At 46.7% G+C, this 132,589-nt stretch overlaps 2 protein-coding genes across 4 annotated transcripts in view; both read right to left on the bottom strand.

The window, feature by feature from the left end:
- Positions 1 to 678, bottom strand: part of LOC142312119 (uncharacterized) — a 22,482-nt gene extending 21,804 nt beyond the window's left edge. The window contains exon 1 of the mRNA XM_075351005.1: positions 630 to 678. The gene's annotated coding sequence lies outside the window, so the exon portion shown is untranslated. The remainder of the gene's footprint in view (positions 1 to 629) is intronic.
- Positions 679 to 12,472: 11,794 nt separating this feature from the next.
- On the bottom strand, positions 12,473 to 82,666 carry LOC142312115 (uncharacterized). 3 transcript variants are annotated; one of them, XM_075350998.1, is made up of 12 exons: positions 82,430 to 82,666; positions 55,703 to 55,769; positions 55,297 to 55,441; positions 54,988 to 55,167; positions 54,781 to 54,904; positions 54,600 to 54,697; positions 37,771 to 37,920; positions 37,458 to 37,637; positions 37,223 to 37,375; positions 36,907 to 36,994; positions 19,261 to 19,484; positions 12,473 to 15,867 (listed from the first exon to the last, which is right to left on the bottom strand). In XM_075350998.1, exons 3-12 carry the CDS (start codon positions 55,372 to 55,374, stop codon positions 14,173 to 14,175), a joined length of 2,970 nt encoding a protein of 989 aa, XP_075207113.1. In that variant the 5' UTR covers positions 55,375 to 55,441; positions 55,703 to 55,769; positions 82,430 to 82,666; the 3' UTR covers positions 12,473 to 14,172. The 3 variants fall into 3 exon arrangements, with proteins under 3 accessions (XP_075207113.1, XP_075207112.1, XP_075207114.1); XM_075350997.1 differs by lacking the exon at positions 55,703 to 55,769; XM_075350999.1 differs by lacking the exons at positions 12,473 to 15,867; positions 55,703 to 55,769 and having other exon boundaries at positions 16,372 to 19,484.
- Positions 82,667 to 132,589: the final 49,923 nt, after the last annotated feature.

Genomic DNA, 132,589 nt, shown 5'->3' with positions numbered 1-132,589 from the left:
ATTGCTCAGCGTCATCACCAGGTAGCTAACAGGTTCCCTTTAAAATTTATTTTACTTTGGATATGATCATAGAGGGGTGGGGGTGGGGGGGGCATTTTCCCTCTCCCCTTAGAATTTTGTATATTAAATGAAAAATGGCAGAAAGAACAAGTAAAAAATGTAAAACAGAAAGAGAACATTTTCCATTGTTAATAAAGTCATGGAGGCATCTTCCATATATCTGAGGTAATCGAAAGGGAGCAGCCATTATTTATCTGTGACAGAAAGAGATAAAAGTACAGTCTCCTGCATTATATCTGAGGCACATAGAGGGGGGATGAGGTCTCTGTTCCCCGTATCCCAATATATCACCATGACAGACAGGGGCCTAATAATGGTGTCCTAGAAAAGTGACATATTGTGGGGGCAGGTGGTATAGCAACTATGGGAACATGATACTATGTGTGGAGGCCAGGAAAAGAGCTCCGTACTGTGAGAGCCTTACGCGTTTCCATGTTAGCTGTATTTAATAGTATGATGGAAAGGAACAAAAAAGTAATGATTCTGAAAGTGGTCATGAAATGACATAAAGCATCAGTGCTGAAAGGGTTAATGCCTCCTGCGCCCAGTAATGGGGAATCTCCACATACCTCCACCTGCAGAGCTGCACACTAGATATATGGATGCTCTGTGCTTACAGGACCTGTGATGATGTCACATGGAGGGGAGGAGTCAGGGGTCACATGATCAGCTTCTACGAGGTGTATGGAGCCAAGTCATGTGTGTAAGTCGTGTATGGATTGGAGCAGTGTGTGTACGACATGTACGGAAATATCTCATGATGGGTAAAATGAGCTGGCTGAAGACCTTCTCAACCTTATTGTGGCAAAACATTCTGATGCCATTGGATACAGGAGAACTTCTAAACTACTGAAGGTTCCAGGAGCCATAATTCGGAAGTGGAAAGAACATTATTTCACCAAAGACTGGCCATGACCAGGTGCTTCAAAGATTTCGGACAGAGGAGTGAAAAGAATTATCAGAAGAGTTGTCGAAGAGCCAAGGACCAGCTGTGCAGAGCTACAGAAAGACCTGGAATCAGCAGGCACAGTTGTTTCAAATAAGTAATACACGCAACCTCCATGGCCTGTATACACGATCACCACGCAAATCTCCATTGGGGAAGAAAAAGCATGTTCAAGCGCATTTAAAGTTTGCTCAACAACATTTAGACAAGCCTGTAAAATACTGGGGGAATATAGTCTGGTCAGATGAGACCAAAACTGAACTCTTTGGATGTCATAATGCACACCATGTTTGCAGCTCAAAAGGCACCACAAAATACCCCCCAAAGAAACACATGAACAGTGAAGTTTGGAGGTGGGAACATGATGGTGTGGACCTGTTTTTCAGCACACGACACTGGAAAACGTCAAACTTCATTGGTCTTTTCATATAGGTCAAAGGGACTTTTTGGACCCCCTAGGCTCTAGGGCCTTGGTGTGATTGGAACCCCTGCAACTGCGGGACACACAGCCATAATCTGCCTCTAACAACCACCCACAACTTATCTGGTAAATGTAGATGTCAACCTCTGATAACAGCTTTAACAATGCATTGGCATGGGAGCGCATCATTCTAAGCATCCTTCGGCCACCCTTCAATGTGTTTACAGGATGCTTATGGGTTGCTATGGCAGCCAGGGGTCTAATGAAGACTTCTGTGCCAGCCATTCATTAAACCCCCCCTGTGGCTGGGCTTCATAGGAGACTGTGATTTTTACTATATACAGAAGTACTCTAGTAGTGTTGTACAAAAGTACAAAAGATCAGATGATCACAGGTTCAATTCCCCTAAAGATACTAAAATACAATAAAGCAGGTTTTTAAAAAACATGAAAAAAAGTTGAATCCCCCCTTTTTTGTCCATAGAAAATAAAGATATTAAATAAATACACGTGGTATTGCCACATCCATAAAAGTCCAAACTATAAAAATATAAAATTAATTAGTCCAAATCGGTACACATCGTATACAGAAAAAAAATTGAAATTGTCAAAAGTTTTTGGGGATGAGGGGGGTGTTTAGTCGCCACACAAAACTGCAAAAAGCGCAGTAATAAGCGATCAAAACAACAAATGTATCCCAAAATTTAATGAATACAATGTCCTCTTGTCCCACAAAAAATAAGCCCTCACACAGCCCCCTTGACTGAAAAATGAAAATGTTCTGCGTCTTGAAGAATAATCACACAATGAAATACATTTTTTACGCATTCTGATTTATTGTTTTCTATCACTAAAATCTAAAAAAGTGACAAACTTGGTATCACTGAAATCATCACACTGACCTAGACAATCCTTGATGCCAGGTCATTTTTATTTCAAATCTGTTTTATTAAAGTTTGTAAATCAAGCATACATCTTGAACATTTATAATGATTAGAAAATATAAACAGTGATCTCTCAGTTTCAGATCGACAAGAATAACATCACATTGCATATTTCATTGGAATTCCATAAACTGTCATTATGCTAACTCTATATGTCAAACCATATATTAGAAATCAGAGTTCCAACTAAGCATGTCTTCCTAGTAACTGACAAGACCACTCAGTATATAACAATCACCTTTCAAGTTATTGAATGAACATTTAAGAAAAAGAAGAAAACTAGAAAAAAAGAACAGATATAAGCTTAAAAAGAAGGAATCAAATTGAGAGAGAAAAATAGGGTAAAGAAGGGGTGTGAAAAAAGGGGGGGGAGGCAAGGTTTGTCACAGTTTCTCATCCCAAATAACCAAATAACCCGCCAGACTCTCTATGAACTCTGGAGAATCCATGAACATAATCCATGGTCCCCACACTCTGATAAATTTTTCCATGAGCCCATTTAGTTCAGCTGTGAGCTCCTCCATTCTCTGGAGGTTTGCCATCTCCTCTACCCAGTCAGCCAACGTGGGGTATCTAGTCTGTTTCCAATATCTGGGAATAATTATACGGGCTGCCTCCAAACAAAATCGCAGCAGGTGCCTCTTTTGTGACTTTAATGATCCTGGGAGGATAGAAAGGAGGGCCACCTGGGGAGAACTCTCCACCTCACCCCCAATCATCTTTTTATACAGAGAAAACACTCCCAGAATGGTTGCAATTTAGCACAGCTCCACCATATGTGTAACATCAACCCTTTTTCTGTACCACATCTCCAGCACGTCGGACACTGAGGGAAAGATAGCGTGTAATTTTATCGGGTACTGGTACCACCTTGTGAGAATTTTGTAGTTTTTCTCTTGGGCGGCACAAGCCAGAGATAGTTTGTGAGTCCATAGAAACGCCCTGCTCCACCCGTCCTCCGAAATGTCCTCTCCCAGTTCCTCTCCCCATCTATGGACAAATTGAGGTTTGTCCGATGTGTCTCTCTGGTTCAACAATTTATAAATAAGTGAGGTGACATGTCCAGGTGACGAACCCAGCAAGAACAATTTCTCAAATGGAGTAGGGGGGGTCCTCATCTTCCTCTCCCTGTCCTGGTTGGATAGAAACGATTTCAGCTGCATATATTCTATCCAGGAAGCCTCTCTCCCTGTGGCCAATATGGATATATATAGGGGCAGTGTATTTCCCTGGAGCACATGAAAAAAAACGGGTTTCCTCCACCCGAGCATACCCCATGAATTTATTGGAGTGAAGCCCTGGAGGGAACTCCTGGTTGCAAAAGAGGGGAGTAAGCGGACCCTTCCCCTGAGAGAGAGAGCCCCTCTTAACCTAATCGTCCCACGTCCCCACCACTGTCCAAATAAACTCTATTCCCTTCTCTATCTGTGACCTACTCTCTTTTCCCATCCATGAGAGGGATTCACAATCCATCCTGTTTGATCGCGACCCATTGTTTCGAGTTCCTATGGAAATGCTAATCCAGTAACCTCATTAGAATAGCTGCCCTGTAATATAGCTGGAAATTTTGGAGCCCCGCCCCTCCGTTATTTTTGTGTCTGGTAAGAGTTTTTATGCCTGTCCGAGGTCTCCGATTCCCCCAAACAAACCTTGACAAAGCTGTCCGAATTTTGGAAAAGTAACTCCCCGGCAGCTGAATAGGTACCGTTTGGAACAAGAAAAGGAACCTAGGAAGAACATCCATTTTAATAGCGTTGATACGCCCAAATCACGACAGTCTCTTTTTGTTGTACTTCTTTAAGTCCCTGATTGTCCTCTCTAACAGGGGTAGAAAATTATGTTGCATAATTTTTGTTGGATCCCGAGGAACAACTACCCCCAGATATTTTATAGCTGACGGTTGCCACTTAAAGGGAAATTTTTGGGTTGTACAGGATAGATCTTCCGCCGACAAGGTCACGTTCATAGCCTCTGATTTAGAGAAGTTCACTTTAAAATTACTTAATTTACCAAACTTCTCGAACTCCTTGAGCAAAGACGGGAAGGATATATGCGGCTGGGAAATAAACATGAGAAGGTCGTCAGCAAATAAAGCTAACTTACAATTCCCTCCCCCGGCCTCTATCCCATGAATACTAGCATTATTTCTTATGGCAACTGCGAGATGCTCCATGACAATGACATAGAGCAGGGGTGACAATGGGCACCCATGCCTTGTTCCATTGTGGACCTGAAACGATGATGACAGAATCCCATCTGTCCTAACTTTTGCTGAGGGTCTTGAATAAAGGGACGCAATCCTGTCTAAAAATTTTTGCCCAAACCCACCTGTTTTAGAGCGGCCATCATGAAGCTCCAACTGACCTGGCCAAAGGCCTTCTCCGCATCCACTGAGAGTAAACACATGGGAAGAGAATGAGCCCTTGACTGGGCCATCAGGAGGAACAGTTTGTTGGTGTTATCACGTGCCTCCCAGCCTTGTACGAACCCCACTTGATCTGTGTGAATTATCCCGGGCAAGGAAGGAGCGAGTCTGTTGGTTAAGGCTTTGGAAAAAAAAATTTAGGTCTAAATTGATCAGTGAAATGGGTCTGTAATTTGTAACTAACATGTGATCCTTCCCCGGTTGGGGATAACACATATATGGGCTTCGAGAGATTGCGCCACCCATTGGGAGTTTTCTGAGATGGAATTAAATACTTTAGTCAAGAACGGGGATAACGGAGTTTGGAATATTTTATAAAATTTAGGGATAAACCCATCTGGACCCGGACTTTTGCCTGATGGAGAGTCTTTACAAGTAAAATATATCTTTGTACCGTGTTAGCCAGTAGAGATAAAAAATTGTTTAAAAGAACTGAGAGTCCTCAGTGGTTGATACCTTTTAATGGCTAACTGAAAAGATGGTAATAATTGCAAGCTTTCGAGACTACTCAGGTCTCTTCATCAGGCATGGTATAACACAAAATCTGAAGAGTCACATATTTATACACAACAGGACTTAGAATAGTGCAGTAAAAAAAAACAAAACCCAAGTTATATAAAACAGAGCTATCACTATGGCAGGGGGGCAAACTGTTGTGGCCATAAATTTTGCTGCAGTTCAGTGTGAAAGTTTTATTGTCCTCTGATCAGGGTCTGGTCCAGGCTGTGACACGCTCGGATGGTCAGAGGAGCACATCTTTTAACTGATGTAAAAAGACATGAATCCATGAGACACATTCATCCCTGCTCTGAATGTGTCAAAGGTCATCATAAGTTTGTACTCCCATAGTCTCCTGTCTCTCTGGGACTTGAAATTTCCTTTCAACACCAGCAATTTCATGTCCATGATGCTGTGGTCTGAGTTACAAAAATGTTTGGCCACAGGTAGGTCCATCCTTTTTTCTCTAATTGTGTGGCGGTGAGAATTCATCCTTGTCCTGAGCTGTTGTCCGGTCTCCCCTACATATAGACCCCCAGTTGGACATTTGGTACATATAATTAAGTACACCACATTGGGTGGGGTGCAGCTGAAGGTACCTGGGATCTTGTAGTCCTGATGTGATCTGGGAATCTTTATCTTGTCCGTTGTCAATATTAATGGACAGGTCTTACATTTTTTCTGGTTGCAGGGAAATGTTCCTGTTGGTGTTGGAGAGGACAGGGAGCTTCTGACAATGATGCTTCTTAGATTAGGGGGCTGTCTAAAACACAGAAGTGGGGGTCTGGAAAAATAGATTTTAACCGGGCATCTTTTTGCAGTAATGGTTGTAGTTTCCGTGCAGCTCCTCTAAACACCTCCAGATGTGGATTGTAGGTGACTACAAGAGGGACCCGGTTGTTTTCTTCTTTAGTTTTATAATGTAGGAGATGGTTTCTTGATATTCTGGTGGCTCTAGTAATCTGGTTTTCAATTGTTCTTGGGTGGTAGCCTTGATTCAGAAAGGTCTTTCTGAGGCCCTTTGTACTCCCATAGTCTCCTGTCTCTCTGGGACTTGAAATTTCCTTTCAACACCAGCAATTTCATGTCCATGATGCTGTGGTCTGAGTTACAAAAATGTTTGGCCACAGGTAGGTCCATCCTTTTTTCTCTAATTGTGTGGCGGTGAGAATTCATCCTTGTCCTGAGCTGTTGTCCGGTCTCCCCTACATACAGACCCCCAGTTGGACATTTGGTACATATAATTAAGTACACCACATTGGTTGTGGTGCAGCTGAAGGTACCTGGGATCTTGTAGTCCTGATGTGATCTGGGAATCTTTAATTATCTTTAATGATAACTGAGTCTTTAATGATAGATGCCACTTCTGCTTCTGTAAAGTCTGTCTCTAAATTTTCAACCTCAGCGCTGGGTATAACCGGTAATGCCGTTCTGGATACGTAATCATTTATTTTATGCTCTAATGCATCTTGTGGCATGTCCCCAAATTTGCCCTTTATGTTATATAGATCTCTATAATACTTTTGGAACTGTTCGGCGATGAGGATTGGGTTCTGAGTTGAAGAACCGTCTGCTTGTTTAATCATGGGAATATGGCTGGGGTCTCCCCTAGGGTGTAGAATCCTAGCTAGTGGTCTACCGCATTTATCTGCATATTCATACAGGAATCTTTTTAGTCTAGTCCTATGGTGCTCATACTGTCGGTCGAGAATGGATTTAAGCTCCTCTCTATTTTTGACAAGCTCCGCAAGTGTCAAAGGAGATAATGTCTTCTGATGGGTCCTTTCCAGATCTGAAATATTCTGAAGTAGAGACAAAATAGTTTGGGCTCTCTCTCTCTTAAGCCTAGCCCCATGTTTGATCAAAACCCCTCTCAACACACATTTGAGTGCCTCCCACTGCACGGGAAGGGCGGTGGGGTCTCCTGAGTGTACCTCCAAAAAACTCATCAATCGTGTTCTGCAGATCCTTCATGCACCCCTGATCCCTAAGAAGATTATCGTTCAGCCACCAAGACCACGGCCTCCCTGACCCATCCGGGATAGTAAGGCTTATATATAGGAGCCTGATCTGACCAGGAAATACTGCCTATAGAGGCCTGGATCTGCCAGGTCAGGGCCTTTTGGCTCACAAGAAACAGGTCTATGCGGCTGTACGAGGGAGAAGTATGTGTAGTCACGCTCCACCGGGTGTAGTGTTCTCCATACATCTACCAATCGAAGCTCTTGTATTGAGCGTTTAACTTTTGCTAGCTTTCTGAGGGAAAGAAAGTTGTGTGCCGAAGTTGTATGTACCTTAGGGTCTAAAGCCCGCTTTACACACTGCAATGTATCTTACGATGTGTCGGCGGGGTCACGTCGCGACGCACATCCGGCATCGTAAGGTACATTGCAGTGTGTAACAGCTACGTGCGATTGCGATTGAACGGTAAAACGTTCATCGCATGCACGTCGTTCATTCCTCATGAATTGAACGTCAGATTGTTCATTGTACCTGGGGTAGCACACATCGCAGTGTGTGACACCCCGGGAACGATGAACAGATCTTACCTGCGTCCTGCGGCTCCCGGCCGGTTATGCGGAAGGAAGGAGGTGGGCGGGATGTTTACGTCCCGCTCAGCTCCGCCCCTCCACTTCTAATGGCCAGCTGCCGCGTGACGTCGCTGTGACGCCAAACGTTCGCTGCCCACATCGAGGTCATATGGATGGGTAAGTACATGTGGCGGGGGTTAATCGTTTGTACGGCACGTTCAACAAATTGAACGTGCCACACATACGATGGGGGCGTTGCAAATCGCATACGATATCGTATGCGAAATTGCATGTAAAGCTGGCTTAAGGTGAAGTTTAAATCGCCACCAACGATCACAGTCCCTTCTGCGAATACATCCAGTGATGAGAGGAGCAGGACGTCGCCGGATCTGTTTGGTAAATACCAATTGACAATGGTAAAGATAGATGAATTAACATTAATTTTCATAAAGATGAATCTTCCCTCAGTGTCCACTCTCGTGTCCAGAACCGTGTGTACCAGGGCCTTATGAATGCCTATGGACACCCCTTTTGATTTTGACTCCAGGTTGGTGCTATGGACCCATTTAGTGTAATATCTGTCCTTAATGTTAGGGAGGTAACCAGTTTTGAAATGTGTTTCCTGAATCAATAATATATAGACCCATTTCTTATGCATGTCAAAGAATACCTGAGACCGTTTTTGTGGGACATTGAGGCCCCTCACATTCAATGAGCCCAAATTAATCTGCGTCATTCTGTTCTGAGGAGGAGGAACGGTGAGGAACCGGGAAATAGGATCAGATGATGGGGGAGGAAAGAGAGGTGTGAGTGAGAAGGATAAAGAGAGCTAGAAAAGGAAAAAAAAGTAGAAGAATTAAGTTTAAGAAGGAAACTACAAACAAAGAGAGAGTACCGTAGGCAAAGAGGTCAAAGCATCTTTTGCCTGTAGGGTCTTAACGAGACCCTTATACTAGGTCAAATAAACTAGAGTTAAATGTAAAAAAGTACAAAATTCTAAACTAGGGATGTTAATCCTGCGCCACTACTTTATGGTGTGTTATCCCAATCAGGGAGGGAACTTTCTACAAAGGAACCCCCTGACCCGGACTAGAAAACAACTTTTGAATATATCAATTTTGATTTACAACTAAAGCGCCGCATAAAGAAGGGAGATTGGGTTTTGAGAGGGTATTGGACCATATAATATCGAGGGGCGTCCCCCCCACAACCCCCAGGATGGAGGGAGGGAACCACCGTGTCCAGGGATATACAATAACCCCATAAGGCGAAGATCGCATCAAGACCAGGGGATAGACTCCATCATACCGTGATCCTGTAAACAAAAACATACTAGAACAATTTAACACACCATCTTCTTATACATCAGGCCGGCCTCCCTCCCCTTTCTCTACGAGGGCCACGCATCCGATCACCGGCTGGGACGGTGACTCCCCCCCATTGGAAAGTCCATCCAGTCCTCTATAGGCACCAATGGAATGTCCAAGGCCGCAGTGAACAAAGACATCAGCCGGAGACTGATGAATATGCATTCGTCCTGCATGCCGGACCTGCAGGATGAAGGGAAATCCCCAGCTATATGGAAACTCGTACGAGTGGAGCATGTCCAGCAGAGGTTTTAGAGTTCTTCTCCTTTGTAGGGTAAAACGGGATAGATCCTTTAGAATCTGGATTTGGCTCCCTTCGTATGATGGTGATACTCCACTGCGGAGCTTAAACAGAATGGCCTCCTTAAGAACATAGAGGTGGACTCTACAGATCACATCCCTAGGGTGGTCGTTCTGTGCTGGTTTGGGGCCCTACGCTCTATGCGCTCTATCCAATTCCAGGGGCTGGCTCGATGGTTCACCTAGAATCTTATTGAAGATCACTTGGAGAGTACTATGTAAGTCCTTGGATTTGATAGACTCTGGTAGGCCCCACACCCTGAGATTGTTTCTCCGGCCCCTATTTTCACCTTCATCAATTGCTTCTACCACATATTGTATTTGGTGGGAGTGTTGTTCCAAAATAGCCCCGTGGGCCTGTGAAGTGTCCTCCAGACTCTGAATAGGGGCCGCCTGCATTTGGCTCTGAGTGTCCACTCTCTCCACCTCCCCCCTCAGGGCCGGCAGCTCTGTGCGGTACACCTGCTGCGGCCTGGTTATATATGCCACCATATCTTCCCTGGTCGGGATAGCCGAGATATGTGCCCGGATCTCATTAAGTTCTGTCAGAACGCCTGACTCTTGTGTTTTTGTTTTAGTTATGGCGGGCCCTGACACTACTTGCATTTCAGTGTCTGGTGACTTTTGGCTTATGTTATGCCTCTCCATGGATAAGGTCTCACTACTGCTAGGGACCTGTACACCACTTGCAGTGCAATGGCCCCCCTCCTGATATTCCTCACAGTCCTCCATCTGTGACAGAGGAGAGGACGTCTCTCCTCCCTCCAGGGGCCTCCGGTCTGCGGTGTGTATCAGCGGGTACTTCCCCTGTGTTCCTCACGCCGGGTTTCCCCTGTACCTGCAATCCCACCTGTTGGCCATCTGGCGCCATCATCTGCGTCTCCTCTGTATTTCGGGTGGTCTCCTCTCAGTCGCGGCAGCTGCATAACTGCTGGCTCTTTGCTGCATGCTGCGCTCACCTCACGTGCAGCCGCAGCGGCCATCTTGGGAGTCGCCTGGGAAGCTTCTCTCTGCCCCGGCCCGGATAAACAAATGTTTGATCCCTCACTCCTCCAATCGTGAGGCTCTGTCGCTGCACCCCTGGGATCTCCCTCGTCTCCTCCGCTGCATAGCCTGTTTCCCGGATTCCTCAGCTGCGTGAATCGTCAGTCATAAAGTCCGGTGACAGGAGCTAAGACAAAGAATGTCCTCACTCCTCCATAGCTAGGACACGCCCCCCGCCAGGTCATTTCTAATACACAATGTGAGCCATAAAATAGTTCCCAGAAAACAATGTCAGAATTACGTGTTTTCACAATTTCACAACAATTTTTTTCTGTACACTAAGAGGGGCTGCTGATAAGTCTTTGGCTTTACCCAGAAAGAAACGAGATAGGATGATGAAACTTTACATTTATTCCACATACTCTCCACTAATGTCAACATACTTCTTACATCGGTATTCCAAGTTGTGTAAGCCTAGCAAAAAGAAGGATTTCGGTTGTGCCTCACACCAGGCATCCGTAGCAGCCATAGCATCAGAAATGGTGTGACATCGGGTACTCTTGAGGGATTTCTTCAGGTTGGAAAGAGATGATAGTCGGAGGGAGTTAGATCTGGTGAATAAGGTGGGTAGTCAACCAGCTGGAAGCCAAGCTCTGCCAGTTTTGCCGTAGTCACTTGTGCAGTGTGAGCGGAGGCGTTGTCTTGCAGGAACAATATTCCTTTGGACAGCTTGCCACGCCTTTTGGCCTTCAGAGCTATCTTCAATTAGTCCAAAAGTTCAATGTAATACTTTGCATTGCTGGTAGAACCCTTTTGAAGGGAGTCCAATAGCAACACACCCTCCTTATCCCAGAACACAGACGCCATCACCTTTGTGGCTGCATTTTACACCCTGAACTTCTTTGGACGAGGAGAACCACGGTGCCTCCGCTGTTTTTACTGCTCCTTGTTTTCAGGGTCATACAAATAAATCCAGGTCTCATCCATAGTGAGCAGTTGGTCCAGGAATTTTTTATCAGACTGAAAACGCTGACAAATGGACCGGAAAGTTTTCACTTGCATGGTTCTCTGATCTGTTGCCAAACATGGGGACCCACTTTGCAGATCGCTTTCTCATGTCCAAATGGTAATGGATAATGACACAAACACATTCATGGGAAATCCCCATGTCTGCTATTGCTTTAGCTGAAATTCATTAATTCTCCAGTATGAGGTTGTGCACAGCATCGACGAACTCCGGAACAACAACCACTCTCGGTCGTCCAGGACGTTTCTCATCATTGGTACTAAAGTGGCCCTTTTTAAAATTTGGAAACCCAGTTCTTAACTGTGGAATATGAAGGGCATTGATCCTCCAATGTCTGCGACATATCACCATGAATATCCTTTGTGGACTTTCCTTGGAGAAACAATTATTTTATCACTCCTCTTTTCTCAGTTGCTGTGAATATCACATTAGACTCCACCATGTTATTTTCCCACATGCGTAGAACACTGTTGCCATAAGCAAACACAAAATTTTGAAAACATATATTAGACACATACGGCTTTCACGTGATGTAACATTCGTTACCATAGAAACAAAAAAAAATCACAAAGCCAAAGACTTAATCAGCAGCCCCTCATAGTAAAGGAAATGGTGTGATTAGAAAGTACAACTCATCCCCCTCTCTGATTGAGAGCTACTCCGCATTAGAGGAGGCTGTGAGTCATTGCAGGGTGCGATTATAGACATGGCACTCGATACAGAGCAGTGACTGAACTGGCTCCGCCCACAGCACTGAAACCCAAATGCTGCCAGGGGGATTAAAGTTAATTTCCTCCTTGCAGCTGGGTTCAATGGGCAGGTTTAAAACGCTATCAACCTACAGATTAGCCTCATATCTGCAGGTTAATAGTGTTTTTCACGTGACAGATTCCCTTTAATCAGCAGATTTTGGTAGGAGACACCAAGTTGTTTTTTTTTATTAGGATACAAAGAAGAATTGACACTGGACACATCTGGTAAAAACTACAGTAAGACGTTTATTGTTTCTTGCACAGAAATTGATAAAATTTACATGGATTCAGACGCACCCTTGTACAAAACATAATTAACAAAGTCATTACTACATAATTGTATCAGAAAAGGATTTATTATAAAAGAAACACTAGAACTAAAAATGAGAGAATCTGGGCCCCGGGGCTGGATACTTCAGGCCTCCAGCTTGTTAGTACGAGACGGGGACCTTGTCCCTGGAGCTTCTCTACTCGGTATAATGAGACTCACTGATCTTGTTCATATAAAAAGCATTTGAGTAAAATAAAAACTATATAAGGAGCTTGTCTGATCTATGTCATTGTATAAAGAACTATAGAGATAGCGCCATTCTTCTGTATAATGTATGTGATTATGTTGTAGCCCTAATATTTCTGTACTGGGGTCTTACCCTAGCTTCCAGATGGGGAGAAAACATGTGGACAAGGGCTGGGTATTTTTTTGTAATTTCTCTTTGTTAATCAGATATTATTTCAGATTTTGTCAAAGAAAAAGCTTCTTCTTTTTGATGTAAAAAAAAGTATTTCGATTTATTAAAAATTTGTACAAGCAGCTTGAGTGGATGGAGGGGTAAAGAGCCGAGGCTGAAAATGCTTTATGTCCAGAAGTCTACAAAACAGAGAGTATTGGTAATTCTGAATTTCCTTGTATATTTAGGTCTATTTAATGTCTTCACAATGAGGAGCTTAGAGACTTATAAAATCAGCAGGTTTGGATGAAATGGGCGACTCATCAGGTTCCATGTTTTGGCACTTATATTGTGTTTCACGCTTTTGAAACAGAAAGACTTGGGATAAAACACACTTCCGAAAACCCAACACAAACTGATTAAGGCCATGTGCACACACTGACTGATTTGGTGAGTTTTTCTGTATCAGTATTTGGAAGTCAAAACCAGGAGTGGAACAATCAAAGGAAAAGTATAATAGAAACAAGTCACCACTTCTGAATTTCTTACCTACTCCTGGTTTTGGCTTACATATACGGATTTAAAATATTGACCAAATTCTGAATGTGTGAATGTGGCCTAACACTTTAATACTCATGTAAAAAGCACCAACAACTGAACTGGCCTTATATGATTTGCTGGAGTATGAAAAAGCAGTGAGTATAAGTAACATACTAGATTTCATTCCAATATAGAGGAACTGTATCTTTCAGAACATATTTTTATTTGAGAGAATATGAATTTTGGATTGCAAAAGGTAAATCTAAAAGATCACAGTTCCTGGAGAATGGAAGGATGAGGACAATGGAAAAGTTGGAGATCATATTCAACCTAGAGAAAGACTTTACAGTGGAACCTTGGTTTACGAGCATAATTCGTTCCGAGAGTGTGCTCTTAAACTCAGTTATTCTTATAATAAAGCGAGTTTTCCCATAAGAAATAATTGAAACGCAGACAATTCGTTCCACAACCCAAAATATTTACTGTATTTATACAAACTCATTACAGTAATACAAAATAATGTTCTGTATTCATATAAAATTCAAAACACTGTACAGTAAAAACTATATAAAACAAATTAAACATAGAATTGTTGGTGTGTGGGAGACGAGAGATGTCATGAGAAACATTATTGTGTAGCATCACTTTCACTAACTGAATCACCGATATCTGTTGGCTCACCAGATGTTTTTTCTCTTCTTGGAACTTTATCAAGGAACTTGTCCAATAACTGTTGTTTTTGTCTCTTTTTTGAGGATCCCACGGAAATGTGACATTGCATTATCATTGAACAGATTCATTGCTCGCACTGCTGCAACCTTATTCGGGTGGTGTTTTTGTACAAAATTTTGCACTGTTTCCCACATTTTGAACATCTCCTGTATCTCACTTGAAGAGAGAGATTCCTCTGACTTTTCCTGCTCCTCTTCCCCAGACGAGATCACCTCCGTAACCTCCTTCTGTTGCTCACTATGCAGATCCATCAGTTCGGTGGTGGTTAGCTCCTGACTATGTTCTGCCACCAGCTCTTCAATGTCACCCTCATTTACCTCCAGCCCCAAGGTGTTCCCCAAGGACACAATGTCATCAACAATTGTCTCAATTTCATCAAACATTTCCACATCATGTCCAAGGACACGGTCAGACCACAGTTTACCCCAAGCAGAAGTAAGGTTTCTCTTGGTGACCCCATTCCATGCTTTATCGATGATCTTGAGACAGTTCACAATGTTAAAATGATTTTTCCAAAACTCTCGCAAGGTAAGGTTTGTTGCTTCAGTCACATTGAAGCATCGCTGAAACAGTGCTTTGGTGTAAAGCTTCTTAAAGTTAGAAATGATCTGCTGATTCATGGGCTGCAAAAGTGGAGTGATGTTGGGAGGAAGGAACTTGACCTTAATGAACTTGAATTCCTCCAATAAGTCGTCCTCAAGGCCTGGAGGATGGGCAGGAGCATTGTCCATAATCAACAACACTTTGAGTGGTAGATTTCTTTCTAAAAGGAATTTCTTCACTTCAGGACCAAAGACCGCGTTCATCCACTCAACAAATAAAATGCGAGTAACCCAAGCCTTAGTGTTGGACCTCCACATAAAGTTTAACTGGCTCTTTTGCACTTTACATTTCTTGAAGGCTTGTGGATTCTCAGAGTGGTACACGAGTAGTGGCTTTACTTTTAAATCCCCACTTGCATTAGCACACAACAAGAGTGAGAGACGGTACTTCATAGGCTTGTGACCAGGAATTCTATTTTCTTCTTCTGTAATGTAGGTTCTTCTTGGCATCTTTTTCCAAAATAGTCCCGTTTCATCGCAGTTAAACACTTGTTGCGGCAGGTAGCACTCTGACTGAATAAGCTCTTTAAATTCAGCAGTGAATTCCTTAGCTGCCTTAGCATCCAAACTTGCAGCCTCTTCATGCCTCACAACACTATGGATGCCACTTCTCTTCTTAAAGTTTTCACACCATCCCCTGCTTGCTTTAAAACTTTCTTCATTTTCTGTTGCTGTAGATGGCAGTTTACTGGTGAGGTCAGTATACAAGACCTTTGCCTTCTCGCAGATTAAATTCTCTGTCACAGTATCACCTGCTAGTTGCTTCTCATTTATCCACACTAGCAGCAACTTTTCTACATCTTCCAGAACACGTGGCCGTTGCTTTGATACTCTTGTGATTCCTTTTGCAGTATCTAGACTCTTTATTTCATCTTTCTTTTTCAATATTGTGCAAACCGTTGACGTAGATTTGTTATACAATTTTGCGATATCGGACACGCGCATGCCTTCTTCATGCTTTTCTATTATGTCCTTCTTAATTTCAATTGTAATACCCTCCCGCCTCTTAAAAGGTTCATTTACAGCTTTTTTCTTGACAGGGCTCATTGTTCGATGAGGAGGTAGAGTACACTATAGAGAGAAAAAATGATGTACAGTATAAATATCAAACTTTATTCTATACAGTACACAAAAACACACATCCCAAATCTATTCTCCCCAAAATAAGTGCACAACCAAGCTAAATGTGGGGTAGGAATACTGCACAGGCAGATAGCAGTACGGTTCAAGTAATGTGCTGTACTGCTTAGCAGAAAGTACAGTACTGTATCCACAAATGCAAATAGAGATACAGTATTCTGTATAGTGTAGTGTACTGTAATGTATAATGTACAGTACATACTGTATACAGTACAGAAAAAACCCCAAAGATGAAAATAATATAAACATATACCCGCCTGTAACTAATTAAAAGCATAATGCATATAAACATAGGATACTTAGTAAATACTATTGTCGCGGTGGGATGGCTTTACGCTTTTTTGATCAAAAATAGTGTTTACTAAGTACCCTATGTTTATTTATATGCATTATACTTTTATTTAGTTACAGTAGGGTATATGTTTATATTATTTTCATCTTTGTTTTTTTTGTTTTCTGGCCAGTGTGAACATGAGCTTACAAGCTGCATGCACACCAGTTCATACTCCCGCTCACTTTTTTGTTTTCTTTTGTATACAGTACAGTACAATGGACACTAGAGCTAAGGGAGTACTGTAGTTAGCAGACCAACCACTAAGGGGCGATAGAGTAGTAAAACAAGCCTTGTCTAATGTAACTGAAGGAGCACTGAAGCTCACCTAAGAGAGCTACAGTAAGCAGGCAAGCCCACTAAAGGGCAGTAGAGAATTCACCTAGCCGCAACAGAGGAGGAGACGCAAGGACAAAATGGGAGACACAGGTTGGGTCCGGAGGAAGACAGAATTCAGCTTGGTCGGTTCATGGGAGAAACGGAGGTCAGGATGGGACAGGGCAGAACACGTCACGCAGCTGAGCGGGAAATATCACTGTCGCAGCACCGGAGGGGTCCATCAGAGCTCACTGGATGGCTGAGCCAGGCATAGATGTACCGTACTGCATAGGGCTCTTTTCCATTTGCGTACCGCTTTCTGATGTGGGAGCATCAGAAGCAATATGCTAATGACCCTCTGCTGTGGGTGTTAGCCGAAGGTCATGCGACTGTGATGCGATCTTGCAATCGCATCACAGGTGCGGAGAAAAATGGAGAGAGCACTTTCTCCCCATCTTCTCTGCTGTCTGTCACTAAGTGCACCGCATTGCAGTCGCATAACGTGCGATGTTAGGGTGCGTGAGCTGAGACTCGCTGCAAAACACAGCATGCTGCGATTGCACCAAGAGCAATTCGTGTGGATAAATAACAGGAAAGAGGAAACTGGCTCATTGATTAACACTGCTGCAAGTGCAATCCGATTTTTTTATTGGATTGCACTCACACATGCAAATTGCAGGTGGAAAAGACCCAATAGACAGAAGGTTACCTCCAGAACTGGAGCGGATGAGAGCGCAGTCACAGGACTGAACCTTAAGTGTGCAGTGAGCATTTGCTCGTAGTGCGAGTTCCTGCTCGTACACAGGTACAAATTTGTGAACAGCTTTGCTCGTATAGCAGAACACTCGCAAACCGGGTTACTCGTAATCAGAGGTTCCACTGTATAATGGAAAGTTGAGGCAATAGTAAATGGATGAATAGTAACTGCATATATTTTTTATCGTTAGCCAAGTTCGAAATTGGTTTCTTATTTAATATCTATACTTTGTTAGATGTTACATGTTTTCTTGTACAATTTGTCAATACAATATATGGTTTCTCCTTGTGTGGAGCCTTTCAGGGATGATAATGGCTTCTACACTGTCAGATTTTTGATGTTTAAGAAAATGCCATTTGTGAGTAAAAGATTTCCTAAATTCTGGACATGAATTTGGCATCTCCCCTGTGTAAGTTCTATGGTGTGAAACAAGATAATATTTATCTGCAATACATGCCCCAAGTTCTGAACATGAAAAAGGCTTCTCCCCTTTGTGAGTTTGATGATGTGTACCAAAATGTTATTTCTTTGCAAAATAATTCTCACATTCTGAACATTACAATGGCTTCATTCCTTTATGAATTTTTTGGTGTTTAACGAGACGTGATTTAAATACAAAACATTTCCCACATTCTGCACAAGAAAAAGGCTTCTCCCCTGTGTGAATTTTTTGGTGTTTAACGAGACTTGATTTATGCATAAAAACATTTCCACATTCTGCACAAGAAAAAGGCTTCTCCCCTGTGTGAGTTCTCTGGTGTGCAACAAAATGTGATTTATCTGGAAAACATTTCCCACATTCTGAACAGGAATATGGCATCTCCCCTGTGTGAATTTTTTGGTGTTTACAAAGAGTTGAAAACAATGTAAAACATTTTCCACATTCTGGACATGAATATGGCTTTTCTCCTGTATGAGTTCTCTGATGTGAAACAAGGAGATATTTATTTGCAAAACATTTCCCACATTCTAAACAGGAAAAAGGCTTCTCCCCGGTGTGAATTTTATGATGAGTAACAAGATGTGATTTCTTTGCAAAACATTTCTCACATTCGGAACATGAATATGGCTTTTCCCCTGTGTGCATTTTCTGGTGTTTAGTAAGATTTGAAATTGATGCAAAACATTTCCCACATTCTGGACATGAATATGGCTTCTCACCTGTGTGGGTTCTCTGGTGTTGAACAAGACTTGCTTTATTGACAAAACATTTGTCACACTCTGAACATGAATATAGCTTTTCCCCTGTGTGAGTTCTCTGATGTGAAACAAGATGATGTTTATATGTAAACAATTTCCCACATTCTATACAGGAAAAATGCATCTCCCCTGTGTGAGCTTGCTGATGTTTAACAAGATATGATATCCTTGTAAAACATTTTCCACATTCTGAACATGAAAAAGGCTTCTCCTTTGTGTGACTTCTCTGATGTGCAACAAGATGTGATTTACATACAAAACCTCTCTCACATTCTGAACAAGTAAAAGGTCTTTCCCCTGTATGCTTCCTTTGATGTTCAACAAGATGTGATTTAAATGCAAAACGTTTCTCACATTCTGAACAAGAAAAAGGCTTCTCTCCCGTGTGTTGTCGCTGATGTGAAGCAAGATGTGTTTTATCTAAAAAACATTTCCCACATTCTGAACATAAACATGGCTTTTTCCCTGTGTGAATTGTCTGGTGGTTTACTAGAGTTGATTTCACGGCAAACCTTTTTCCACATTTTGAACATAAAAAGGGCTTCTCTCCTGTGTGAGTTCTCTGATGTTTAACTAGAGTTGCTTTAGTTGCAAAACATTTCCCACATTCCGAACATGAAAATGGCTTTTCCCCTGTGTGAATTCTCTGATGAGTTTCAACATTTGCTTTATATTTAAAATATTTCCCACACTCTGAACATGAATATGGCTTATTTACTTTTTTAACTTTCCTTTTGTGGAGTTTATTTTTCTTATCAGCCTGTGATGAATCAGAAGATATGACTTTTTTAACAGGCTCAGATAATAGATCTTTGCTTTGAGGGGATGATGATATATCTGGGATAGCAGCATTCATTTCATTTGTATCCTGTATGATATTAAGGGTTTCGGATTGCAAAATTGTGGATGTCAGTTGTCCCTCTGATGATCTGGTACAGTCACCTGCCAAGAATAAAAGCAATTTTTTTTTTTATATTCCCCAAAAAAATATTTTTACAACCCTTTTATATAAAATGTCCTTAAAATTTCCAAATTATGTAGAAAAATTAAAATAATTCAATAAGAAAATAATTTACAATCTAACAATAGACCGCAGGACAAGGACCAATAGGGCATAATGTTCAGCTCTCTGTTCATTCTGCTTTCCAAATATTGGAATAATAAGCTGTTATTAACCTCTTATATTACCCCGTTTTAACTGCACCAGGGCAATGGGGATAAGCTGGGCAAAGTGCCAGGATTGTAGCATCTAATGGATGCGACAATTCCTAGGCGGCTGTATATGCTATCCTTAGCCTGGGGTGGGTTTCAATAACCATGGGACTCCCCAGGCTGAGAATACCAGCCCCTAGCTGTTGGGCTTTATCATGTCTGGGTATCAAGATTGGGGGGCACCACACGCCATTTTTTTTATAATTATTTAAATAATTATAAAAAAAACCTGCATGCAGTTCCTCTTATTTTGATAGAAAGCAAAGATAGGCACATGGCTGGGGGCGGCAGCCTGTAGCTGTTTGCTTTATCTGTGCTGGGTATCATAATACGAGGGGGTGCTACACCTGTTATTTTTTTATTTATTTTTGCACCGCGATACTTACGCGCAGACAGCGGCTGTGATTGGTGCAGTCAGACACTGTCACACAGGCTGGGGGCCGGTCGGACTGCAACCAGACACCAGGACAGCTAGTGGGTGAGGAAATCCATGCATATGGATGAGCAATGATGAGCGGTCCACGAAGTGAAGGAGAGGCCGCGGGAGCAGCGTACAGCCACGCCGAAGCCTTCAAAAGCTTGCTTCATTCTTATTTTCTTTATTTTTTCCCTTTTTTTTTTTTTTTTAAAAAATTTCCCCAGTGCTGGATCAGGATCAATACCTGAAATCCCGGGCCCATGTCAAGTGCCTGGGCACATTTGAAACCGCGTGGATCTAGACTTTTACAGCCTGGGTCCGACAACATCACTAATTATAGAACTTAGTCTTCCAAATGTCACATGTGGGTGTTTCTACATTTTTAGCACCTCAGGGGCTCTGCAAATGCAACATGTCCAAATCTGCGATCCAAAAATCAAACAGCGCTATTGGCTTTCCGAACCCTGCCATGTGCCCAAACCTTAGTTTTTTACCATGTATGGGGTATAAATGTGTTCCTGAGAAAATGTGTAACAAATTATAGGGTCCAATTTCTCCTATTATCTATTCTAAAAATTACAAATCTTGGGCTAAAAATAACGTTTTAGTTGAAAAAACAAAAAAATGTAACTATCATTTTCATATTCACATTGTAAAAAGTTCTCTGCACCTAGAAGTTCAAAAGCCTCAACACATCTCTGCATAAATTTCTTGATGGGTCTAGTTTCCACTCATAATAAAGTGGGTAAAAAACTGTGGGGTCCATTTTTTGGTTTTACCTCTTGTATAAGTGTGAAATTGAGTGATAAAGCAGCAATTTTGTGAAAAAAATTAATATTTGACAACCTAATTTTATCAAATTCAGTGAAGTACCCGTGGGTTTAAAATGCTCACTGTACCACTGGATAAAATTCTTGAGGGGTCTAGTTTCCAAAATGGGGGTCACGTCTGCATTTCAGCTGTTTAGGTACCTTAGGAGCACTGCAAATGCGACATGATGCCTGCAATCTATTTCAGCCAAATTTGTGTTCCAATAGTCAAATGTTTCTCCTTCCCTTTCATGCCTGGCCATTTGTCCAAACAGAGGTTTCTGACCACATGTGGGGTATCAGCGCGCTCAGAAGAAACTGGGCAATGCAAGTAACATTTTTGGTTAAAATGTAATTTTATTTTTTCATTCCACTTTGCATTCATTCATGTGAAGCACCTGAAGGGTTAATAAGCTTCTTGGATGTGGTTTTCAGCAGTGTGAGGGGTGCAGTTTTTAGAATGGTGTCACTTTTGGGTATTTTCTATCACCTAGGCCTCTCAAAGTCACTTCAAATCTGATGTGCTCCCTAAAAAAATGGTTTTCTAAATTTCGTAGAAAAATGAGAAATTGCTGATGACCTATGACTCCTAACGAAAAAAATATTATGGTTCAAAAATTGCGCTGGTGTAAAGTAGACATGTGGGAAATGTTATTTAGTAACTATTTTGTGAGGCAAAACTCTTTGGTTTAAGGGTATAACAATTCAACATTTAAAAATTGAAAGATTTTTGACAAATTTCCGATTTTATCACAAAAAAAATGTCCTTAATTTACCACTATCATGAAGTACAATAAATATGTCAAGAACAAAGAATCTCAGAATCATCGAGATCCGTGGAAGCGATCCAGAGTTATAACATCATAACACTTGACACTAGTCAGAATTGTAAAATTTGACCTGTTCATTGAGGTCCAAATTGGTTCCGTCAATAAGGGGTTAAGATATGATCTCCTGTTATTTGAGAACCTCTGCCTGGTGCATGAAGTCAAAATCATCACTGATCTCGGGGTGACCAGCCAGAGAAATCACTGCCGGCAGCCAGCAAAGGTGCTCAACACAGTGAAAGAGTACATTACTTACCGGTATTGGGATTTTCCTGAGTCCACGACAGCACCCACGAGAGAGGGATCCGCCCCCTTCAGGACAGGAAACCTACAGATAAAAAAGGGGCAGTGTGACGGGGGTGTACAACAGAGCAAAGGATGGACGAGGCCGAGGGACGATCCAACAGGTTTATTCACAAGAACACTGGAACAGCACACGACAAGTCCAAATAAAACAGATTCGGGGCACCTCCCGATAATCCAAAGTGCCAGATCACAACGTAATAGTCCTTTTCAGAGTCCCAGAAATCCCACACAATCCACTGGACGCCACACAGGCCTAGCTCCGTCCGTGTCCACAGCCACCCAGGCTGGGGCTCCTGCTCTCTTCAAGTTTCAGCTCACTCTGCCTGAATCTCCCAGGTAAACAGAGTTTACACTAGTTGGACTCTAGGCCCACCTCCCCCTACTCCCAGGGATGGAAGTGCCTCAAGAGGATATAACCTTGCATTTTAGGGGGTGATTACCTACAACAATAGAAATGTACACAGAAGTAGTTCAAATAAGACAATGAACCCAGCTTGAAATAGGAATCTGTACAGCAAGATACACCTCCCCCATAGCCCACCATCACAACCTGTCCCCCCTTTTTAATAAGTGAGTATGCCACGAGGTCTACACAGACCTCTGGCCATCTCACTTACGTCCATGTTGCTCAGCTGTGAATAGTCTATGGTTCTTCTGGCTGGGACAGTCCATCAGCATTCTGGTGTTGGCTTCCACACTTGTATTGGATGGAAAAGGTGTAGGTAATCCCCTGTAGAGCGATAGGGTTGGAAGGACAAGGTTCCTTTTGTGTATTCCCTCACTCAAACTCTGCTTTCTGCACCCACAAATCGGCATTGTATATCTCCCACATCATTGCCTAGGAGAATGTCTGCAGGAAGACCACCCATCACCCCAACCACACATCGCCTGACCCCAAAACCAAAGTTCAGATCCACAGTGGCTGTGGGAATAGTCCTCCATTGTCCACCAGCCAGTTCAATGACAATCCCAGGTCCTCTATGGATTGCCTCAGGCCGAACCACTCGGGGATCAGCCAGTGTGAGGAAAGCACCCGAGTCACAAAATCCAACAAGTCTCTGTCCATCCAGCACAACCTCCTGCAAGTGCTTACCTCGATGAGCAGAAGTCGTCATAACTGCGGGTCGCACCCCGTAAACTCCTGGTGGTGCAACATGGGGGGCTGAGTCACTAGGCCAGTCCTCACATAACGGTGCCACATCTTCCTCCATGGCACTGGGCTGTAAATAATTAACAATCCGATTGGGTGTTGGATCAGTCCTCATTTGAACAGCTGGGCAGGAGACTTGCCGATGCCCTGGCTGTCCACATTGATAGCATCTGAGCTGGGTCTCCCTCCATCCAAGGCGTCCTCTTGGGTAAGGGGTAGGGGAACTTGGAGGCCGGCTCCCACCTGAAGGTGCTGTAGGGGTTTGAGGATGATTCCTCCATGGGCTGGCTGGGCATGAGGCCTGCAAATGCCCGGGATGCCTACAAATATAACACCTGCGCTCTGTTACTTCCTCTCCCCGGCGTATTCCAGAAAGTGCAGTAGAAGCAACTGGAGGCACATTAACATGGGTATCAACATGTGGTGGCTTAGAGGAACGGGGAACAATGGGGACAGAATAACTGGGGGCATCCGGTGTTGTGGAGCTATTAGGCGTCTCTCCATCCTCCAACAGAACCCTCCACTGAGGCTTGATGGTGAGCACCTCATCAGCGAGAGCAGCAGCTTGTTCCACAGTTGACGGCTTTCTCTCACGCACCCATTCTCTGATTTCCGCTGGGCACCTGGCATAGAACTGCTCTTTTAGGATGACCTGCAGGAAGGTCCCCCAAGATAAGGCCTCCTCTGCCTCCAGCCAGCGATTACATATTTGTTTGAGTCTATGAGCATATATCTTAAAAGACACTTCCCCATCACAGGCTAAAGCACGGAACTGAGTCCTGTAAGTGTCTGGGGTCACAGCATAATGTTCTAGAATAGTCTGTTTAATATCCGCATACTCACAGTTCCACCGAGGGTCCATAGCTCTATAGGCTTCAGCAGCTCCCCCCTCTAGGAGCCCAACCAGATGCCGGACACGCTCCCTGTCCGGGACTTCCATTAATCGACACTGATGCTCAAAGTCCTGGAAGAAGCCCTCAATGTCGCCTGCAGCCTCATTAAACTGCTTGAAGTCTTTGCGGGACACCCTGGGAAGTTCCCTCATGGTGGGTGCTGGGGTTACAGTCTGTCTGGAGCCTCTAGCTGCTTCCACAGCGAGCTCCTTATCCAGCAGTGCCATCTCCTCCATCCTGCGCTCCTTCTCTTTAGCTCCACGCATGGCCTCCCTCTTATCTTCTATGGTGGCCTCATCTCCAAGCAGTGCCATTTCCTCCTCATACCACACAATCCATTGACTTTTTTGGGTATTTACCTCCAGCTCCCGTCTTTCCTCCCCTTGCTGTGGAAATCCTTCCTCGGTGCCATCTTGCAGGCAAGCGTTTTCCAATGCCTCAATTAGTTGCTCCTTAGAGAGTCCTTTGTAACCGACTCCTAATTCACGGGCCATTGTTTGTAGGCTCACCACAGTCCAGTTCTTGTACTCTGAGGTTCTGATTCCAGATGTTAATGGGCCGTTGTCCTCCATTCTTTCTGCTCTGATCCCAGCGCTGCCAACCAGTTTGTGACGGGGGTGTACAACAGAGCAAAGGATGGACGAGGCCGAGGGACGATCCAACAGGTTTATTCACAAGAACACTGGAACAGCACACGACAAGTCCAAATAAAACAGATTCGGGGCACCTCCCGATAATCCAAAGTGCCAGATCACAACGTAATAGTCCTTTTCAGAGTCCCAGAAATCCCACACAATCCACTGGACGCCACACAGGCCTAGCTCCCTCCGTGTCCACAGCCACCCAGGCTGGGGCTCCTGCTCTCTTCAAGTTTCAGCTCACTCTGCCTGAATCTCCCAGGTAAACAGAGTTTACACTAGTTGGACTCTAGGCCCACCTCCCCCTACTCCCAGGGATGGAAGTGCCTCAAGAGGATATAACCTTGCATTTTAGGGGGTGATTACCTACAATAGAAATGTACACAGAAGTAGTTCAAATAAGACAATGAACCCAGCTTGAAATAGGAATCTATACAGCAAGATACACCTCCCCCATAGCCCACCATCACAGGCAGTCCCCCTCCCTCATCAGTTGGTTGCAGAGAACCGGGAGAGGAACCGCCAATGAATGAATACACAAAAAAAAACCAGACCCCAGGACACCAAATGGTGACAAACAAACAAGAAAGGGCAGGGGTGTAAAGGGTGCTGTCGTGGACTCAGGAAAATCCCATTACCGGTAAGTAATGTACTCTTTTCCTTTCGTCACGACAGCACCCACGAGAGACTTAGAGAGATTACACTCAGAGGGAGGGAAAAACCACGCGAAGGGCCAAGCCTCCAACGGAAGACAGCGGAAGAACAAAGGCTAGCCGGCAAAGACCGGAAAAGCGGACGGAGAGGATCAGGATACAGCCGTACAATACCACCGAAGGAGACACAGGCCACATCCATCCAAGGAGAAGGCAACCGCCCAGGAGAAGGATCCGACACCGAGGAGGCCAGGGGAACCCGCAGCACCACAGACGAGAGGGGAACAGCATCCCACAGCCATCGGGACAAGGGACGGCACGCCACGCGAGGATCACCGCCGGAATCCTGAAAGACAGAACAAAAAACAAAGACCAACCCCTCCGCCAAGGGGCCGACCTAGCGACACAGACGAGGACAGAGCCCCCCCACGAAGAGGCAGCGAAACGAAGAACGGAGAAGACACCCTGCGCGGGAAGAAAAAACACCGAAGACACCCGCTCGGCAGAAGAACAATCGGACCGGAACACCGCAAGGCAGGAAAGACCAACGGACAGAGCCGGATAGGCGCGAACACGCCCCGCAGAAGCAAGGGCGACCAAGAGATATCACCGCAACGGACGAGGAGGAGAAGAGACGCAGAGTCGAAGCAGGAAGCCCAAGGCGCCTGGCCAGGCGGAAGGCCAGGGAGGCGCAAGGCGGCAGCGGCGCAAGGCCAAGGCAGGAAGGACCAACCAGGAGCGCCACAAGAAACAAGCCCATACGACCAGGAGGCCCCAAGGCACAGAGGCCAAGAGGTATAGAGGTACAGAGGCCCAGAGCCCAAGAGGCCCAGACCCCAATAGGTCCCGAGCCCAAGAGGCACAAAGGCCCAGAGACCAAGAGGCACAGAGGCCAAGAGGCATAGAGCCAAAGGCACAGAGACCAAGAGGCACAGAGACCAAGAGGCACAGAGACCAAGAGGCACAGAGACCAAGGGCCCAGAGACCAAGAGGCCCAGACCCCAATAGGTCCCAAGCCCAAGAGGCACAAAGGCCCAGAGACCAAGAGGCACAGAGGCCAAGAGGCATAGAGCCCAAGAGGCACAGAGACCAAGAGGCACAGAGACCAAGGGCCCAGAGGCCAAGCGGCACAGAGGTCAAGCGGCACAGAGGCCAAGCGGCACAGAGGCCAAGCGGCACAGAGGCCAAGCGGCACAGAGGCCCCGAAGCCAAGAGGCCCAGAGGCATAGAGGCACGGAGGACAAGAGGCCCAGAGGCCCAGAGTCCAAGAGGGCCAGAGGCCAAGAGGCCCCGAGACCAAGAGGCAGAGAGGCGAAGAGGCACAGAGGGCAAGAAGCACAGAGGCACGGAGCGGAGGCCAAGAGGCAAGAGGCAATGCGGCACAAGGGCCAAGAGGCACAGAGGCCAAGAGGAACAGAGGCCAAACGGCACAGAGGCTAAGAAGCACAGAGGCCAAGAGGCACAGAGGCCAAACGGCACAGAGGCCAAGAGGAACAGAGGCCAAACGGCACAGAGTCCAAACGGCACAGAGTCCAAACGGCACAGAGGCCAAACGGCACAGAGGCCAAGAGGCACAGAGGCCAAGAGGCACAGAGGCCAAGAGGCACAGAGGCCCAGAGGCACAGAGGCCAAAGGGCACAGAGGCCAAAGGGCACAGAGGCCAAGAGGCCCAGAGGCATAGAGGCCGGAGCCAGGAGGCACAGGGTCAGGAGGCCCAAGCCAGCAGGTACAGAGACCAGGAAGGCCCAGAGGCCAAGAAGGCATAGAGGCCAAGAAGGCACAGAGGCCAAGAAGGTACAGAGGCCCAGAAAGCACAGAGGCCAAGAAGGCACAGAGGCCAAGAGGCACAAAGGCCAAGAGGCACAAAGGCCAAGAGGCACAAAGGCCAAGAGGCACAAAGGCACAAGGCCGGAGCCAAGAGGCACATAGGCCAAGAGACCAAGAGGCACAGAGGCCGGACACAGCAGGCACAGAGGCACCTGGCCCGGAGGCCCAGAAGCCAAGAAGGCACAGAGGCCAAGACGGCACAGAGACCAAGAAGCCAAGAGGCACAGAAGGTCAAGAGGCACAGAGGCCCGAGCCAGAAGGCACAGAGGCACGGGGCCAGGAGGCCCAGAGGCCCGGACCACACAGAGGCCCGGACTCCACACAGAGGCCCGGACTCCACACAGAGGCCCGGACTCCACACAGAGGCCCGGACTCCACACAGAGGCCCGGACTCCACACAGAGGCCCGGACTCCACACAGAGGCCCGGAAGGCACACAGAGGCCCGGAAGGCACACAGAGGCCCGGAAGGCACACAGAGGCCCGGACTCCACACAGAGGCCCGGACTCCACACAGAGGCCCGGAAGGCACACAGAGGCCAGGAAGCCACACAGAGGCCAGGAAGCCACACAGAGGCCAGGAAGCCACACAGAGGCCAGGAAGCCACACAGAGGCCAGGAAGCCACACAGAGGCCAGGAAGTCACACAGAGGCCAGGAAGCCCCACAGAGGCCAGGAAGCCCCACAGAGGCCAGGAAACCCCACAGAGGCCAGGAAGCCCCACAGAGGCCAGGAAGCCACACAGAGGCCAGGAAGCCACACAGAGGCCCGGAAGCCACACAGAGGCCAGGAAGCCACACAGAGGCCAGGAAGCCACACAGAGGCCCGGAAGCCACACAGAGGCCAGGAAGCCACACAGAGGCCAGGGAGCCACACAGAGGCCAGGGAGCCACACAGAGGCCAGGAAGCCACACAGAGGCCAGGTAGCCACAGAGACCAGGAACTCGAGAGGCCAGAGGCACCGAGGCAGGAGGCATGAGGCCAGGAGGCAACCGAGGCGCGTGGCCCGGAGCCCAAGCGCAGCGACAGTACACACAGAGGCCCGAAGGCAGGAGGCACCGAGGCCAGGAGGTACACAGACCCGAGGCTAAGAAGGCACAGAGGCCCGAGGCCAGAAGGCACAGAGGCCCGAGGTCAGAAGGCACAGAGGCCCGAGGCCAGAAGTCCCAGAGGCCCGAGGCCAGAAGTCACAGAGGCCCGAGGCCAGAAGTCACAGAGGCCCGAGGCCAGAAGGCACAGAGGCCCGAAGACACAGAGGCCCGAGGTCAGAAAGTATAGCGGCCCCAAGGCCAGGAAGCACAGTGGGCAAAGGCAAGGATGAACAGCGGCCCCAGGCCAGGAGGCACCAAGGGCAGGCAACACAGAGGGCCAAGGCCATGAGGTACAAGGGACCAAGGGCAGGCAGCATAGAGGAACAGAGGTACGAACCAGGAAGCACGCGGCCCGGAAACATGAGGCCGAGAGACACAGAGTCCCGAGGCCAGGAGGCCCGGGCCACTACGACCGAAGGCGCAAAGGCCATGAGGCTCAGAGGCTGGGAGGGCCCGAGGCCCGGAGGACCCGAGACCAGAAGACAGGAGGTCCAGAGGACACAGAGGTCACAGAGACCAGGAGGCTCAGGAGCCACAGAGGTCAGGAGACCCAGAGGCCAGAAAAAACACACAGGCCACATGGGCCAGGACATACAGAACACACAGGGGCCCGGAGGACACAGAGGCCACAGGAGCCCGGAGGCCACAGGGACCAGGAGGGCACAGAGGCCCCAGGGGCCAAGAACCTACAGAGGCCAGGAACCCACAGGGGGCCATCACGAGTCCATAGAGCCCACAGGAGCCTACAGGGGTCACAGGGGCCCGGAGTCCACAGAGGCCACGAGGGCCAGGAGTCCATAGAGGCCACGAGGGCCAGGAGTCCACAGAGGGCACGAGGGCCAGGAGTCTCAGAGAGGCCACGAGGGCCAGGAGTCCACGAGGGCCCGGAGTCCACAGAGGTTACAGTGGCCCGGAGTCTACAGAAGTCTTACAGGGGCCATGAGTCCACAGAGGGCACGAGGGCCAGGAGTCTCAGAGAGGCCACAAGGGCCAGGAGTCCACAGAGGCCACGAGGGCCCGGAGGCCACGAGGGCCCGGAGTCCACAGAGGCCACGAGGGCCAGGAGTCCACAGAGGCCACGAGGGCCAGGAGTCCACAGAGGCCACGAGGGCCAGGAGTCCACAGAGGCCACGAGGGCCAGGAGTCCACAGAGGCCACGAGGGCCAGGAGTCCACAGAGGCTACAGTGGCCCGGAGTCTACAGAAGCTTTACAGGGCCACGAGTCCACGGAGGCACAGGGTGCCAGGCAAACACAGGGGTTACAGGGGCCCCTGGCCATGCGGCAGAATCCAGCTCCAAAGTTTGATCAGGAAGCCACACAGCCCGGCCCGAAGCCACGTACCGACCCCGGACTAGCGCAGGCAGGGACTCCGGGACGATCCTCCTCGCACTACCGGGACACCGCCGAGGAGACAGAGCGGGGACGCCGTGCCACCGGAGGCGCAGCCCGCTCCACAGGGAGAGGCGCCGGCCGCCGAGCACCGACTGCAACTTACCCCGCGTCCGGCACAGGAAGGAGGGATCCCAGTGCATTTCCGGGTCACGGCAGCAGAGAGCGCGCGGACACGGCAGGGTCCCCCCTGCCGTCCACAGAGCCAGGCGCGCGCAGGTGCCGGCGACATTACCCCGGAGGCAAAGCCGAACCAAGGGGAAGAGGACGAGGCGCACCGGAGGACGGAGTCCACGAGGGGAGCTCCACCGACCGTGCTTCTGGACCTAGAGCTCCGCCGTTCCCACGGAGACCGCACGGACTCAACCGGACCCAGGTACTGTAGGTTCCTCTCCATTCAGGACAGGAAACCAACTGATGAGGGAGGGGGACTGCCCCTTTTTTATCTGTAGGTTTCCTGTCCTGAAGGGGGCGGATCCCTCTCTCGTGGGTGCTGTCGTGACGAAAGGAAAATCGTAGGTACATTGCCCCCTGGGAAATGATTGTTTGGTCTTGCTTGTTTAGTAGGCATTGCTCCCACCTGGCTAGAATCCTACTCCACACTGATGAGGGGAAATACCCCGAAACAGCTGTCTGTGGATGGATACCTGGCCTTGGTATTTCCCTTGTCATATCTTTAAACTCGTCAAGAGCTGGATATTGACTAAAAGGGCCACTTAATATGATGGTCTCCTAAAAAGAACCACGCCTTAGCTAGGTCCTTCCCGAAGGGATATCTGGCTATTTTTCCGTGTCGAGACTCCTAACAGAGGCTCCATGGACCTTTTTGGTGCATGAAGTGTCAGTCGGTGACTAGCCGAGATTTTTGAGCGTTGGTGTGATTGGAAAAGCAAGAGAAGCCTATATTAACTTGTCTTCCAGGGATCAGAGATGTTACTCAACCAGGATAAATATGACCCGCACCTTACTGCAAATCTTTGGGAGGCAGAATGAACGAATCAACCGCAGTTGAAGAATTGGCTTTACTTATGTATTTTTTACAGCATTCACCTTGCAGCATAATTGATTTAGCAACTTTATTCCTCAGATCATTACGATTACAGCGATACCAGGTTTATATAATTTTTATAGGTTTGGGTACTAACACACTAAAAACACTTTATTACAACAAAAAAAAAAAACAAAAAAAAAGTTTTTTGCATCACTGAATTTTGATTGCTTTTTTTTTTTTTTCATTTTTCTGCCGAAAGTCATGTGAGGGCCTGTTTTTTTCGGCAGGAGTTGGATATTTTGATCGCTTTCTATTCCACTTTTTGGGAGTCAGAATCAAGAAACCACAGCAATTCAGGATTTTTTTTTTTACACCATTCACCAAGTGATAAAAGTGAATAGCTAGCTTTATTCTTCCGGTCAGTACGATTACAGCGATACCACATTTATATAGGGTTTTTTTATGTTTTGCTGCTTTTACATCTTAAAAACTATTCTATAGGAAAAAAATGATTTAATATTGCTGTATTCTGAGACCTATAGCTTTTTCTATTTTTTGTTTATTTGGCTGATGGAGATGTATGGCGGCTTGTTTATTTGCAGGATAAGATTACATTTTCAGCGGTACCATTTTTTTTTTTTTTTTTTTTTTTTTTTTTTTTATGGTTATGCTCTGGCATGTTCCCTGATGCTTTCTGTAGCTAGGTGACCCGAAGGCCGTCATGACTACCTCGGGTCACCATAGCAACTAAGGCTGCTTTCACACTACGTTTTTTTAACATACGTCATGAACGTTTTTTTAACGCAAAAACGGATCCAGTGCAAATGCCTTTTCATTTCAATGCATTTGCAATGGACTCACGTCAACATGCGTTCACCTGTGTTTGTGTGCGTTATAGCGAGGATCCAACGACTTGCAGTTTTTTAACTTTTTTCAAAGCGCTACTTGTAGCGTTTTTGAGCTGCGTCCAAATACTTCAAATCGCTGTATCCTGACTAAACAGCACGCAAATGCATGTGAATGCTGGCATGCTGATAGACAGGATCCTGTTTGCTCTACTGAGCATGCCCAGAAACCAGCCTGTCGTGATCAGTTTCTCTCCCCCTCCCTCTCTCCCCCTCCCTCTCTCCCCCTCCCTCTCTCCCTCTCCTCTCTCTCCCCCGCCTGAGAGCGGCGGACGCTCGTAACCAAGGTAAATATCGGGTAACCAAGCAAAGCGCTTCTTAGTTACCTGATGTTTACCTTGGTTACGTGTTCAGGGAGTCGGCTCCTAGCAGCTGCGGACACTCATAACCAAGGTAAATATCGGGTATTCAAGCAAAGCACTTCACTTAGTTACCCGATATTTACCTTGGTTACAGCTTACCACAGCTGTCAGATGCTGGCTCCCAGTCTCACATTCAGTTCCCCTCACTCCCGATCACATGACTCCAATGCCCGCCCATAAGCTTCAAGTGACAGGATCCTACAAAATAACACATGCGTTTGCATGCGTTTTTCTCTGCAAAAACAGGATCCGCTTTTGCAGCAAAAAAACGTTCATGACGCATGCTAAAAAAACGTAGTGTGAAAGCAGCCTAAGTGGTCTTCGCAATTAAATTTCGAGGGCACTGAATGGAGGGTATAGAGAGCGCGACTCCTCCCTCAATCCCCTAAGTGCAGCAATCGATATCGATTGCAACATTTAGTGGATTTAACGGTTGCGCCAGGGCTAGTCTCTTGGGAAAGCCTAGTCCTGGCGGCGATGTCCCCACTATCGCCAGGACGTACCACTATGTCCAAGGTTGGGAACTTCCCTACAAGCGAGGCATGCTGGTGCGTCCAAGGTCCTGAAGGGTTTAAGTTACCTCCAAAAGATCTTTGCCCATCTTCAGCTCCATGCAAAAAAAATTGAACGCTGGAAAAAGTGGCAGGCAGGATCTTTAAAACTAAAGAATATCACCCCAGTACCTGATCGCCGTAGCGGCATGAGAGGATAATGACTGAACAATTACAGCCTTTACTCTCCGCCGCTACGTGGGAAAAACAGAGTGCACAATTACACCCGGTTATCGTTGATACTCCATCTGAAAAAGATACGATTAATGCCTAACTTGGCCATTAAAGGCCAAATCATAGGTCTGAGACTCAGACCTCAGCTGCCTCCAACTGACACTATACAAAACTGAGGACCTGCTGCTGACAGGGAAGATATAGTCTCACGGGAAGAAGCCAATTTTCATTCTGATTGTAATAATATTGTCGGCCTCCAGGTGACAGCAGACCATCCCGTGGTTACTGTGTCCCCCAATGGAGCAAATGAGAAAAATTGGTTGTGTAAATTTCATTCAACAAATGAAATATGCTGCTAAACATCCTAAAAAAAAAAAAGAGTGTATTTGTAAAATGACCCCAACATAAAGCATAAGTATGGTAGATGTTATTCAGTAACTATTTTGTGTGGAATGACTATTTTAAAGACAGAGAAATTCAAAACATAAAAATTATTAATTCTTGACTTTTCATTGTTGTTGCAAATTTGAGATATTTTTATAGATAAATGCAAAGCACAAATGTGTCATAGAAAGAAGAAAAAAAATAAAAAAAAATAAAAAAAATCGCTGGGATTAGAAAAAACAATCCAAACTTATCACACAAAGCGATGCTAGATTTGAAAAATGGGGGACGATTAAGAACACTTAAATGGGCAGCGGAACGTGATTGAATCAAAAGTATCTTGGGCACTAACTACTGCTGAACAAAAATGACTAAAGACAATAACATACTGATAGAAATCAACCCTAACCGTCTTCATCGTCATTGATTTAGCAATTGGTATTGAAACATCTCTGAAGTAGAGTCTGTGGCTGGCTAGCTGTTAGTAATCTAAGATATCTCAAGGGCCAATCATTTCTTTCAGCTAAGGCTCTTAAAGAAATATTAGACATATACTGTAGATAGAATTAATTACGGTAAAGCCCGTTTCACACGTCAGTGAAAAACACAGACGTTCTTCACTGACGTGTAAAACACGCACATGTCCCTCCATGTTCCGTGATTTACGGCACGCGTGGGTTGTCCATGTGCAATCCGTGATCCGTTATTGCACATGGACTTATGCTCACCTGTCCTGTTCCTGCTCTCCATGGTGCTGAAGTCTCCAGCTCTGTAGCGTCCACCCACCGCTCTATGCAGCTACTTCCGGGTCGGCTCTGGCTGCATTCATGAATATTCATGAGCCGGGCAGGAAGCTGCAGAGAGCAGCTGTCGAACACAGCGTCGCTGGAAAGGTGAGTTGAAAATGTTTATTATTTTAAATGTCCGTGTTTTTCTAGTACGTGTTTCATGGATCACGCCACTGCATGGTCCGTGGGACATTAGTGATGCCAGAAAAAAACGGACATGTCTCCGTGCGTCTATCATGGACACGAGTGTACGCTGCATGGAGACACGGTCAGTGAAAAATCACTGATGTGTGCGTAGACCCATTGATTATAATGGGTCTGCGTATGTCGGTGATTCTGGTACGTGTATAAAAAAAAAAAAAAAAAAAAAAAAAAAAGCACAAAACGTACCAGAATCACTGATGTCTGATGAAACGGACCTAAAAGACGTGGTAAAAAAAAAACAAAAACACAACACAACATTATGTTACATCCGTAACAACAACATATGTTCAGACTAGAAGGTGGCCCGATTCTAACGCATCGGGTATTCTAGAATTTATTGTGTAGTTAATGTATGATTTTTGTTATATATATAGATGTTGTTGTGTGTAGTTGCCAAGTGTTTGTGTAGGGCGCTGTAAATGTTCTGGGTGTTGTCAGGGTGTGGGGGTGTGTGAGAGCGTTGTTTGTGTGTTGCGTTGTGTGTGTTGCGTTGTTTGTGGAGCGCTGTGTGTCTGCAGTGTTGTCTGTGTGTGGTGCTGTGTGTGTTGCGCGGTTTGTGTGGGTGTGGGGTGCGTGCGTGTGTGTATTTGGGGGGGGAAGTATGTTTTGTGCAATGTGTGTGTGTTGCGCGGTATGTGCATATATTTGTGTATGTTGTGTGTGTGCGGCGTTGTCTGTGTGTGTGGGTGTATGTGTAGGGCGCTGTTTGTGGTTCCCAGTGTGTGTGTGGTGTGTTGTTCGGTGCGCATGTGGCGGTGTGTGTGTGTTTTGGGGGGAGGTGTGCACCCCCATCGTGCTCCATCCCCCATGCTGCGCACCCCCCATCGTGCTCCATCCCCCATCGTGCTCCATCCCCCATGCTGCGCACCCCCCATCGTGCTCCATCCCCCATCGTGCTCCATCCCCCATGCTGTGCACCCCCCATCGTGCTCCATCCCCCATGCTGCGTACCCCCCATCATGCTCCATCCCTCATGCTGCGCACCCCCCATCGTGCACCATCCCCCATGCTGCGCACCCCCCATCGTGCTCCATCCCCCAAGCTGCGCACCCCTAAGAGAGGAGTATAATAGGAGGACTATAATAGGAGGAGGAGTCCTGGGGAGAGAGAAGTATAATGGGAGGAGTAGTCCTGAGGAGAGAGAAGTATAATGGGAGGAGTAGTCCTGGGGAGAGAGACGTATAATGGGAGGAGTAGTCCTGAGGAGAGAGCAGTATAATGGGAGGAGTAGTCCTGAGGAGAGAGCAGTATAATGGGAGGAGTAGTCCTGGGGGAGAGGAGTATAATGGGAGGGGTAGTCCTGGGGAAAGAGGAATATAATAGGAGGAGTAGTCCTGGGGAGAGAGAATTATAATGGGAGGAGTAGTCCTGAGAAGAGAAACGTATAATGGGAGGAGTAGTCCTGGAGGTGAGGAGTATAATGGGAGGAGTAGTCCTGGGGGAGAGGAGTATAATAGGAGGAGTAGTCCTGGAGGTGAGGAGTATAATAGGAGGAGTAGTCCTGAGGAGAGAGAAGTATAATGGGAGGAGTAGTCCTGGGGGAGAGGAGTATAATGGGACGAGTAGTCCTGGGGAAAGAGGACTATAATAGGAGGAGTAGTCCTGGGGAGAGAGAAGTATAATGGGAGGAGTAGTCCTGAGGAGTATAATGGAAGGAGTAGTCCTGGGGAGAGAGGAGTATAATGGGAGGAGTAGTCCTGGGGGGAGGTGTATAGGTGCCCAACGTGTGCCGGGGGCGGGGCCGAGCGGGCTAACATGTGCCGGGGGCGGGGCCGAGCAGGCCAACGTAAGCCGGGGCCGAGCAGGCCGCCGGAGGCGGGACCGAGCAAGCTGCCGGGGGCGGGCCCGAGCGGGCCAACGTGTGCCGGGGGCGGGGCCGAGCGGGCCAACGTGTGTCGGGACCGAGCAGGCCAATGTGTGACGGGGGCGGGGCCAAGTGGGCCGCTGGGGGCGGGGCCGAGCGTGCCAACGTGTGCCAGGGGCAGGGCCAAGCGGGCAAATGTGTTCCAGGGGCGGGAGCGAGCAGGCAAGGCACATGTGTTCCGGGAGCCGGTGTACGCTGGTAACCATGATACACATCAGGTAACTAAGGGAAGCGCTTCCCATAGTTACCCGATGTGTATCATGGTTACCAGCGTACACCGGCTCCGTCACGATCCAAGCATCGCAAGGTTATGTCTGGGCTGGGTTGCCGGTGTGGACTCCTGGGAGTGCAGTAGTCACCTGGGAGTCGGGGCTTCGTTTGAATTCGGGGGAAGGGGCGTGGCCGAGCGGGCAATGCGTGTGGAGGGCCGGGGCGAGCGGCCAATCTGTGTGGGGGGCGGAGCCTGGGCGAGTGGCCAATCCGTGCGGGGGGGGGCGGCCAATGCGACGGTTGTCACTGTAACAACATAATTTTGGAGCAAGACATATATATATATATATATAGATAGATAGACCGGTGTAGTGCCCAAAGTAATGGTGACATTGTTAGTAGAGTTGCCAAACTGCAGAATGAACCACTGTGATATGACTGGACTACATCACCGATAAAGCAGCCACAGCCAGTGACTGAGAAGAATCTGCGACGTTTAGTAAACAAATCCAGCATATTTTATCCCTATCAGGAATATTAAACCTGAGAAATGCCAAAAGTAGTGAGAACAGATTTGGGTGGAGGAGTATGCAGTGGTGTAGTGGCAATACGGTGAGCATCTCATAGTGATAAAGGGGAACATAATGAACGATAAAGCAGCCACAGCCAGTGACTGAAAAGAATCTGTAACGTCTCTGCATTTAGTGGTCACTACTCACCTGGGAGGTTATCTGTAGGAATCTCTTTATCCTGCCCATCACATCTCACATATGTCTCTGTAGTATTAATATGGGTCAGATCTTTACCCTGAAACAAATATTGTAAAAGTCACAGACAGATGGAAAAGTCACATCTATAATCAGCTCTAATTCTGCCATCTCCACCGCTCTCATTACACAAGTATAACTGGTCGATAAAACAAGACTGAGCACAGGACCTTCACAGCCGTCTACATATCATAGGGAGACTTCATGACACCTTCTCTCCATCTACCTGATGATCCTGAGGAACAAAGAGATTTTCTGGTTTACAGACCTGTGAAAGAAGAGGACGGGGACATCCTTCTGGTGGTATCCTCTTACTGGGGACCTCCGTCATGACGTCCTTGTACAGATCTTTGTGTCCTTCTAAATACTCCCACTCCTCCATGGAGAAATAGACGGTGACGTCCTGACACCTTATAGGAACCTGACACATACAATGATACCATCATTCACTGATCCCTTCATAGCATTACTGTATAATGTCCCAGCATTCCCAGCAGTGTCACCTCTCCAGTCAGCAGCTCAATCATCTTGTAGGTGAGTTCTGAGATTTTCTGGACATTGATGTTCTCATGTTTCAAAGGATGAGGTGGAGGCCCCGTGATTGGGCTCAGGGGTCTTCTCCATCCATCAGACACAGGGTCCTGACAGCGCTCACTAGAGGTCTTCTTCACTACTGTGTAATCCTGGTTATGGAGAGACACATTAATAAATCTCACTGCAGACACTTCCAGAGTCCTCACCTCTCCAGTTCTGTCTGTCCATCTGTTATTCCCATAGATAAGAATGATGTAATGTGACGTCATCAGAATCTCTCACCTCTCCAGTAAGCCGGAAGAGGATCTCTAGGGTGAGGTGTAATATTCTCTCCACCATCTTGTTCTTGTCTTTATTTATTCTTGATGGGTCAATCAGGAAACTTCTCTTGTATAGAAGATCTCCACTGAGAGGATCCCTTATTGTAGGGACCTGAATGGGAAGATGATCAAGATCAATGCTCTAGCATATTGCACACCTTGGAGTAGCATTACGTGACACCAATAATAAGGACTCCATTGCTGGATTTTTATAAGCTGGGATCAATAGCAAATAATTGTGACAAAATACAACTCATCCTGTCAGGGTCGGGAAAAGGTATTGCAATGTCCCGGGCAGATGAGGAAAATGAAAACTGCTCTCTCCCACTTGGGACAAGCAACTGTAAAGTGGTTTCACCAGGCCTGTGCCGTCGGTGTCCATTTTGGTGGAGTCGGAATAACATAGACTGACTCAGACTCCTAAAATATATAATAAATTGGGTACAGCGGTTCAATGCGGTATGTGATGAATATTTTTTCATGAGAATTTAGGAAAGTTATAAAATGTCCTATAAATGTCTGTTGTATTCCTTATCAAAGAATCTAGGCTTTTAGTTTAGATGAATCTGTGCTACACTTATGCTCCATGATATAAGTGGTGAAGCTCCTCCTCTACCGATAAGGGTAAAAACAAAAGACACAAAGAATTCCTGCAATTAGAACTGCTACTGCTAACTGCTAGAGACTCTAGAGGGCACAGGAAAGTAGGATTAAGGTAAGTACTTCTTAAAGCAAGCCCAAACTTTCAATAAACAGCAAAATGATCCCTTAGAATTAGATGATCTTATTGAAGCTACTTCACATCTCTCTCCGATTTATCACCTACGCTGTGTTGTGCACACACTGCAGTTGTCAATAAGAGATAGTCTGCAAGAGGGTCATGCTGGAACTCTGATTGGCAAAGTGAGGAAATTGGTTATTGCTGCCAGAATCCCTAAAATTGATTCCACCTTGAAGAGAAGTGCTGGAAAAGGGTCAATCGTAGATCAAGCCACTTGGTGGGGCAGCACATATTTAATGATTGAGCGACTATTGGAGCTGAAACCCTTTCTTTTAGAAATGGACAACCCTTAGGCAACACTAAATAAAAGGTCAATGGACATCAGCTGAATTGAAGGAATAGTTCATCACCCATTTACAGTAACTAAAAAATTGCAAGCTGAGGATTATACTCCCGTCATTTTCATAAAGGAGTGGAAGAACTTGCTGTTTTGCTTGTCCCAAAGAGGAGGTTTAATCGCAGAAAGAATTGCGAGAAAGATCAATCCTGCTATTAGAAAATAAAATTCTTCTGGCAGCTGTGTATGTGGACTCATGTCATTGCATATTGCTGGATGATCAACAGCTTACTAAAGGAAAAGAAGCTCTGACAGAGATAGCAGTTAGGATGAGTGAGCTACAGGATGCCCAAGAGCAAGAGCATCCTGACCTACAGCTACCATACCTTCAGCCTCATCAGATGAGGAGTTTAATTGTGAAAAGTATTTGAATGATATGGAGCAGCAAAGCGTTGCCGAAGGGAAAAAGATTCCACTCCCATAGCAAACAGATTGACCAGATTTCAGCAAAAGATGTCACTTGCTCGCAAAGAAGTAGAAAAGTTCAACCGTTCATCAAAACTGTGTATGAGCCAATTCCTTTATACCCTGAGATTGGTATAGATGCTGCCCATGTGGTCATCGCTTTGCCACTAACCCAAGTTAGTGTAGAGAGGCTGTTCTCTAGCCTTAAAATTATTAGGTCAGATTTGAGGTCATCTATGAAGGAGGATCTGATGGAGGCCATACTATTTCTCAGAATAAATTCATAGACTGCACAAATCTCATTCCGTACATTTTTGTTGCAAACGGTTTTTTCCCCCACTTACTGCATAGTGTATTGCATATTTACAATTCATTAAAGTTTGTGTTCTATACTTGTATTCCAATAGATATCTTTTATGTTCTATCTAAACGGCTTGATTATTGCATCAGAATAATGATTTTACTACAGTAAATTCATCACAAATATGAGTCATGTATGAGAGACTCGCAGTCGTAATTGGAAATTGAGGAGTCGGAGTAATGGAGTCGGAATCCATGAAATTGAGGAGTCAGAGTCGGAGGTTTGGCTTACCCACTACAAGGCCCTAGGTTTCACACTATGATTGTCTCTCATTTCCTTATTTGAATAGTTAAGTTGGTTAGATAATTTTAAATAATAAATTATATAATCACCCCACACTTCCACCAGGCAGCACCCCCCTCCAAAAAATCCAGACACCTCCCGTGATAAACCGGGCCAATGACATTAGCCTGCTTTAGCCTCCCATCCTATTGCTTCCTCTTCTAAAAATTAGAACAATGACCACCCACCGTGAGCTTCACAAGGCAGAGAGTGAGACTGATCCGCGCAATGAGCAGTGACATCACTCAGGCTATTTGTGGTCACAGCTGAAAGTTCCCATTGTCCTCCACCTGTGGATGCATATTTGGTGCTGAAATTTTTACAGAACCAGAAAGCTACCTCAATTTAAATCTTGTAAAAACACCATTTATTGAAATTCATTTAAAATTCAAAGTTCCACCTGTGAAAAAAATGACACACAGAACACATATACCAGGACCATGGAACAGCTCCACGATATCTGCCCACAGGAACAAAACCAATTATTCCATATATTGATGTCAATAATAATCCTGCCAAGGGATCAGATCTAAATGACCCTCACTCTCTCTTTCCTCTACCTGCCAATGGAGGTGCGACGTAAAGTCACAAATCACCCTAAAGGTAATGAGGTGCCCCCATTCCTCGGCGGCTTTCCCTTCTAGAGGTTCATCAGGAGACAAATGGGCCATTATACATATCCACAAGGAGAGGTGTGTGCTGCTAAATGAGTAGCCCCCTTAACAGCTATCAGGCGATTGGGCCAGTTATCTTTCATTTTGTCTCCTGATGAACCCTGACTAATCATATGGGGAGAAACGCGTTGAGACTGAGACTATGTGCATTTATGTTATTGGGTTGAGGACCATGGAAAGCCCGGACGCCTGTACATTATGAAAAAACGGACTGCTGAGGGACTACTAATTTTTGACTCATCTCTCAGATAAGTTCAATTTTCCATCTTCCCTGGTAAAAAAGTTAGTATCCCTAGCCTATATTATAACTTGAGGGAGACTAGGGATACCTCTAGAAGGGAAAGCCGCCGAGGAATGGGGGCACCTCATTACCTTTAGGGTGATTTGTGACTTTACGTCGCACCTCCATTGGCAGGTAGAGGAAAGAGAGAGTGAGGGTCATTTAGATCTGATCCCTTGGCAGGATTATTATTGACATCAATATATGGAATAATTGGTTTTGTTCCTGTGGGCAGATATCGTGGAGCTGTTCCATGGTCCTGGTATATGTGTTCTGTGTGTCATTTTTTTCACAGGTGGAACTTTGAATTTTAAATGAATTTCAATAAATGGTGTTTTTACAAGATTTAAATTGAGGTAGCTTTCTGGTTCTATATTTGATTTTCTACCTACGCAAATAGGTTTCTAAGTGTTTAAAAAGCTGAAATTTTTACACCATATTCCTGCACCCAATCTACACCTCCTGGCTTGGCATGCAAAAAAAAAAAAAAAATCGCATCGCTACCGCATCATATCGCATGCGGATGAGGATGCATTTTTTTGCTAGGAGCTGTAGATTGGGTACATGAATATGATGTAAAAATGAAATCACCAAATTTCCGTCTCTTGGCCCAAAAATAGATAAATGGTTTTGATGCGGTGTCAGTGTGGGTTTCCTGCCAGGAGGTGCTAATTTGCTGCTCAAATGTCTGCACCAGATTTCAGCACCAAATTTGCACTTCCTGACAGAAAACCGCACCAAAATGTAGTGAAAACCTTTTTCTGCATTTCTGGCACAAGAGATGCAAGTTTGGTGATGAGATTTTTACACCATATTCCTGCATCCAATCTACACCTCCTGGGGGAAAACAACAAAAAAAAAAAAAAAAAAACAAAAAACAATCGCCTCACTACCGCAACGCGATTTTTTTGCCAGGAGGTGTAGATTGAGTGCAGGAATATGCTATTGAAATTGTGGCGGAAACCCTGCCTACTTACAGGCAGCCAATTAAATTGATGTGAGAGTGGTGTTTGGCTCAGATGGGTGGGGTTTCAATAGTTGAACAGCGCAATTTTACGCCTAGTAAGAGCCATTAAAGGGAAGCTGTCACCAGTTTTTTTTATGAACTAATATCACCACCTTATTTAGCGCCTGAGCTGCATTGTGTAAAGTTGCATATCATGTCCTGATTCATCCCTGTGTATCCCCAAAAAACCCTTTTGAATTGCTCTCGCACAAATCTGACTGGTCCAGTACGCATCATTGCAGCAGCTTCTATCTCTCCTCTCCGCTGCTAACTGACATCCTCTCCATGTGATTGATGCCTCCTGCGTCATCCACATAGCAGAAGGAAATCTTGCGCCTAAGTAGGGACTTCACTAGTTTGCGCAGTCACACTTTGCTGTGCCCTACTGTGGGCACAGCCTGAAACCTAACTGTGAATATTTCAGCACACAAATTTCCAGTTCCTGCTTAGCGGAACCATTTCACCCACATACTGTTATTCCCTGCTGCCAGAAATCGCAGAAGAGGAGTTGAGCTCCTTTTCTGTAATTTCCAGCAACAGGGAACAAATATATATGGGTGAAATGGTTCTTGTAAGTTAATGTTCAGAAAATAATACATAAGTCTGATTTATATGACTTTTGGGCGCATTAATCAACCTACTGAGAAAACCTTCTCATTCCTCCCCCCCCCCTCCCCCACATGGTACACAAACCAGAATAGACTATTGTTTTGGAAACATCCAGACATTAACAAGCGATGCAAACATAGGGGTCATTTCATGGTCGGACCATGCGTCGGTAAATCTTACACTCACCCAAACAACAACGCAGACTAAACTGTGATATTAGAGACTTTATGAGAACTTGCTTAGAAAAAAGGATAAAGATGAGCGAGAGAAAATAATTGCTGAATACTTTGAAATTAACAAAGGCTCAGGTCCTAGTTTTTCAACTATCTGAGAAAAGCAGGCAACGCTATTCTCAGAGGAAACAGTATCGCTCTGGGGTCTCGTATTAAAAAAGACAGATCCCATCAAACTAATCTTCTGACCGACCAACTGAAAGCCCTTGAAGCTAGACTTGCCATTGCCCCATCCACAAATATTCTTAGAGACATTGTGTCTATCCATTCTCAGCTAAAAGCCATAGCTATTTACAAAACTGTTAAAAAAGGTATTATATTGAACAAAAAAATATTGGGAAAAGGGATATAAATCTCACTCACTTTTAGCAAGGCAGCTCAGACAGGAAAGAGGCGAGTTGTTAATATATGCTCTTAGGAATAGCAAATGGACAATACTGTATGATCCCACTAAGATAGCTAAAACCTTCCAAGAGTACTTATCCAAATTATATTCTCTCCCTGAGGAAAATCATCCAAACCTTCCGCCAACAATGTAACAGGACTTGACAAACCGTCCTGTTGAAAACCCATCTCTTAGAAAATATTATGGCCTGCAATGACCCAGATGCCACCTCATTACGACCAGAGCTGCTGCAAACCCCCTAACCTATGGTCTCCTTCCTCATTACCCTGTAGAATGTAAGCCCGCAAGGGCAGAGCCCTCTCCCCCCTGTCACTATCAATCTGTTCATTTTATTTTATATTATATATGTGTTTAGTATGTAACCCCTCAAAAAAATGCTCCATGGAATTAATGGTGCTCTAAAAATAAATAATAATATAACACATACACACACACACAACTACTTTCCTTTGTATGCCTGCTTTACACACTTCAATAGATCTTTCAATCCGTCGTCGGGGTCAAGTTGTAAGTGACGCACATCCGGCATCGTTCGTGACGTATTTGCGTGTGAAACCTACGTGCGATCGATATTGAACGCAAATACGGTGATCGCATACACGTCGTTTATTCCTCATACATTGGACGTTTGGTAGTACGAAACCAGTCAATTGTAACGTGTGACATCCCTCATACGATTGTGATGTCTGATGCTATGTGCGCAGGTGTGCGCTCTACACCGCAGCTTAAACAAGGTCTGCTTCAGAGCGCAGCTGAAAAGCTGCGTTCTGAAGCGCCTCACAATGTCTGTCATTCACTAATCTCTGTCAGTCCGTCACTATCTCTGTCCCTCTCTCTCTGTCCATGTCAATCTATCCCTCTTACCCCCTCTCTCATACTCACCGATCCCCGGCGCTGCACGGCATTCACACTGCTCCGGCGGCTTTTACTGTTTTGAAAAAGCCGGCCGCCCATTAAACAATCTCGTATTCCCTGCTTTCCTCGCCCACCGGCGCCTATGATTGGTTACAGTGAGACACGCCCCCACGCTGAGTGACAGGTGTCACACTGCACCCAATCACAGCAGCCGGTGGGCGTGTCTATACTGTGTAGTGAAAAAAATAATTAATTTAAAAAAACGGCGTGCGGTCCCCCCCAATTTTAAAACCAGCCAGATAAAGCCATACGGCTGAAGGCTGGTATTCTCAGGATGGGGAGCTCCACGTTATGGGGAGCCCCCCAGCCTAACAATATCAGTCAGCAGCCGCCCAGAATTGCCGCATACATGATATGCGACAGTTCTGGGACTGTACCCGGCTCTTCCCGATTTGCCCTGGTGCGTTGGCAAATCGGGGTAATAAGGAGTTTTTGGCAGCCCATAGCTGCCAATAAGTCCTAGATTAATCATGTCAGGCGTCTATGAGACACCCTGCATGATTAATCTGTAAATTACAGTAAATAAACACACACACCCGAAAAATCCTTTATTAGAAATAAAAAACACACACATATACCCTGGTTAACCACTTTAATCAGCCCCAAAAAGCCCTCCATGTCCAGCGTACTCCAGGATGGTCCAGCGTCGCTTCCAGCGCTGCTGCATGGAGGTGACCGGAGCTGCAGCAGACACAGCCGCTCCGGTCACCTCCACGCAGCTAATGAAGACAGCCGTGCGATCGGCTGAGCTGTCACTGAGGTTACCCGCGGCCACCGCTGCATCCACCGCTGGATCCAGTGACAGCGGGTAACCTCGGTGACAGCTCAGCTGATCGCGCGGCTCTCTTCATTTGCCATGTGGAGGTGACCGGAGCGGCTGTGTCTGCTGCAGCTCCGGTCACCTCCATGCAGCAGCGCTGGAAGCGACGCTGGAGCATCCTGGATTACGCCGGACATGGAGGGCTTTTTGGGGCTGATTAAAGTGGTGAACCAGGGAATGTGTTTGTGTTTTTTATTTCTAATAAAGGATTTTTCGGGTGTGTGTGTTTATTTACTGTAATTTACAGATTAATCATGGAAGGTGTCTCATAGACGCCTGACATGATTAATCTAGGACTTATTGGCAGCTATGGGCTGCCAATAACTCCTTATTACCCCGATTTGCCAACGCACCAGGGCAAATCGGGAAGAGCCGGGTACAGTCCCAGAACTGTCGCATCTAATGTATGCGGCAATTCTGGGCGGCTGTTGGCTGATATTGTTAGGCTGGGGAGCTCCCCATAATGTGGAGCTCCCCATCCTGAGAATACCAGCCTTCAGCCGTATGGCTTTATCTGGCTGGTTTTAAAATTGGGGGGGACCGCACGCCGTTTTTTTTAATTATTTAATTATTTTTTTCACTACACAGTATAGACACGCCCACCGGCTGCTGTGATTGGGTGCAGTGTGACACCTGTCACTCAGCGAGGGGGCGTGTCTCACTGTAACCAATCATAGGCGCCGGTGGGCGGGGAAAGCAGGGAATACGAGATTGTTTAATGAGCGGCCGGCTTTTTCAAAACAGTAAAAGCCGCCGGAGCAGTGTGAATGCCGTGCAGCGCCGGGGATCGGTGAGTATATGAGAGAGGGCTGCTAACTTCAGTTAAACAGGAGTTTAGCGGTCACCGGTGAGCCCTTCACAGGTGACCGCTAATCAGGACGCGACACAGACAGAGCCGCAGCATGTCAATGAAGTCGGGTGAGGTTCACCCGAGTTCATTCTGACAGTGCGGCTGTGTCTGTGTCTGCTGTCATCTGCCATTCAGCTCTGCTACACGGTTGTCCGTGGCTGCTGTTAGCGGCCATGTAGCAGAGCTGAATGGCAGCTGACATAGTAAAAACGCATCCCTACACATTACACACGCTTGGCAAGTCAATAAATAAAAAAAAAAAAAAGGTGCCCAATGCATACGTCACAGAACACATGATCTAAAGGATCGCACACAAAATTGATCAATTTAACATAGACTACTAACGCTCGTGTGACAGCAAATGAACGACCTACGTGCAATCTCATTAAATCGCATATGCGACCTGGGCGTGTCACATCGCATACGAGATCGCATACCTAATTGTAAGGTGTAAAGCTGGCTTTAGATCTGCCATTCCACGTGCCAGGTCCAGTGTTATAGAGAGATCACACATGATAATGAGAAAAGAGACACATCACAGACTGGATTTCAGGCTGCTTCCTATCCTGCCTGCACACTACTGTAAGCCAGACCCTTCCTTCCCTCTTAATTCTTGGCCAGACACTAACAGAAAGCTGAGACCGATGTCCCAGGACTACGGAGGATGTACAGTAGTGTAATGACAAAAATTCTTTTTTTATGAAACCATGTGCAATCGAGGAACTTTTATGGGTAATTTAAGAATAAGTTTTCCTTTTTTTGTTTTTTAAAAAAAGTTCCCCCTTTCATTCAAATGAAATAAGGCAAAAATTATTTTTTCCCCAAAAAAAAGGACATGCAATTTCGCATTATTGAAACGATAATAGTAATAACTAAGCAACTTTTATTATTAGTTTTTTTTAACAAATACGGTATAAAACAGTTAATTATAAGTACAATATGTACAAAAGAAGTGTTTAAAAATTATTTTTTCCTATGAATTTTAGATTCAAAAATTCAATTTTTTTCGATTTCGCATGTAGTTCCTCCATCAGTTTTACAGCACGTTCGGCATTTTGGTTAGATCTGGAAATGTCAATTAATGACTCCTCGACCAACCAGTGCGCCTTCAAACACTTAATTGCCTTCTTGCACTTTGTCTTGGTGAGTGAGGTTAACAGTTCATTGAAGGACGCTTCGTTGTAGTGTTGCGACTGGAACCAGGCATTTGCCCATTCATAGCAGATGAAGTCGCATGCTATACCGAGGACGCGGCGCCACTCTGGTATCAGAAAAAATGCTATAACAGCATATACAGCTCGCGAGTTCCATCTTGCCATATGCAGGTTTGGGAGTTTCTTCCAACTGATTCGAGGCCAACGTGATGTTGTTTTGTAATGACGATATGCCTGACATAGTTCATATAAGAACTTGAAATCATCTCGCCATCCAGGATTCTCGTCTGTGTTGACATCATCTGTTGCAACTTGGTGGTAATCAATCTGAAGTGAGGCATAGTTTTCTGTTAATTTGTCAAATGAAGAAATAATTGAGTTCTGGTTAATCGTTGACTCTGGAATAAGGAAATTCATGACGTGCTTCAGTAGGAGGTCGAGTACATGGTGGTGACAGCCAATGTATTGTGGCTTCTGAAAGCCCTTTTGTGACGGGGTGTACAGCAGAGCAAGGAGAGACAACAGGCCGAGGAACGATCCAACAGGTTTATTCACAAGAACACTGGAACAGCACACGATAAGTCCACGTAAAACAGATTCGGGGGCCCTTCCCGACAATCCTCGGACCGGATAACAAAGCAATCGTCCTTACAGTAGTCCAAAGAGTTCCACACAATCCCACGGGCCGCCACACAGGTCTAGCTCCGTCCGTGTCCACAGCCACACAGGCTGGAGCTCCTGCTCCCTTCAAGTTTCAGCTCACTCTGCCTGAATCTCCCAGGTAAGCAGAGTTTACACTAGTTGGACTCTAGGCCCACCTCCCCCTACTCCCAGGGATGGAAGTGCCTCAAGAGGATACAACCTTGCATTTTAGGGGGTGATTACCTACAACAATAGAAATGTACACAGAAGTAGTTCAAATAAGACACTGAACCCAGCTTGAAATAGGAATCTGTACAGCAAGATACACCTCCCCCATAGCCCACCATCACAACCTGTCCCCCCTTTTTAATAAGTGAGTATGCCACGAGGTCTACACAGACCTCTGGCCATCTCACTTACGTCCATGTTGCTCAGCTGTGAATAGTCTATGGTTCTTCTGGCTGGGACAGTCCATCAGCATTCTGGTGTTGGCTTCCACACTTGTATTGGATAGAAAAGGTGTAGGTAATCCCCTGTAGAGCGATAGGGTTGGAAGGACAAGCTTCCTTTTGTGTATTCCCTCACTCAAACTCTGCTTTCTGCACCCACAAATCGGCATTGTATATCTCCCACATCATTGCCTAGGAGAACAGCTGCAGGCAGACCACCCATCACCCCAACCACACATCGCCTGACCCCAAAACCAAAGCTCAGATCCACAGTGGCTGTGGGAATAGTCCTCCATTGTCCACCAGCCAGTTCAATGACAATCCCAGGTCCTCTATGGATTGCCTCAGGCCGAACCACTCGGGGATCAGCCAGTGTGAGGAAAGCACCCGAGTCACAAAATCCAACAAGTCTCTGTCCATCCAGCACAACCTCCTGCAAGTGCTTACCTCGATGAGCAGAAGTCGTCATAACTGCAGGTCGCACCCCGTAAACTCCTGGTGGTGCAACATGGGGGGCTGAGTCACTAGGCCAGTCCTCACATAGCGGTGCCACATCTTCCTCCATGGCGCTGGGCTGTAAATAATTAACAATCCGATTGGGCGCAGGATCAGTCCTCATTTGAACAGCTGGGCAGGAGACTTGCCGATGCCCTGGCTGTCCACATTGATAGCATCTGAGCTGGGTCTCCCTCCATCCAAGGCGTCCTCTTGGGTAAGGGGTAGGGGAACTTGGAGGCCGACTCCCACCTGAAGGTGCTGTAGGGGTTTGAGGATGATTCCTCCATGGGCTGGCTGGGCATGAGGCCTGCAAATGCCCGGGATGCCTACAAACATAACACCTGCGCTCTGTTACTTCCTCTCCCCGGCGTATTCCAGAAAGTGCAGTAGAAGCAACTGAAGGCACATTAACACGGGTATCAACATGTGGTGGCTTAGAGGAACGGGGAACAATGGGGGCAGAATAACTGGGGGCATCCGGTGTTGTGGAGCTGTTAGGCGTCTCTCCATCCTCCAACAAAACCCTCCACTGAGGCTTGATAGTGAGCACCTCATCAGCTAGAGCAGCAGCTTCCTCCACTGTCGCTGGTTTTCTCTCACGCACCCATTCCCGGATCTCAGCGGGGCACTGGGCAAAGAATTGTTCTTTTAGGATGACCTGGAGGAAGGTCTGCCAAGTTAACGCTCCCTCTCCCTCCAGCCAGCGATGGCACACTTGTTTCAGTCTGTGGGAAAACATCTTGAAAGACACTTCTCCATCACAGGCTAATGTACGGAACTTAGTCCTATAAGTATCTGGGGTCACGGCATAATGTTCCAGAATGGTCTGTTTTATCTCCCCATACTCACAATTCCACTGAGGGTCCATAGCTCTATAGGCGTCGGCAGCTCCACCCTCCAAGAGGCCCACCAGGTGTCTGACTCGCTCTCTTTCTGGGACTTCCATTAATCGGCACTGATGCTCAAAGTCCTGAAAGAAGCCCTCAATGTCACCTGCAGCTTCATTAAATGGCTTAAAGTCCTTGCGGGACACTCTGGAGAATTCCCTCATAGTTGGTGCTGTGGTTAAAGTTTGTCTGGAGCCTCTAGCTGCTTCCACAGCAAATCTCCTCTCCAGCAATGCCCTCTCTTGAGCTCTGCGAATAGCATCCATCTTATATTCAATGGTGACCTCATCTCCAAGCAGTGCCATCTCCTCTTCATACCACACAATCCATTGACTTTTTTGGGTATTTACCTCCAGCTCCTGTCTTTCCTCCCTTTGCTGTGAGGATCCTTCCTCCACGTCATTTTGCGAGCAGACTCCTTCTAGCGCCTCAATCAGCTGCTCCTTGGAGAGTCCTTTGAAACGAACTCCTACTTCACGGGCCTTTGATTGCAGGCTCCCCAAAGTCCAGGTCTTGTACTCTGCAGTGCTGGTTCCTGATGTTGAGCCATTGTCCTCCATTCCTTCTGCTCTGATCCCAGCGCTGCCAACCAGTTTGTGACGGGGTGTACAGCAGAGCAAGGAGAGACAACAGGCCGAGGAACGATCCAACAGGTTTATTCACAAGAACACTGGAACAGCACACGATAAGTCCACGTAAAACAGATTCGGGGGCCCTTCCCGACAATCCTCGGACCGGATAACAAAGCAATCGTCCTTACAGTAGTCCAAAGAGTTCCACACAATCCCACGGGCCGCCACACAGGTCTAGCTCCGTCCGTGTCCACAGCCACACAGGCTGGAGCTCCTGCTCCCTTCAAGTTTCAGCTCACTCTGCCTGAATCTCCCAGGTAAGCAGAGTTTACACTAGTTGGACTCTAGGCCCACCTCCCCCTACTCCCAGGGATGGAAGTGCCTCAAGAGGATACAACCTTGCATTTTAGGGGGTGATTACCTACAACAATAGAAATGTACACAGAAGTAGTTCAAATAAGACAATGAACCCAGCTTGAAATAGGAATCTGTACAGCAAGATACACCTCCCCCATAGCCCACCATCACACCTTTCTCAAGACATCATCCTGTATCAGCGTTAAAATCCCATTCAAACGACCAGTATTTACTGCTGCCGTGTCGCAGATTATCATGTGAATATTTTCCCAAGCGTCGTATTCATCAATTAGCTGATGTAGTTCTAACATCTAACATTGTAGATGTTGTGAATAGCCGTGGCAGAACCATTCTCACATTTCAGAATACCGAGTTTGATTTCGGTTGTGGTATTTTTCAGCAGAACTACTTGATACTCTTCCCCTTGAATTCTTTTACCATCGAAGTGGAGACAATAGGGATCTTTGCTTTGAAGTTTTTAAAAACTTTTGGTTTTCATTTTCTGTCCTTCTGAGATTATTCGTCTCCAGACACCCGACTGACTTGGAACCGGTACATCATGACCTTGTTCAGCAATGGTTGCAAGCACTTTATTTGCTTTATGTGTAGAAATATTGTTTTTCAGTACCAGTAAACTCGCTGTTGTAGTGCTTGCTCTTTTGTATTTCGGTGTGCGTTCAGGAGAAGATGACGTGGAAGAAGAGGTTGGCTTTGGAGTCTCGGGTAAAGATTCAGAGACAGTATCATGTGTGGTTTGCGATTGCGAAGTGCTGGCTTGGGCTTGAAATATTGATAGTTGGATTCTTTTTCTTTGATGAATTGATTCCAAAGGAGCTTGTTTGAGCGTCGAATAACCAACCTTGCCTCCACTCTCAACTTGCCTCAGGTAGAGCTCTTTATCCTCCGAGTTTTTCCATTCTCCATTAACGTTGGTGACATCAAATAACTGAGAAAGTGTTATTATATTACTTAGAAATCTATAAACATTTACACTATTTATTACGATAATTTTATCACTTATTCACTTCATATACACTTTTAAAATTAAAAAACGTATTCACAGTAAAATTCACTTTCTAGTATCCAAGATGGCTGCCTGACTCCAAATGTACCACATGCTTTTCAATTCTTTCAGCTCTTCTTATAGCACATGTTTGTAAGGCTATATCTAACTTTTAAAGAAAACGTTAAATATACATTTTTAATAGGTAACAATTAAAAATGTCATTTTTTCACTAGATTATTCTTATTCTAGATGTTCTAAATTATTCCTGAATATTCTAAATCATTCCAGAATCTTCAAAAAATTAATACATGAAAAATTGTTTTTTTTTTTGAAAATTTTGAAATGAAAAAGAGGGGGAACTTTTTTGAATATTTTACAAATTTGATGATACTAATGTCATTTGAATGCAATTGTTCCTCGAATGTAAGGGGTTTCATTTTCGTTTTGCAAAATTTTTAAAATAGTCATCACACTAATGTACAGCATAATTGTCACGCAAGATACGGGGAAGTACCAAGCAAAGAGCGAAAGAGAAAAGAAGGAACACCCTGTCTCTAGGAAACATGGTGATCCCTGGGGTCTCTCACCACCCTAGATAGGTTTCACAACTATGCGCTGAACCGGATACCTGACCCTAGGCATCCCTAGTGCTGGTCCCTTAATAGGGAACAGATGGGATGAGCTCTTCATCAACCCCACTAAACAGAATGCACAGGGAGGACTCACATGGGAAAAGTGCATGAATTACTTATCTACTACTTATCTATCCACAGAAGACTCAGGCAGAAGTTCAGCACAGTTACAGCAATGATACCACGGATGAGTACAAGCCACCTGCTTCCAACCAGAGCTTGAATGAACTGAATAATATCACCAGCACCAGCTCAGGGAAAATGGAAGTAGTATTTAAGCACAAAGATAGTCACAAAAAAAATTATTAGAACGGAGGGCATTCACCACTTAAGGCAGAAATCTTGTATTCATTTTTTACATGGAGCAGGCATAAAAGGACGACACAGCTGTCGTCCGTGTGTGGTCGGTCCCTCTCCCCCCACCGTCCTTTTATGCCTGCTCCATGTAAAAAATAAATACAAGATTGCTGCCTTTAAGTGGTGAGTGCCCTCCGTTCTAATAATTTTTTTTGTGATGTACCGCTTCTTAGTTCTTCTGTGAGGTGCACTACTCGTGGCAGTTCCACACTAGCAAACATGTTTTCCCGTCTATTGAGACAGGTGATACTTTGCATTAATTGCCGGCTGGAAGCTGTGACCGATTTTTACTTCTTCCTCTATTGAATACTGATAGTCATCAACTGGATGGAAGGCAAGCTCCTGCTGGGTCCTATAGGGGGAGAGATAAAAATCCAACAGGAAAACTACCTAGTACAATGCGAATAGCAGGAACAATAGAATGTCATGGAGAATTTTGCGCCGCCAAATGCTGTGACCTTCTGCCAGAAACCACATGACTGCCTGTCACCCATGACAATCATACACTGTCTGTAAGTAATCCTGTACATCCTCTGTCCACTTCATGGAGAAGCATGGGGCCTCCTTTGTGGATTTGGTACACGGGCAACAGCTCCGGCCCTTCAAACTACAGTATGTAATGTAGTGCAGTTTATGGGGGAAGTTCATAAGTTATATGCTGACTTGTACAAACAGAGTGTGTGAGCATGTTTTCGGCAGATGAGGTTCTATGTGGAGAAATGTAAAGTTATGATCAAGAGCACTAAAAATATGTAGTCATCATATGTTATAGGTGGAGAAAAACTAGGAGGATAACTTGTAAAGAAGGATGTGCATGTGCTTGTAGATCAAAGCCAAAATAACAGCATGCAATGTCAATCAGTGGCATTTAAAGCCAGCAAGATATAGTCCTGTATTAAAAGAGGTATGAACAGGATAGAGATGTAACACTACATCTACCATCATACAAAGAGTTAAAGTGGCCTCAGCTGGAATATACAGCTCAGTTCTGGACACCAGTTCCTAGAAAGGAGCTAGAAAAAGTACAAAGAAGAGCCACAAATATGATAAAAGGCATGGACGATCTTAGTTATAAGTAAATACTTCTAGTCATGAGAAGAGACGTCTAAAGCCCCCGTCACATTTAGCGACTTACCAGTGATCCCGAAAACGATGCGACCTGATAGGGATCGCAGGTAAGTCGCTGGGAGGTCGCTGGTGAGATGTCACACAGTCAGACCTTACCAACGACTCAGTAACGATACAGGTCGCAGTAGCGACCTGTATAACGATCTCTGCTGTCATTGGGACCCTGTCACACAGTGTCAAACATAGCGATGCGTCCTGCCCAGCAGGACATCGCCTTTGAAGAAAATGGTCCAGGACTTTCAGCAACGACCGGCGACCTCACAGCAGGGGCCAGGTCGTTGCTGGATGTCACACACAGCGACATCGCTAGCAAGATCGCTGTTGCGTCACCAAAACCGTGACTCAGCAGCGATGTCGCTAGCGATGTTGCTTAGTGAGACGTGGCCTTTAGAAGGAACACAATTAACTTGTCCAAGGACATATAAAGCCCATCTGAAAAGTATGGTCAATAGTGGTTTCCTGTAAAAGCCACTCAAAAGTCAAAATGGCAGTACCTCTGCTTGGAGAAAGAAAGCTTCAATCGCCAGAGGACACCAGGCTTCTTTACCATGAGAACTAGTTATCTGTGGAACAGTACCTCAAGAGCTGGTCACATCCAAACCATCGATGGTTTAAAAAAGAAAATATTGCTTACATGCTTTTTTTTTTAGAAAAAAATAATAATTACTGTATATACCCTTGTAAAGTTGTTTTCTGAATGTTTAGTGGAGTAGTGCAACTATATACCACTCAACAGGACCGCAGTGATTATGAATTTATCATCAATGTTGTAATTAGTTGATAAATGTTGTTTATGAGATAACCTTTATTATTTACTCTTCATTTCAAGAACATAAAGGAAGTCTATCAACGGAAGACTGTTCAAACCAAGCAAACACCTTATAGATGTAACAGCCCTGAACCCAAAGTTAGCTGAACTCTTTGATTTCAAGCAAACGCATTTACCATATGCATCCAGGAGTACACACACACACACACACACAGATGGAGAAGTCACATTTATGATCAGCTCTAATCCTGCCATCTCCACCATTCTCTTTACACAAGTATAAAACATATAATACTGGTGGATAAAACAAGACTGAGCACAAGACCTTCACAGCCGTCTACACATCATAGGGAGATTTCATGACACCTTCTCTCCATCTACCTGATGATCCTGAGGAACATTGGGATCTTCTTGTGTACAGTCCTGTGGAAGAAGAGGACGGGGACATCTCTCTGGTGTTGTCCTCTCACTGGATAGAACTGGAGGAAACACATACAGGGACTGAATTCATTCTTTACATACAGATAATTATAGGCCGTGTGTATTTAGTCCTGTCTATTACCTGGTGATGTGAGGGGCTGGGGAACCTCCATCATGACGTCCTTGTACATATCTTTGTGTCCTTCTAAATACTCCCACTCCGCCATGGAGAAATAGACAGTGACATCCTGACATCTTATAGGAACCTGACACATACAATGATACCGTCATCCCCCGGATCCCTTCATAGCGTTACTGTATAATGTCCCAGCATTCCCAGCAGTGTCACCTCTCCAGTCAGCAGCTCAATCATCTTGTAGGTGAGTTCTAGGATCTTCTGGTCATTGATGTCCTCATGTATCGGGGGGTGAGGTGGAGGCTCCGTGATTGGGCTCAGGGGTCTTCCCCATCCCTCAGACACAGGGTCCTGACAGCGATCACTAGAGGTCTTCTTCATTACTGTGTAATCCTGGTTATGGAGAGACACATTAATAAATCTCACTACAGACATTTCCAGAGTCCTCACCTCTCCAGTTCTGTCCATTTGTTATTCCCATAGATAAGAATGATGTAATGTGACGTCATCAGAATCTCTCACCTGTCCAGTAAGCCGGAAGAGGATCTCTAGGGTGAGGTGTAATATCCTCTCCACCATCTTGTCCCTGTCCCTATCCATCCTTGATGGGTCAATCAGGAGAATTCTCTTATATAGAAGATCTGAGAGGATCCGTTATTGTAGGGACCTGAATGGGGAGAAGATCACGATGTAACATCAAAGAATCCAATGAAATAATACAATTACTGGAGACAACACTGTGCGACAATGATTTTGCTACTGAGAGAAAAAAAAATGCGATTTATACTAAGTTGAATGCGCTAATTCCAAATATGAACTCCGAATTTGCCCGACACGTCTAGATTTTAATTTATGCATGCAAAGCCTATATTCACTCATTATTATATTAATGCATTAAATTATATTGTAAATATTCCTGTGGACATACCTGGACCTGTCCGGACTCGCTCAAACAGGTCTATCGGCTGATGTCAGCAGTAAGGATATAAGGCAAGCTGGACAGAGTTTGTAAAAGAGATTGGATCTGTTATAGTTATAGCAGTTTATAATCTTAAGATAGATGCTAACATGTTAAAGATCTGAACAATTTCTGTTACATATGTGGCAAATCTCACAAAGCGAGTGTGTCTTGCTTACAACTATTACTTTGACTGTCAAATTTGAGACCCAGATATAAGCTGGGCAACTCATATCTGTTGCACTGTGTGTTACACTGGGCTAACGGGGGACTACTGCTAGTTTTTGCAATGGAATAATATGACCGCTCACAAACACAAAAGCAGATGACTGAAGCTCTTCTGACAGTACTGTGGGCCTTGCTCAAGTAACATTTTAAGACCGGATTACGGAACTTCTTGTAATTTTGTTATTCCATGGCATTTTCATAAACTATTTACTACGAAAACTTTGATGTAAATCACGTTAATGTAAATTGTTCTGTACGAATTTATTCAATGCTTTCAAACTACTTCATACATTTGTGCAAACTTAACCACTCACCGACGTGGGACGTACTGGGTACATCCTGCCTTATGTCGGTATACTCACTGCCGGCTGCTGCGGACCGCCAGCGGCGAGTCACACACTTGTCAGCTGATTTGAACAGCTAACAGGTGCGGCTATCAAGCACGAGTGGATCACTGTTCCACTCGTGCCTGTTAACCTCTTACACCGCGCTGTCAAAATGTCACAGCATAGTGTACATCCCAGCCATGGTAAGCATTCACATACCCGGCACTATCGGAAGTCACGTGACGTAATCACATGGAGCCGATGGTTGCCATGGTAGCACAGGGACATGTGATGACTCTTGTAGCTATCATGAGTCACTTCCTCTTATACCCGGCAGACCGCCGTGTGTTAGAGTAAAGCAGCCTTTCTGCAGATCTCAGCTGTGCAGCTGTGATCTCCAGAAAGAAACAAGTAATCAGACTGCTGATCCCTATAGTCCCCTAGGGAAACTATTAAAACAACAACAACAGCAACAATTATTATTATTATTACTATTATGTTTTAAAAAATAAAAAAAAATAAAAAACCCCTAAAAGTTCGAATCATTCTCCATTCACCATATTGAAAATTAAAAGGTTAAAAAAAAAAAAAAATACGCACACATTAGGTATCATCCCATTCAGTAAATGGCGTAGTGGCAAAAAACCTCCAAATGACAAATTTACGTTTTTAGTGCACAAATTTTGTGCAAAAAGCAATAACAGGCGATCAAAATGTGCGCAAAAATGGTACCATTAAAAACGTCAGCTCGAGACGCAAAAAATAAGCCATCCCCGAGTCCCAGATCCCGAAAAATGAGAACTCTATGGTTTTTGGAAAATGGGGCAAAAAGTGTGCCACTTTTTTTGGACAAACATCTGAATTTTTTTAACCCCTTAGATAACAGTAAACCTATACATGTCTAGAGTCTACAAACTCGTACCGACCTGAGACATCACACCGACACATCAGTTTTACCATAAAGTGAACACTGTGAATACAATACCCCAAGCACCATCGTGCAATTGCACTTTGTTTGCAATTTTTCCTCACTTGGAATTGTTTTGCCGCTTACCAGTACACTATATGGTAAAACTTATGGTTTCATTTAAAAGTACAACTCGTCCCGCAAAAAAAAAAGCCTTTGTATGGCAAGATTGACAAAAAATAAAAAAAAGTCATGGTTCTCGGAAGAAGGGGAGCAAAAATCAAAAATGGAAAAAAAATGTAAACATAAAATTTCCTAACGTGTTACAACAATTCTGACTTCGGATTTGGAATATGTACAGACTGTTACACGGGAGGATGATTAGAGCCAAGAATAGTAAAAGCTCTATCGTCTCCCAAGGTCCACTGAGCAGGTGGTAAGGCTACAGATGGACAAAACGGACGGAAGACACAGCTTCAGAAAAACAAAACGCGAAAAACATACTTGGCGATGTTAATGTCACACTCACCAACAATCAGGACCTCTCTTGTTAACTGCACAGAGAGGATCCTGCAGGTGACTGTCCGTGCACAAACGGGGCACTCCCGGACAGGAGATGCAGCTCAGTAAACTCCACTGAGGTGCCATTGAAGGACTGGAACGGTGGAGGAGAAGCTGGGAGACTAACCTTATTAGTACCTCCACCACATAGTCTGCTCAGACTTTGCTGATGTGGTGGGAATCGGCGCCTGACCCTGCCTACCACTTCAAGACTACTGAACAGCTCTGATACACTCCATGGAGCTAAAGTGACGCACGCGCAGCCATGTGCGTCATCAAGGGTCTTTTTCTTGTAAATAATTTTTTTATTAAGTAGATTCAGAAGCACAATAAATAAGTGTTTGCTTTCCATGCGTATAAAATAACACATCACAGATGATAATACATAACTCATTGTCCAAGTAGTTTATAAGAGCATCAAGGCCTCTTTACAAGGCCGCTATTCTAAGGGGGAGGTTCGTGCGGCGTCACAGCGACGTCACACAGCGGGCCACCAATAGAAGCGGAGGGCGGAGAGCAGCCGCATTAACGTCACGCCCACCTTGTTGCCGGAGGACGCAGAAATGCTGTTGTTCGTCGTTCCCAGGGTGTCACACGTAGCGATGTGTGCTGCCTCAGGAACGACGAACAACCTGCCTACCAAACGAGCAACGATATGGGAAATCAACGACGTGTCAACAATCAACAATTTTGGTAAGTATTCGGATCATAAGCAATCGCTCATAAGTGTCACACGCAACAACGTCGCTAACGAGGCCGGATGTGCGTCACGAATTCCGTGACCCCAACGATATCTCGTTAGCGATGTCGTTGCATGTAACGGGGCCTTCAAAGTAGTCATAAAAGAAGTATCATCAATCTTAGCGAAAGAAGTATAATAAGTATTACCATTTAAAACCAATGTGGTAATAAAACTTGTCAACACTAAACATTGTGGTTAAACAGCTGTATAGATATGAGTTAAGCCAGCATTGTTTTGTAAAGACTAGATATAATTCAGAATAAAAGAGTAAGAAGAAAAAGATATAACAAGAGGAAACAAAAGGTATGGAGAGAGGTAGAAAAAAGAAATAGGTAGGGTGAGGAGGGGGGGGGGGGGGGGAGGGAAATCGTCCAGTGTCTTTTAGAGACTAATCCCTGCCCCTAGGTCACTCGCCAGATGGCAATGGCGCCGGCCAATCAGAGACTGCCACGTCACCGATGGCATTACTAGCGGCCAATGCGGGACCGCCACATCATTTCTGACGTCGAAAGCAGCCAGAGACCGCCGCCTGACTGGTGACGTCAGCGGCGGTTAATCAGAAACCGTCACGTCACTGGTGAAGTCAGCAGCGGCCAGAGACCGCCACGTCACTGGTGACGTCACGCGCATGCGCAGTAGTGCGATTCCTGCACTTCGAGTCAGGAGAGGCAGCAGGAACCCAAGCAAGCACGGTAGGGCAATTCAGGGACTTAGCCGCAGAAGACACTGAGACCCTGGACATCTGACGCCTAGCAGCTAGGCGCACAGGTTGCTCAGGAGTCAGCAGGCACCACATAAGTGGATGGAGGCTGGGCAGGCGCGGTTCGAGGCTCAGAAGAACCCCGAACCGTGACACACTTGATTTAGTATAGGACAAAAGGTTTCTGCGTAGTAGCAGATGAAAAAAGAGAATTTTGTTTACTTACCGTAAATTCTTTTTCTTGTAGTTCCGACATGGGAGACCCAAACCATGGGGTGTATAGCTAGCGCCTCCGGAGGACACACAAAGCACTACACTCAAACGTGTAGCTCCTCCCTCCGGGCTATATACACCCCCTGGATGACAATCTACCCAGTTCAGTGCAAAAGCTGAAGGAGGACATCCACCCATAAGTAGAGATAGAGTAAAACTCGGCAAAACCAGAACTCTGTCTACTAACAACAGCCGTGAAACACACAGAACAAAAAACTGCCACAGGCAACAGGGAGGGTGCTGGGTCTCCCATGTCGGAACTACAAGAAAAAGAATTTACGGTAAGTAAACAAAATTCTCTTTTTCTTTATCGTTCCTTCCATGGGAGACCCAAACCATGGGGCGTTCCAAAGCAGTCCATGGGTGGGAAATAAACTAAACTGAGAAGTAGGCAAAACCTAACTTCACAAATGGGCGACAGCCGCCTGAAGGATGCTTCTGCCCAAGCTCGCATCTGCCGAAGCATGAGCATGCACTTGGTAGTGCTTAGAAAAAGTGTGAAGACTGGACCAAGTGGCAGCCTGACACACCTGCTGAGCCGTAGCCTGGTGCCTGAAAGCCCAGGAGGCACCGACAGCTCTGGTCGAGTGCGCCTTAATCCCCGGCGGGGGAGGCACCTGAGAACACTGGTAGGCATCGGCGATAGCCGACCTAACCCAACGAGCCAGGGTCGGTTTAGATGCCGAGAGGCCCTTGCGCTGACCCGTGGTTAGCACAAAAAGTGAAGTGCACCGCCGAAAAACGGCGGTGCGAGACACATAGATTCGGAGCGCCCGCACCAAATCCAAGGTGTGCAACGCCTTCTCAAAACGATGCACAGGGGCCGGACAAAGAGAGGGCAATGAAATGTCCTGGTTAAGGTGGAAGGAAGACACCACCTTAGGGAGAAAGTCCGGAGTCGGACGCAGAACCACCTTGTCTTGGTGAAACACCAAAAAGGGGGATTCCGAAGAAAGCGCAGCCAAATCAGAAACTCTCCTGAGAGAAGTTATGGCTACTAGAAAGACAACTTTCTGTGAAAGTCTAGACAAGGGAACCTCCCTGAGAGGCTCAAAAGGGAGTTTCTGCAAGGCCGTGAGGACCAGATTAAGGTCCCAGGGATCCAAGGGCCGTCGGTAAGGAGGGATGATGTGAGATGCGCCCTGCATGAAGGTGCGCACCTGAGCCAGTCGGGCGATACGCCGCTGGAACAATACCGACAAAGCCGACACCTGTCCCTTAAGGGAATTGAGAGACAGACCCAACTGTAGACCTGACTGTAGAAAAGACAGGATGGTCGGCAAAGCGAACGGCCAAGGAGCATGGCCGGAAGAGCGACACCAGGACAGGAAAATTTTCCAAGTCCTGTGGTAAATCCTAGCCGAGGAAGACTTCCGAGCCTGAGTCATGGTGGAGATGACCTCAGAGGGAATGCCTGAAGCCGTCAGGATCCAGGACTCAAGAGCCACGCCGTCAATCTGAGAGCCGCAGAATTCTGGCGGAAGAACGGACCTTGAGAGAGAAGGTCTGGGCGGTCCGGGAGATGCCACGGCACCTCTACGGACAGGCGGAGCAGATCTGGGTACCAGGCTCGCCTGGGCCAGTCCGGAGCAATGAGTATGACTCGACGGCCCTCCATTCGGATCTTGCGCAGAACCCTGGGCAAGAGCGCTAGAGGGGGAAACACATAGGCCAGACTGAACTGAGACCAATCCTGAACCAGTGCGTCTGCTGCGAAGGCTTGAGGATCGTGGGAGCGAGCCACGTAAACCGGAACCTTGTTGTTGTGCCGGGAAGCCATTAGATCTACTTCTGGAGTGCCCCACTTGCGGCAGATTGATCTGAACACTGACAGATGCAGGGCCCACTCGCCGCCGTCCACGGCTTGACGGCTGAGATAATCGGCCTCCCAGTTTTCCACGCCTGGGATGTGGACTGCGGATATGGTGGACTTGGAGTCCTCCGTCCACTGGAGGATTCGTTGAACCTACAACATCGCCAGACGGCTGTGAGTTCCGCCCTGGTGATTGATGTAGGCAACCGCTGTCGCGTTGTCCGACTGAACCCGAATGTGCTTGCCCGCCAATAGGTGGTGAAAGTCTAGGAGAGCTAGAAACACAGCTCTGATTTCCAGCACATTGATCGGGAGGGCTGATTCGGACGGAGTCCAAGTGCCCTGTGCTCGGTGATGGAGAAATACCGCTCCCCAGCCGGAGAGACTGGCATCCGTGGTGAGGATCACCCAGGACGGAGTCAGGAAGGAACGTCCCTGTGAGAGGGAGAGGGGCTGAAGCCACCACTGAAGGGAGTTCCTGGCCTGTGATGACAGAGCCACCAGCCTGTCCAAAGAAGAGATCCGCTTGTCCCAACAGCGGAGAATGTCCAGCTGCAAGGGACGCAGATGGAACTGGGCAAAGGGAACCGCTTCCATGGACGCCACCATCTGACCCAGCACCTGCATGAGGTGTCTGATGGAATGACGGCGGTGCCTCAGCAGAGAGCGCACCGCCAGACGAAGGGATTGCTGTTTGACTAAGGGCAACTTGACAAGTGCCGGCAGAGTCTCGAATTGCATCCCTAGGTACAAAAGTACCTGGGACGGGGTCAGAGTCGACTTGGGGAGGTTGACAAGCCACCCGAACTGAATTAGCGTGGTGACAGTGAGAGAGACACTCCGCTGGCAGTCTACACTGGATGAGGCCTTGACTAGAAGGTCGTCCAGGTAAGGAATCACTGCCAATCCCTGGAGGTGCAGGACCGCAACCACTGCTGCCATGACCTTGGTGAACACTCGAGGGGCCGTGGCTGGGCCAAAGGGAAGAGCCACGAACTGGAAATGTTCCTCTCCGATTGCAAAGCGTAGCCAGCGCTGGTGTGAGGCCGCAATAGGCACATGCAGATAGGCATCTCTGATGTCGATGGATGCCAGAAAATCTCCCTGGGTCATTGAGGCAATGACCGATCTCAGAGATTCCATGCGAAAGTGCCGCACCTGAACATGCTTGTTGAGAAGCTTGAGATCCAGGATGGGTCGGGAGGAACCGTCCTTTTTGGGGACTAGAAAGAGGTTTGAGTAGAAACCGCTGAACCGTTCCCGGGCGGGGACCGGAACAATTACACCGTTGGCCTGCAGGGATGCCACGGCCTGAGAGAAGGCGGCGGCCTTGGAGCAGGGGGGGGGTGGACAGAAAAAATCTGTTTGGCGGGCTGGAAGAAAAAAGGTATCCTGTAGCCGTGGGTGATGATATCCCGCACCCACTGATCGGAGACGTGTTGCAACCACACGTCGCCAAAGTGGGAGAGCCTGCCACCGACCAAGGACTGTGCTGGCACGGCCAGATAGTCATGAGGAGGCTGCCTTGGTGGCAGCGGCTCCTCCGTTCTTTTGAGGACGCGGCTTTGCGCGCCAGTTGGATTTACGATCCTTGGCGGTAGTGGACGAGGCCGAGGGCTTAGAGGATGACCAGTTAGAGGAACGAAAGGAACGAAACCTCGATTGGTTCCTGCCCTGGGCAGGTTTCTTGGCTTTAGCTTGTGGCAAGGAAGTACTCTTCCCGCCCGTAGCTTCCTTAATTATGTCATCAAGCTGTTCCCCAAACAGCCGTGACCCAGTAAAAGGGAGACTCGCAAGGTACTTCTTAGAGGAAGCGTCCGCTTTCCACTCTCGAAGCCACAAGATCCTGCGGATCGCGAGGGAGTTAGCGGAGGCCACTGCCGTGCGGTGAGAAGCCTCCAGGATGGCAGACATGGCGTAGGATGCAAAAGCCGAAGCTTGAGAAGTTAAGGCATCCATCTCAGGAATAGAGTCCCTGGATAGGGAATGAATCTCCGCCAGAGAGGCAGAGATAGCCTTAAGAGCCCACACTGCCGCAAAAGACGGGGAGAAGGAGGCTCCTGCCGCCTCAAATACAGACTTGGCCAGAAGGTCAACCTGGCGGTCAGTGGGATCCTTAAGAGAAGTGCCGTCAGCCACAGCAACGACTGTGCGGGCTGAGATTCTGGACACTGGAGGGTCTACCTTTGGGGACTGGGCCCAGTCCTTAACCACCTCCGGTGGAAAAGGGAAACGGTCATCTGAACTACGTTTCGGAAAACGTTTGTCAGGACAGGCCCTGGGCTTGTTAACGGTGGTCTGAAAGCTGGAGTGGTTAAAAAACATACTCCTAGGTTTCTTAGGAGAGGTAAACTGGTGTACCTCTACCAGAGAGGGTTGTTCCTCTGACTCATGTGGGTTGAGGTTCAGTACGGAGTTAATGGACGCAATCAAGTCACTAACATCCGCATCACCCTCAGACAAGTCAAAGGGGTACATAGAGGCAGAGTCTGAGCCCACAGTAAGTGAATCCTCCTCACCCTGCACCTCGGCTTGTAAATCAGAGCCGTGGGACGAGGAAGGAGAAGGGTCCGTGCGTCTCCGTTTAGGGGGACGAGGTCCTAGGACATGCTCTGAGGGCTCTGCAGAGCTCGGAGCCGCAGAGACACCCTGAGAGGGAGGCTGATGCATAGACAGCAGCGTCCGGGACAGCTGCCCCATGGAATCGGCAAACTACTTGGAAAGAGCTTGTGAAAAGGATGCTACCCAAGCCGGGGGCTCAGCCACCGGGGCCGGAGCAGCCGGAGGGACCCCTGCGGAGGCTCCAGGCTGAGACACAACCATATTAGCACAGGCATCACAATGTGGGTATGTGCTGGGCTCTGGCAGAATGAGCTTGCACGCAGTGCATATAGCATACATGTTTGCAGCCTTGCTCCTAGTGACAGACATGCTGCTGTGGAAGAAGTTCTGCAGCCAAAACACACTCCTGTAGAAAGCCTGAGAGTGTAATAAAAGTCCACAACCAGAGGTTGTGGCTTACCAGCCCTGCTCTCTGTGTGTCCTCCGGATTTCACCGCTCCCCTGTGAAGTGTCAGCCTTCCAGATAGTATGCAGCTGCAGCATCCAGCGCTTCCCAGTGTAAGAAACGCTGAGAAAATGGCGCTGGGAGAAGGAGGGGGGGCGTGTATAAGCCCAGGAGCGGGAAAAACAGAGGGCAGAGAGACACAGGGAGGTAGACAGGGGAGGGGACATCTCCCTAGAGAGGAGTGCCCTCCCCTCTGCTGGTCGGGCGGTGGGCGGCGCTGTATGCAAAACATGCAGAAGAAGCCAAAAACGAAACTAGGCCCAAACTGAAGCCGGGGCCTAGATTTTAAAGTGCGGCCGACGAGCAGGCACCGTCGGCGCGGTTCTCATGGGAAATTCCCAGAACCGGCCGAAATTAACAGTAACGCTAAGGCACATACTGTCCCCCTATTAAAAGTACCCGGGACCCCTGAAAAAACGTCTCAATACTTAGCTTTGAGACGCAGGGCCATGTCCCTGAGTGGGGGTTAACGCTCCTTCCAGCAGGGACCAGACAGGGCTGCGGATGGAGACCGGTCTTCTGCAAGCAGAGAGGACCGTGATGGCTCCCACTTCAAACAGAGCCTCGACAGAGGATGCGAAGGAGCTCGGCATGTGAAGGCTCCAGCCTTATTAAAATCAACCTTAACAGCACCCCGCAGAGTGGAGCGTGAAGGGACATGCCGGGAGTCCAGACTGGACCCGCTTTTCTTCCAATCTTTAAAAATTAAAATAAAAAAATCAGGAAATGAAAATGTGTGTGATCCTCCTGGAACACAAAGCGTTGAACTGGGTAGATTGTCATCCAGGGGGTGTATATAGCCCGGAGGGAGGAGCTACACGTTTGAGTGTAGTGCTTTGTGTGTCCTCCGGAGGCGCTAGCTATACACCCCATGGTTTGGGTCTCCCATGGAAGGAACGATAAAGAAAGTTATTTTTTGTTGCGCAGTGTAATAATTGGAAGATATGAGGAGATATAATGTGTAGATGTATGTACCATGTACAGTAGAACATAATCTGAATTACTAAGGACACATCTGACACCCATATGCACAGACTGGCTCCGGGTGTCCTATATGAATGTCCCCGTCCTCCCCGGGCTGTAATTTTCTATCACATTAGATCACACAGAAGATTGAGGCATCTTACCGCTAATTTGTTTGCAAAAACCCGAAGACAGGAGTAAATCGGTGCCAAAGTCTCCATGCACAGTGATTTGTTATGTTTTATATTACTCCAGATTTGTTGGATGCTTTTTTTCTGGCTTTTTTTAGGCTTTCGCGCATTAAATAAAAAACACCAGGAAAAATGGCAGGAGGTAAAATACTAGAAAAGCAAAATTAGCTCCAACAATGGTTGTAAGACAGTATGAATAGTCATGAGGCGCATGGTGCTCCTGTGTAACTGATGGTAAAGAGGAAGAGTCACATACAGTGGAACCTTGGTTAACGAGAACAATCCGTTCTGGGACTGTGCTTGTAAACCAAGTTACTCATTCAGCAAAGCAAGATTTCCCATAGGAAATCATTGCAATGCAGACAATTCGTTCCACAACTTGTTAAATGTCCCATCCTGGTGCCCTATTGTGCCATGGTAGCATAAAGCCCACATTCATGTACATTCACAACAATAAATAAGTACGCATGACTACAGAATAGATTGGCAAATGGTCGTGTTGTTTTATTAATGGTTACGTTAAAATACATAACTTTAGAATAAATAAGATAATTTTCCTTCAAATAAATAAATATACCAAATACCAAAATTACTCCAAAATCCACATATACATAACATACCAAAAATCCACCCAATAAGAATTGGGTGATTTTTTTCCCAACCGGTCTGAGCATCAAAGATGAGCAGGCCCCCCAAAACAACACAGCCATTGCTCAATTGCATACTGCATCCCCAGATTAAAAATATCAAGACCCACCTCTGATAAATAAACCCCATCCCCTCTATACAAACCCTGAATATAACCCTCTAAATCAATATGCCTGTATGAAAAACCACCTATTTTTTGCAAATACTTACTCATTGACCTATTCACTCTTTTCCGGATTTTCTCCATAAAAACGAGCTCCCTACTACTCCAAATAAAACGGGGTACTATTTCCGAAAAAATTAACAAAGCACTTGGAAACATATTCTGAATTAAAGAAAAATCCCTCATTAATTGCCCCATTAAATCAAGTGTTTTTATTCTACCTAGATCATTTCCCCCTATGTGAAAAATCAATAAATCAGGAGTAGGGTAACAACCTATGAACTTCTTAACACTAGCAACCAAATTTTCAATTTTCAAGCCCCTAATACCAAACCAAAAGACATTTACAGAGTCCAGATTAAATGAAAGGTTTTCTGAATAAATTCTACTTGAAGCTCTGATCTGAGCCCAGTGGATGAACGAGTGCCCGAACAGCCAGATGACTAGTGGGCCTAGAATAATTGAAGAAACAACATACATCAATCACAATAGATTAGGACGGATATATAGTTTGTACCTATTTGAAGACCATCTTCCAATATTGCGTATCTTCTTAACACCTAGACCCGCACCAGCAGCTTCTGTCGCAGCTCCAATTCTAAATGAATGGGATGAATAACCTCTACCATCCAGCCCCAGTTTTCCCAAGCATTTTTTTAAGATTGCAGAAAACTGAAACCGGGAAACAGAGGAACCATCCCTATGTAAAAATAGAACACCCCCTAGATCAGGGCGAATAAGAACCCAATTAGATAAATTAGAAACTGGACAAACTGAACAACCCGGTATGGCTTTTAATTTTAAAGAAACACCTTTCCCAAGTTGATCTGTTTTAGATTTTTTAATAAAAAGAAAAACAAACTGTCCTTTTACAACCATATCCTCCCGCAATAAACCTGATGAACTATTTCTATTAGCGGAAACCACTTCCCCTATACGTAATGCCGCAAAGAAAGAAACAACAAAAATGGCTCTAAATAAAATAAGCTCAAAGTGATCAACACAAACCTCACCGAGGATACCCCATAATCTCTTTAACAAATCAAAAGAGATCGGACGCCTAGTATCCGGCGTAAACGATACCCTCTTCAATCCCTTTAAACATTGGCACACTGAAAACTGCTTTAACAAAGATTCCCTTCCATTTAACTTAAAAAAGAACGAAACCCCTGATAAACTTTTATGAATAGAAGAATAACTATAACCACCTGCAACATGCAAACTAATAAAACGCAAAACACCTGAATATCAGATGAAAGAATTTCAAAGCCATTCGCCTCACAAAAATGCACCCACTTCAACCATGCATCCGAATACGACTTCCATGTAGCTGGCGACAAAGAATTCCTTATATAAAATGGGATTAGCTCCAAATTGCCCCCCATAAATGGGACGGGCAAAGGGTTGCTTCCGAGTCTGCCCTTGGCAGACACGCCCGAAATTCCTCCAACCTCTGAAATGATAGATGATCAACAGCAAGGTTAGCATTTAACAACCCAAAACGCGCCTTAAGCAGACTGTTATACTTAAGACACAGAAAAACCAGCTTCCTAAGCAAGCAACACAAAATTGGACACTTTGAAGAAAGACAATTTACTGAGAAAACCAACCCCTGGCTGTCCGAATATAACATAATACGCTTATTGGACAGCATTTCACCCCATAACGAAATAACCACAAACAGAAATAACTCCAAGACAACTCCTTTGCTTAATAATCCTTTCACACGCCAGTCACTAGGCCAGGTCCCTCCACACCAATGAGAACCAAACACAATACCATAACCAAAACCACTTGCCACACTAAACGACAGTGCTAGATCCATTGATGACACAAAGTCACTCTGCACACAACAAAAAACGTTAAATGATTCCAAAAATTCCAGCCATACCTGCAAATCAGCCTTAATCTCACTTGAAACTCTAATATGCGAATTCGCTGACTTCACCCCTTTGGTAGCATCATACAGTCTCCTAGAAAACACCCTTCCCATAGGTATAATCCTTAACGCGAAATTCAGACTACCTAACAGAGATTGAAACCCCCGTAAAGTAGCTTTCTCCATGCTCAACAAACAATTAGACCCCTTAACTTAAAATTTTTTTCCTGTGGGAGACTCAACTCCATTGTTTCAGAATCCAACACAATGCCCAAAAACTCTAACCTGGTACAAGGAAAAAACGTCTTATCATTTGCTAAAGGTACCCCAAAACTTGACATAATGCGGATGAAATTACCTAACAATTCTGAACAACTCCCTGACAGCCGATCCCCAACAAACAAAAAATCATCTAGGTAATGCAAAACCCCCCCTTCCCCCACTGATTCCTGAACTACCCAATGCAAAAACGTAGAAAAAGATTCAAAATAAAAACAAGAAAGTGAGAAACCCATGGGCAAACATTTGTCAAAATAAAACCCTGAATCAAAATAATAACCCAATGAATTAAAACCAGAAGGACAAACAGGTAGTAAACGAAAGGCAGACTTAATGTCAGCCTTAGCCAGCAATGCACCATTGCCAAACTTCCTTCTAGGGTACGATAAATGATGAATTACCCTAAATGAATTTGGTTCTTTTTTAGAAACAATCCCTAGCGGGGAAATTCTAAAATTAACAAACGGGGGAGACTGAAAATAACCTGCTACCCTACCTAATCCTTTTTCATTATCAATGTTCAACCTAACCGCGTCAAGCTGCACATTGACCGATTTTAAATTCTTAGTTACATTACACCCAACACCTAAAAATGAAGGCACATAAAAACCATCCCTAAAACCATCACGAATGAGATCCGCTTTCCCCTGATCGGGGAAGCGTCCTAACCATGGAAGCATTTTTTCCAGGCTCACCGGCGTCGGGGCCCTTGAAAAAATGCTCCCTGCCTCCAGACACCGGTACACTGGGCTGACCATGCTTCTTGAAGCATTTAAACAAGGGGTGCACCCCGCCACAGAATGAACACTCGTGGCGAAAACGGCAGTTACCCTGCCATTTGCACAACGACTCATTAAAAGCGAAGCACACCCCCCGCTTAACAATCTGACTTGTCGGCTGTCTAGAAAATGTGCTCCTCTGTGGCAGCATTACGTTAAGCCAAAGGCCCACATCCTTAATGCCCCACTTCAGAGACAAGTGCACAGATAATTTTTGCCTGAAGGCCTCATCATAATTAAGCCAGGCGAGCCCGCCAGAACTACGATAGGCCTCCAGTATTGTGTCCTGGTGATGAAATAACCCACTACCCATATGTGGGAACTTCTCACCAAGGACAGCAGCATAAATGCTGAAAGCCTGAAGCCAAGAAGGAAAAGACCTAAAATTTTTCTTCCTTTCATTCTCAGCCTCAACCTTATCAACCCTATGCTGCGGCTCTCTCACCGCTGGAAGGAGAGTAAACAAATCTATGTACTCTAACTTCCATATCTTTTCTTTAACAGAGGCACTAAGGTGAAATCCCAAAGGCGAGACTTCACACACTAGTGCCTCCTTTAAATGTGATTCAGCTAAACCCAGAGTCCCCTCCTGAGACACGTCAGGAATAAGACTCCCAGGCAGCCGACCACTATGCATAAAAAATTCAGACATTGTCTGAAAGACAACATCTTTCACAGATTCCCTATTACAATTAAGCAGATTAAAGTTCTCACCAGAGCGATCAGGCCTTGAAACCGATCCTCTTCCGGCGGTGTCCTCACAAAACGCCTCCCCGGCAGGGCTTCTCTCGCCTTCGGATCCTTCAGAAGCGATCCAGGCCAACAGCTCCACCGCAGCCCCAGCTGAGCTCTTTTGCAAGGGGCGCGGTAAAGAGCTCCGACCCGGCGCCGCTTCCGCTGGCGTAGTGGAAAGAGTCGCCGCTATCGCTGCTGCTGTCTCCGCGCCGCCTGATGATGCGGATTGCCGAGGCTGCTGGGAGACGCGTGATGATGCGGTCACTTGATCTCGTCGGCTCCGCCTCAACTCTCGCGATGCCGCTGAACGACCGCTCGCCGCGACTCCGCCTTCCCGCGATACTTCAGCCGCCTTCCTGTTCCGGACCCGGTCTTTTTGCGATGCAGATGTTCTCCTCGATCCTCCGCCCGACCTCCTGGAAGCAACACTCGGTAAGTCCGCAGCATCCATTCTCCTCTTCTTCTTCTTCTTCAAGACAAGCTGATTCTCGCCGACGCTCTCCACTTGAAAAGCTTCATCAGATGCCGCCGTCTCCGCTGCCGCCACTGACACCGAAGCTGGAACCTCCTCCGCCGCCGACCCGGAGCTCAAGCAGGACCGAAGCCAATCTTCTCCGCCTTCATCGCCGGCCCTCCGAAGCAGCTGCAGGAAGAGTGACTCCATGTGATTCTTCTTGCTTCACAGGTGACTCTGACACAGCTGACCAAAACAGCTGTTATTTATACAAAAATACTCCCGCTCAAAACCACCACTGACCAATCAAAATTTTCAAATTTGGGCGCGCCACAGGCTGAAGAAAACCTGTTCGCGTTACCAGCTGTAAACACAAAAATTAACCCTTTAGGGTTTCGCTAAAAATAATAACCAACCACCTACTACCATTTTAACAAACATGAGCAACATAAAGCATTAAAAAACTACCATAGGGGGCTCATGCCACCATGTAATCTCCAGGTTTATATACCCTGGCGATTTTCCATTCCACACACGCACACACACACAAAATGCTAACCTTACCTTCCGTTCCATCGCCGGTCTCCTGGAACTTGTAGTTCGCCCGTACAAGATGTGTATCGGGTAACCAAAGCGACCGATGCCGGACCTTCCGCACTCAGCGCTGTGTGGTATCCCACAAAGTGGTCATCTTCTTGGGATACCAGAAATATAGAGTATTTAGCACAAATGTAATTTTCTATGTATATTAAGTACTGTAGGATATTTTGAAAACCTGCGGACAGGCAGCACTCAGAGGGTTAAGTTTCCCCTGTGCAGTCATCCAATGACTGCAGTGGTAGGCGTCCTATGCAGGGGGAGGAGCTAACTGCGACTACGCGTGGAAGGATAGGGTCGGCTGGGAGACGGCAGTTGAGAGGAAATAGAGGGAGTTGACGTCCTCCATTTTGTGAGGAGTTTTTCTAGCGCATCGCGAGAAGAAAAGCTTCCCCTCAGAGGTCTGCCTGTCTGGTGTGGTTGAATTTACCAAAGTATGTGCGGAAAACACTGACCCGCTATCATCTGTAAATATTTATATCACCAGTAAAGAGACTGTTCATCACCGAGTTGTTTTATGATTAAATATTAACAATAACTATTACCACCATCAGACTCAACTGTGTCCCACACGAGGTTACCACAACTTTTGGTGTCACGAACAGGATGTTACCTCTGCGCCTTATATGCCCTGAAGAGTGGTAATATATGCTATTGATATTGAAGGACATTGATGAGAAAATTACCTCAGGAAGTGCCAGTCTTTACTGCCTTAAAGAATTTGTACTGCGCCACAGCTGTTGTTGCAAAAAGAGACTGTACCCATACCAGTGGCTGCTTTACTGGGAAATGTGACATCCTTTCTTCCTAAGCTGAAATTCCCTCCACTGCACCCCAACAAAAAGGGGAGAGGCAGGCAACAGCGAGGACGGGAAGAACTACTGCATCACACATACAGTGCTGTAAACACGTCTTCAGGAGAGGAGAGCAAAGTGACGAGCTGCAGCCCATCTATTGCTATGGCTCAAACAATGCCATAAACAATGCCTTACTACTTTGGGGTACCCTGGCTCCCCAGCTATAGTGGAGAACCCCACACATTAACCGACTTTAAAGAGAAAATGCAGGCAATATTCAGATTGTACCCAGTAAGCCCGGAACAAAAAGTTGAGTTACTGATTGGTCAGCTAGGGGGCGCTGCACTAAGGAAAGTTAAATCTTGGCCTTGTAGTGTAAAGAAAACTGCTGAAGAAATATTAGACAGGTTAAAAGTTATATTTGAAACAAGAATCCTGTCAGACTTAAAGATGCGATTCTTTGGAAAAAAGCAGCAGTCCCATGAATCTTTAAGAGATTTTGCCCTCAGTTTACAGGAAGCTTGGCATATCCTTGAGCAGGCTGATCCCTCTGAAGCTATTAATGCTGATCAAATTTTAAAGGAACAATTTATTGAAGGTGTAATATCTGACTCTACAAAGTTACAGTTGAGAATTCTGGCACTACAACATCCTAATAGTGATTTTTTTGGATTTTAAAGAGACTGCCATAAAAGTATTGAGTCCAAAGGATGCATATAAAAGTGTGAATGACCAAGAATATGCTGTATGTGCCTGTGCCAAACCTGTCGTTGTTCAGTGTGCTCCCCAGAAGGTACAAGACCCTACTGAAGAGCTTCGTGATCAAGTTGCAGAACTAACCAAAAGTCTCGCAATCCTGTGCAAAGAAGTAAAGGAGCTGAAACACCAGCCCAATCAAGAGGACCATCTTTAACCGGAAGTTACCATCCAACAGTCCCCGGGACAACTACTACCGGACAGGTAGGAGACCTACTGACAAATTTGATTCCCTAGGTCAGCCGATTTGCCGCAAATGCAATCGTAGTGGCCATATAGAAAGAGAATGCCAGCCTTTAAACTGGAGGTTTCTGAGGCCAAGGACCGACCCTCAGGAGAAGAATGCATAGGTCCAGATGATCGTGACTGGGGCCTAAAATATGTTGGGTACCACCCCATCATTCCAATCACAATAGATGGAATCCCCTTTCCAGCACTGCTCAACACTGGCTCACAAGTTACCACCATCCAGCTACCACAATATAAACGATACTGGAACACAGACCAACTAGCAAAATTACCTCTGCTGACCTTAACATTATAGCTAGTAATGGACAACCTGTTCCTCAAGTGGGCCACTGGGAAGCTACCTTAAAAGTTGGCAGAACTGAGTTACCTCACCAAGGCATTATTGTAGTAAATACAGGAGAAGACTTTTTTCCTCCTGTGGTCTTGGGAATGAACATATTAAAAAATTGTTTTGACGAAGTAATCGAAGGCATGACTTATGCACTTAATGCGGCTTCCCCCAAGAAAAAGAGAACAATTCAGAAAACGCTTCGTATACTCATTAGCCATCAGAAATTCACTAATTCCAGAGGAGAGATAGGCTCTGCCAGGATTATGGACTCAAGGCCTGTGGTTCGCCAACCCCATACAGAAACTATGGTGTGGTGTAAAACGAAGATGGGTCTACAGGGTCAGAACTATGAAGTCCTGATTGAACCAGTGAAATATAAAGATGATACAGTCATTGTAGCTGCAAGAAGTCTAGCTAATGTAACTCACGGTCGAGTACCGGTGCGTCTCATAAATTGCAGTAACCAAGCTGGGACCCTGCGCAAATATACTACTGTAGCCAAAGTGAGTGGGCTTAATTATAAAGATATCCTCCAAGTGTCTCAATATTCTACCCAAGTGGAAAATTCTCCAAGTCCAAAACTAAGGAGGAGTGGTGGCAAGAGCTAGACATAGGTACTGATGAAACCCCAATCACACAAAAGGAAGAAGAGAGTTGCCAAAGAGTACCAACATATATTCAGTAAGTCATTTGACTTTGGAAGAGTCAGTACAATCAAACATTTCATCCCCACTGGCTCCCATCCTCCAATCAAAGAAAAGTACCAACCTATACCTCCATCCATGTATCAGCCAGTGAAGAGAATGATACAAGAAATGAAAGATGCTGATGTGATTAAAGACAGTCGAAGTCCTTGGGCCGCACCAATTGTTCTCGTCAAAAAGAAAGATGGAAGTATTCGGCTATGTGTGGATTATCGCAAGCTCAATAACATTACCCATAAAGATGCATACCCATTGCCCAGAATAGAAGAATCTTTGACTGCCATGAAAGCAGCAGCCTATTTCTCCACCCTAGATCTCACCAGCGGGTACTGGCAAGTACCCATGGCTTCAGAGGACCAAGAAAAGACTGCATTCACTAACCTTATGGGCTTGTTTGAATTCAACTTTATGCCGTTCGGCTTGTGTAATGCCCCTGGAACCTTTCAGAGGCTTATGGAATGCTGCTTGGGTCACAAGAATTTTGAAACTGTGCTGTTGTACTTAGATGATGTAATAATTTACTCCAAAACTTACGAAGAGCACCTCTAACATCTCACCGAAGTCTTTGAAGTCCTAGCCAAGCATGGCCTGAAAGTCAAACCATCCAAATGCCATCTACTAAAATCCAAGGTCCAGTACCTGGGATACATAGTGTGGAAGGAGTTATTCCAGATCCGGAGAAGACTGCCATAGTAAAAGACTGGCCTATCCCAACCACCATTAGAGAAGTCCGCAGATTCCTCGGATGTGCCAGCTATAGGAGAGTCATAAAAAAATGTACCCGGATTGCTGCTCCCTTACAAGAGCTCCTAAAAGGACAACCGTGTCAGAAGATGTGCAAGAGCCCCATTCAGTGGACGCCAGAACTAGAAAAGTCCTTCCAGGAACTTAAGGTGAAGTTAACTGAAACCCCGGTCCCTGCCTATCCAGACTACAACATCCCATTTCATCTGTATACAGATGCCAGCCACCTGGGATTAGGTGCAGTGCTAGCCCAGGTCCAAGACAGCAAAGAAAGAGGCATCGCCTATGCCAGCAGATTCCTCCGACCAACTGAAAGAAATGATCAGAACTACAGTGCATTTAAGGCTAGTTTCACACTTGCGTTGGGTTGAATCCGCTGGGTCCGTTGCTGCGTCGTTTTGACGCATCCGTTATTTTTGTGGTGTCAACGGATGCAACGGGTCCGTTATTTCACAGGAATCCGTTAGCTGATTCCTGTGAAATAACGGACCGTTGCATCCGTTTGGCGTCCGTTAGGCGTCCGTCTAACGGAATCCGTCAGCTCTGTTTTATTTCTTTTTTTATTTTTTTCCATTTTGGGCATGCTCAGTATAAATTAGCAGAATCCAGCAGCGGATTCCGTTGTTAAGCACTTAGCAACGGAATCCGCTACCATAGGGAACCATTATAAATTTTAACGGAACCAACGGAGTCCGTTGGTTGGCGCCATTTTGACACAAGCATTTAAGGGTACTTTCACACTTGCGTTTATTTCCTTCCGTTAACGGATTCCGCTGTTTCCCATAGACTTGTATGGGTGACGGATTGTACCAAAAGGACCTGCGTTGCTTCCGCTGGGCGACGCTCCGTTGCTTCTGCTTCCGCCCAGCGGGAAGAACGCAGCATGTAATGTTATTTTGAGCAGCGGAATCCTCTGGATTTCACTGCGCATGCTCTTTTTTTTTTTTTTTAAATCAAACTTTATTTTGGCTCGCGGTGGCCGAACGTTCAGCTGAGCGCCCGGCCGTCGGCAAGCGACAGCGCTCAGCTGAACGACCGGCCGCCAGCATGCCCGGCTGCCGGCAAGTCACAGCGCTCAGCTGAGCGCCCGCCCGCTGGCATGCCCGGCCGCCGGCATGCCTAGGCGCCGGCAAGTGACAGCGCTCAGCTGATCACCCGGCTGCAGGGAGCGCTCAGCTGATCACCCGGCGGCCGGCAAGTGACAGTGCTCAGCTGATCACCGGCGGTCGGCTGCAGGGAGCGACCAGCTGATCACTTGGCGGCCGGCTACTGGGAGCGATCAGCTGATCACTCGGCGGCCGGCTGCAGCGAGCGATCAGCTGATCACCCGGCGGCCGGCTGCAAGGAGCGATCAGCTGATCACCCGGCGGCCGGCTGCAAGGAGCGATCAGCTGATCACCCGGCGGCCGGCTACTGGGAGCGATCAGCTGATCACCCAGCGGCCGGCTGCAGGGAGCGATCAGCTGATCGTTCACAATAGTCTGTCGCTGGTAAAACTGTAAAAAAAAAAAAAAAATCAAAACGAATTGCGTTGTTTTGCAGCATCCGTTGTGCCACTATATGCAACACATCCGTTGCATCCGTTACACAACGCAATGCAACGGATACCGTTCAACGCAAGTGTGAAACTAGCCTAACGCTACATTCTGCGTTGCTTCCACTTGGCGGAAGCAACGGAGCATCGGCCAAAGGAAGCAACGCAGGTACTTTTGGCACAATCCGTCATCAATGCAAGTCTATGGGAAACAACGGAATCCGTTAACGGATTCCGTTGTTTCCCAAGACAGCGGATTGCGCCAAATAAAAAAAAAAAACAACGCAAGTGTGAAAGTACCCTAAGTTGGAATTCCTTGCACTAGTGTGGGCTGTCACAGACAAATTTAAGCATTACTTAGCTGCAACTCCCCTCATTGCTTTCACTGACAACAACCCATTGTCGCAGTTACATTCTGCCAAACTTGGAGCCCTTGAGCAGAGATGAGCCTCCGCCTGGCCAACTACCAGTTTGTCCTGAAGTACAGAGCAGGTCGATGATCTAACACCAATGCTGATGCCCTATCCAGGCTGCCCACAACAAAAATACCCCGTTATGAGGACGAGTGGGAAGAAGTGGAAATGCCTGCCTTTTACTCATGTTACCAGACAAAATGTGCAGAAAGTCCCAAAACCTCCTGTTTCTGAACCCAGCTCCAGACACTCAGTGAGCCATAATTGGGCTGAAATTCAAAAGGAAAGCCATACCTTCAGAACTTTATGGAAGTTGCTAGAATCTATACAAGCAAAATTACCGGTGAGCTACAGGCAATCTAATCCAGAACTTTGTCGATTATGGCGACAGAGAAAACGTATACAGTACCACAAAGGAGTGTTAGTACGACGCAGTGTGAATCCCCACACTCATGAGAGAGTCTTCCAAATAGTTTTACCCAGACAAGATGCCAATCTCATTCTAGAGGCCTATCATGACAAGTCCGGACACTTTGGTTGCCAAAAGACTGAAATGACAATCCGAGAACGCTTCTATTGGATAGGAATGAGACAAGACATTGACAAATGGTGCAGAGAATGTATCACATGTACTCTAAAGGGGGCTTTACACGCTATGACATCGCTAATGCTAAGTCGTTGGGGTCACGGAATTCGTGACGTACATCCGGCCGCATTAGCGATGCCGTTGCGTGTGACACCTATGAGCGATTTTGCATCGTCGCAAAAACGTGCAAAATCGCTCATCGGTGACATGGGGGTCCATTCTCGATTATCATTACTGCAGCAGTAACGAAGTTGTTCCTCGTTCCTGCGGCAGCACACATCGCTGCATGTAACGCCGCAGGAACGAGGAAGCTCTCCTACCAGCCTCCCGGCCACAATGCGGAAGGAAGGAGGTGGGCGGGATGTTACGTCCCGCTCACCTCCGCTTCTTCGCAGCTATTGGGCGTCGATTCAGTGACGCTACTGTGACGCCGCACGGACCGCCCCCTTAGAAAGGAGGCAGTTCGCCGGTCACAGCGACGTCGCTAGACAGGTAAGTATGTGTGACTGCTCTGGGCGATGTTGTGCGCCACGGGCAGCGATTTGCCCGTGTCGCACAACAGATGGGGGCGGGTACCCACACTAGCGATATCGGTACCGATATCGCAGTGTGTAAAGTGGCCTTAAGTAGCAGAGAAGGTATGGAATAAAGAGCTCCCCTGCATCCCATTGAAACACATCATCCTCTGGAGCTTGTGGCCCTTGATCATGTCAAACTGCAACTCAGCCGTACTGGATACCTCTATGCTCTGACCATCATAGACCACTACACTAAATTTGTTGTGGCCGTGCCTGTCAGAGATCTGACTGCTCGAACCACTGCTGAGATGTTTTTGAAACACTTTGTGACACCTTATGGATATCCTGAGCAGATTCTGACAGATCAAGGTCCAGCATTTGAATCGGATTTATTCCAAGAGCTGTGTGCTCTCTATGGCTGCAAGAAACTTCGGACAACCGCTTACCATCCCCAATGCAATGGCCTGTGTGAGAGGATGAACAAAACTTTGATTGACATGATAAAGAATGTTCCATCCCAAGAAAGGAAAGAATGGCCTGAGGTACTGCAACAGTTAACTTACTTATACAACAATACCATTCACTGTTCCACTGGTTATACTCCATATTACTTGATGTTTGGTCGTCCAGGGAAACTGCCTGCAGACCTCCAGCTAAATGTTCAAGTAGAAGCTTGCCATAATCCCCTTCCAGAGACAGATTGGGTTGCGGGCCACCAAAGACGTCTGAAAGAAGCTAATGAAATCGTAGAAGACCGCATGAAAGCTGTCCACCAAAGGCAGGAGGATGATTTCAATGCTTCAGCCAAGGCCAAACCATTACAAGTTGGAGACAGAGTTTGGGTTAAAAAGACCCGCCGCTCTCACAAGCTGGATGATCAGTGGGAATCCTGCCCTTACGTCATCAACAGTATCCCGCTCCCAGGGGTGGAAGTGTACAAAATTGCCAGTGAAGATACTCGGCAAGAAAAAGGTGGGTCATCGAAGCCAGATAAAAGCTAGCATTTCCCAGGAAGCTACAGTTCCTCCAGTTTATACCAGGACTGTGGAGTCGGTAAACCAAACCTCGACTCCGACTCCTCAATTTCTCTTGCACCGACTCCTACATATATTGCTTATAGTTAGGTGAAAAATTTATTGTAATACATTAACATGTGTATGTGAACATCAGACATTTAATAATTTTTATGATACAATAATCAAGATATTTGGATAGAACATAAAATATATTTATTGGAATACAACTTTAGAACACAAAAAACTGTAATAAATTGTAAATATGTAATACACTATGTAATATACAGTAGATTACATATATATCTTGTGTATGTATATATATATATATATATATATATATATATATATATATATATATATATATATATATTACATATTGCATTACATATTTACAATTTATTAGTTTTTTGTGATCTAAAGTTGTATTCCAATAAATATATTTTATGTTTTATCCAAACAAATATCTTGATTATTGTATCATAAAAATAATTAAATGTCTAATGTTCACATTGTACTACAATACATTTTTCACTTAACACTAGAACTACTGGACTCGTGACACCTATATAGAAATACATAGTGCAAAGTAGTCAAAATGACTACCTCAGTAGTTCTAGTGTTAAATATAAGTATAAATATAAAATGCTATTATTTAGTAAAATATTCAGCACATTCTGCATTGCACTACTGTCCCCAATTTATTACATATTTTAGGAGTCGGAGTCGGTGCATTTTATACCGACTCCACCAAAATGAGCTCCGACTCCACGACTACGACTCCACAGCCCTGGTTTATACCCCTGTTGCACCAGAGAAGGCTTCCAGGGCCTCCACTATCCCACTTGTTTGGCTTCATGCCCCTGTCTTCAGTTTATTATGCCAGCTCCTACTTCTCCACTAGAGGGTGCTGACATAACTCCTGCAGTAGGTTCTCAGGGGATGCCCTCTACAGTTGAGGAGCCAGGAGCACCATCCACCTATGAAGAGGAGTCAGTACCTGCTCTACGGAGATCTGAACGAGCAACCAAGGGACAGTTACCTGCTCGTTACCAAAAATAATTAGTCGCTTCCTATCTGTACAGGAGAGACTCTGCATGTGTGGTTCCGATAGAGACATATATTTGCCGTGTAATAAGAGAGACTCTGGCTTAGGAGAGCCTTATTACTGCTATACTGTGTCCTAGCACTCCTAAAAAAGAGCTTGGTGCAGAAAGTTTCTTTATGGTCTGTGTGCCCCGACTGCACCCAGGGACCAAGCAAAGAAGTTATAGCGGGTTAGCTGTCATCCTGTTTCCCACCGAGTGGGGGTTGTTTCTACAAGGATCTTCAAGACAAATGGACTCCTTTATTATGGTTACATGCTGTTTTACTTTGCATCCAGATGTTGAGGGGTTTTTATGTGTTTTTGTAGGTCTTCAAGAAGCCAAGAATAATTTAAGCAACAGTATTCATTGAAATAATTTATTTGTATGTATGTTGTTCCTTACTGTTTTTCAGATGTGTATGTGTCGGGGACGACACTCTTCAAGAGGGGAGACATGTGGTATCCCACAAAGTGGTCATCTTCTTGGGATACCAGAAATATAGAGTATTTAGCACAAATGTAATTTTCTATGTATATTAAGTACTGTAGGATATTTTGAAAACCTGCTGACAGGCAGCACTCAGAGGGTTAAGTTTCCCCTGTGCAGGCAGCCAATGACTGCAGTGGTAGGAGTCCTATGCAGGGGGAGGAGCTAACTGCGACTACGTGTGGAAGGATAGGGTCGGCTGGGAGACGGCATTTGAGAGGAAATAGAGGGAGTTGACGTCCTCCATTTTGTGAGTAGTTTTTCTAGCGCATCGCGAGAAGAAAAGCTTCCCCTCAGAGGTCTGTCTGTCTGGTGTGGTTGAGTTTACCAAAGTATGTGTGGAAAACACTGAACCGCTATCATCTGTAAATATTTATATCACCAGTAAAGAGACTGTTCATCACCGAAGCGGAGTTGTTTTATGATTAAATATTAACAACAACCAGGGCCGGCTGCAGGTTTTTGTGGGCCCCGGGAGGAAGAGTCCCAGTGGGCACCATCCACACACAGACACACACATACGTACACATACATATACATATTTAAAGACAAACTTACAAAAATACATATAGAACTGACACATCTATACAGTCATATACACTGACATACATAGATACACATCATACATGCATACAGACACACACAGCTCTGCTGGATACATATGGACAGACACACACATCTCTGCTGGATACATTCATACAGACACACACAGCTCTGCTGGATACATATAGACACACATAGCTCTGCTACATACAGACACACATAGCTCTGCTCCATACACACACACATAGCTCTGCTACATACATACCCACACAGCTCTGCTACATACATACAGACACACATAGCTCTGCTACATACATACAGACAGACACACATAGCTCTGCTGCATACATACAGAGACACTCACGCGGCTCCAGGGGCCAGCACATACGTCACCGGGGGGGCATGGCATACACCTAGGGGGGAGAGAAGCCCATACAGCTCACCGGGGCCCATAAATCGGGGCGGGGAGGGCACATACTGCTCGATCATGGTGGAGAGGGGGCCCACACAGTGCCGGAAAGAAGTGCTGTGGGGTCGCTGGCTGGCACTGCGCCTCCTTTATCTGTGGGACTGAGCAGGATGCCAGTCGGTAGCTCCGCCCACAAATGAAGTTCAAACCAGGAGGTCTGCATGCCTTAAAGGGACGGCGCCGCAGATTCCTGCCGAGCACTGCGGTCCCCGGAACTCGGCCCGGGGGCAGCAGAACTAAGGCGAGTGGGACCCGGCCAAGAGGAACCAGAACTGACGAGGCCGAGTGGGCGCCCCCGGCTCTCCAGGGCCCCGGCATTTGCCCGGGTATGCCGGGTGCTGACGCCGGCCCTGACAACAACAATAACTATTACCACCATCAGACTTTACCGTGTCCCACACAAGGTTACCACACGCTGCCTTTGAGTAGCGCCTGACAGGGGAAGGTCCTCCCTCGTCGCGATGGTTACCGGATACACATCCTGTAGAGGGAGGACCTTCCGCTGTCAGCCGCTACTCAAAGGCAACGCACTGGCCAATCAGAGGCAAGCGGCTCATGCTTTTGATTTCATCGCGCTGAGTGCGGAAGGTCCGGCATTGGTCGCCTTGGTTACCCGATACATGCAAGTTCCAGGAAGCCAGCGAGGGAATGGAAGGTAAGGTGAGCATAATATGTGTGTGTTTGTGCGTGCTTGTGTGTGTTTCTGTGGACTGCAAGAGCGGGTCAGAGCGCGGTGGATGTACGGAACCGGAAGTGTGTGCGGTGAGTATTTGCTCGTACAGCAAAGCATGCTCGTAAACAGAGTTACAAATTTACAGCAAGCTTTGCTCGTTAGGAGAAATACTCGCTAACTGGGTTACTCGTTAATAGAGTTGAGCGGATTGGCTATAATCCGGGTCCGCCAAAGTCCGAGAGAGAGAGAAAAAAAAAACGGATCCGGATCGTGCACCCCGGATCCCGGTCGGACTTGGATCGGAACCGTGCGGATCCGGATTTTTCTGATCCGGGTCCGTTCAACACTACTCGTTAACCAAAGTTCCACATCCACTGTATATATGTGTGTGAGTGAGTGAGGAGGGATAGCAGCCTGTGCTGGTATGGCCAAGAGTTAGGTGTATGGGGCCGTAAGTAATGAAGGGTTAATGGGGAATCTCCACATACCTCCTCCTGCAGAGCCGCACACTAGATGGTAGACGCTAGACTGTATGGGCTCCTTCAAGGTTAGTGGGCGTGGTCGGCATGGTTGGTGGGCGCGACGGTTGTAGTGGTTTCTCCCCACCACTATAATCATGGAGGCTCCGCCCCCCCTGGAGATCATACCCCCCTCAGACCCCGTATCTACCGTATTATAAACAAATCCATGCCCGCATTGCTTCCTGGTGTCAGCTACGTTGGCGAACGTCCCGCCCCTTCTGGTCACGTGGACATGACGTCACCAGACGTCCCTTTAGGATTTAACCGTTACCCTAGATATATGGCAGCTCTGTTCTTACAGGACCTGTGATGATGTCACATGGAGGGGAGGAGTCAGGGGTCACATGATCAGCTCCTCAGTGTGTGCAGTAGTGATGGGTAAAATGCGATTTTTTTGGTGAGCCGGCTCTTTTGGCTCCGAAAACGGCTCTTCATTTCCTATTACCTTTGGCTTTAAATTTGAAGCCCAATTCTGGTATGTTTTAACCCATGATTGTACCTTTTAGTAAAAATCTACACATGCCAATTTATGACATAAAACAGAATAGTTTCCAGAATAACCAGATTTATATTATTTGCTGTAAAAACTTTAACAAACACAATGTTTGATAAAAAAAAGTGCAGAAATCAAACAAGTGCAATTCAATGAGCTCAACACTACTGGCAATTGTATGCAGAATGGGATGTGATGTGAGAGGCTGCACTGCCTTGTATAGGACTAGTTCTGTGCATGAGGTTGGTCCCTCAGATTGGCACTGCTATCATGTAACAGGGGCTGCTGGGAGGTTATTCACCAGCAACAACAGAACCATTCCAAGCTGCACTAGCTAATGGTGCATTTACACAGTCGCTGCAGCCCCCGAGCCTGCGATCCAGTGATGCTCAATCCAGCATCGCGGATCATTTGTTCTCTTCCATTCAAGTGAATGGGAGAGAACAAGGGACGCACATTTCCATCCGCTGTCTCTCCCTCGCTCAGCGAGGATTTACAAGCTGGCGGTAAATAACTAGAATCAGGCTAAATCCAGATGTCAGTGTTCCTTTAATAAAGTGCCTGACTGCCTGACTGCTGCTTGTCACAGATTGGAGGGGGCGGGGCTGTGAGTCAGTGCTATGTGCCGCAGCAGGAGGAGCATTCTCAGTCTCCTGGATAAGATCAGAGTGACTACTGCCGGGAGGGAGGGGCCGAGAGGGGCGGGGCAAGAGGGGAGGGGCGGGGCAAGAGGGGACTGACTGTGGAAGGGAACTGGCAAAGAGCCGTTTACATTTCAATTGGCTCCCTGCCAGGAGCCGACTCATATGATTCACTATGAAGAGCCGGCTCTTAGAGCCGGCTCCTTCAGGAGCTACCCATCACTACAGCGTATGCAGGACTCTGCTGTGCTGGATGTTATGGTGCTGGATCAGGGGAAGGTTATGTGTGGGGTCAGGAGGGGTTTACAGTGTGGATGTAGCAGAGCCGTGTGTGTACGAGGTGTACGGAGCAGAGCCGTGTGTGTACATCGTGTACGGAGCAGAGCCGTGTGTGTACGAGGTGTACGGAGCAAAGCAGTGTGTGTACGAGGTGTACGGCGCGGAGCCGTGTGTGTACGAGGTGTACGGAGCGGAGCCGTGCGTGTACGAGGTGTACGGAGCGGAGCCGTGCGTGTACGAGGTGTACGGAGCGGAGCCGTGCGTGGACAAGGTGTACGGAGCGGAGCCGTGCGTGGACGGGGTGTACGGAGCGGAGCCGTGCGTGGACGAGGTGTACGGAGCGGAGCCGTGCGTGGACGAGGTGTACGGAGCGGAGCCGTGCGTGTACGAGGTGTACGGAGCGGAGCCGTGCGTGTACGAGGTGTACGGAGCGGAGCCGTGCGTGTACGAGGTGTACGGAGCAGAGCCGTGCGTGTACGAGCTGTACGGAGCACAGAGCCGTGCGTGTACGAGGTGTACGGAGCACAGAGCCGTGCGTGTACGAGGTGTACGGAGCACAGAGCCGTGCGTGTACGAGGTGTACGGAGCACAGAGCCGTGCGTGTACGAGGTGTACGGAGCACAGAGCCGTGCGTGTACGAGGTGTACGGAGCACAGAGCCGTGCGTGTACGAGGTGTACGGAGCACAGAGCCGTGCGTGTACGAGGTGTACGGAGCACAGAGCCATGTGTGTACGAGGTGTACGGAGCAGAGCCGTGTGTGTACGAGGTGTACGGAGCAGAGCCGTGTGTGTACGAGGTGTACGGAGCAGAGCCGTGTGTGTACGAGGTGTATGGAGCACAGAGCCGTGTGTGTACGAGGTGTACGGAGCAGAGCCGTGTGTGTACGAGGTGTACGGAGCGGAGCCGTGTGTGTACGAGGTGTACGGAGCGGAGCCGTGTGTGTACGAGGTGTACGGAGCGGAGCCGTGTGTGTACGAGGTGTACGGAGCACAGAGCCGTGTGTGTACGAGGTGTACGGAGCAGAGCCGTGTGTGTACGAGGTGTACGGAGCAGAGCCGTGTGTGTACGAGGTGTACGGAGCACAGAGCCGTGTGTGTACGAGGTGTACGGAGCAGAGCCGTGTGTGTACGAGGTGTACGGAGCAGAGCCGTGTGTGTACGAGGTGTATGGAGCAGAGCCGTGTGTGTACGAGGTGTACGGAGCGGAGCCGTGTGTGTACGAGGTGTACGGAGCGGAGCCGTGTGTGTACGAGGTGTACGGAGCGGAGCCGTGTGTGTACGAGGTGTACGCAGTGAACTACTGTGTGTACGACAGAGGTCTCAAACACATGGCCCGCAGAACCCCTGACATTCGCGGCCCTATGCCAGGGGTCATCACCAGCAGAGCACAGTTGAATAATTTGCAGTGCCGCGCAGAGGAGCTTTCTGTACGATAGCAATGGCTGGCTTGATATAGTGCAGAAAGCTCCTCTGTGCGGCACTGCAAATGATTCAACTGTAGTAAAAACTTGCCGGCGCTGATCCATGGCATAAAGCCGCGATCTTCACGGGCCGCAACAAGCAGGTAAGATACATGCCCACGGTTAGGGTTCAGTGCGCTGTGGTCTCCTCACTGTGTTCTCCCTATGGAGGATACTATCGACTCCACAGCAAACAACTCACATGTGGCCTCTGAAAGCCGCACCGCAGGTCAGTGTTTGCTGTGAGCCGCACACGCACAGTGGCATGGGATTTCTAGAAATCCCATCCACTCTGCTTGTACTGTACATCACAGTAATTTGGATGCAGCTGAAACATGCTGTGTCCAAAACTCTGCAAACACTGATCATGGACACACTGGGTACGGAGGAAAGGTGAGGAGAATTTTTTTTTTTTGCAGTATTACGAAAGGATGGGCACAAGACTACAGGGCACAAGGATGGGCACAATACCCCAAGGATTAGCACAATACTACTGGGCACAAGGATGAGCAAAATACTACTGGGCACAAGGATGAGCAAAATACTACTGGGTAAAAGGATGGGCACAATACTACAAGGATGAGCATATTACTACAAGGATGGGCACAATACTACAGGGCACATTGATGGGCACAATACTACAGGGCACAAGGGTGAGCACAATGCTACTAGGCACAAGGATGAGCACAATACTACTGGGAACAAGGATGGGCAAAATACTACAGGGCATAAGGATGAGCACAATGCTACAGGGCACAATACTACAGGGCACATTGATGGGCACAATACTACAGGGCACAAGGGTGAGCACAATGTTACTAGGCACAAGGATGAGCACAATACTACTGGGAACAAGGATGGGCAAAATACTACAGGGCATAAGGATGAGCACAATGCTACAGGGCACATGGAGGGCACAATACTACAGGGCACATGGATGGGCACAATACTACTGGGCACACGGATGGGCAAAATACTACAGGGCATAAGGATGAGCACAATGCTACAGGGCACATGGAGGGCACAATACTACAGGGCACATGGATGGGCACAATACTACTGGGCACACGGATGGGCAAAATACTACAGGGCATAAGGATGAGCACAATGCTACAGGGCACATGGAGGGCACAATACTACAGGGCACATGGATGGGCACAATACTACTGGGCACACGGATCGGGGACATCACTGCAGCATGGGCACATTACTAAAAGATATTATCTAAGATTACTACATGATGCTGCTAATTGTAAAACAATATTACAAGAGCGTGATAAAATGTAAAACAAAATCTAAATAAAGCATGTTTTATATATAAATTTAACTAAACAAAAAAGCGCAGGGTTCTTATACTAAATAAGCAAAAATGTTCAAAAATGTGATCCAAAGGTGTATAGAAAAAACTATGGAATCATTAAAAATGTCACTTTGTCCTGCAAAGAATGCGGCCCCTCTCAATTTTTATTTCTATGTGCGGCCCATACACCCAGCTGAGTTTGAGACCCCTGTCGATGTGTACAGAGTGGAGCCATTTGTACGTGTACGCAGTGAAGCAGTGTGTGTACGAGGTGTATGGAGCAGAGCTGTGTGTATACGAGGTGTACGGAGCAGAGCTGTGTGTATACGAGGTGTACGGAGCAGAGCTGTGTGTATACGAGGTGTACGGAGCAGAGCCGTGTGTGTACGAGGTGTACGGAGCAGAGCTGTCTTTATACGAGGTGTACGGAGCAGAGCCGTGTGTGTACGAGGTGTACGGAGCGGAGCCGTGTGTGTACGAGGTGTACGGAGCGGAGCCGTGTGTGTACGAGGTGTACGGAGCAGAGCCGTGTGTCTACGAGGTGTATGGAGCAGAGCCGTGTGTGTACGAGGTGTATGGAGCGGAGCCGCGTGTGTACGAGGTGTACGGAGCGGAGCCGTGTGTGTACGAGGTGTACGGAGCAGAGCCGTGTGTCTACGAGGTGTATGGAGCAGAGCCGTGTGTGTACGAGGTGTATGGAGCGGAGCCGCGTGTGTACAAGGTGTACGGAGCGGAGCCAAGACTGTACGAGGTGTACGCAGTCAAGCAGTGTGTGTACGACATGTACAGAGCCGTGTGTGATAAATTTGCCAAAGCAGTGATCGTTCTCCATTATCCGGGGTGATGTGATGATTGATCCCGGTTGGTTGGTGACAGAAAAACAAAGGACACTAAAGACAAAACAAAGGACTGGTTGTGAGGCCGCTCTGCTCAGTTCGGAGGAATGATACTAAGATTATTATCATGTAAACTGACACTTTATTAGAGGTGTAATGATTGCAGTTGCAGCGGATGCGATCATGACTAGGCCCATGCTGTGGGGGGACCCTCTGGTGCCTGTTCCAGCTACATCCGTCCAAAGCAAAACAGAGACATACAGTGGGGAAATAATTACCGGTATGTGATACACTGATGATTTTGCAAGTTTTCTCACAAAGAATAGAGAGATCTGTCATTTTTATCGTAGGTAACATTAACTGTGACAGAATAATAAAAAAACTCATCCAGAAAATGCCATTGTCTGATTTTTACATAATTAATTTGCTTTTTATGGCATGAAATAAGTATTTGATACAAGAGAAGAACAGAACTTAATATTTGGTAGAAACCTTTGTTTGCACTGACAGTGGTCCAACGTTTCCTGTAGTTCTTGACCAGGTTTGCACACACTGCAGCATTGATATTGGCCCACTCCTCCATACAGATCTTCCCCAGATCTTTCAGGTTTCGGGGCTATCGCTGGACAACATTGAGTTTCAGCTCCCTCCAAAGATATTCTATTGGGTCAGGTCTGGAGACTGGTTAGTCCACTCCAGGACTTTGAAATGCATAGAGATGCATGCAACCGACCCGCTCCTGTGAGGAGAGTGTGAGTCCGTGACGGGTGATGCACCGCGAGACTCGCGCGAAATATACGCGAGGCAATTGTAAGTGTTACACCAGCCTTACGTATCCACTCCTTAGTTGCCCTGGATGTGTGTTTCGGGTAATTCTTATACTTGAAGACTCCGCCACGACCCATCTTCAATGTTCTTACTGATGGAAGGAGGCTGTTTGCCAAAATCTCACAATACATGACTCCATCCATTTTCCCTTCAATATGGTGCAGTTCTCCTGTCCCCTTTGCAGTAAAGCACTCGTAATGTATGATGTTTTCACCCCCATTCTTCATGGTTGGGACAGTGTTCTTGAGGTTGTACTTTTCCTTCTTCAAACACGGCGAATGTAATTGATACCAAAAAGTTCTATTTTAGTCTCATATGACCACATGACCTTCTCCCATGCCTCCTCTAGATCATCCGGATAGTCAATGGAAAACTTCAAGTGGGCCTGAACAAGTGCTGGGATGACCACAACCCCTGGCAAAAATTATGGAATCACCTGGCTCTGAGGATGTTCATTCAGTTGTTTACTTTTGTTTAAACAAAAGCAGATCACAGACATGGCACAAAACTAAAGTAATTTCAAGTGGCAACTTTCTGGCTTTAAAAAAACACTAAAAAAATCATGAAAACATAATGTGTTAGCCAGTAACGGTTACTCTTCAAGACCAAAGAGAGGGAAACATTATGGAATCACTCAATTATGAGGAAAAAATTATGCAATCACCCTGTAAATTTTCATTCCCAAAACTAACAACTGCATCAAATAAGATCTGCTCGTTAGTCTGCATCTAAAAAGGAGTGATCACACCAGGGCCGGCGTCACCACACGGCACACCCGGGTAAAGGCCGGGGCCCTGGACAGCTGGGGGGCCCATTCGCGAGTTCTGGGGACCGCAGTACTCGGCAGGAAACTGCAGCTGCCGTCCCTTTAAGGCAAATAAGGCACGCTGTCCACGCTGTGAACTCCTTGTTTGAACTTCATCTGTGGGCGGAGCTATCTCGCGGCGTCCTGCTCCAGTCAATCACTGTCCCCCAGATGAAGATGAGGAGCAGTGCCAGCCAGCAACCCCCAGCACAGTACTGCCCTCCGGCACCGTGTGGGTCCCCTCTCCACCGTGATTTCAGCGGTATGTTCTACACCCCTACCCCCCCGATCTGTATGTGCCCTCCCCGCCCCCTGATTTATGGGCCCCAGTGAACTGTATGGACTTACCCCCCCTCCGAAATGATTGTCCTGGCTCCCTTCCCCCAGAGCCGTATCTGCTGTCCCCCCTCAGAGCCATATGTGCTGGCCCCCAGAGCTGTGGGTCCGGGCCCCCCAGAGCCGTGTGTGGGGGGCCCCCAGAGCAGAGTATGGGCCCCGAGAGCCGCGTGTGCATATTTCTCAGATGTCCCATTATAAGCTAAAACCCCATGCATTAGAACGAGATAACTACAACAGTGTGTGTGTGTGTCTGGGTGCAGCAGGGCCGAGTGTGTGTGTCTGGGTGCAGCAGGGCCGAGTGTGTGTCTGGGTGCAGCAGGGCCGAGTGTGTGTGTCTGGGTGCAGCAGGGCCGAGTGTGTGTGTCTGGGTGAAGCAGGGCCGAGTGTGTGTCTGGGTGCAGCAGGGCCGAGTGTGTGTCTGGGTGCAGCAGGGCCGAGTGTGTGTTTGAGTGCAGCAGGGCCAAGTGTGTGTTTGTGTGCAGCAGGGCCGAGTATGTGTCTGAGTGCAGCAGGGCCGAGTATGTGTCTGAGTGCAGCAGAGCTGAGTGTGTGTTTGGGTGCAGCAGGGACGAGTGTGTGTCTGGGTGGAGTATGTGTCTGTCTGCAGCAGAGCTGTGTGTGTATGTGTGCAGTAGAGCTGTGTGTGTATATGTACTCTTTGGGCAGTAGAGTGTGTACTTACTCTGGGCAGCAGAGCTTTATGAATATGTGCGGTTTGGGCAGCGTAGCAGACGTGTGCAGCAAAGATGTGTTTATATATAGTCTTCGGACAGCAGAGATGTGTATATGTGCAGCAGAGGTGTGTGTGTATATATATATATATATATATATATATATGCAGCAGAGCTGTATATATATATATATACATACATATATATATATGCAGCAGAGCTGTGTGTGTGTGTTTGTGTCTGTACATATGCAGCAGAGATGTGTGCAACAGTGCTATCAAGGGGTGTGTGTGTAGCAGAGCTGTGTGAGTGTGTATGTATGGATCAGAGCTGTGCATGTACCCCCCCCCCATAGCCATCTGTGCAGCCCCCCAGAGCCGTATGTGCAGCCCCCAGAGCACTAAGCAAACCCTCCCCAGTAATGTGTAGACCCCCAGAGCTGTTTGCTATTCCAGTAACATCTATGCCCTCCAGTAATGTCTATGCCCCCAGCCCCTCCTGTGATGTATATATTGTAGCACCCAGCCACTCCTGTGATGTATATACAGCAGTGTCAGTGTGCACTGTGCGCGGCCATGTCCGTTAGTGACGACCATCATGCAGCACAGCCACATGCCCAGGAGGAGCTGGATGGAGACAAGCGGGAATGGGTCTGTATGCATGTATGATGTTTATCTATGTATGCCACTGTAAACGACTGTATAGATTGTCTGTTTATAAGTGTTTTTGTGAGTTTGTCTTCAAATATGTATATGTACCTATGCCTGTATGTTGTCACGGCCAGGTGGACGGGCAGACCCAGGAGGTGGATCCACTGGGCCGAACTCCTAGATGGTAGTAGAGAGTCCGGTAGCTGGAACACTATAAACAGCAGAACAGTCCGTGCACACGAGGATAGCGGAGAAGTCCCTGGGACCACGGAGTCACGGGTGGTAGTCCGGGTGACGCAGCTCAGGTTCGGAAGCCGAGATGATGTCAGGCGGGGTCCGGAACCTTTGGAGCGAGATGACGGGTCACCGCAGGGATCCGAGATGGTGCGGACTGTCAGGATGGCAGATGGACAGCGTTCGGGGTTCAGGATACGGCAGGACTGGATGGCGAGGCAGGCACGGCTCTACAAGAGAGATAGGTGAGTATATACACATATACACCAGGAGACCTGACTCCTAGCTTAGGAAACACGAAGATCAGGCCCCGCCCCCTTGGACAATAACCCCCTTTATACCCTGTACCTGTTTAGCCTCATTTCCTGTTAATGGACGCTGGCCCTTTAAGAAAGGGTCAGTGACCGCGCGCGCGCCCTAATGCGCATGCGCGCCGCCCGGGTGCCAGAAGCCAGGGAAGGAAGCTGAGAGGAGGACGCAGGGGAGCCGGCCAGGGCCTGGGAAGCCGTCGGGCGCCGGGATCGGAGACCAGGGGGCCTGGGAAGGACGGGCACCGGAGGCTGGAGAGCGGGGAGCGTGGCAGGTGAGCCGGGGAGCGGGGGTGAGGACCCGGGGAGCGGAACCGAGGACCCGGGGAGCGTGACAGTACCCCCCCCCCCACGCCCCCCTCCCCGCAACCGGGACATGAAGGCACGGATCAGAGGAGTGCCCACGTTCTCCCTGGGCTCCCAGGACCTATCCTCAGGACCATACCCTTCCCAGTCCACCAGGAAGAACTGTCGACCTCGTACGGTCTTCATGGCCACGATATCCCTTACCGCATAGATGTCGTCATCGGCAATAGGTGGAGGAGCCGGACTGGCAGCAGCGGAGAAGGGACCAAGGACAACCGGCTTGAGCAGGGAGACGTGGAATGAGTTGGGTATCCTCATCGTGGCCGGGAGCTGTAGCTTGTAGGAGACCTCATTGATCTTGTTGAGGACTTTAAACGGCCCAATGTAGCGAGGACCCAGCTTGTATGATGGTATCTTCAGGCGGACGTACTGGGAAGCAAGCCAGACGAGATCTCCAGGAGAGAAACACGGAGGGTCCAGACGTTTCTTGTCTGCGTGTCTTTTCATCCGCAGGGAAGCACGCCCAAGGGACGCTTTGACAGAGTCCCAAATGGTTGCAAAGTCACGGGCTACTGTATCTGCAGCAGGGACATCCGAAGAAGGGGATACAGGCAATGGGATGGAAGGCTGAAGTCCGTAAACGACATGGAAGGGAGAGCTGGAGGACGACTCACTGATGTGGTGGTTGTGGGAGAATTCAGCCCAAGGAAGAAGAGCGGACCAGTCATCGTGATGGGCGTTAACATAGTGACGTAAGAAAGAGGTCAAGATTTGATTGACCCTCTCTACCTGGCCATTAGACTGAGGATGGTATGCAGATGAAAAGTCCAGAGTCACTCCCAGATGTTTACAGAGAGCCCTCCAGAAGCGGGAGGTGAACTGAGTTCCTCTGTTGGATACGATGTGTAATGGAAAGCCATGCAAGCGGAAGATGTGTTGTATATAGGCGTCCGCGAGTTCCTGAGCAGAGGGCAGTCCAGCCATAGGGACGAAATGGGCCATTTTAGAGAACCGGTCCACCACGACCCATATGACTGTGTGTCCGGAGGAGAATGGCAAGTCCGTAATAAAGTCCATTGCTATGTGTTGCCACGGAACTGAGGGTATCGGCAGAGGCAGAAGACGGCCATATGGGAGGTGTTTGGGCGTCTTGTTCCTGGCACAAGAGGAACAGGCGGATACAAAAGCAGCGACGTCCGTGCGAAGGGATGGCCACCAATAATGACGTACAATCGCACCCCATGTCTTTTTCTGACCAGCATGACCGGCTGTTTTCGAGGCATGACCCCAGTGTAACACTTTTTCCCTGTCTACCTCGGAGACATAGGTCTTCCCGGGCGGTATCTGGGCCAGGGTGACAGGGGCCACCGGAATGATTTTACTAGGACAAATGATGGGTTGGGTAGTCTCTTCCTCCTGCTCCATGGGCATGAAAGACCTGGACAAGGCATCAGCGCGTACATTCTTGTCCGCGGGTCGGAAGTGAAGCTGGAAATCAAACCTGGCAAAGAATAGGGACCACCTGGCTTGCCGTGGGTTCAGACGCTGAGCGGACCGTAGGTATTCCAAGTTCTTGTGGTCCGTGTAAATAATCACGGGGTACACTGCACCTTCCAGGAGGTAGCGCCATTCCTCCAAAGCCAGTTTGACTGCCAAGAGCTCTCGGTCACCGATGGTGTAGTTGCGTTCAGGCGCTGAGAAGCCCTTGGAGAAGAATCCGCAAGTCACCATCTTCCCGGAGGAGGACTTTTGCATGAGCACTGCTCCGGCTCCTGAGGAGGAGGCATCCACCTCCAAGGTGAACTGGCGGTTTAACTCCGGACGGTGGAGTACAGGAGAGGAAGCAAAAGCCCGCTTCAGAGAGCCAAACGCGGCGTCAGCCGCAGGTGACCAGTCCTTTGGATTAGCCTCCTTCTTAGTCAAAGCGGAGAGAGGAGCAGTCAAGGCAGAGAAGTGAGGGATAAACTGGCGGTAGTAGTTGGCGAATCCCAGGAAGCGTTGGATTGCCTTCAGTCCAGAAGGAGGAGGCCAGTTGAGAATGGCGGAGACCTTCTTGGGATCCATCTGCAGTCCAGTATCAGAGATGATGTACCCCAGAAAGGGGAGAGAAGACTGCTCAAAGACACACTTCTCATACTTTGCGTACAGACGATTCTCTCTCAGTCTTTGTAGAACCAGCTGTACGTTTTCTCTGTGGGTTTGGAGGTCCGGAGAGAAGACAAGGATGTCATCTAGATACACTACCACACAGATGTAGAGAAGGTCCCGGAACACGTCGTTCACCAGTTCTTGAAAGACGGCAGGAGCGTTACACAGGCCGAAGGGCATCACGCAGTATTCATAATGTCCATCGCGCGTATTGAACGCGGTTTTCCATTCGTCGCCAGAGCGGATGCGTACCAGATTGTAAGCACCCCGAAGATCCAGCTTGGTGAACACACGAGCTCCTCTAAGCCGGTCAAACAATTCGGGAATGAGCGGCAGAGGGTACTTGTTTTTTACGGTGATTTGATTCAGACCCCGGTAGTCTATGCATGGGCGTAAGTCGCCCTCTTTCTTCTTGACAAAGAAGAAACCTGCTCCAGCAGGAGAGGAGGATCTCCGAATGAACCCCCTTGCCAGGCTCTCTGAGATGTAAGCAGACATGGCCCTTGTTTCGGCTGGAGATAAAGGATATATGCGTCCTCGTGGTGGTGTTGTTCCTGGGAGCAGGTCGATGGCACAATCGTATGGACGATGTGGCGGCAGTACCTCGGATTCCTTTTTATCAAAGACATCTGCAAAGGACCAATAGGCCGAGGGCAGCCCCGGTAGGTTCTCTGGAACCGGAGGTCGTCGGATGGGTTGTATGGACTTTAGGCACCTCTCATGACACGAAGAGCCCCATCGGGTGATTTCGCCAGTGCCCCAGCTAACTGATGGTTCGTGTGTCCGCAACCATGGCAGTCATAGTTCATCATAGTATCATAGTTTTTAAGGTTGAAGGGAGACTCTAAGTCCATCTAGTTCAACCTGTAGCCTAACATGTTGATCCAGAGGAAGGCAAAAAAACCCCCAATGTGGCAAACAAGTTCCAATGGGGAAAAAATTTCCTTCCTGACTCCACATCCGGCAATCAGACTAGTTCCCTGGATCAATACCCTGTCATAAAATCTAATATACATAACTGGTAATATTACATTTTTCAAGAAAGGCGTCCAGGCTCTGCTTAAATGTTAGTAGTGAATCACTCATTACAACATCATGTGGCAGAGAGTTCCATAGTCTCACTGCTCGTACAGTAAAGAATCTTCGTCTGTGATTATGATTAAACCTTCTTTCCTCAAGACGTAGTGGATGCCCCCGTGTTCCAGTCGCAGGCCTTGGTGTAAAAAGATCTTTGGAAAGGTCTCTGTACTGTCCCCTCATATATTTATACATTGTGATTAGATCCCCCCTAAGCCTTCGTTTTTCCAAACTAAATAACCCCAAGTTTAATAACCTGTCTTGGTATTGCAGCCCACCCATTCCTCTAATAATCTTGGTGGCTCTTCTCTGCACCCTCTCCAGTTCAGCTATGTCCTTCTTATATATCGGTGACCAGAATTGTACACAGTATTCTAAGTGCGGTCGCACTAGTGACTTGTACAGAGGTAGAACTATATTTTAGAGGAATGGGTGGGCTGCAATACCAAGAAAGCAAAATATGAGGTACATTCAGTGGACAGACAAACAGAGAAAAAAGCATTGGCCAGATCAATTACTGTAAAACAAGTAGCTGTACTGGGGACCTGATTCAGGAGAGTATGTGGGTTAGGCACAAGGGGAGTATCCACTATGGTTACTGCATTGACCGCTCGGAGATCATGAACCATACGATAAGCGACTGGCTGCCCAGGTGGGGTTTTCTTTTTGACTGGGTACAGTGGGGTGTTAAATGGGGAGGTTATAGGGACAATAAGACCTTTTGTCAGGAGCTCTTGGACATTGTCATGTATTGCTGCATCCTGGGCAGCACTTAAGGAATACTGCTTTATCCAAGGGGGCTGGGCACCTGGTTTAAGCTTTACAGTCACTGGGGGAACAGTTAGTTTTCCCACATCAAGTTTGCTATTTGCCCACAATTTGTTGGGTACATTTTCAAGCCAAGTTGGCAGGGACTGGGGTTTAGAGTGGTCAGTGTCCAGGGTAGTGGGAATAGTCAGAGACAGGAGACTACATAGAGTGCCTTCATCAAAGGGGATGGTCATCTTGGGGCCATTTGGAGTGAATTCTATGGAGGCTCCAATCTTCTGTAACACATCTGTCCCTAAAAAATTAAAAGGTACATCAGGGGAGACTAAAACCTGGGTCACAATTGAAAGTGAGTCATGCAAATTCAGTCGGAGAGGCTGAGTCATTTGTAATTTAGTAGGTCGTCCCTCTACCCCTTCGCAAGTCACAAATTCAGGCGACAATATGTCCTCCGGAACATGTTCTTGCATTAATACTGTACGGGCTGCTCCAGTGTCTACCATGAATGTAACAGTTTGTCCCTCCCCCAGAGAAATAGGAACAGTAAGTGTAGGTCCCTGAGGGGTGACAACGGGGCAAAGGGAGACATCTGGATTGCCAGTTTCCTATGGAGGGGTCAGAGTAGTAGCTGTTGACTTCGTGGGACATTTGGCAGAAAAATGCCCTTTTTGCCCACAAGACCAACATTCTACATTGCTGTAGTCTCTATCCCCTGATTGTCGACAGTTTCCCCCTCTTCCCCTCCCCCTTCCTCTTCTGGGCTGCATAGGGGCCAAATTAACCCTTTTTTTTTACATGGCTTCTAGTTCAGCACCCCTGGCTATTTCTTTCAAATCAACCCATTGCATATTGCGCCATTCTGGGCGACTAGTACGCACAGCAGTCTGTACTGTAGGTCTAAGGCCATTCATGAAACACTGCAACAATAATCGGCGATCTTTATCATCATTATGCTCATACCCAAAATCTAACCATGTTTGTTCTAACACAGAGGCATATTCTGAGACTGACTGCGTTTTGTCCTGCACTACAGTCTGTAACAGATCTTGTTTCTTATCCTGTTCTGCACGAGCCCAGTGCAGCAACCTCTGTACAAAGTCTCGTCCTGAATCTGTTGTGTTCTTAATAGCAGGTTCCTGCCCTGGCATCATTTGAGTAATTTCCATGAGTAAGGGGTCGCTCCCTTTCTGTAAAATGACTGAAACAAGATCATCCCACGTGGCCCGATATGCCTCTTGGACACCCTGAAGGCACGTTCTAAATGTAAGGGGGGTTTTTCGGGGATCGGGGAGTTGAGTAGCAAGGGCAATAAGCTCACTGGGGGACCAGGGCCGATATGTTTCTATTGGCCATACCTGAGGGTGATGGTGTACTGGTTGGTTATTCCCATCCACTCCCGGGGGTGTAAACTGTACATGACTTGTGGTCCTCATTGGGAACAGAGGCACCTTGTGCATTATTTCTGGGCGTGGGGACCCACAAGACAAACAATAGTTAGCCCCAGGGGAGTTCTGTTGACCACAAAACCTGCATGCCCATCCCTTTGATCCTGTATAAGGTGGGGGTGCTGAAGGGATTGTAGGTTTTACATTCAGTATAGGGACTTCAAGAGTTTCAGGGTTTTTAATACTATCATAGATTTGATAGACAGTACCATGCTTGGTTTCTTCTGATTTATGCTCACTCATAGAGAGACGCTTGGCTACATCTAACCACATCCTAGCCTGTTCAAACTTGTTCTTATCTTTCAGCCATCCTTCCCAGTTGCAAATACACTTCTCCCATTCCCCCTCTTCTAGATTACCCCACTTGCCCATACCAAATTTCTTCAGTATAACTTCACATCCATCTACTGCTTCCTTTCCTTTCAGCCTCTCCACTATCTCACATGCTGGAACTGGGACAATGGCCGTTGAGTTAGTGAATTCCTTACTGTTGCCAGTCCCCATGACTGCAACACCTGTGCCTGAGTTAACCGTAGAACTCCTTTTTAGCACAGCTTGAGTCTCTCAGACTCTCAATTTAATCCTGTCCCAGTCTACTTCAGGACTCGCAAGACGGATTCTAAGGAAGCACTAACACCGGTTGTCCAGCCCTGTGAGCTAGAGAGATTCTGACACACAACCAAATGAACAGCAATACAAACCCTACTGCACCAAAAACAATTGTAGCAGTCTCTATGGGTTCATATAACATTTCCTGAGGTAATCTGTAATTATTCAATAGCCGCCTCTGCAGCTTCTCAGTCAACTGAATCAATTCCTGGACAAAAGAAGGATGTCACCCAGGTGGGGGCGTAGTGATGTGTATTTACTACCCAGTTCAAAAGCTTTTCTTCAACTCCCTGTATTGGCACTGCATGACAATTATATCTACAGTAAGTTTTACTTCTAAGGCTCTGTGCGCACTGGGAAGTGGAATTTTCTTGAGAAAATTCCGCATGCCCTCAAAGATTACCGCACCCGCGGTAAAAAACCGCGGGAAACCGCACCCGAAAACCGCATGCGGTTTGCCGCAGTATTATTCGCGGTATTGCCGCGGTTTTGCCGCGTGCGGGTTGGGATGTGCTTTATTGCATTCAATGCAATAAAGCACATTGAAGAAAAAAAAAAAAAAAAGTCATTTAATTCTGAGAGTAGATAGACAGAAGAATAGATAGAGGGATAGATAGATAGACAGACAGATAGATAGAGGGATAGATAGAGAGATAGATGACAGATCGCTGCATTTCCCACGGTCGGCAGTGAGTTCACATTACCGGCCGTGGGAAATGACCGGTAATTACCTCTGCTGCTTTCATTCAGCCTGTGTCTGTGACAGTCGCGGCTGGATGGAAGCAGCGCTGGACGTCGGACCTGGATTACGCCGGAGCTTTGTTTGGGGGGGGTTAATAAAATGGTGAACGAGGCTTGTTTGTTTTATTTAAAATAAAGGATTTTTCGGTGTCTGTGTTTTTTTCACTTTACTTACGGGTTGATCATGTCAGCTGTCACATAGACGCTGCCATGATCAAGCCTGGGGTTAATGGCGGTGGTCCCCCATCACCATTAACCCCTTGTATTACCTTGCCACCACTGCTACACGGTGGCAAGAAGAGCCGAGGACACGCCGGTATTGTCGCATATTGCATGCGACAGTGCCGGGGCAGCTGCGGCTGATATTCTCGGCTGCCGGAGGGGGAGTGAGGCGGGGGACATTACCCTGCCCCTCTCCCTCCCCAGCCTGAGAATACCGGGCCGCCGCTGTGTGCTTACCTCGGCTGGACGGTAAATATGCAGCGGAGCCCACGTTCTTTTTTTTCTATATTTCCGTTTTCTTTCTATGTGTGTTCTATGTGTCTGTGTCTATGTGTTCTATGTCTGTGATGTGTTCTATGTGTGTGTGTGTGTGTTTACTCTCTGCACGGCTTCCTCTTCCTGTAATGACATCACTTCCCTGCAAAACCGCAAGCAAGTGATGCACATTACCGGAGGTAAACCGCAAAATACCGCAGGGAATAACGCAGGAAAACGCAGTGAACCGCACAGAATTTGCTGCCTGCGTTATTCCCTGCGGGATTTCTTGATTAACATTGAGTCAATGGAGTAAAATCCCGCAGCGATGTGCGGAAAAGAAGTGACATGCACTTGTTTTTGCTGCGGGATTCCCGCAGCAAAACATGCAGCTGTCAAATTCCGCCCAGTGCGCACAGGATTTTTTTTCTCCATAGGATTTGCTGGTGATTCACTGCAGAGATGTTATGAACATTTTCTGCAGCGAAACATGCAGCAAATCCGCGGCAAAATCCGCGAAAAATCCGGTAAGTGCGCACATAGCCTTATACTGTATATTTCCTGGTCTGGGTAAATAGGCTGAGCAAAAACTTCAACTACTATGATTTTTCCTCTCTTGAGTTCACACAAAACAGAACACAGACACTGAGGACAACGATTCTGATTCATCAACACAACTTTACAATACGTCACTTACACAATCCACACTTCCACAGTCGCTGGTATTAATACTTCTGCTGTATTCAGGTCAAAGCTGCATTCAGCACCTCTTTCAAGAGAGTACCCTTATCAATTTACAGGAGAGATTCAATACCCTCAGAGTACTACCTTACCATGAAGGATTCCTCTGTTATGGACAATTATACTTCCCTGATCCTGATAAGGACCGATTTTTCTCTTCACCACATGTAAAGGAACACACCTAACGGGATCCCTTATCAATCAGAGACCGTAGTCCCTTATTAGTCACTCAAAGATCAATCAGTCCCACATCCAAGGATCCTCATAGTTTACAACCACATCAGTCCAGACATAACAATCACATAGACAATGGAGACAACATATAACAATCCTCCGACTCCTGAAATATACAGGTAGAACTGCGGAGGTTCCTGTCCAGAATCGTTGGGCAAGGTTGGTTACTTGTCACTTCATTCAATTTTCATTCATCCATCATTCAATTCAATTATACATCAAAAGACACATTGATACATAGAACAGAGAAAAAAATAATTCAAACACTGGCAAAGGTTCAACAAAGATTGTCGTGTTAGGACCACCAATTACCCGTCCCAGAGCCCTCTAGGTAACACTGAATTATTTGTAACACAATGGGTTACTCACCGCGGTTTTATTCAGTGGTCCCCAGAGAGATCCTTGTAGTCGGGTCCAAAGAAGGTCCAGTTTGACAATTCCCAGGTTTCAGGCACCATGTAATGTCGTGGAAACCTTGCTATACAAAAAAACTATAGGAGAAAGACAAATGGTCTCACACGTTTGCCAGTGTTAACTAAATCAAGTTGGTCGATCGATCGGAGAACAAGGACACACACACAGCCAATTGTGTCAGTGTGCTAGGCTTGTCTGACCTCAGATGCCCAAGACACTAGTTTTATTACTGTCACAAAGAAAGGGGCATGACCTAATAGATTACCTTAAATGGGTATATAGGTTGACAATAACAAGATCGTAAATTATGGATCCTGCTGCATTCCTAAAAGTCTAGTTCTGTCCAGTTTTCTGGACATTCATTAACAAAGACCTTTGAGACAAAAGCATCTTTATAACAAAGAGTACACCCTGTGTTATTGCTTTTATGAATAACACTTATGAAGCTAATATAAAAGTACAAAATTATCAAAGATATATAGATATATAAATGGCTTAAATGATAATCAAACTTAATATAAAATATTAACCATAACACAGTCAACTGTCTAAAATCTAGAACAAATACAAACGACATGGGAAGGTTTTTAAAGGCAAACATACTGGTAGACCAAGGAAGACATCAAAGCATCAAGACAGGAAACTTAAAGCAATATGTCTCCAAAACAGGAAATGTGCAACAAAACAAATGAGGAACGAACGGGAAGAAACTGGAGTCAATGTCTGTAACGAAACTGTAAGAAACTGCCTAAGGCCCCCTTCACACGCACGTGTCTCCAGTACGTGCTAGGTCCATGCCCGCATGTACCAGAGACACGGGCACACGTAAACTCATTAAAAACAATGGATTTATGTGTTTAACCATTGGCCCGTACCTCCGTGTGGAGCAGATGTGAGCCCGTGTGCTCCACACGAATGCATGTCCATGTTTCTCCGGCAGCATGGGTGTCACGCGGCCCGCACACGTACCACATGGATGTAGTGTGGATGCGGGTCCACGTGACACGCGCCGGAGAAACACACGTGTCATTTAAAAAATAAAAAAAAACACATACCTTCACGAGTCCTGCAGTCTCTGCCGCGGCTGTCACCTGCATCTGTCCCTCAGTGAATTTGAAAAACGCATCTTCTTCACTGGGGGCCGAAAGCAGCGTTAGCGGGGCGTTGCCTGTGCCGGACACTGTCATTCAGCACCACGGACAGCTCCGGAAGAAGCAGGTAAGGCGGGACTTTCCGTTCTCCGTGTGTAATTACGTATAACACATGGAGAACACACGTAGTGCCATAAACACGGCACACGGAGGGGAAAACGCACCTTTGACACGTCCGTGAAACACGTGCGTAATTTCACGGACGTGTGAAGAAGAAGATAAACAATAAAAAGATGACTGCCTGAAGAGAACATGTAAATGTCCACAGTAATTTATGATATGGGGCTGCATGTCAGGTAAAGGCACAGGGGAGATGGCTGTCATTACATCTTCAGTAAATGCTCAGTTTACATTGACATTTTTGACACTTTTCTTATCCCATCAATTGAAAGGATGTTTGGGGATGATGAAATCATTTATCAAGATGATAATGCATTTTACCATAGAGCAAAAACTGTGAAAACATTCCATGAAAGAAGACACATAAGGTCAATGACATGCCCTGCAAATAGTCCGCATCTCAATCCAATTGAAAATCTTTGGTGGAAGTTGAAGAAAATGCTCCATGACAAGACTCCAACCTGCAAAGCTGATCTGGCAACAGCAATCAGAGAACGTTGGAGCCAGATTGATGATGAGTACTGTTTGTCACTCATTAAGTCCATGCCTCAGAGACTGCAAGCTGTTATAAAAGCCAGAGGTGGTGCAACAAAATACTAGTGATGTATTGGAGTGTTCTTTTGTTTGTTTGTTTTTCATGATTCCATATTTTTTTCCTCATAATAGAGTGATTCCATAATTTTCCCACCTGTTTGGTTTTGAAAAGTAACCATTACAGGCTAGCACATTATGTTTTCATGATTTTTTTTTAGTGTTTCTTAAAGCCAGAAAGTTGACATTTGAAATGACTTTAGTTTTGTGCCATGTCTGTGATCTGCTTTTTTTTAACCCCTTCACGACCGGCCGATTTTTCGCTTTCCGGTTTTTTTTTCGCCATTCTTTTTCTGAGAGACGTAACTTTTCTATTTTTCAGTCAATATGGTCATGTGAGGGCTTATTTTTTTGCGGAACGAGCTGTACTTTTAAATGAAACCATCAGTTTTACCATATAGTGTACTGGAAAACGGCAAAAAAATTCCAAATGCAGAAAAACTGCAAAAAAAGTGCGATAGAACTATTGTTTTTGAGATATTTTATTCACTGTGTTCACTATATGGTAAAACTGATGTGTGGGTGTGATGCCTCAGGTCAGTGCGAGTTCGTAGACACCAAACATGTATAGGTTTACTTTTATATAAGGGGTTAAAAAAAAATCGGAAGTTTGTCCGAAAAAAGTGTCGCACGTTTTACGCCGTATTCCGTGACCCGTAGCTTTCTCATTTTTCGGGATCTATGGCTCAGTGACGGCTTATTTTTTGCATCTCGAGCTGACGTTTTTAACTGTACCATTTTTGCGCAGATGCTACGTTTTGATCGCGTCTTATTGCATTTTGCGCAAAAGTTGTGGCGACAAAAAAACGTCGTTTTGGAGTTTGGAATTTTTTTGCTGCTACGCCGTATACTGATCAGATTAATTGATTTTATATTTTGATAGATCGGGCGTTTCTGAACACGGCGATACCAAATGTGTGTATATTTTTTATTTTTTTAACCCTTTAATTTTCAATGAGGCGAATGGGGGTGATTTGAACTTTTAGGTTTTTTTGTTTTTTTTCAAATTTTTTAAAACTTTTTTTTTAACTTTTTTTTTTTATTTTACTAGTCCCCCTAGGGGGCTATTACGATCAGCAATCCGATCGCTCTGCACTATCTGCTGATCACAGCTACATAGCTGTAAACAGCAGATACGCTCACTTTCTTTTTCGCTGTGCCGCGAGCACAGCGAAAGTGAAAGCAATTCATGTGTAGTACAGGAGTCATCACATGACCCTGTGCTACCATGACAACTACCGGAAGTCACGTGATCGCGTCACGTGACTTCCGGTATCAAGCGGTAAGTAAAACTTTACCGCGATCGCGTTTATAATGGCGCTGTCACATATTGACAGCGCCATTACAGGGGTTAAATGGCACGAGCAGATAATGATTCTGCTCGTGCCTAGCAGGCACACATCTCAGCTGTGAAACTCAGCTGAGATGTGCGCCGATCGCGGCATGCTGCCGCCGGCAGACCGCGGGCACTACCGTTATGACCGCTAGGACGTAATTTTACGGCCCGTGGTCGTTAAGGGGTTAAACAAAAGTAAAACAACTAAATGAACATCCTCAGAGCCAGGTGATTCCATAATTTTTTGCCAGGGGTTGTAGGAGGACCCTGCAGGATTTTAATCCATGATGGCGTAGTGTTTTACCAATAGTAATCTTTGAGACTGTGGCCCCAGCTCTCTCTTCAGGTCATTGACCAGAGCCTCCTGTGTACTTCTGGACTAAAGCCCACTTTACACGCTGCAATGTATCTTACAATGTGTCGGCGGGGTCACGTCGTAAGTGACGCACATCCGGCATCGTAAGGTACATTGCAGTGTGTGACAGGTACGTGCGATTGTGATTGAACGGTAAAACGTTCATCGCACGTACATCGTTCATTTCTCTAGAATTGAACGTCAGATTGTTCATCGTACCCGGGGTAGCACACATCGCATTGTGAGACACCCCGGGAACGATGAACAGATCTATGCTGTGGAAGGAAGGAGGTGGGCGGGATGTTTAAGTTACGCTCAGCTCCGCCCCTCCGCTTCTATTGGCCGGCTGTCGCGTGACGTCGATCGTCCCTCCCACTCCAGGAAGTGGACGTTCGCCGCCCACAGCGAGGTAGTATGGACGGGTAAGTACATGTGACGGGGGTTAATTGTTTGTGCGGCACATTCAACAAATTGAACGTGCCGCACATACGATGGGGGCAGTTACGATCGCATACGATATCGCATGCTGGATCGTAAGGTGTAAAGCAGGCTTTATTCCTGAGACCGTGTAAGATTGACAGTAATCTTTCATTTCTTCCGGTTTTTTAATTATTGCGCCAATAGTTGTGGCCTTTTTACCAAGCTACTTCTCATGTAGCCCATCCCAGCCTTGTACAGGTCTACAGTTTTGTCTCTGGTTTGAGTGTGTGGACAGGTGTCTTTTATACAGGTAATGTGTGTAGAATAGGAGGGCTTCTTTAAAATAAAAAAACGGTCTATGAGAAACAGAATTCTTGCTGGTTGGTGATCAAATACTTATTTCATGCAATAAAATGCAAATTAATTAGTTAAAAACCATACAAAATTATTTTTTGGATTTCTTTTTTTATTTTGCCTGTCACAGTTGAAGTGTACTTACGATAAAAATTACAGACCTCTCCATTCCTTCTAAGTGGGAAACTTGAAAGAATTTTTCCCCACTACATATACCAGGATGGGGGACATGTATACTGGGAAGGAGCCCAGGAGTAGGGAGATATATAACGTACTAGGAGGGCATGTACCAGAAAAAGGTTCTGGCTGAGGGACATGTATACCAGAAAGGGGCCCCAGCTGGGGCATACACTACACTTTGTCGAGTTGATACTTTTGGGGTCGAAGGAGACCACTTCAGATATATTGGATGGATGCCAAATTGGTTGGTAAGGTTGCAACCGTATGCCACCTGACAGACACAATGATGAGTCTAGAGATGGCGGATACCATAGCATAGCGCAACGTCTTTATTACAGAACCCATATTTATACAGACATATGGGTAGGCGTGTTTAACCAAAGTTCATTATGAGCTAATGTATCGCATGATCATGTTTTTTAATATTATTCCTGACATCTGCAGTTTCAACATAGTTAGGTAATAGCTGATCAATATGTGTTTTTGTGGAAAATTATTCTTTGCACGTAATTATCTTTATTACAGTAATATAATCATAGGTGTGCCTGGTACAAACTGGTATTTTGTATTATCTTCACTGAGAGTCTACGGGTCATCGTGACCAAGCAAAACTGTGTTAAGCATTTTGAATCTGTAGGGAACATTATGTTATATTAGAATCTGAAATGAGGGTCTTACTGCCTTATCAGTCCCTCCTTTTGAGAATAAGATATGATTCTTCCTAATCACTAGGTACATACAAAAGCAAAAGGCTAGTGTCGGATTTTCCCTAATTATTTTCTTCACCGAATCCCCTAGTGAGAGAAGATCATATCCTTTTTCTTAATTACAGCATTTCTTCATAGTCTTCATCACGAGGTCTCACTCCCAGATACATAGTCTTAGTGATGGATGCATCTATCAGTCTTTGAAGTAGTCCTCGGATACAAGGAATGCAGCAACATCCACAAGTGACGAGTATTGCTGCCACGACTGCCAGAGAAATTAGAAGGCCAGACACCAGGTGACTCCACTTCCCGAACCATGATTCGAGCCAATCCGTGAAGACGTTATCTATTCCGGAGTTTTCTGCAAGCTCCTCGGATAGTGATGTTAGGCCCTCCAATGCCTTCGTGATGCTTCTATCAGGAGCTGTATTGTTGGGGATAAAAGTACAGCAATAAGTACCAAACATTTTACAGACTCCACCTTTCTCAGCTAGTAGCATATCTAAAGCCATTCTGTTTTGCCAAGTCATTAGAGAAGTTGGACCAATCTGATCAGCGATCCCTTTGATTGCATCTCTAGTGTAATTTATAAATCTCTGCTGATTATAGTAAATATAATTTATCCAATCTACATTTTTATTAACCGTAACCCACCAAAGAAGAAATGATTCAAATCCTGCCGCTACTTGATTTCTAGCTTTATATTCATCTGGTACCCCTCTAGGAACTCCAATGCTGTCTATGTAGATTCTTGAGTCAAATGATCCACCGGGTAATGTCCTTTTAATTCTATGCAGATCGGCCAAAGATTCATCAGACAGTGATCTTTTAGTTCTGCGTAGACTGTCAGCACTTAGTCTTCCCTTCTGTATTTCTTCTGAGGTGATTATCTGAAATGGCATAAGTATCTGCACCAAGGTGCAGCTACCTATCCAATTCGCTGGTAATCTAGGTCTGAGTTTCATGTCCCCACACAACCACCATATGTCAGTTCTAGCTACAGTATGATTGACAAACCACTTAGCTTCATACCCACCCTGGTCTTCATCTACAGGGATAGTATTTTTACAAAATTCAAAGGTTAGACTCTCTACTGATCTCCCTGTTCCTGTTCCTTTCCTTTGAAAACAGGTATAATTTCCGGGGTAAACAAATACTCTAGGGGGTACCTGATCAAGTTTATCCATTGGATATAACTTTGAAATGCTATTACATATGTCATCATCGGTGGGATCAAATGAAACGTCAAACATGGCTAAGATACACTGCATTCCATCTGGATCTTCTTCTGAAAGTCTGAATGGGATGGTTCCCAGATGGGGTCTTGCAGTGGCGCAAGCAATACAATCAGATCGATTGTTTTGGTTAGCAGTATATTTCATCCAGTTCAGCCATTCATTCCTCTCCGTATATCCTGTTTCTATGGCTACTTTTTCCTCATAACTTATTTCCTCTAAGATTTTAAGGTCTATGTCTCTTTTTAGTAACTCCCAGGGGTTTCCCTCCTTTTCATCCTCCTGTGTGTGAGTGTTTGTGATGTTGGAGACAGTAGGGACGTTAGGAGGGAAATGTGGAGCTATGGGGATAGGTTTTAACCAGAAAGTTCCTTGCTTTACCTTTTTCCCTGGTACGTATAACCCCAAGACATAAAGACCTTTATCTGCTGGGGAAGGTTCGTTTATGGTTATTATATGAGGGTTACAGGATTGTCCCCAGGACAAAAGTCCCGGGTTACAATCCCATCTAGGATTGACTTTATGGATTGTCATTCTTTCCAGGAGAGGTTTCCCTGTTGAGCTAACACGAGTCATGGCCTCCTCTGGTTTATATCCCCATGAAATACCTGTATTCCAGGCTGCATCTGACCACGAGTTACAGTTCTCATTTCCAGGTCTCGTTACACAAACATATGTTACTGCTCCTTCCGCTCCGGTCACAAATTTATAATTTTCATCACTAATTAGTTCACACTGCACGATTTTGCAAAATTCAAACCTAAAACTAACTACTGATTTTTCAGTATCAAACCACATGGTTACTATATTGTCATCGTGAGTTATCTTAATCGTCTCCCCCTTTTGGGGTGAGGTTACCAGCATCAGCAGTAGTAAGATCATGTTTTTGTCCCATAGCTTTGCAATGGCTTGCATGGATCCAATTAGGTTTTCCCTCGAGTTTCACTGAAGTGGCTGTGGTGAGGAGAACCTGGAATGGACCATCAAATCTCGGCTCCAGTGGTTTTCTTGTGTGTCTTTTGACCACTACCCAATCGCCAGGTTGGAGGGAATGAGTCCCTTCTTGACTCTCTGGATCTGGAATGGAATCATAGACTTGTTTATGTACAAGGGAGAGTCTTTTCTGAAGGCCCTGGACGTAGCTAACAAGACTGTCACATTGCAGTTGTAGTGTCTGAGGGAAGTACAGGCCTAGCCTTGGTGCTGACCCAAACAAGACTTCAAAGGGAGATAGTCCTGTTTTCCTGTTAGGTGTATATCTAATGGAAAACAGGGCTAATGGCAAACACTCTGTCCAGGGTTTTCCCGTCTCCTCACTTGCTTTCTGAATCTTTAGCTTAAGGGTCCCATTCAGTCGCTCTACCTTTCCACTAGCTTGTGGGTGATATGGTGTGTGAAATGCTTGTGTAACCCTTAGCATCTGCATGGCATTTTGCATTACCTCTCCTGTGAAGTGAGTACCTCTGTCAGATTCTATAACTTCAGGAAGCCCAAATCTACAGAAAACTTCTGTCATCAACTTTTTCGCAGTGGCCCTAGCGGAGGCTTGAGGCATTGGAAAAGCATCGGGCCACCCAGAGAAGAGGTCAACACACACAAGGACATATTCATATATGCCAACCTTTGGTAGTTGTATGAAATCAATTTGCAGTCGTTGGAACGGTTAGAGGGGTTTTGGTGTGTGTTTTTGAGGTGTTTTTACAACTTTACCCGGGTTGTGTTGAGCACATGTCAAACATGCTTGTGCAAATCTGGTGGCAATCATTGTGAATCCTGGTGCAAACCATTGTTTATCTACCAGAGCACACATGGCATTTTTGGACAAATGAGTTGGACCATGGGCAACTTGAACCATCATGGGATACAAGGACCTTGGCAGACATACTCGCAATCCCACCTTCCACAGACCTTCTTTTTCCTGAGCGCCAGCTTTTGCCCAGACCTTTTTCTCCTCCCCGGTTGCCTGCCGGGTTAGAGCCTGCAAGGTGCTTAAGTCCATCTGGTTGTACTCAGAACTTACCATGATCAGCGGGGGTGTTTCTGGAGTGTCCTCTCGCCTTGGTTTCCTTGCCGCCTCTTTTGCCGCCTGGTCCGCCTTGTCATTGCCTCGTGCTTCAGCAGTGTTAAGTTTTGTGTGTGCTCTTACTTTTATTACAGCAACCTCTTTTGGAAGCAATAGGGCCTCCAATACCTGTTTTACTAGATGTCCGTTTTTGACAGGGGTACCTGTTGACGTGAGGAAGTCCCTTGCCTTCCAAATTGGGCCATAATCGTGGGCAATCCCAAAGGCATACATGGAGTCTGTGTATATGTTGTACCGTTTTCCCTCTGCCCCTCTAAGCGCCTCAATGAGTGCCGTCAACTCCGCCTCTTGTGCAGACATGTGAGGGGGGAGTGGTTCCGCTTTTATTACCTCGTTTTGTGTGACCACCGCATACCCCGTATAGTGCCGGCCATCTTCTCCAACGCTTCTGGAACCATCTACAAAAAGCTCAACATCTGGATTAGTCAGAGGTGCATCGAAAACATGTGAAAACCCTGACGTTTCTTGAGCCATAAGAGCCATGCAATCATGTTCATGCTGTGTATCAAAGAGTTGCTCTTCTGTCAAACCGTGTAGAAAGAGTGGCTTCCCTTGCTCCTCTCCCTCCTTTGAATCCATTACATCAATGGGAATTAGAGTAGCTGGATTCAAAGTCATACATCTCTTTAGGGTAACATTTGGTGGCATGAGTAAGGCACATTGAAGTCTGAGTTGTCTAGCCATGGAAATGTGCTTGGGCTGAACCTGGCTGAGAATGCTATGTAAGTCATGTGGAGTGTAGATGGTGACAGGATAATCGAGCACAATGTCAGATGCTTTGTCTAACAAGAGTGAGACAGCAGCTACTGCTCGGATGCATGATGGGGCCCCTCTGGCAACAGGGTCCGCCCGGGCTGAGTAGTAGGCAACTGGTCTGTTCTGTGGGCCATGCTGTTGTACTAGTACACCTGTGGCATGTCCTTGCATCTCTGTACAGTAGAGGAGAAAAGGCTTTGTGTAATCAGGGGTTCCCAGGGCTGGGGCAGAGATTACTGCGAGTCTGAGTGAGTAGAAGCAGTCTAATGCCTCTTGAGTGAGTTGGAAAGGCTGAGTTGTCAAACAGTCATACAATGGTTGCATGAAAATTGATGCAGAGCGGATCCAAGGCCTGCAATATGATATTAGACCCAAAAAGGTGCGGAGTTGCTGGATTCCCCTTGGTGGGTGTAATATCTCGATCGCCTTCTTCCTTTCCTCAGTCAAGTGGCGTGTTCCTGCTGATATGCAGTGCCCAAGGAACACAACCTTTGGTTGACAAAATTGTAGCTTTTCTTTGGATGCCTTGCATCCTTTGGAAGCAAGATGTTGTAATAGTGAGACAGTGGCTTCACAGCACACATCCCAGTTTGGGGCACAGAGAAGTAGGTCATCCACATACTGGAGCAAAACAACCTCAGCATGTGGAATAACCCAGTCCTGCAAAACAAGTTGCAATGCAGCAGTATAGAGAGTTGGTGAATTCTGAGCCCCTTGTGGTAACACCAACCAAGTATACTGCTGGCCCCTGAAAGTAAAAGCAAAAAGGTACTGACAGTCGGGGTGCAGTGGTACAGAAAAGAATGCATTTGCTAAATCAATCACTGTGAAACAGACTGCTGTGACTGGTATCTGTGACAGGATGGTGTGTGGGTTGGGAACTACTGGTGTAAGTAATTCAGTGACTGCATTTATTGCTCTGAGGTCATGTACCATTCTGTAAGTTACTGGTTCCCCTTTGGTGCCACCCTTTTTCTTTACGGGGAACAGAGGAGTGTTGGCTACAGATTTTGTGGTTTTTAATGCCCCTGAAGCAAGTAGGTCTATGATGTTTTTGCCTATTGCCTCCTCCTGCGCCGCACTCAATGGGTACTGCTTAATCTGAGGAGGTTTGGCACCTGGTTTTAGTTGTATCATTACCGGAGGAACTGGCATGTGTCCAATGTCAGTTTTTGACTTTGACCATAGCGTCTCAGGAACTTGTGTTAGTGCTGCGCCATCAGGTGGGGAGATTGAGTCAGATACATACAGACATGCTAGTATCTTGCACAATGCAGTCTCTGAAATTCCTGAGGTCAAAGTCACAGTACCGTCTGGTTTGTATGTAATGTGCGCTTGTATCGCTTGAAGGACATCTGAACCTAACAAGTTAACAGGTGATTTGTCACTAACTATTAGCCTGGTCATACACGTATGGTCAGCTAGTTGTAGGGGCAGTGGCTTAGTCAGTTGGCATTCCTGGATTAACCCTTCAAAACCTTGGGTATAGAGGGTGTCGTCCGATAAGTCAGATGATTTAACATGTTCCTGGCGGATAACTGTTTTGGCTGCCCCCGTATCCACTAGGAATGGGATTTTTCTACCATCTGGAAGGTATACTGGGACTACTCCCTGTGGACTCGGGTGTGAAGGAGTCCTCAGGGGGTAGATGGTTACGGGGTTGCCTGTGTCCTATTGTGGGTTCTGGCTCTGGGGTGGGGCATCCGTCCTAGTTTGTACGTTTTGTTTAGGTGGGGATCTGCACTGACGCTTATAATGACCTTTCTTGCCACAATTGTAGCATTCAATCTGCCTGCGATCTCTGCCAAACCTATTATTCTTCTGGGATCCCTGAGGCTCCTCACTAGAAACATACTGTATCTGGACAGGCTTGGTCTTTTGATCTAACTCAACCCCTTTTGCTACACGTACTAACTCCTCAATGGGGCAGGTTCTCCAATCTGGCTTTGCTGCCTGAACCCTCTGTCTGAGCTGTGGTTTGAGTCCTGCTATGAATGCTCCGTGAAAAAGTTGCTTTCCCACTTCCCCTATTTCTTCATAGCCCAAATCCATGTGTCTAAGCTTCAGATTACCCCAAAAATGATCTACTGTGTCCTTCTGCCCCTGTACTACATCTAAGAGAGAAATTGTAGATTCCCCCACCCTCTCCTTGCACCATGCATGTAGACCCTTTAGGAAGTGCATTCCTGATTCTACAGTATGTATGTATTGTGTGTCATTCCATACATCTGGAAGATATGGTCTTCCATTTCTTTCTATGACCTCCATGACTATCTGCATTCTAGCTTCCCCAATCTTTCCCTTCAGAATGGATGCTAAGTCTGTCCATGTGCATGTATACGTGTTGTTGAGTCCCACCATCCATCTATAGAAAGCCATTGGGAGGTCAAACGGGTCCGGGGCATCTTTGAGTAATGCCATTTGATCTTTTGGCCCCCAGGGCTTATAATGGGAAAGAGTAGTCATGGCAGTCAGTGGTCTAGGGGTAATTGGAGTGGATGTTACCTGGGAGGAGGTTACTACACCTGAACCAGTTTCATCCATAGTTTGAAACTGGGAAGGGCGGTAGTTTCCTTCTTCCATATCTATTGCAGTCTCATCCCTTTGCCTTGTCCCTCGGACATAAGGTTCAGGTTCTCGGGTCCTAGTCTGGGTGAAAATGACTGGGTAAAGCCCTGTTCCTTTGCGTGGTCTTGGTCTGCCACAAGCAGCACAAGAGTCACGCCAATCAGGGTTTTGTTCTCCACAAACACAAGTCCATCCCTCTGGTCCGGTTAATACAGGAGCAGTGATATGGGGTTGGTATGGTGGAGGAACTTTCACTTTCTTCACATATTTTAATCCGTTTGGGGTTTCTTCCTTAGTCCAACCCCCTTCCTTTTTCATTTCTTTTGCTACCTCAGACCATGCTCTCGCCTGTCTAGCTAGCTTGTTGTCATTAATCCATCCCGTGCTTGTTGCTAGAGCTGTTTCCCAGAGAGTGGAGTCCAGTGGATCACCACTCATTCCTAGACCCTTCAACATTTTGCCTGAATTCTTTACTGCAATTTTACCTTTCCTTTTCTCCACTATTTCACTAGCACCACACCCCTCACACCCCTCATGGTTGTCTTGGCTAAGTGTGTTACCCATCTCTGCCTACCTCCCTCTGGTTGTCTTCCTCTGTGTTCTTATCTAGTGTAGTACTACCCTTGGTCTCCTCCCTTTTGGCTCTTACTGGCGTCTACAGTGCCCCTAGTCCCACAACTTGCGGTACCTTTAAACTGACTTCAGTGCACCCTATCAGTCTGTAGGTGTGTGGACTCTTAAAATATAATTTGTGACCTGGCCAAAATGACTTAAACAGAAGTCTCGTCAACAAATACCCAAGGCCGTATGGGGAGGGACGGTATGTACCCTAGATTTACCTTTGTATATGTGTAGATTTTATATACCAACCAGAGGGTAAAACAGAACAATCCTAGGCAAACTAGTAAAACAAAAGCCTTAATGTTTTCTAAAACAAAGTGGGGTAGTTGGTACATGTAAAACAGACAGATAGCAAAAGGACAAAGATGACAAACTTATCCCCTTGTCCCGAGGTGGTATCGCTCCTTATGGGTATGCCGTTTTTGGGCGTCTCCTCATATGATTCTGGCAAGCCAGTACCACAGGGGAAACAAGTCCTCACGGTAGACACCACAGAAGAACGTCCCACACCTTCAAGATAGGTTCAGACACTCACACGGTAACAGAGTAACAGACAACAAAATAGCAGCACATAGATCTATCCAATCCAATATATATATATATGTATCACTAGGATATTCTACGGTTCTTTATGGACAGGATATTATCAGAATGACGACTATAACATACCACAAGATCCGGCTACAGAGCAGAAGGCAGTGGAGACACAGAGAGAGATTTGTAAGAATCTAAGGTTCTTACCTACACCGGTGTTTAGGGTCTGTGTGTCCTCTGGTCCTCCGTCTGCCGTGCCGGGTCTTAGAATCTGAAATGAGGGTCTTACTGCCTTATCAACTTCAAAAGTTTAGGGTCACTTAGATATTTCCTTATTTTTGAAAGAAAAGCACATTTTTTTTTCAATAAAGCTAAAATTAAATTAAATAGAAATACACTCTATACATTGTTAATGTGGTAAATTACTATTCTAGCTGCAAACGTCTGGTTTTGAATGCAATATTTACATCGGTGTATAGAGGCCTATTTCCAACCATCAATCCAGTGTTCTAATTGTACTTAGAAGGGTAATGGATGTTTAGAAATCCCTTGAAAACCCTTGTGCAAGTATGTTAGCACAGCTGAAAACAGTTTTGCTGTTTAGAAAACCTATAAAACTGACCTTCATTTGAGCTAGTTGAGAATTGGAGCATTACATTTGTGGGTTTCATTAAACTCTCAAAATGGCCAGGAAAAGAGAACTTTCATGTAAAACAGGACAGTCACTTCCGGTTCCGGCGCTGTGATGTCAGGACGCGGGAGACAGAGCTCCGCACGTTCCTCAGCCCCACACACCGACTACAGGAGCCCCACGGCCGGGGGAGAAGGCAGAGAGGGGGAGGCGAGGAGCGGGAGGTGACCGTGCATGGAGCGGTACCTCCTCCGGAGCGGCGGCAGACAGCTGGAGCAGGGTGCTGCAGAGAAAGCAGTGCACATGGAGCGCAAGATGGCGGCCGCGGCGGTGTGCAGGGAGGTGAGCGGGGACGGATGGAGGAGGAGGAGGGGGAGCAGCTGAGAGAGCAGCAAAGAGCTCGGCAACACGTGCAGCAGGCAGCCGAGCAGCACGAGCAGCAGACAGCCCAGCAACTCCAGCAGCAGACAGCCCAGCAACTCCAGAAGCAGACAGCCCAGCAACTCCAGAAGCAGACAGCCCAGCAACTCCAGCAGCAGACAGCCCAGCAGCACCAGCAGCAGACAGCCCAGCAACTCCAGCAGCAGACAGCCCAGCAGCACCAGCAGCAGACAGCCCAGCAGCACCAGCAGCAGACAGCCCAGCAGCACCAGCAGCAGACAGCCCAGCAGCACCAGCAGCAGACAGCCCAGCAGCACCAGCAGCAGACAGCCCAGCAGCAGACAGCCCAGCAGCAGACAGCCCAGCACCACGAGCAGCAGACAGCCTGGCAGCACGAGCAGTTCCCAGGCCTGCAAATTGATTATGACCGTCTGGCTGGAGCAGTGGCAGTGCACCTGGCAGACAAGATCAAAGACTCTCTAGAGGCTATGGTGGGGGCAGTGCTAGCACCCTTAAAGGAACAGATCGCACAGCAGGGAGCCAGGATGTCAGAGATGGAGCAAAGAATCTCTGACACAGAGGACGAGGTGGCAGCATTAAAGGGGCAGCTGCAGGAGATGGTGGAGGGATCCCAGGCCATGAGAGACAAACTAGAGGATCTGGAAAACCGCTCCAGAAGAAGCAATTTAAGGCTGGTGGGACTGCCGGAATCTATAAGCATGCGGCAATTGGACAACATATGTGAAGCAGAGCTCCCCAAGGCGCTAGGTCTAACGTACAAATGCAGGGTGGAAAGAGCGCACAGAGTGGGCCCTGTAAGAGAGCGTCCAGGCACAAGAGGAACAAATGGGAAGGAAGACAGCACGGGAGTGACGGGACCAGCCAGGCCGCGCCAAGTGATAATAAAATACTTGGAATACAAAGACAAAGAAGAGATGCTGCGAGCGTTTAGAGGAAGGAAAACCCCACTGTCTTTACAAGGGCATAAGGTGATGATCTTCGGGGACTACTCGGCGGAGGTTACACGCAAAAGGAAAGCCTTTAGTAAGATTTGTACCGTGCTGTATCGTAAAGGCATAAAATTCCAACTGCTGTATCCTGCAATACTGAGAGTAACAAGACGTGATGGATCCCTTTTTGCGACGAAAGACTTGAGTGAGGCGGAGAGATGGATGGAGAAAATGGAGAACAGAAACCAGACGGAGGACTTCCCGGAAAGGCAACATACTCGGCAAGGAAGAGAGGAGGAGAGCCGGGCATCGGGCCGGAACGACTGGAAGGAGATACATGCAGGAAGTCCAAAAGCAAGGAGGTCGCCGTCGCGTTGGCCTGGAAACCAGAGGATGGGAGCGCCATGAGAGAGGCTGCAGGGAGAAGAATCGATATTTTTGAACTGAACTGAGGGGCCCGAGAGAGAGGGGACTGACGGAATGCAGGGGATGAGTAACATCTACTGTTTATTATTGCATTTTTACTTTCTGCTTCCGCTTCCTACTTCCTCTTCCGCCTCCCTTTCCGCTTCCTGCTTCCCCTTTCACTACCTCTTTCGCTTCCTACTTCCTCTTCCACCTCATACTGCCTCTTCCACTTCTCTTACACTTCCTTTACCATCCCGTCTACCTCTTCCTACTTCTTTTTCCACTTCCTCTTCTAATTCCTACTTCCTCTTCCACTTCCTACTTCCTCTTCCACTTCCTCTTCCACCTCCTACTTCCACTTCCTACTTACTTCCACTTCCTCTTCCATTTCCTACTTCCACCTCCTGTCCCACTTCCTCTTTCACTTCTTACTTCCTTTTCCACGTCCACTTCCTCTTCCTACTTTCTCTTCCACTTCCTCTTCCTACTTCCTTTTCCACTCCCTCTTCCACTTCCTACTTCCTCTTCCACTTCCTACTTCCTTTTCCACTTCCTGCTTCCTTTTCCACTTCCTATTTCCTCTTCCACTTCCTCTTTCACTTCCTTTTCCACTTCCTCTTCCACTTCCTACTTCCTTTTCCACTTCCTGCTTCCTCTTCCACTTCCTCTTCCAACTTTCTCTTCCACTTCCTTTTCTACTTCCTCCACTTCCTACTTCCTCTTCCACTTCCTTTTCCACTTCCTACTTCCTTTTCCACTTCCTACTTCCTCTTCCACTTCCTCTTCCTCTTTTTTTTCCCCTCTTGTAGGCTTTTCCTTTCTTTTCTCTTTCTCTTCAGTTCCCCTCGCCTCTTCAATCTATATGGACCAAGGTGCCCTACCCCCTCGGGGGTGTAGGGGATCACAACATCTATGGGGGACCGGGTTTCTCTCTTTTTAGTATCTACTGATAAATCGCTCTTCTGGTAGCCAGGCCACTTATGCTGATGGGAGGTGAAGTGAAATTGAGACCAGAGGTAACAAATAATAGGTATGGGCAATGAGGGAGGGGGTATTGTATGCTGGCACGGTTATTGACCAGGAAGGCCTTGCTCTGGTATGTTAGATAACAGAACAATGGGGGACAGGCCATATGTTAATGTGAATCAGTAGGCTGAGAGGGCATTGCGGAGCCAGGAGCATCACAGAAAAAATGGAAGTGACGAGACGATTGATTGTAAAGGGGGGGACAGTTGAGGGGTTGTTAGTTGACAATAGATTTAGGTTGAATAGTTGGGTTCAGGGAAAGCAACGCTATAAGCACACCGAAAGAAAACTGAGGGCAGTTGGGGGGTAGCCAACAGGTTTATGGTTAATGCCAAGAAGGGGACACAAGGTTGCGCCCAGGCAATACATAGTTGTCAGTACGCAGCGGAGTTAAGGCAGGGAAAAGACCAGGGAAAGGCGCCAAGACACACACAAGTTAGAACATATAGCGACATAAATGTCCCGAGATGTTGGGATAATGGTTAAATTAGTCACTTGGAACGTAAAAGGTTTGAAGTCTCCACATAAGCGCATGATGATATTACGACACCTTAAAAGACTGAAGGTAGATATCGCACTACTGCAGGAGACCCACCTGCAAAAAGGGGATTTTTTTCGTATGCAAAAATTATGGGTGGGGGCGGTAGTCGGATCAGGATCCCAGGGAAGGAAGGCAGGGGTAATGATCTTAATAAACAAACACTTTACTCACGAAATAGTGTCCCAAGACAGTGATGATGGTGGGAGGTACATACATATCAAATTAACTAGCCCGCAGGGAGAGTTTAGTATACACAATATATACGCCCCTAATAACGAACAAAAAGCCTTCTTTGACTTTATCACCAACAAATTGGGAGTGGATGTAGACCCAAATAAGATAGTGGGGGGAGATTTTAATGCAGTAGTTTCGAAAGAGGAGGATAGGAGGTATGGCAAGGAACAAGGTAGGCAGAGTAGGAATACAAAGGGTTTGATGGCCAAATTACTGGAAGACACAAATCTGCAGGACAGTTGGAGAACGCAACACCCATATGAACATGAATTTACACACTACTCACACCCACACGAAGCATGGTCAAGAATTGACTTTATGTTAGTAGACCAAAGACTCTGGCACAGGGTCAAGGATGTAGACATAGAGAACATGGTTATATCCGACCACAGCCCGGTGACCTTAGACTTAAATGACAGAATACAGAGGGGCTCGGATTATATATGGAGATTTCCATCATTCTTACTCAAAGATAAAGATTTTATTAAAACATTAAAGGAGTGGTGGGAGGAATATTGCGGCACTAACAGCGGGCACGAGGAAGAGGCAATGCTATTCTGGGAAACAGCGAAAGTAGTATTAAGGGGGAGACTGATGGGGCATGTAGCCAAAATCAGGAAACAGACGCAAAAACATTACCAGGAGGCAAGCACTAGTTTGAGAGAGAAATACATAAGGTACCTAGAAAACAAATCCCAAAAAGCAAAAGACGAGTGGAAGGAAGCAAAACAAGAGTTTGACATGTGGGTAGGAAAACGAGAAGAACTAGCAAGGTCCCAGCAGGAGGTTGACTTGCACCGATTTGGCAATAAGGCTGGCTAAACTGGCAAAGGGAAGACGACCGTTGACGTTAATAGCTAATATGACAAGACAGGATGGGACCAAATCGACGAATCCACAGGAGATCAACCAGATCTTGGGGGAATACTATGCCAAACTATATAGTAAAGGGGATGAAAATGGAGAAGGAGGGAGGGAGTGGCTAAAGACATTAGGACTTACACAAATAACCGAGGACGAACTGACTAGACTGAACGCGGACATCACAATAGAGGAAGTGCAAATAATAATAGGAGAACTGAGTATACATAAAGCACCGGGGCCTGACGGGTTCAATGGGGAATTCTATAAAATACTAAAGGAGGAAATATCACCAACGCTGACACATATGTTTAATAAAATGTTAGGGGGTACGTGAATGTCTAGCCACCTTAACACTGCATATATAAAACTTTTACCCAAGGGAGACAACAATTTGGATAATCCAACGAATTATAGACCAATCTCACTAACCAACCAAGACCTTAAACTAGTGGCCAAATTGATGGCCAATCGATTAGCAGAGGTATTACCAAGGCTAATTTCTCCCGCCCAATCGGGGTTTGTAAAGGGGAGAGCAGCCGTGACAAACGTAAGAAAGGCCATGATAGTAATGGACGCCATCAGACACAGGGATCTACAAGGAGGGGAGTTGCCAGCCATGATCACGTTGGATGCTGAAAAAGCGTTTGATAATGTGCAGTGACCATGGCTGGAAACAGTCCTAGATAATATGGGCTTCAGGGGAGCATTCAGAACATTTATAGGTATACTATATGCAAACCCTCAGGCAAGAGTGGCGACACCCGGATTTTTGTCACGACCCTTCTCTTTGACCAAGGGGACGAGACAGGGGTGCCCGCTGTCTCCTCTCTTGTTCAATCTAGCCATTGAGCCATTATCAAAACTGATCAATGGAGGAGATTGCTTTGAGGGCATTAACATTGGAACGGAAAAAGTACATTCAGCTCTATTCGCGGACGATATCATATTATTCATGAATAGACCACAGAATGACCTTTTAAAAACAATACAACAGATAGAGAGATTTGGGTCTATGGCAGGTTTTAAATTGAACAAGACAAAATGTGAAATACTGTTTCTGAATGAGCGAACCATGTCATCCCTGAAAACCTATGGAATAGGGGATAACATATGTGGGATACCGATAGCAAAAACCCACCTTAAATACCTGGGGATCCAGATGGGACGCCAGCCTGCCTCCATTTATGAATTAAACTTCAAACCGGTGATACAGAAAATAGAACGAGAGCTAAAGATGTGGGAGGGGCTGCCGCTATCGCTGCTAGGTAGAAACCACCTCTTAAAAATGATGAGTTTCTCGAAGCTGCTATACCCAATGCAGACTATCCCTATAATATTAAAGCATGCGGATGTAAATAGACTGAATAAAGCATTTACAAGCTTCCTATGGAAGAGAAAAAGACCAAGAATTAGGGCGGAAAAACTAATGCTACCACTGGAAAAGGGAGGAATCAAGATGCCAAATGTGAGAGGCTACAACCTTGCATGCTTGATGAGGCACGTAATAGACTGGCTGAGGAAGACAAATAGCTATTCTAACATAAAATTGGAAAGTGAGTACTGTAGACCATGGGACTTGGGGGCAATATTACACACGTCATTGGCCAATATTCCGAGGAAAATTAAGCACTCCCTAGTATGTAGAGATACGATAATGGCGTGGAAAGCAGTGAGGAAAAAGTTTAACCTGTCCTGGCGAATCTCCAAATACCTAAATATCTGGAATTTTCCGGAATTCCCAGCAGGGAGGGAAAACAAACTATTTCTAGAATGGAGAAATAAGGGGATCGGTGGGGTGAAGGATCTGCTCCATGAAACGGAACATAGATGGTTGACCCTTGAGGAGTTGGTGAACAGGTACGGGCTTTCCCCATTCCAAATCATACAATACAAACAGGTGGAAAAGGGAATAATGGGACTATTGAGGGATGTTAGAAAAGAACAGGTAATGAATGAAATGGACCAATTTATAATGAAGGATAAACAGGAGATTAAATTATATAAGGGATTTTATACAAAAAATCCACAAAGAACCAGCGCTAGATGGGTTTTTTTATATATAATTTTATTAAAGAAAATATTGCTATCCTTGTTCCAAGGCAGGGTATTTAATAGTACACAATACACTAAAAAATTTTCTTAGAACCACATATACCAGAAAAAACACAATATAAATAAGTCAGAATTGAAAATACAAATAAAAATAAAGATAGAAATAAAAATATTAATAATAATAAAAATATGAAAGATAAATCAAAAACCACACAAAGGGTTTTGGTATAAACCCGTTTCCTCAGAGGTGATCCGATATTCACAATAGTTAATTTCTAACTCAGCTATCGTAATGCCCCGGCCGGTGGCATATACTTGATTTAGTAAAATATTGTGACTGATAGCATATAGGTGTACCACACCACCTCTGACTAATTTGCAAGCCTATTTTGCACACATCAAGCTTTGCACAAAATGTTGTAGAAATCAGAAACCCTCAATCCCCAATGTGATGTCAGTGGGATTTGCCAGCAGATTTTGATCTGTAGTAATATAGACCTGATTCCTCCGTTAGATAAACTGAAGTTGTTGTCAATGCAGGATTAACTTGTTAAATTTTCCAAGCACCTACTTGGAAGCATGTGGTCGTGAACAATACAGGTTGTGGAGGAGATGTCAGGTTACCACAAACCCCTTAGTTAGAGTCTCTAGACCACTTTACGGTGCCACAACTAAGCGGTCTCGTATTGTCCCAGTTCCCCAGCAGCTAGGTACAGTCGCTGGAAGCACCGATTATTTGCTGCAAATATAATGTGTGATCAGCAGTTTTACTCAACCTCTCCAGCGGGCAGTCCGATCTGTGTCCAGTGTGAGCTGAATGTGTCCACACACCGAGGGAGTTTACTTGGCAAGCTGTCACTACACAGGTAAAGCAGACAGTGCAAGATTCCAATCCAGTCCACTTCCAATGTGAACAATGAGTAGCCGTAGAGGGCACCACTGGAGGATGGTTGCAAGCAAGAGTAACAGCGGTAACTTCTCAACCTTTTCAGCAGACAGTCCGGACCGTGTCCTTTAGAGGCTGACTAGTGCTGCACAAGGGAGAGGTTGTTTGACAGAGTATCACCACACAGGTGGAGTAGGCAAAGCAGAGTCTTAATCCGACGCGCGTTTCGGGGGCGTGCACCGGCCCCCTTCCTCAAGGAACTTGCACTGTCTGCTTTACCTGTGTAGTGACAGCTTGCCAAGTAAACTCCTTCGGTGTGTGGACACATTCAGCTCACACTGGACACAGATCGGACTGCCCGCTGGAGAGGTTGAGTAAAACTGCTGATCACACATTATATTTGCAGCAAATAATCGGTGCTTCCAGCGACTGTACCTAGCTGCTGGGGAACTGGGACAATACGGGACCGCTTAGTTGTGGCACCGTAAAGTGGTCTAGAGACTCTAACTAAGGGGTTTGTGGTAACCTGACATCTCCTCCACAACCTGTATTGTTCACGACCACATGCTTCCAAGTAGGTGCTTGGAAAATTTAACAAGTTAATCCTGCATTGACAACAACTTCAGTTTATCTAACGGAGGAATCAGGTCTATATTACTACAGATCAAAATCTGCTGGCAAATCCCACTGACATCACATTGGGGATTGAGGGTTTCTGATTTCTACAACATTTTGTGCAAAGCTTGATGTGTGCAAAATAGGCTTGCAAATTAGTCAGAGGTGGTGTGGTACACCTATATGCTATCAGTCACAATATTTTACTAAATCAAGTATATGCCACCGGCCGGGGCATTACGATAGCTGAGTTAGAAATTAACTATTGTGAATATCGGATCACCTCTGAGGAAACGGGTTTATACCAAAACCCTTTGTGTGGTTTTTGATTTATCTTTCATATTTTTATTATTATTAATATTTTTATTTCTATCTTTATTTTTATTTGTATTTTCAATTCTGACTTATTTATATTGTGTTTTTTCTGGTATATGTGGTTCTAAGAAAATTTTTTAGTGTATTGTGTACTATTAAATACCCTGCCTTGGAACAAGGATAGCAATATTTTCTTTAATAAAATTATATATAAAAAAACCCATCTAGCGCTGGTTCTTTGTGGATTTTTTGTATAAAATCCCTTATATAATTTATTAAAACCTGGCTAAGTAAAGGGGTGTCTTTGCCAATAGAACCAAGCTGCAAGAATATAGCAGGTTTTTTTTCAGGGTTAAGCGCTGCCATTTGCCTGCAGGCACTTTAGAATAAACAGGAGATTACTATCTCCTCCCTGTACAAAGATCTGAGAACAGCACTGGTACCACTGCACTCGGACCAGGTCTGGGGAGCATGGGCACGACAACTAAAAGATACAGAGGCAGGGGAAAAGATACAGCAGGGATGGATGAGGATGAGGAAGGAGGTGATTAATGAGGGCTGGAGGGACACACAGTTTAGATTAATGCACAGAGCAATTTATGGTTTTAACATCCCTACCAAGCAGATGATGAATAAAATAGAACATTGCCCCAAATGTAAACAGCCGAAAACGGACTTATACCACGGGATTTGGCAGTGCCCAGAAAGTCAGAAATTTTGGGGAAAAATGAAGACACTTATAGAAAAAGTATGGGAAGTGGAAATGGAACTAGACCCATTGTTATGGATTCTCCACCACAGGACTAAAGAAGGGGAAGGGGGAGGAGATACACGGGGGACCACGATTCCAAGACTCTTTCATAATATTGCTATGATAGGGAAAAAGGTCCTACTACGCAGATGGCTCGAGGAATCTGTTCCATCAGAGGAAGAGGTGGTCAATCAGATTAAAAAGCTGCTCAATATTGAACAGTTGGAAGCCGAAAGAAATAAGGACGAACTAACGGGAAACTTTTTTAAAAAATGGAAGAGATTTATAGTACAACAGTATGCAGTTGCAGAAATACGGAAAGTGGTATCTCCTTTCACTAATACGGAATGGTATCTACTGGGAGACTTGCAAGGCACATTGGGAAAGCTGAAAATACACACGTAGTAGAGACACGACAGTAGGGCGAGACGAGGGTTTCAGAGAAATAGGGCTTCAAACGGGAATCAGAATATAGAGGAGCTGTGTGTTCTTCCGCGACTTATACCTGGTGTTCTGTGTATTAAAAATGTTGGGGGGGATAAAGTGGGAATAAAAGAGGGTGGGTTAAGACAAGGGTGGGTAAATTGGTAAGGTGAATTTATTCTTGTTCAAATGTTATATTGTAATGATTCTGAAAACTGCAATAAAATTTATGTTTAAAAAAAAAGAAGGGAATTTTGTTACTTACCGTAAATTCCTTTTCTTCTAGCTCTTATTGGGAGACCCAGACGATTGGGTGTATAGCACTGCCTCCGGAGGCCACACAAAGCAATTACACTAAAAAGTGTAAGGCCCCTCCCCTTCTGGCTATACACCCCCAGTGGGATCACTGGCTCACCAGTTTTAGTGCAAAAGCAAGAAGGAGGAAAGCCAATAACTGGTTTAAACAAATTCTCTCCGAGTAACAACGGAGAACTGAAAACCGTTCAACATGAACAACATGTGTACCCGCAAACAAACCAAAAATCCCGAAGGACAACAGGGCGGGTGCTGGGTCTCCCAATAAGAGCTAGAAGAAAAGGAATTTACGGTAAGTAACAAAATTCCCTTCTTCTTCAGCGCTCTATTGGGAGACCCAGACGATTGGGACGTCCAAAAGCTGTCCCTGGGTGGGTAAAGAAATACCTCATGTTAGAGCTGCAAGACAGCCCTCCCCTACGGGGAGGCAACTGCCGCCTGCAGGACTCTTCTACCTAGGCTGGCGTCCGCCGAAGCATAGGTATGCACCTGATAATGTTTGGTGAAAGTGTGCAGACTCGACCAGGTAGCTGCCTGGCACACCTGTTGAGCCGTAGCCTGGTGTCGTAATGCCCAGGATGCACCCACGGCTCTGGTAGAATGGGCCTTCAGCCCTGAAGGAACCGGAAGCCCAGCAGAACGGTAGGCTTCCAGAATTGGTTCTTTGATCCATCGAGCCAGGGTGGCCTTAGAAGCCTGCGACCCTTTGCGCTGACCAGCGACAAGGACAAAGAGTGCATCCGAACGGCGCAAGGGCGCCGTGCGGGAAATGTAGATTCTGAGTGCTCTCACCAGATCTAACAAATGTAAATCTTTCTCATACCGATGAACTGCATGAGGACAAAACGAAGGCAAAGAGATATCCTGATTAAGATGAAAAGAGGATACCACCTTCGGGAGAAACTCCTGAATGGGGCGCAGCACAACCTTGTCCTGGTGGAAGACCAGGAAGGGAGCCTTGGATGATAGTGCTGCCAGCTCAGACACTCTCCGAAGAGATGTGATCGCTACCAGAAAAGCCACTTTCTGTGATAGTCTAGAAAGTGAAACCTCCCTCAGAGGCTCGAAGGGCGGCTTCTGGAGGGCAACTAGTACCCTGTTCAGATCCCATGGATCTAACGGCCGCTTGTACGGGGGTACAATATGACAAACCCCCTGCAGGAACGTGCGCACCTTAGGAAGGCGTGCCAAACGCCTCTGAAAAAAGACGGATAGCGCCGAGACCTGACCTTTAAGGGAGCTGAGCGACAAACCTTTTTCTAACCCAGATTGCAGGAAAGAAAGAAAGGTAGGCAATGCAAATGGCCAGGGAGACACTCCCTGAGCAGAGGACCAGGATAAGAATATCCTCCACGTTCTGTGGTAGATCTTAGCGGACGTGGGCTTCCTAGCCTGTCTCATGGTGGCAACGACCCCTTGGGACAATCCTGAAGACGCTAGGATCCAGGACTCAATGGCCACACAGTCAGGTTCAGGGCCGCAGAATTCCGATGGAAAAACGGCCCTTGGGACAGTAAGTCTGGTCGGTCTGGTAGTGCCCACGGTTGGCCGACCGTGAGCTGCCACAGATCCGGATACCACGCCCTCCTCGGCCAGTCTGGGGCGACAAGTATGACGCGGCTGCAATCGGATCTGATCTTGCGTAGCACTCTGGGCAAGAGTGCCAGAGGTGGAAACACATAAGGGAGCCGGAACTGCGACCAATCTTGCACTAGGGCGTCTGCCGCCAGCGCTCTTTGATCGCGAGACCGTGCCATGAAGGTTGGCACCTTGTTGTTGTGCCGTGACGCCATTAGGTCGACGTCCGGCACCCCCCAGCGGCGACAGATGTCCTGAAACACGTCTGGGTGAAGGGACCATTCCCCTGCGTCCATGCCCTGGCGACTGAGGAAGTCTGCTTCCCAGTTTTCTACGCCGGGGATGTGAACTGCGGATATGGTGGAGGCTGTGGCTTCCACCCACATCAGAATCCGCCGGACTTCCTGGAAGGCTTGCCGACTGCGTGTCCCCCCTTGGTGGTTGATGTATGCCACCGCTGTGGAGTTGTCCGACTGAATTCGGATCTGCTTTCCCTCCAGCCACTGCTGGAAGGCTAGTAGGGCAAGATACACTGCTCTGATTTCCAGAACATTGATCTGAAGGGTGGACTCCTGCCGAGTCCACGTACCCTGAGCCTTGTGGTGGAGAAAAACTGCTCCCCACCCTGACAGACTCGCGTCTGTCGTGACCACCGCCCAAGACGGTGGTAGGAAGGATCTTCCCTGTGATAATGAGGTGGGAAGAAGCCACCACTGCAGAGAGTCCTTGGCCGTCTGGGAAAGGGAGACTTTCCTGTCTAGAGATGTTGACTTCCCGTCCCATTGGCGGAGAATGTCCCATTGAAGTGGACGCAGATGAAACTGCGCAAACGGAACCGCCTCTATTGCCGCCACCATCTTCCCGAGGAAGTGCATGAGGCGTCTTAGGGAGTGCGACTGACTTTGAAGGAGAGCCTGCACCCCAGTCTGTAGAGACCGCTGCTTGTCCAGCGGAAGCTTCACTATCGCTGAGAGAGTATGAAACTCCATGCCAAGATACGTTAGTGATTGGGTCGGTGACAGATTTGACTTTGGGAAGTTGATGATCCACCCGAACGCCTGGAGAGTCTCCAGTGCAACATTCAGGCTGAGTTGGCATGCCTCTTGAGAGGGTGCCTTGACCAGTAGATCGTCCAAGTAAGGGATCACAGAGTGTCCGTGAGAGTGCAAGACTGCTACCACTGCCGCCATGATCTTGGTGAACACCCGAGGGGCTGTCGCCAGACCAAATGGCAGAGCTACGAACTGAAGATGGTCGTCTCCTATCACGAAGCGTAGAAAGCGTTGGTGCTCTGTAGCAATCGGCACGTGGAGATAAGCATCTTTGATGTCTATTGATGCTATGAAATCTCCTTGAGACATTGAGGCAATGACTGAGCGGAGGGATTCCATCCGGAACCGCCTGGCGTTCACATGCTTGTTGAGCAGTTTTAGGTCCAGAACAGGACGGAAGGAGCCGTCCTTTTTTGGAACCACAAAGAGATTGGAGTAAAACCCTCGCCCCCGTTCCTGAGGGGGGACAGGGATCACGACTCCTTCTGCTCTTAGAGAGTCCACCGCCTGCAGCAGGGCATCTGCTCGGTTGGGGTGTGGGGAGGTTCTGAAGAACCGAAGTGGAGGTCGAGAACTGAACTCGATTCTGTACCCGCGAGACAAAATGTCTGTTACCCACCGGTCCTTGACCTGTGACAGCCAAATGTCGCAAAAGCGGGAGAGCCTGCCACCGACCGAGGATGCGGAGGGAGGAGGCCGAAAGTCATGAGGTAGCCGCTTTGGAAGCGGTTCCTCCATTTGCTTTCCTGGGGCGTGAGTGAGCCCGCCAGGAATCAGAGCTCCCTTGTTCTTTCTGAGTCCTTTTGGACGAGGAGAATTGGGCCTTGCCCGAGCCTCGAAAGGACCGAAACCTCGACTGCCACTTTTTCTGTTGAGGTTTACTTGCTCTGGGCTGTGGTAAGGAAGAGTCCTTACCCTTGGACTGTTTTATGATTTCAGCCAATGGCTCACCAAACAGTCTGTCTCTGGATAATGGCAAGCTGGTTAAGCATTTTTTGGAACCAGCATCTGCTTTCCAGTCCTTTAACCACAAGGCTCTGCGCAAAACCACAGAATTGGCGGACGCCATAGCGGTACGGCTCGTAGATTCTAGGACAGCATAGATAGCATAGGTCGCAAACGCAGACATTTGCGAAGTTAGGGACGCCACCTGTGGCACTGCTGGATGCATGATAGCATCCACCTGTGCTAAACCAGCTGAAATAGCTTGGAGTGCCCACACGGCCGCGAATGCTGGAGCAAACGACGCGCCGATAGCTTCATAGACAGATTTCAACCAAAGGTCCATCTGTCTGTCGTTGGCATCTTTAAGTGAAGCGCCATCCTCTACTGCGACTATGGATCTAGCCGCAAGCTTGGAAATTGGGGGATCCACCTTTGGACACTGGGTCCAGCGTTTGGTCACCTCAGCAGGAAAAGGGTAACGGGTATCCTTAGAACGTTTAGAGAAACGCTTATCTGGATGAGCGTCGTGTTTCTGGATCGATTCTCTGAAGTCAGAGTGGTCCAAAAAAGCACTTAATTTACGCTTGGGATACAGGAAATGGAACTTCTCCTGCTGTGCCGCTGCCTCCTCTTCAGAAGGGGCTGGGGGAGAAATATCCAACAGTCTATTAATTGCCGATATAAGGTCATTAACCATGGCGTCACCATCAGGGGCATCCAGATTGAAAGGAGCCTCAGGATTAGAATCCTGATCACCGTCCTCAGTCTCATCACAGAGAGACTCTTCTCGCTGAGACCCTGAGCAGTGTGATGACGTGGAGGGTCTTTCCCAGCGAGCTCGCTTAGGCTGCCTGGGACTGTCATCTGAGTCCGAGACTTCAGCCTGTGATGCTTGAGACCCCCTTGAAGTACGGATTAGTTCCAACTGAGGGGGACCGGAGAGCATAGACACAGCAGTGTCCATGGTCTGAGTAACTGGCCTGGACTGCAAGGTCTCCAGGATTTTTAACATAGTCACAGACATTTTGTCAGCAAAAACTGCAAAGTCTGTCCCCGTCACCGGGGCAGGGTTCACAGGCGTCTCTGCCTGGGCTACCACTACATTAGGCTCTGGCTGACGGAGTGCCACTGGGACTGAACATTGCATACAATGTGAGTCTTTGGAGCCTGCCGGTAGATCAGCCCCACATGCAGTACAAACAGTGTACACAGCCTGTGCCTTGGCACCCTTGCGTTTTGCGGATGACATGTTGCTGCCTCCTCAGAGCAGTACAGGGTGTCCAGCCAAGAAGCGACCTTACAGTGCAACTATAAATATATATGGTACTAAGAAAAAGTACACTAATATAACACTGAGGCACAAGTGGGGCCAGCACTAAAGTGCAGCTTACCGCCCGCTTAGGAGCGGGTGTGGTCGCCGAAATCCCTTTAGTCTGGGTCTCCCAGAGCCTGCTGCCTTTCCCCAGCCAGACCGCATGTGTAATGGCTGCCGGCGTCCTTGTGGAGAGGGGGGGCGGGCCCTGGGCGTATACAGACGAAGAGCGGGAAGCCTGCTTCCCACTGTGCCTAGTGAGAGGGCTGGAGCATGTAAATAAAGCTCCAGCCCTCGGCGCTGCCAATTGAGCAGCGTCTCTCCCCTACCCTGATTGACAGGGTGGGGGCGGGAACGAAGCGGCGCTAGGCCGCAGAAGCCGGGGGCTAAAGTTAGAAGCGCCGCCGCCGTAAAAGCGCGGTCGGCGCAAAGTCCCCGGCGCACCACAAGTCGCAGCTGCGCCGCCGCTCCAGCAGCGGTCGGCGCAGTAGTTCCCAACATGTAACGTCACTCAGCAAAGCTGCAGTGACCTAACCCCAGCGCACAGCGCTACTGTCCCCGGCGCACTATAACGCTCAGCAAGCCTTGAGAGTGTCCGTGCCTGCCGGGGACACAGAGTACCTGAAAGTTGCAGGGCCTTGTCCCTGAACGGCACTCCCGCTCCAAATCCAGCAGGTTCTCTGGGTCTGTGGATGGAGCCCGGCCTCAGGGCTTGGAGGCCGGTAAGATCCCACTTCCACAGAGCCCTAAGGGGATGTGGAAGGAAAACAGCATGTGGGCTCCAGCCTCTGTACCAGCAATAGGTACCTCAACCTTACAAGCACCACCGCGGGTGAGAAGGGAGCATGCTGGGGGCCCCATATGGGCCCTCTTTTCTTCCATCCGATATAGCCAGCAGCTACTGCTGACTACAAACAGTGGAGCTATGCGTGGATGTCTGACCTCCTTCGCACAAAGCAGAAAACTGGTGAGCCAGTGATCCCACTGGGGGTGTATAGCCAGAAGGGGAGGGGCCTTACACTTTTTAGTGTAATTGCTTTGTGTGGCCTCCGGAGGCAGTGCTATACACCCAATCGTCTGGGTCTCCCAATAGAGCGCTGAAGAAAAACAGGACAGTCTATTCTTGTTCTTAGAAATGAAGGCTATTCCATGCGAGACATTGCCAAGAAACTGAAGATTTCCTACAACGGTGTGTACTACTCCCTTCAGAGGAGAGCACAAACAGGCTCTAACCAGAGTAGAAAGAGAAGTGGGAGGCCCCGCTGCACAACTGAGCAACAAGACAAGTACATTAGAGTCTCTAGTTTGAGAAATTGACACCTCACAGGTCCTCAACTGGCAGATTCTTTAAATAGTACCCGCAAAATGCCAGTGTCAACGTCTACAGTGAAAAGGCGACTCCAGGATGCTGGCCTTCAGAGCAGAGTGGCAAAGATAAAGCCATATCTGAGACTGGCTAATAAAAGGATAAGATTAATATGGGCAAAAGAACAGACATTGGACATTGAAAGATTGGGAAAAAAAAGTGTTATGGACAGACTAATCAAAGTTTGAGGTGTTTGGTTCCCACAGAAGAACATTTGTGAGACGCAGAACTACTGAAAAGATGCTGGAAGAGTGCCAGACGCCATCTGTCAAGCATGGTGGAGGTAATGTGATGGTCTGGGGTTGCTTTGGTGCTGGTAAAGTGGGAGATTTGTACAAGGTAAAAGGGATTTTGAATAAGGAAGGCTATCACTCCATTTTGAAAAGCCATGCCATACCCTGTATGTACTGAGTGTACAGTAGTATACTTTATTTTAATTTCTGGTAAGACACTATTTTGCGCTCTCTCTTTCTTAGTTTTACATGCCATACCCTGTGGACAGCGTTTGATTGCCAATTTCATCCTACAACAGGACAATGACACAAAGCACACCTCCAAATTATGCATGAACTATTTAGGGAAGAAGCAGGCAGCTGGTATTCTATCTGTAATGGAGTGGCCAGCCCAGTCACCAGATCTCAACCCTATTGAGCTGTTGTGGGAGCAGCTTGACCGTATGGTACGCAAAAAGTGCCCATCAAGCCAATCCAACTTGTGGGACGGCTTCTGAAAGCATGGGGTGAAATATCTCCAGATTACCTCATCAAATTAACAGCTAGAATGCCAAATGTCTGCAAAGCTGGAATTGCTGCAAAGGAGCATTCTGTGTTGAAAGCAAAGTGTGAAGGAGAAAATTATTATTTCAAGTAAAAATCATTATTTCTAACCTCGTCAATGTCTGGACTATATTTTCTATTCATTATGCAACTCATTTGATAAATAAAAGTATGATTTTTCATGGAAAAGACAAAATTGTCTGGGTGACCCCAAACTTTTGAACTGTAGTGTATGTATATCAGAAAGGGGCCCAGGCTGGGGGACATACAGCTGGTAAATGAGTATTGAACACATCACCAATTTTCTAAGTAAATATATTTCTAAAGGTACTATTGACATTAATTTCTCAAAAGATGTCAGCAATAACTCATCTAATTTACACAGGCTAAGAAATTAAACCAGAGATGTCCATAAATTAAGTTTATGTAACTGCTAGCCTATAAAAAGGTGTCTAATTCCCATGATTGCACACAAGAAATATCTCATGATGGGTAAAATCAGTGAGCTGGCTGAATACCTTCTCAACCATATTGTTGCAAAACATACAGATGCCATTGAGTACAGAAGAATTTCTAAACTACTGAAGGTTCCAATCCCCTGCACTAATGGGGGCCATAATTCGGAAGTGGAAAGAACATTATTTCATTAAAAGACTGGTCATGACCAGGCTCTTGCAAGATTTCGGACAGAGGAGTGAAAAGAATTATCAGAAGAGTTGTTCAAAAGTCAAGAACCACCTTTGGAGAGCTACAGAAAGAACTGTAATCAGCAGATACAATTGTTTCAAATAAGTAATGCACGCAACCTCCATGGCCTGTATGCACGCTCAACACGCAAGACTCCATTGTAGATAAAAGGGACTTTTTGGGTCTCAAGGCTCTAGGGCAGTGTTTCTCAACTCCAGTCCTCAAGACCCACCAACAGATCATGTGTTCAGGTTTTCCTAGATATTCCATCACCTGTGCAACCTTAAGGAAATCCTGAAAGCCTGCTTGAGGAAAACCTGAAAACATGATCTGCTGGTGGGTCTTGAGGACTGGAGTTGAGAAACAATGCTCTAGGGCAGGGGGCTCAAACACGCGGCCCCTCAGGGTAGTTCGTGTGGCCCCCAGGCCCGTGCCCCTGTTCACTATCGCGGCCGGTGCAGGGGCCGCAGCCACTGTCTGCACTTTGTCAGAAGAATGTGTTGCAGGCGCTGCGCTCTCGCGCCGGCAATACAATCATCTAACATAAATCACTGACAGTGACACTGCACCTGCCGCGATAGTGAACAGGGGCACGAGCCTGGGGGCCGCACGAAGCAGAGATGAGGAGCCGAGGGAGCGCGGGACAGGTGAGAATGGTTTGTGTGTGTTGGACGTTAACCCCTTAGTGACCTATGACGTACTGGGTACGTTATGGCTCCCTGGTGCTTAAGGACCCATGATGTACCCAGTACGTCATGGCGAAATCGCAGCCCCTGTGGCTGCGATCGCTGCAAATACCTTAGATTCGTGGAGGAGGGGACCTCAGGAGGGGTGGTGTCTCCTCCCCGGACCTACGGAGGCTGTGATTGGCTGACGAACGCCGCTCAGCCAATTACAGCCACTAATGTTTCAGCCATTGAAAATCGCTGAAACATTGAAATCCAGCCAAGATCAGGGCAGCTGTAGCCCTGATCATTGGCTGGAGCTGGGTGACCTGTGTTTCACCCGCCCCCAGCTCTGATTGGAGAGACCGGCCTTGTGACCGATCTCTCCAATCACTGTGGATCTGGGGCCGCAGACCACTCCCCTCAGCTTCACTCCGGCGTCTGTGTAAGGTGAGGGGAGCTGCTGACCCATTACTACAGGATGGGGAGAAAGTGCGCACATTACTATGAGATGGGGAGAAGGCTGGGGACATTACTAT

The sequence above is a fragment of the Anomaloglossus baeobatrachus genome, chromosome 5, assembly GCF_048569485.1.
Source record: "Anomaloglossus baeobatrachus isolate aAnoBae1 chromosome 5, aAnoBae1.hap1, whole genome shotgun sequence".
Taxonomy (NCBI): Eukaryota; Metazoa; Chordata; class Amphibia; order Anura; family Aromobatidae; genus Anomaloglossus; species Anomaloglossus baeobatrachus.
The sequence above is the reverse complement of the archived record's forward strand: the minus strand, read 5'-3'. Positions and strand labels throughout refer to the sequence as shown.

Coding starts and splice junctions, on each gene's coding strand:
- LOC142312115 (XM_075350998.1), bottom strand. CDS start 55,374: ATGGATAGGGACAGGGACAAGATGGTGGAGAGGATATTACACCTCACC. Junction 54,905..54,987: donor TTGAGCTGCTGACTGGAGAG/GTGACACTGCTG, acceptor TGTATGTGTCAG/GTTCCTATAAGATGTCAGGA. Junction 19,485..36,906: donor TCCTACAGATAACCTCCCAG/GTGAGTAGTGAC, acceptor TATTCTTGGCAG/GTGACTGTACCAGATCATCA.